We start from the raw sequence: 144179 nt of genomic DNA on the forward strand, positions 1-144179 counted from the left end.
CAGCGACACGAGCGCCACAGACAGCGTGATTGCTGTGCGCACGCATGGGGGAGACGACTCTCTCTTCGACTCGGAAGTCAGCGGGCGCTGACGTTCCGCTCTTAGCCAGCGGGGCGAGGCCGTGGCGGAGAATGTTCTTCTACATCTTGTCCCGTCTGGTCGTGGAGTATCTCCCCTGCCCTAGCGTGGGCGAACATTCACTCGCAGTCGGAAGACCTCGATTCCTTAGCGCATTTTGTTGCTAGCTGCTGTTATTTTGTTATAGCAATAAACACTTGTATCTGCCAGTGTCGTTCCTTTGTTTCCCTCAGAGCAAGAGGCCCGTGTCGTAGTTGGCGTGCATTCAGTAGCGTATGCAATCACAGAGTGGGGTCTGGCAGTTTTAACAGTGTCAGCCGCGGTTAACTCTTTCGCTACCGCGCCTATTCAAATCAATTAATTTGATCGACGTATTTCGAGTTCAAATTCTCGCGCGCTAGCGCGGTTCGCGGGCACCTAGCGCCATCTATGTTAGAAAATAGGAAACAGACAAGTGATCCGCTATATTTTGTTGGTTTTTCGCTTTGCGGCGCTTCTCCCCGCGCCGCAAAAAGTTTCGGATTGACGGACGACTGCTTTGATCATGGCGTCGACATCGTGCGCTGACGCTCCTCGAAGACGTCGTGTTGGTGGCCAATCGAGCGCTTCAGGAGTCGATTTTGCGGATGCAATCAGCAGTAGTGAGCCTGAAGAAGATGTGGACACATCAGATTTCAGCACCGATGACGAGGATGCGTCAAGTCCGGCCGGAACATCCAGCAGGTGAGTGTCGGCTGTACGTGCTGCGCACATTTCGATTACTAATAAATAGTTATGAGTGGTGGAGCATGTACTCACAGCTATATAATTTATTTTCAGGGCCTCAACGTCATACGGACGTGATTCCTTGCCAGCAGCTGTGAAGTGCGTACAGTTTTTTCCGAAACGAAGCCCGGGAGTCGAAATTGGCGGCGCGGTCCGGAGTAGCACATGGCACTTCGTGCGGACCATCGATGTCTTCCAACTCTTCTTCACCGCAGACCTGATCAACATGATCTGCGAGCACACAAACAAATATGCATGGATGCATATTTTATAGAGGCAGACATACACAGAAAAGGACGGCTCATGGAAAAATTTCGGTCCCGATGAAGTGATGCAGTGCATAGGTGTCCTGATCTACATGGGAATTGTGGAACTGCCTCGCCTTCATCTATACTGGAACACCTCTGAGCTATTTTCGGGCCTCATTCCTCCAAAGATTATGCCCAGGAGCCGATTTTTTGCGTTCCTTGCTTTTCTCAGTGCCATGGACCCGGAGAAGACTGACCCCGTCCGCGATGGCAAGCTGCACAGGATCGCACATCTACTGCAGCATATGAACGACGTGTCACGTCAGCATTTTCAACCATACCGAAATTTGTGCGTGGACGAACGAATGGTCAAATCAAAAGGACGATCAGGAATTCGGCAGTATATGCGTGACAAGGGGGTCAAATGGGGGTATAAGCTGTGGGTCCTTGCCGACTCCAGCACAGGTTACACTGTGCAATTCAGTGTGTACACTGGGAAGCGAGAAACACCCAGCTCAAAGGGACTGGCCTATGACGTTGTGACACGCCTGTGTGATGGATATTTGGATCAAGGCTACATTATCTATCTTGACAACTTTTACACGTCTACCTCCCTCTTCGAACATCTTCTTGAGGAAAACTCTCTCTTGCGGAACAACGCGCAAAGATCGCCGCGGATTTCCCTCCCAGTTGAAGGACACGAATTGGGAGAAACGAGCAACCAGAGGGGACATTCGCTGGCTGCGGTGGCGTGATGTGCTGTATTTGCAGTGGAAAGACCGGCGTGCAGTGAACATGATGAGCACAGCACACACTGCCAACAGTCACGTCACTGCAACCCGAAAAGTGAAGAGAGGCGACCAGTAGACGAAGATCCCCATCAAAAAGCCGCTCTTGATAGCGGACTATAATAAGGGCATGCTCGGTGTAGACAAGTCTGATCAGCTCATTGCTTCATATAATGTTTTGAAGTGTGTCAGGTGGTCGAAGACACTGTTTTTTCACTCCATAGACATTGCTGTCGTCAACAGCTTCATCATCTTTCAAGAACACAAGGAACATCATCCAGAGATAGAGGAGCTTTCCAGGAAGACTGCCTATGACCAGCTCGCATTCAAAACGATGCAACATTTTACTGCAACTCAAGGATGGAAGTGGTGTTGGAAAAAGTTGGCATTTTTCTTCCCGTTTCCTCAGTGCTGTATTGCAAGGTGTATTTGAGGGGCGTTTTACTTAAGGAGAGGCATGTGAAGTCACAAGCGGAAGCTGAAAACGTTCTGACATATGTAGATGCTCTTCATCTCTGCCGTGGCACTTTGCACAGTAAAGACTAAGTAGAAAATTACTGGAGCCATAACCTGAAAGACCACGCCATCGCTTGCGACGAGGTCCACATCAGCAGAAGCCGCCTTACCACCATTGCAGTAGTAAGTAATGACATATTTCAATTCACATTTTTCTCGTATGATACAGAGAATGTGAAGTTTAGTTTAGGGCATTCAAATCTGCGGCCAACCTAATATAGGTGTGGCGTTTACTTTTCCAGGTGGACAGAGCACCTCTTGTAGGTACTTTAGACGGGCTCTGCTCACACTGCTCTGGTCTGCTCACAGAGTGAATAGATGAACCCGAAAGTGCATTCACTCAGCTGCACAAAAACTCAGAACACTTTCACAGAAGCGCCACCTAGCAGACCGCTTGCAGCGCTCGACATCAAGCCTTGCACAAATACAGAAGAAGACTATTTCATTAAAAGACGATGCTCTGGAAGAAAAGATATCAAATCTTCCACCTAGACAGCCGGAAGCTGTCAGGCAGTGTTTTGCAGCTGCAAAGATAAAGGCCAAAGGGGCTCGATACATTAAAGAGTGGCTGCTTGAATGCATAATGACGAAAATGAAAAGTCCAAGGCTGTACGAGCACCTGAGAAAAAACAACACCCTGTGTTTGCCGAGCAAATCCACTCTAAAGCGCCATTATAGAGGCTAGAAGATTCCACTAGTGTCGTGAGCAGGTGCCCTCACCAGCCACCGCGCCGAAGCCTGTTTCGATGCTAGCGTAGGTGGTGCTGTTCAGAGCAGGTGAGTTAGGCGAGCAGAGAAGACCGATGCCGCCGCAATTCCTCGTGTCACTCATCGAGTGAAAGGGCGCCTTTCTCGTGCGTTTCCGCTTCGCTCACTTTGCTCCTGATTGCCTGGCATGTTTGTGCGCAGCGATTAAACAGTGCCACTAATGTGATTTGTGCGTCTAGGGCATGCCTACAAAAGAAAGGCAGAACGTGTTTTGTGCCCCTGTGCAAAGGGAGGTGTAAGTCATGTGCCGAGAAGGTTTCACTGTTCCATGCTCTCGCAGACGCTCTTTGTCGAGAAGAATGGGCAAGGAACATAAAACGAGAGGACAATGCGCTGGATGAGACAAATGTAGTGTGTTCCCATCATTTTGACGATCACTATGTTCAAAGAGCTTTCAAGCATATCACTCATGGTGAGGTGATCAAAATAGAGCATGAATGGCCAGTGCTCACTGATGACGCCGTTCCCACAATATTTCCTGACGCACCCGCCTATATAAGAGTGTCCTGAAAAAGAGAAAAGAGATGAATCTCGCAGATAGTTACGCCCCAACACCGAAGCACAGACCTCGGGAAACCACATTCTCGAAGACAGCAACACGGAAATGAAAGCTTCTCAGAGGAAAGACCGCACCCATTCAGCGACATTTCACTGCCTTCTGTCCTCTGCAGCCGAATTGTGCTGGCAAATGAGCCTGCAACGTTTGCTTTGGGTGGCACTGCAGCTCTGGGGTAGAAAATTTGTGTCTCTAAGCATGTTGCTTTCATGCCATGTTCAGAGGTCGGTTGCGCTGAGACGAGTGCGTACTGTTGCTGTGGTCTGTCGGAACGTAAAGGTTAAAAAACTTTGTGTTAAGACACCTGACGCCACCGCGGCATTAACAAAGGTCGATAACTTAATACCTTGCCCAGGCTTTGAGATCCACCCAATCCAGCCATGACAGTACGCTGAGTTTGGAGGCAAGCACTTTGCAAAATACTGCCTCGGGAGATCAACTGACAGCAAACTCTGTTTGCGATGCAAGTACACGAAGGAGCTGGCACTAAACAGAACATATCGGCTTAAGAAAATCCGGGTATATCATACAAACAACGAAGTGCCAGGAAGTCCCTCCAATTGCTGCGTGTGCAGAGAAAGCTGGCAAATGCCAAGAAAAGTGTTGCAGAGCTTCGGGTGATCAACGAATCTATTTCCAGTTCTGTCTTGGGAACAAAGATAAACGGGCTTCCACCAAAGCAGCGCCTTGCTGTTGTCAGAAAGTCAAGCCGTGGCATGTGGCACAACAAGTTAAGGATATTGGAATGCATCCTTATGCGTACGAGAAGCCCCAAGCTCTATGAGCACATCAGGCAGCACGAAATAATGGCTCTGCCAGGAAAATCGTGTCTGTATAAACATATGCAAAGTTTCAAAAGTGCATTTGGGTTTAGTACCAGCATTCTCTGAGGTGTGCAGAAGAAGACCCAGGACATGGATGAGTTCAGTCACCATGGTGGACTTGTCTTCGATGAAATTAAGCTTTCGGAAAAACATCAGTGTGAGACCATCTGGCGAGCTCACTGGTTTCGTAGACCTTAGACCATTTACTGACGACACAAAAACGGCAACAAGTGAGCGTGGCCTTGTATCATGTTCCAGCCATTCCAAGGTGAGTTATTAAAACTGAACGGTTGCAACGCTAAACGGCTGCGAAGTTTTCAACACGCAGTTTTATCCTGTTATTTTGTTAGTGAGTCATTGCTTTTATGACAAAAGTGGCTTATGTTGTGAAAGTGCTTCGCCTTGAAATTGATGCAGCTACCAATTTATTGTTACATGCCTAATAATGACAATAAATAATAGTGAGGAAAGACCCAGTGAACGTCAGCTCACACAAAAGGCTGAATTTAAAGCCCCAGAGACTTTAGCAGAAGACAGGTGGATTAAATAAACAGCTAATACCTATATTAATTCCAGAAATCATTTGACTTATATAGTAAAACATCTTTTTATACAGTAAATATATAGTAAATAATATAGTCTTATTTGCTATATAAATTATGTAGTAAATAAAACAACTAAAAGTAAACCATGGTGGACGCCGGAATTAGAAATGGAAAGAAAAAGGTTTAATGCCCATAGACGCCGCAACAGAGAGCTAACAGTAGCCTAAAAAATGTCTATCGCAGCTTATATAAAAAAGCAGCCGAAAGATAAGATGATGATCTTAAGACAGCGAAAACAAAATAGTGGAGAGAGTTTTGTGGCAACGTAAAAGACCGCAACCCATTTACATTGCCATACAAATTGGCAGCAAATAAAATAAAAAGAGCAGTAATAACTCTTAACTTGAAACCCATGGAGAATACATTTCAAGTTCAGAGCAGGAGTCAGTTGAGTATATCTTAAAGAATCTTTATGATATAGCACTATCTCCAGAAGACGAGGAAAGTATTGAAAGTAATGAAGCCAAAGACAGGTTGGAAGAAAATGATATCCTTTTCATAGAGCAAACATTATCAGATAATAACCGATAGCCTATCAACCTTACGAGGTTTACAGAAACCTCATAACGGTAATTATTTTATTCAAAGAACTAACAAATGAAAGTGTAGCATATAAGACCTCTCTATCCTATGTCAAAGCCCATCAGGGTATAATGGGAAATGAAATTGCTGACGAATTAGCAAATAAAGCAAGGCTCCAAGGCATATATGTAAGGCATATAACTAAGCAATTCAGTAAGAGAGAATTATATAAGGAAACAAAAAAGAAATGGAACCATATTCGGCAAGACGAAGGCTCAGAGACATTATACTTAAATGCAACATAAAGCGCTATAAGTGCTGTAAGTGTCAGTGTGTTTTGTACTTCGTGTAAATTTGGAGAATGTCGTTCCATGTGCTGGTCCTGGGCACTAAAAGCTTGAAAATTCCTGCAGCTTTTCCAGCTGGGAACTGTCAACCTTAAGCTGGAAATGAACGATTGATTGACTGGCTCTTGTGTTCTCTTTCTACAGGAAAGAAGCTCTCGAACAGACTACAGGGTCAGGTGCAAAGACTTGGCCCTTTTTCTTTGAGCTGCACCGTTTCCTTGGGAGCCTGCCTATTAACAACAGGTCTCTGGCGCAGGACCTGGCGCGAAATGCTTATTGCTCACTGAGCGCATACACCCTTCAGTAAAGATGTCAGTTTCAGGAGTGGTGTGGTTCTTGAAACACGACTGATCTTACTGTTTATAACTAAACTGCACTGCTTTAATAGTGCTCAAGATAAAAGAGGTTTCACTACCATGTCAGATGAGATGAATTTTGAATATGTGTAGTTACAGTGGCTTCAAGATGTGTTGCTTCTAGTTCATATATATCAAGAGCAAAACTTTGATGCAGGCTAGTTTGTACACAACTGAAGATGTGTTTTGCAGTGCAAACAAGTACAACAACAAAAAAGCACGAACTACAAACTGTGTTTGCTTACTACACCGTCGCTTTGTCCGTGTCCTTATTTTCACTGCAAAATACATTTTGCCACAGGTGTTAGGTGGTAATACAACTCGCTAACAAAAGAGGCAAAAAGTACTGCAAGGATAGAATACTTCCCAAATTCTACAATGTAAAAACACAGAGCCGAAATGATGCAGAATAAATTCCTTTATTGCAGCTGATCTTCAGCATAGAGTCTGGCACAAGCAGCAGAGACACCAGCAGCAGCAACACGCCAGTGGATTCACTCAGCACAGGTGGTGAAGCAGAATCGCTGTGAGTAAGAGAGACTTCAAGCACAGGTTTGACAGACCATGACAACATCGCTGTTGAAGTCTGACATCGAGCACCGAGCACGAGTGAACCCAGAGACATGCACCGTCCACAAAGAAGTAAATGGATGTCTGCTAACCAGGGCCCGCTTGCACAAAACTCTTTAGACCAGTCTTACTAAATCTTCAGGCTCAACTGAATCTCATTGAAGCCTTAATCTTCCCTAGCCGATAAGTCACTTGCGCGAAACAAAATAGACTGGAACAAGACAGAAAATGAAGATTTCAATAAGCCTCGAACCTATGCTGCTTCAGGCAGTCTTAATGGAATCTTTTCCAGTCTTATCCAACATGGCTACCGAGCAGTTGATCCGTCTCGAGTTGCTCGCCGATCACCTGTTGCGCCACGAACGTGTATTTCGTGACAGGACAAATCCGCTTGAAACATTCAGCAAGGAGCAGCTGCAGCGCCACTTACGGTTCGGGCAGGAAGGCATAGCATTTCTCGCCGAGCTGCTTCGCTCTGAGATCGAGCCCCCCCGACGCGTCGAAGCGGCGCTTTGAGCACCGAGCTGCAGGTGACGCTGGCACTGAAGTTTTTTGCCTCCAGCTGTTTCCTGCTTACTGCCGGAGACATGATCGGCGCCCACGAATCAACAGCAAGCCGCACAGTGCGCCGAGTTGCTGTAGCCCTCGTCCGCCGCAGCAGAGATTGGATCTGGTAAGCCTATCTCCGGCCTTCTATCTTTCCCTCCATGGTGTTACTGCCGCTTGCTTTCTTGGGCTCTTCGTGTTCGCGCATGCTTTTTAGAGAGTTGCGCAGCTGGAACATCAGCTGCCGTACGTACGATGTGTCGTATGTGTTCCTGCATTTGCGCGTACAGGACTGCACGCGAAAGGATCGCAAGTAGTGTGTTGCTCGCTCGCTCGCCGTGAATGTTTTGGTGCTCAAGCGCGCTTTCCTTGATTTTGTCTTTCAAGTCGTCGTCCTGCGAAGCTGTGAGGGTCAGCATGAGATTAATCTTATATATAAATGTGCCTCCCTTAATACATGCACGTGCGACTGTGTGTAAGGCCGCGCAAGACATCGGCGTGAAACTAAACATGACCACCCCCGTTTCCTTTCCAGCTGGCCGTCACCTAGCCAGCTGCGGGAAGCCCAAAGCGGCATCTACGCTGTTGCCGTCTTTCCGCGCGTCGTCGGCGCAATTGACGGCACCCATGTGCGGATACAGGCCCCCAAAGTGCATGAAGAAGCCTATATCAACCGCCACTTTTATCATTCCATCAACGTGCAGCTGGTGGTTGATAGCCACTGCTGCATCATCGATGTGGCAGCATGGTGGCCGGGCGGCACTCATGACGCGCGGATGCTGGCGAACAGCAGCGTGACCCAACGCTTCGACGATGGTGTTTACACCGGCGTGCTACTCGGAGACAGCGGATATCCATGCAGGCCATGGTTGATGACATCATTCTGGACTGCGGACATTCCCGGGAAAAGGCGTTACAACACTGCGCACGGCACAATGAGGGCAATTGTGGAGAGATGAGTCTTGATGCTCCGGTGGAAAGCAAACACAGGTGCCGTGAGGAACGCACGAAAAGAACGCACACAGCTCTATGTACACGACTGCGCTCTGATAGCAGTACGTGAATACTCATGCCACTGTGGAAAAGTTTGGTAAAGTGTGCATTATTGGTCAGTTTTTTTTTACATTCTGACTGTGCTGTTCAGGCACTAGGGCATTAAAACAAGCTGAGTGAACCTCTCCCTTAGCTCACGTACTATGGCTGTCTGCACCACCCTTATCTTGGGCATGGTATGGTATTTAATTTATTTCAACCAGCAATAATTTCACCAGCGGGTGTGCACATTAGTCCACTGCACTTTTCGAATTTCGTAGGAATATGAATTCTGCCAAGTGATAATTTAAATTACTCAGTATAAACATAATTAACTTTCAGAATGGTAATGCATGGTATACAGTTTACAGATAGCAACCTGCAAGACACACATCCTGAAGTAGACACATGTATCAATATTTGCATGCTACTGCCATGTTTGAGGGCGACTGCAGCAATTACAGGTGACACTTCGCTTTTGAGGGACGATCGGGCAGCTGAAGTGGCGCTTCTATTGTCTGCATGGGGAGCTCCGAATGGCACCTCACCGATGCTCAGCAATCATCTTCGCCTGCTGTGTGCAGCACAATATTGCCAAGCAGTACGCATGCAGCAGCGATGAAGAATGTGTGCTACCACCGGAGGTGCCAGCTCCTCCCATTGCCAAGGCTGACGATGGCCACACAGTGCGAAATGCACTTGTGCAGCAACACTTATCTTACTGTAAGTATCAAAGCTTTTGTGTAATTTTTGAAACGAATAAAGGGGAAACATGTTATCCCCTGTGTTTTGCGCAGTGGACGCCATCTCCCCGAGCTCAAACCACCGACTGCCACAGTAAGCATGGCATCCCAGGATGCATCACTCCAGAAACTCCAGCTTCCCACATGGTCTTAACCAAAATCCGCCATCCTACTATTTTTAACGGCGAAGACAAGACGAATGTTGAAGATTGGCTAGATGAATACGAAAGGTGCAGCAAGACTGACCGGTGGGATGCTAGCATAATGCTACCAAACATCATCTTCTATCTAGCGGGAACGGCGAAGACCTGGTTTACCAACCATGAACAGAAGATGCCTACTTGGGACATCTGCAAGCAAAAACTTCAGGACTTGTTCGGCAAGCCAATTGGGCGAGCTCTAGCAGCCAAAAACGACCTGGCTACTCGCGCTCAATCGTCAACTGAATCATACCTCGCCTACATACAGGACGTCCTCGCCCTTTGTCGAATGGTGAACGCCTCCATGACCGAAGCTGAAAAAGTCCGCCATATACTTAAGGGGAAGCATGTTATCTCCTGTGTAACTGTTCAAACCACAACACCTGGATTTGCGCAGTGGACGCCATCTCCCCGAGCTCACCCCACCGACTGCCACAGTAAGCATGGCATCCCAGGATGCATCACCCGCTCCTGAAACTCCAGCTTCCTACATGGTCTTAACCAAAATCCGCCATCCTCCTATTGTTAACGGCGAAGACAAGACGGATGTTGAAGATTGGCTCGATGAATACGAAAGGTGCAGCAAGAATAACCGGTGGCAAAAACGACCTGGCTACTCGCGCTCAATCGTCAACTGAATCATACCTCGCCTACATACAGGACGTCCTCGCCCTTTGTCGAAAGGTGAACGCCTCTATGACCGAAGCTGAAAAAGTGGGCCATATACTTAAGGGTATCGCCGATGACGCATTCAATATACTTCTCTGCAAAGACTGCTCTACAGTGGACTCAGTCCTGCAAGTTTGTCGCCGTTTTGAACAGGCGAAGCAGCGCCGCATCGTCCATCGGTTTACGCGCCTTCCCAACCCGGCGACTACATCCTCATGTGATGATCTGCCCACTTTACAGCAGCCTTCAAGTCAGAACAACCTCACTACCATCGTCCGCAGGGAAATCGAGGCCTTGACTCCTGTTACACTTACATCACCTCCTGCAGAGGCCACAATAGCTATGATACAGGCTGTTGTCCGCCAAGAATTCGCGAATGTGGGCCTCGTCTCCAATCCAACCACGCCACCCCTGCACCACAGCCAATACCAGTGGTTGCTGCTGCTATCACAACCCTGTCCTACACACCGCACTACCCTGCCCGCAATCCTGCGGAGTGGCGCACATCTGACACCAGGCCTATTTGCTTCGTCTGCTGTCAGGCTGGCCATACGTCCCGCTATTGCCACAGCCGCCTGGCTCCCCCCTCTAACCCCTACAACAGCCCCATCCGCCACGCCTATTATGTACCACGGCCCGTTTCTGTCCCCCCGGCATAGCTTCGTACCGAGAGGCATATTCCGGGCAAGTTCTCCCGGAGGGCATATTCCTTGCCGAGCTGTCACCTTTGTCCAGATTTACTATTTCTGCAGTGCTGTCCGACAGTCACGCCGAGGTACCTGCACAACCTGTCCCATCACATAGTCTGGAGGACCGCATCTCAGCCATGGTTGCCTCTGACCTGCGTCCCGATTATGCCAGTGCCCTTGCCGGCCTTCTGCGGTCGTACAGCGACATTTTTGATTTCGGTCATGGATCTCTGGGCCAAACGTCCGTCGTCACACATCGCATCGATACTGGAGATGCCCGCCCTGTTCACCGAACGCCAGATCATTCAGGAAGAAGTGGACAAAATGTTGGCCAGCAACATTATTGAGCCGTCGAGCAGCCCCTGGGCGTCTCCGGTAGTACTTGTCAAAAAGAAAGACAACTGGAGGTTTTGCGTAGATTATCGACACCTAAACAAGATAACAAAGAAAGATGTGTACCCTCTTCCTAGGATCGATGACGCCCTCGACTGCCTGCATGGTGCCAACTACTTCTCCTTCGATCTCCGTTCTGGATATTGGCAGATCTCTGTTGACGAAAGAGATCGTGAGAAGACGGCTTTTGTCACCCCAGACTGTACCAATTCAAGGTGATGCCTTTCGGCTTATGTAATGCCCCTGCGACCTTCGAGTGCATGATGGACTCCTTACTACGCGGGTTCAATTGGACCACATGTCTGGGCTACCTCGATGATGTCATCGTATTTTCATCAACCTTTGAGGGCCACCTCCATCGTCTTTCGGCTATTCTTGGCGTCTTCCAACGAGCTGGCCTTCAGTTGAACTCCAAGAAGTGTAGCTTTGGTCGCCGGGAACTCAAGAGCCTAGGACATTTGGTCAACACCGATGGCATCCAGCCGGACCCCGACAAAATTCGCGCTGTATGTGGTTTTCCTATACGGAAATCTAGCAGCGACGTGCGTAGCTTCCTCGGACTTTGCTCATACTTCCGGCGATTTGTACCAAACTTCGCGGAAATCGCCCATCCACTCACGCGGCTTCTGAAAAAAGACATCTCCTTTTCCTGGGGCCACGAACAATCGGCCGCCTTCACCGCTCTTATTTCCCACCTCACCCATCCGCCACTGTTGGCTCACTTCAATCCATCCGCCCCCACAGAAGTACGCACCGACGCAAGTGGTCATGGAATTGGTGCCGTTCTTGCACAACGTCAGCTTGGCTCCCCTCAGGTCATCGCCTATGCCAGCCGACTCCTCTCTACGGCCGAACAGAATTATTTGATCGCTGAACGTGAGTGCTTAACCCTAGTCTGGGCCATTACGAAGTTCCACACCTCCTTGTATGGGCGGCCATTCACAGTAGTCACTGACCACCACGCCTTGTGTTGGCTTTCTACACTCAAAGACCCTACTGGCCGCCTTGGACGTAGGGCCTTGCGCCTTCAGGAGTACAATTTTTCAGTAGTTTATAAGTCTGGCCAGTTGCATCGAGAAGCCGATTGCCTGTCCCGTCATCCAGTCGACCCGCCAAGCCAACCTGAATGTGACAATGAAGATTGCGTGCTCTCTATTTCTGACTTTTCCAAAATTCGCCGTGAGCAACGCCAGGACCCTTAGCTTCGCGAAATTATCAATCGCCTCTGCGCCGATCACCATGACCCTTCCTTTCATTTGCTTGTGCTCCACGACGGCACCTTATACCGGCACAATATGCGACCTGATGGCCCCGACCTTCTACTAGTCGTCCCTCAGCACCTACGCACAGCCGTCCTTGAACAGCTTCATGACGTTCCTACAGCGGGTCTTCTAGGCGTCTCTCGCACATACGACAGTGAGCGGCGTCGGTTCTTTTGGCCAGGCCTATACCGCGCAGTCCGCCGCTACGTGGCTGCTTGTGACTGCTGTCAACGCCGGAAAAACCCATCAGTTTTACCAGCTGGATTTCTGCAGCCGATCGACATCCCCATAGACCCAATTTCTCGAGTGGGTTTGGATCTTCTAAGGCCTTTTCCGCTGCCCGCATCGGCGAACAAATGGATTGCGGTGGCCACTGATTACACCACACGCTACGCGGTCACACGAGCAATACCAACCAGTTGTGCAACCGATGTTGCTGCTTTCCTCCTCAACGACGTTACACTCGTCCCTGTAGCTCCCCGCCAACTGCTCACCGACCGTGGCCGTTGCTTTCTTGCGCATATAGTCGACGAGATCCTACAGTTGTGCAACGTTCGTCACTCTTTCACGACTGCCTACCATCCACAGACGAACAGGCTTACCGAACGCCTTAACCGGACATTGACTGAGATGCTGTCCATGTACGTTTCTGATGACCACCGCGACTGGGACATCACGCTACCATTTGTGACATTTGCATACAATTTGTCGCGTCAAACCACTACAGGCTACTCCCCCTTCTATCTTCTATACGGCCGTGACCCTCTCCTTCCTTTTGACAGCGTGCTCCCTTCAGTCGCCACTGCCAGCTCATATGCTCGTGACGCCATAGCCCGAGCTGATGCTGCCCGCGCTGTTGCTCGCAACCGACTCACAGCCTCCCAGCACACCCAGAAACGTCGCTGTGATTCCTGTCATCGCAACCCCCAGTATTCTTGCGGCTCTCTCGTGCTGCTGTGGACCCCAGCTCGCCGCGTGGGCCTCTCGGAAAAACTTTTGCCCCGTTATACAGGACCCTACCGTATTTTACGACAAGTGACTCCAGTGCCATACGAAATTGCGCCCTTGAATACCGCACGCCATACCTCTACACCTCGCACCGAGACGGTCCATGTTGCACGCTTCAAGCCCTACTACACGGACCCTGGTTTGGACGCTAGTACGCACCGGGACGGTGCTTTTCAGCCGGCGGGGTAGTGTTACATTAGGCGGTGCATGCATAAGGAAGGAAGAAGAAGAAGCTCGTGTGTTTTGGGGGAAGACGACGGTCGAGCAGTGTCGGCTGGTGCCTGCAGTAAACGCCTGTCGTTTGAAAGCCCTGTCTTCCGTGTCCGCCCTGTCTGCAACCCCAAGCGGAACTACCCCGTAACAATATCTTGCCCTGGACTACATGAATACCCTTGCTGAATTGCAGTGCTTCTGCCATAATTGTTGACAAACAGACAGTGAGGAGGAACATGTTATATTTTGTTTCTGTACACAACAAAAAAGTAGCAATTCAAAAAGGTAAACAAATGCAAAAAAAAACACGCATATTAGTAAACAGCATATCCGCTTAGCATTTCATGTATGTTAACCTTAGGTACAAAAGATGATTCCATATTCGAACCTTGCTCTTTATACCCCGAGTGTTGCATGCCACCAGAACGGCACAAGTTGAGATGAGGGATCATGGCACATGAAAGTGTATGCATTCAGAGAAGCCCACACACGTGAGTATTGCATCCTACTTCAGAAAACGGTCGCAAGAAGACAACACATCATCTAGAAATATGCTATTGCGTTAATGTGAAAACCATACAACCATGTCGCAGTTCAGAGAACAATTAATGATATAAAGAAAATGCAGGGGTCGGGTGGTACAACTGAGGTTAATGCTTCGACGTGCATGTATCTTGCCTTCAACTACTCTAATTTTCCTTTTAATTATGCAGTGTTCTTGTCAAGATTGGTGACAAACACCTAAAAAGTGGATAGATACCTTTTTTATTATGCACATGGGAAAACCTAAATTTCAAAATGCTAACAAGGAAAATGAGTACAAAAAGAAACGTAAACATTATTAAAGAAGCTTGCCACTTCTTAGCATGTAATATAATTATTCTTAATTAGTGTAGACAAGATGGTTGCTCTTCAAACACTGCTGCTAAGGCTTAAAATGATGCATGTGGCCAGAAAAGTGCAAGTTAAAATAAGAAATTCAGCCACACCAATCACATCATAAACAAAGTAACCACCCATTCACTTGAGCAGCACATACGGCTTCAAGAAATGGTTGCAGAACGACTAGACACACAGTGCATACAGGAGTGCTTTTCCAGCACTGTGAAAACTATATAATCAAATCACATGTACTGTGCGATGTCAGTGCATGTTGAAGAACCACAGTTGGTTGAAATTATCTGAGCCCTCCACTACAGAGTCTCTCATAGCCTGAGTTGCTTTGGGTCATTAAACCCCATAAAAGCAAATCACAGCTCACAAAAAGAAAAGGCACAAACTGTAATGGGGCTCCAGAAATAACAAATCCTCATCCAGAAACTTTGCGGATTCTTTTGACACATGTTATGCTCAATCTTTGTCCTATTAAGAACATCATTAGGTTTCATTTGGTTTTATGGGATGTAAAGTTCCGAAGCAACTCAAGCTATGAGGGATGCCATAGTGGCGGGCTCTGGATAATTTTGGCCACCTGGAGTTCATTAACATGCATCAAGACCGCACAGTACATGGACTTTGAATTCAGGAAGATAGGATCTCTAAAAAAGAAATGACAGGTAATCTTTGCTATCAAGCTTACTGAACTTTAAAAGAAATGTGGAGCTACTCAGCTTCTTTCTCCATTTTCTGCTATCTCATCTTTGCCTTCTTGCAGTTCCAGCTGCAGCTTCTTTACCTCAAGCCTACGTTGCTCTTTTTCAAGATGAAGTATTTCCATCTCTAATTCTGATTTGTGGGCTTCTGTCCTTATTCGGGCTTGTGTTGCTGCTAAGAGCGCATCAGCAACAGCTCCATACTTGTTTATGACAGCAACAGCAGCATTGCTGACTGCCTTCCAGCCTTCTGCCACATCTGTGACTTTTGCTGCTGCTTCTGCTGTTGCTCCTGCTGCACTCAATTCAATAGAGCAGCTCTTTTTTTTTTTGCTTGCAGGACATCATGCTCCAGCTCAACACTTCTTCGGTTCAGCTGAACAGCCTCTTGGAGGCTCTGGTTCTGCTGTGCTGGCCCTAAGAGGCGTTGAGCTGCATGTTTCACTGGTGCTGGTGATGCCTGAGCTGGGGTGGCAACTACTGCTGCTTCCACCACCACCGATTCTCCATCATGTAGACATGTGCCATCTGGTCGTGCTGGGCTCCCTTGGTGGCCAGCTTCTGAGCCGACAATGTCCCCGTCTGCTTCCAACAGGGTCAGAAGAGTAGAACACTGCCTCGTTGACTGCATCCACTGGTGCCTGGTAATCTGTGTAAATTTCGGTCAGGCTGCTTTCATGTTCAAGACAAATTTGCGCAGAATAACACAAGACTGAAGGGAGAAACACGTACACACACACGAGCGCTCGTGTGTGTGCACGTGTTTCTCCCTTCCGTCTTGTGTTATTCTGCGCAAAGTTTTCTTGAATATGTCGCTACACCAACTGGCCCAACATTCTGCCCTACTGCTTTCACGTCACTGCCCTGGCTCATCAGCAGTGCCTGGCGAAGGCTGGTTACCACCGTCTTCAAGGAGCCTGTGTGAATTAAAACTGACCCGTACATTTTTCTGCATGTTCACACGTTTCGTCTCCAGGCATCATTTTAATCATAAGAATTTCGCATGATTTCGTATTGTGACAAATGTTCTCCGTACGTATTTTTGAGCAAAACATTACATGTCTGCTGTTCTAGTTAGCGAAATGTGAACGAGATTTTTGTTTGTTTTCCTTTTAAAGCATTGCGTACTGCTGTGTTTGGTGCTGTAGATGTATACATCATTAAAATCAAAGGCGCCAAACCATACGCACACACACACACAGGAGAAGAAAGAAAGACGAGACAGAGCGCCTCGTGTCTCGTCTTTTTTTCTTCTCCTGTGTGAGTGTGTGTATGGTTTGGCGCCTTTGATTTTAATCATGAATAACTACCAACTAGCCCAACAACAAGTTCTTCTAATGTAGATGTATAATTAAGAATTTTGGTGCAGGCGGCGGCATTCGAGAATGCCGGCCAATGAGCCCGGCAACGGAACTGGTCGGGGCAGTCGCCGAGCACATGGCGACAAGGCGGCCAAATCCTTTTGACAGTGACGGGGCCCACGTCAGCGAGCCAGTGCCCTCCCACCTGCCGCTTTAGTCGAGGCCATGGTGAATGGCAACGAGGCGAGCCAAGGAGACTTTTCCAGTAAATAAGGCTGCCCTCTTTAAATACTATTTACAACTGTCGTGGTTAATTTTCCTTGTGAATCAAGTCCGAAACCTGCGGCTGGGCTGAGGAAGACGCAGTAGGGGAGGGCTGTGGATTAATTTCAACTGCAAAATTCTTTAGCGCCCGCTTACATGCTACAATTCACGGGCGTTTTCACATCTGGCACCTATCGATATGTGGCCACAGCATCCAGGATTCAGTCCACAACTGGCGATTGGGAATCCAACAGCACTGCAGCACGCGTTAGTTATTTTCTGCTTGTGTGTGCATGCACTGAAGCAGGCAGGGCCACATATTTACTATTACTTCTTGGCGGGCTCGTACTGTGTCCATTTTTTATCATGTCGCATATATGTTGAAAAGTTTGTTTCTAGATGTCTACACTAGTCATGCCCATGTAAAGGAGTTTGTTCGTGGTCTTCTATTATGGTCTGGACGGCCTCTGTTTATGGCAGTGTTTGTTCTTTGAGTGTCACATCACACTAGTATGCACATAAGCATAACAGTACGCCAATTTTTTAACAGCATTGCAAAGTTGTCATGAAGGCACAGTGTTGGGCTCGACGCGCCGTCTGCAGCGACGACAGTTGGCGCCAGCGGGACTGGGCTACGTGAATAACGGCCGGTTTCAGCACGCTGAGTGTGTGTGTGTACTTGTGTACGCGTTTGCTTGCAGTGTCCCGTTCTGGGAAGTGTTTTGGTCACGCTCAAGGAAATCCCAGGCATCCAACACGCGATGTATGCCGACGACATCACGGTGTGGGTCACCCAAGGATTGTTAGGGGAGAAGCAAGACAGACTACAAGAAGCTGCGACCTACGTAGAGACCTACGTCAGGGAGAGAGGCCTCAGATGTTCGACGGAGAAGTCGGAAATCATCAGGATCGGAAGAAATCCTACCAAAGCCTCGCTGGAAGTAGTTCTAGAGGGGCAACTGATCCAAGAACAGAACATGGTACGAATCCTAGGCATGTGGCTGCAGAGCAGCCGAAAATGCAGCCATACCATCAGCCTGCTGAGAAGAGCCGCGGAGCAGGTTGGCAGAATGATCAGTAGAGTCTCTCAGAGAAGGTACGGGATGAAAGAAGAAGATACCCTCAAACTCGTCAACAGCCTAATCGTTAGCAGAGTTATGTACTCCTTGCCCTACCACGCAACAACAAAGGCGGAGCGAGAGCAAGCCGACTGTATTCTTAGGAAGGCATACAAGATTGCTCTACACCTGCCCAGAAACGCATCAAACGAGAAGCTACTCCAACTCGGAATCAGCAATACCTTCGATGAGCTTGCCGAGGCTCAATTGGGGGCACAACTCATCAGACTCAGAGGCTCCTCTACGGGAAGGGCGCTCCTGAGAAGGTTGGGTCGGAACACGTGCGGACTGGTAGACAGATACGCGGACATACCGGACGACCTTAGAAAGACCTTTAATGTAGGACCCCTGCCTAAAAACATGGATCCTAACCTACACGAGGACAGACGAAAAGCAAGGGCCGAGCAGATAGAAAGGAGGCTAGGCCGATCAGAGAACACAGTCTATACGGACGCCTCCATGTACGTACATGCAGGGAAGCGCTTAGCCGCTACGGTGGTAGTTAATAGCACAGGAGACATGGCCACATGCGCCTCAGTGGAGGTCGTGGGCATAACGGAGGCCGAGGAAATTGCCGTCGCGCTGGCGGTAACAGAAGGCTATAGGAAAGGCCGATCCCTAAACATCTTAACAGACTCGAAAGACACGTGTAAAAACTATACGAAGGGCAGAATTAGCGGCATGGCCCTCAGGATAATCAGTGGGGCAGCAGCCTCTGCTGAGAAGACACCCATACAACACATAATCTGGGTCCCAGGCCACGCAGGCGTAGCGGGGAACGAAAGAGCAGACAGCCTAGCTCGAGGGCTTACATACCGAGCAGGCATGTCAGATGTTCTGGAGCTTCAGCTACTAGCATGCGAGGGGGGATACACAGAGACATTACAACTATACAGGGGGACTAGATTCAAGTACCCACCACCACACAAAGCCCTCACGAGGGAGGAAGCAGTCGGCTGGCGTAGGCTACAAACAAACTCCTTCCCCAACTTGTACATCTATAACAAGATGTCACCAACACAATACAGAGCAAACTGCCCCTGGTGCGGCGACACACCCACACTATACCACATCACATGGGAGTGCGAACGAAATAAAGCATTCCACCAACATGAATTCCCGAGTGCGGAGCAATGGGAGAGCCGGCTCACCAGCAGCGAGCTCGCGGCCCAAAGGGCCTTAGTGCGGCACGCTACTGATGCAGCGCGACTCAGTGGAGCCCTGGACTAGGGGCCCAACCTTGCTGAAGAGAAGCCTCAAGTCGCCGGCGCCACGAAAGACGACGGAGGCTTCGAATCCGCGAATCTCTTAAAAGATCTCAATAAAAGTTTTCTACTACTACTACTACTACTTTGGTCACGCACACGTGCGCCCGTCGGTGGCTCCTTACCCTCTCCTTCGAGGTCGAGAAACGGCCGTCACCCCCTCCTTCACGGCCGAGAGACACTGCTGACTAACCTTTGCAGCAGCTGTTATCGGCGGCTGCTGCGGGGGGAGGCGTGGCGGCGCAACCAGGGGACGGAGGCCCCTAAATCGGCTGTCGGCGGAAACGTGTCTGTTTGGATTCTCAAGTTCGCTCAAAACCGACAGCGGACCGACAACGAAAGGGAGTCCATCACGGTGCGGAACGGCTCCGACTTGACAGCGAGAATGTGTATATCACCTTAGTTGCCGCCAAAGGACTCCTAATTCCACGGAACGATGGGTGAACAAAATGCACAAATCGACCATCTGTGCGTGGGAGGACCGGCGAGAGTGTGAATGTCCCGCCTTTTTGTCACGGTGGGAGGATCGGCGAGAGGGTGATGTTCCGCCCTTTTGTGGGCGGGTTTCGTCAAGGAATGTGATTGGCGATGTTCGAACAACCATGTTTCCCCAGATAGGTACATGGGGAATTGAAAATGTATAAAATGTGGCTTCAGTGTGCTTCTAGAAGAGACTCCTGATAACCTGCTATGTAAATAAAATCGTCTATCTTGTCTGGCAGTAACCAGCTGCATCTTATTCCGCACGTTGCTGGAGAGAAGAACAACTTCGGAGACCATCCCGAGGTACGAACCACATTGCACAAACCTATCTCACAGTATATGTGTTTGCGTGTTTTTGCAGGTGACGTTCCTGCACCCACCACAGGTGCACTTCCTGCTCAGGAAGAGTGCCTCACTTCAGAGACACCTGCTGAAGCAGCAGGCAGACCACCAGTGGTCGTGCTTGCAACCATACTGGAGAGCACGACTCTAACCCCGAGTGCTCGCTCGAGGGTAGGTGGCCCCCGTGTGGCTGCGGTGGAGCGGACGCTGGCTCCCGAACTAGCCGCCAGAATCAAGGCTATTGAAGCAGAGGATCTGCGCAAGGAGGACCTGCACCAGCCGGATGTGCAAATCCGCAGGAGCCAACTAGCCGAGCAGCGAATGAAAACTGAAATGCAGCGCAAGCTGCTTTCACTGGAAATCGAAATCAGGGAACGCCAGCTGGCCGCAATGAAGCACCCAATGGAGCACTGAAATAACGCTGTACATATTTGTTCTGGAACACTTCTGTGTATAATTATCAACACTGTCATCACTGTGATGCAGTTGTACAATATTTACCACAATGTCAATGGCGAAAAAGATCGCCATTGTGCAACTTGTCCAGAGCGGTCAGTCTCAAAGTGAAGTTGCCCGAGAATACAGTGTTTCGAGGCAGACCTCCTGAAGCAGAAGGCAGAAACGCTTGCTCTCATGAACATCGAGGGCTTCATGTTCAGTGACGGGTGGCTCCGCAATTTCAAAAAACGGTACGACCTCGCTTTCAAGAGGATGTGTGGCGAGAGTGGTGCCGTCGACCGGACCCTTGTCCCAAATTATCGCTCGGACACTCTGGAGTCGCTGTTGCGCCAGTTTTCACCAGACGATGTTTTTAACTGCGACGAGACAGCTCTATTCTATAAAATGCTACCCGAAAAGACCCTTTCTGTGTCGGGCGATCCTTGTCACGGCGGGAAGCATAGTAAAGAGTGCGTCACCGTAATGATAGGCAGCAAGATGTCGGGGACGGAGAAGCTTCCGCTTCTGGTGATAGGAAAATCGAGAAACCCGAGGTGTTTCAAGGGCGTGCAGTCGCTGCCCGTGTGGTATGAAGCCCACGCAAAAGCATGGATCACGCAGCAGCTTTTCAGTGAGTACATCCGCAAACTCGACCGGAAGTTTAAGTCGCAAAACCGGAAGGTAAATTGTCTTTGTAGACAATTGCGGTGCACATGGGCATATCCACGGTCTCGAGTCCATCAACTTGGAATTCCTGCCGCCCAACCCACGAGTATACTCCAGCCCATGGACAAGGGTGTCATAAAAAATTTGAAGGTCCTGTACAGGACACGCCTCTTGAGCCGCATGATCCTCTGCGTCGACGCCGGCAAGCAGTACGTGGTTAGCCTTCTGTCGGCAATAGACATGCTAGCAGATGCCTGGAAGGCGGTGACCCCTGTCACTCTGCAGAACTGCTTTCGGCACACTGGATTTGTCAGACCTGATGAAGCAGATGCCGTGGCGCCCCAGGATCCGTCGCCGTCTGATGTGCTCCCTACTGACGCCGAAGATGTTCTTCGGGACCTGCGCAGTGGTGGCATTGCGATTCCGGACACTGTTTCATTCGACACCTTCTCAGATGTTGACAGTGCTGTGCTGACTTGCGTAGAACTCGACGACGACGAGATCATTCGTCAGGTTTCTGCTGCCGCGCCGAACGATGATGACTCGGAGTCTGAAGATGACGCACCAAATGCGCTGCTGCCGTCGCACGCGGAGCTTGTACAAGCGGTGACTGTGCTTTCAGCCGCCTATAGTGACCGCACGACCCTCTCCGAGATTCAGGCTGATCTCATCGCATGCAAACAAAACAGGGTACAACGGCGCATTCACGATTTCTTCAAGCCTACTGCCGAGACCGGATAAGTGCATGTAAATAAACGATTCCTTTCTTTTTTTTTCTGAATTTGTTTTTTCGAACACCTGTTTATTCGGACATTTCCACGGTCCCCGTGAGGTCCGAATGAACAGTCGGCGACTGCATTTCCTTAAAAGTGTAAATCGGATTGAAATCAAAGTCCTGGTCGGCATCGGGTCCCGTGGGAAATGCCTAGAGAAAAAGCGCGCGGGCGGCGGCGTCGGCTGCCTCATTTCTGTGGACACCTTGGTGACCTGGAGCCCAAACGAGAGATTGGTGCATGGGATCCGAGCCTCGGCTACAATTTTGGTAAATGCGATAAGCTAGGGGAGTAACCCACCCTTGCGTGACGTTTCGACAAGCCCCTCGCGAGTCGGTGATTATGTATTTGGAGGAGGTGTGAGAAGCTGCCAAAGCGATGGCAACCTCTTCTGCATGAATTGCTGACTGGGCCTTCAAAGTAAGGGCTGTTTTACCCTCGTGGACGACCGCGGCCGTGTGCCATCCCCTGGGGTCTGGGCCGGACGCGTCCACGTAGAAGACTCCTGGTTTGCTCCGAAAATGGCGGTCCAAGGCCTCCACCCGCGCCAGGCGCCTGCCATTATGATCCTCTTTGTACATATTGGTGGGGAGAGGCCGCACGTGGAGGGCGCGTCTCCAGTGTACGGGAAGGCGGCATCTCTCCTCTGTGAATTGAGTGTGCTGGATGTGAAGTCGGGCGAGCATCGGGCCTCCGAGATCGCAGTGTCGTGCGAGATGCTGCAGTTCCAGGCGAGGAAAACTGCACGTGAGGAAGGGATCCCAGCTGCGACGGCCAAAGCAAGCAGGGGGTGGGTGACTCGTTTTATGAGACGCCACGGAGGACAATATCTGCCAGTGTTTGCCCATAGGCTACGAAGAGAAAGTGGTGGCAATTCACCATTTCGTGATAGCGCTGCGCAGGACGGAAGGTTTCATTATGTCCCAGATCGAGAACGCTGACGAGACGCAGCTGACATTCGACATGCCACCCAACATCACGGTGAGCAAAAAGGGGGTTTCAAAATCAGCAGCGAAAAGCAACGGTGCGCTGTAATGCTGGCAGTGACCGCTGACGGTCGCAAACTACCACCCTTCGTCATATTTAAGCGGAAGACGATGCTGAAGGACGCATCCATGTTCGTGTCCATGAAAAAGGGTGGATAAATGAGGCACTAATGCTCGACTGGCTGGACAATGTGTGGGGAAAGCGACCAGGGGCTCTTTTACGACTGCCATCGATGTTGGTCCTTGATAGCTTCAAGGCCCATCTCGTCGACAGTGTCAAACAAAAGTTGAAGGAGATGAAGACCAATCTGGCTGTCATCCCAGGCGGCCTAACATCAGTCCTGCAGCCGCTGGATATCTCCATTAACAAGCCGTTTAAAGACAACGTGCGGAAGCTGTACGTCGAGTGGATGGCCAGCGGAGAACACGGTCTCACTCTGACTGGAAGAATGAAGAGGCCCCCTATGGAGACGGTCTGTGAATGGATATACTGACAGCGTGGGACAGGGTCTCTCCCAACATTGTGGAGCACAGCTTCAAAAAACCTGGATTGTGAAATGCGCTTGACGGAACAGAGAATGACGCTATTTGGGACGCTGACAACGGCCGCGACGATGTCAGCCATGGCTCGGAATCCAGTTTTTCCAGCAATGACTCCGACTAGACAAAGTATGTGCACTTAATAAAGGAAAGTGTTTTGCTTGTATATGATGCCTCACTTTTTGTAGATATATATTGTGCGTTATATCCTTTTCGCGGGCGAGTTTTTAAGACATGTTTGCGAAATTTTCGCGTAATTTGTGCACCCCCTTTTTGAACCCTTAATTTATGAAAAAAAAGTGCGCACGAGTAAATGCGGTATTTTGATTCACATTTTTCTCGTATGATGCAGAGCATGTGAAGTTTCGTTTAAGTAGTTTTACAGGGCATTCCAATCTGCGGCCAACCTAATACAGTTGTGGCGTTTACTTTTCCTGGTGGACAGAGCACCTCTTGTAGGTACTTTAGACAGGCTCTTCTCACAGAGTGAATAAGAGAACCTGAAAGTGCATTCACTCAGCTGCACAAAAACTGAGAACACTTGCACAGAAGAAGCGCCACCTAGCAGACCGTTTACAGCACTCGACATCAAGCCTTGCACAAATACAGAAGAAGACCACTTCATTAAAAGAGGATGCTTTAGACGAAAAGACATCAAATCTTCCACCTAGACAGCAGGAAGCTGTCAGGCAGTGTTTTGCAGCTGCAAAGATAAAGACCAAAGGTGCTAAGACTAAAGTGGCTTCATGAATGCATAATGACGAAAATGAAAAGTCCAATGCTGTACGAGCACCTGAGAAAAAACGACATGCTGTGTTTGCCAAGCAAATTCACTCTAAAGCGCCACATGGCCTCCTACCGATCATCACTCGGTTTTAACAGCAATGTTTTGAGGCGGCTAAAAGACAAGACTGCTGGCATTGACCCATACAAGAGGGAGGGGGGCTTGATAATTGATGAAGTAAAGCTGTCTGAGCATTTATCTGTCAAGAAAGCCGGTGTTATTGAAGGATTTGTTGATTTAGGAAAATATACATCCGCTGAAAATATACATCAGCAGCATGTGCCGTCTGACCATGGCATGGTTATTCTTTTCGTGCCACTTGTCGGCAAATGGAACCAAATAATTGGCTGTTTTGCCACCAGGAACCACATGAAAGGTAGAATACTTGCTGAAGTGATCCCGGAAGCAACGACACTGGCTGAGAACAGTGCACTCTTTGTCGATTTTATAACTTGTGATGGGGCAAGTTGGAACAGGACGATGTGGAGCATAACAGGAATACGAGGCAGTGCATCGTCCGTGAAATGCAAAGTGCGGCATCCTGTGGACCATTCAAGAAGCCTATTCTTTGCACCCGATTTCCCCCATCTAATCAAGCGTCTCCGAAACTCTGTTCCAAAGGATCCATTCAACACTCCAGATGGTCACATACGTTAAATTTTGCTACCGTATTTACTCGCAAAATGCTCGCACACCCCACATTGGCTATCGAAAATTGGGAAAAATTTTTTCCTCACATAAGCATCGCACCCCCAAAATCACTGCCGCGAGCCGTCTGCTTGTCGTAGCGGTCGCCATCTATTGACCGCGGCTACAATTAACTACCATGATTGGGCGCGCGTGCTACTAGGTGGTGGTACTGTGCTATCATCCGCTGCCACCGCCGCTACCGCACTCACCACCGCTACGCCGTTTTGCGAAGGCGTCTCCAGCTCTTCTGTGTCTCGTAGGCCTCGTTTGCCTTGTTTGCGTGTGGCACCGTGCTCTTTGTGCCGCTTCACCATGGGACGCTACGGAAGCTACACAGCTGCTTTTAAGCTAAAAGCTATTGAGTATGCGTTGGAACATGGCAACCGCACCACCAGCAGACACTTCGGTGTCAACGAGTTTTGCGTCCGGTATTGGAGACGGCAGCACGACGAACTCAAAACAACCGGTAAGACACGCGCCGGGCCTTCCGTGGACCGAAGATTGGGAAATTTCCTGCCGTCAAAACATCTTTGCTGGAATATATCAAGGCTCGACGAGCGGATGGGTGTGCTGTGTCAATTGAATTAATACGGAACCAGGCGCTCGTAATCGCAAGAAAGGAAGGCATCCCGGTGCAAGACTTCCGTGCTAGTAACGGGTGGGCCACACGTATTATGCGGCGCAATGGACTCTCGCTCAGGAGGCGAACGACGCTTTGCCAGCGCCTGCCCGCAGCCTATGAAGAGAAAATCCTGGACTTCCATCGATTCGCTATCAGGATGCGGCAGGAGAAAAACTTCTTGCTCTCCCAGATAGGGAACGCGGACCAAACTCCGCTGAATTTCGATATGCCCAGCAGCAGGACAGTTGAAGAGACAGGCGCTCGGACTGTGCACGTCAAGGACAACAGGTGCCGAAAAACAGAGGTGCACGGTTATGCCAGGCGTGACGGCGGATGGGCGGAAGCTCCCACCGTACATCATTTTTAAGCGGAAGACCCTCCCGAAAGGAAGGCTCCCCCCCTGGTATACACGAGCGAGGTCCAAGAAAAGGGGTGGATGACCGCGGACCTTATGGTGGACTGGGTGAAGACTGTGTGGGGGCGGCGACCGGGAGCGTTTCTTTTTCCGTCGCTCCTCGTGGTAGATAGCTTTCGGGACCATCTTCAAGAGTCGGTTCGGGCAAAATTGAGGGAACTGCGCACGGACCTGGCTGTCATACCCGGCGGCCTCACATCAATGCTACAGCCTCTTGACGTATCTTTGAACAAGCCATTTAAAGATAACGTCCAGAGGCGGCATTCAGAATGGATGGCCGAAGGCCAGCATGCTCTGACGCCGGGCGGCAAGATCAACTGACACTTGCTCAGCGGCGGTGGCGGAAGCAACAGCGGCACAGAGTAACTGCAAATCCTTCACTTTGCAGTTCTTGGCCAGGCTTGCAGCGATACACGTGGTGAACTAAAGTGGCAAGAGCGACGACGATCGGCCCCGCAAGATAACGACACAAGCAGCACCAGCCAGGAGCATATAAAAGGACAAGGCTCACCTGTGCCCCCCACACTTGCTCAGCGGCGGTGGCGGAAGCAACAGCGGCACAGAGTAACTGCAAATCCTTCACTTTGCAGTTCTTGGCCAGGCTTGCAGCGATACACGTGGTGAACTAAAGTGGCAAGAGCGACGACGATCGGCCCCGCAAGATAACGACACAAGCAGCACCAGCCAGGAGCATATAAAAGGACAAGGCTCACCTGTGCCCCCCACACTTGCTCAGCGGCGGTGGCGGAAGCAACAGCGGCACAGAGTAACTGCAAATCCTTCACTTTGCAGGTTGGTGTGCTTTCACTTATTGAAGTCATAAGAAACCTTCTGCCAAACGCCGCCGCCGCTTGAGTCTGTGCTGTTGCTGTAGTTGTTTTCTACTGTGCCGCATGCTTTTCCATCGCGAGTGCTATGGGTGATCCTGTTTGTGATATATGCCTAGTTTGTAATCAGCCACTTCCAGCAGAGGGCTCGTCCCTTACCTGCTCAGAATGACGATACGGTTACCACTTAGGCGCTTGTTCTAATACGACGAAAGCTGCCTACAAAGCAATGACAGATATCGATAAAAAAAGTTGGAAGTGTCAAACATGTGTAGTTTCAGCTGCTCGAGGCTCAAACATTGTAACAAAGGTACAGAAGGAGCAGTCTCTGACAGAAAGGATGCTAATGGAAATCAACAAAAAGCTCTGTGAACTACCGGAAATCAAACAGAAGTTAGATATCCTTTTCCAGGTAAAAGAGACAGTGGAAAGTATGGAAAAGTCTGTTCAGCATCTTTCAGATCAGTATGATGAAGTGCTGGCCAAAATGCAGCTTCAGTCCACTGAGATTGTCACTTTATCGAAAAGGGTTGAAAAGATTGAGGCACAGATTCAGTCAGAGAACACTAACACCGAAGTCTGCGAACTACGACAGCAAATAAACAGTCTGGAACAGTACAGCAGGCGGAATAACTTGGAAGTACATGGACTTGCGCAAACCAAAAATGAAAACTTGTTCCAAAAAATCAATGCTATAGCCCAGGACCTAGAGCTTCCTCAGTTGACTGAGCACGACGTTGAAGGCCTTCATAGACTGCCCGCTAAACGTGGCAAAACCCCGGCAGTTCTGGTTCGCTTTTCCTCACGTGTAATGAAGGACCAATGGATGGCAAAGAAGCAAAGTATGCGGGAAGCTGAATCCACAGTGTACTTTCTTGACAATTTAACAGCGCAGAACAAAAAGCTCATGTGGATGATGAGGACAAGGGCCACAGAAAAGCAGTACGAATATGCTTGGCACAGTAATGGAAAGCTTTTTGTACGCAAGTGCCAGGGTGAAACGGCAATACGGATCGCGTGTGTTGCTGACCTGGAAAATATCATCTGAGCAGGCACCGCCTCTACTTCGCCTTACTGATCAGTTTTTTTCATTATTTTTCTTTGATGGCATCACAAACACAGCCTCTTTACTACAATGCTTTATCTTTTAACTCTGCGGTGCGCAGTTGTCTTGTTCACGAAAATGACAGGATGTCAGTCTTGCATGTGAATATTAGAAGTCTAAAAAATAAGCACTTTGAAATGCAATCAGCTTTGGATTCCCTGAATCACAGATTTGATATACTAGCGTACACCGAAACATGGTTCACAAATCAAAATGATGTTATCTTCTTTCGTGGCTACAAGTTTGAAGGCGTGTTCAGAGAAAACCGTAGAGGAGGTGGCGTCGCATTGTATGTTAAAGAAAACCTTGACTATGAAGTTTTATCAGATTTTTCTCTTGTCGATACCCACTACGAATCGGTTGCTATAAAATGTCATGGAACACTGATCGCTTGCATTTATCGGCCCCCATCTAGTGAAAGTACCGAATTTATCAAGTTTGTGCGTGATCTTCTTGAATATGCTTGTATCGTAAATATCCCTGTTGTTTTGGTTGGAGACTTTAACATTGATCTTTTGACAAACAGCTCCCCGCGACGTCTTTTTTGTGAAACCATTGATGCATTTCTCTGCACCAATGTTATTCAGTCACCAACAAGAATAACCTTAGAGAGGGACTCATTATTAGATTTATGTGTTACAAATCATGAGTTATCAAGAGTGCTATCAGGTGTGCTTACATTTGATTTGAGCGACCATCTGCCTATATTCTGTTTTTTTCCTCGGGCGATAAAAAAAAGGAAGCAAGTACCAACTCCCCAGATAGTATATCGCAGTTTCAATCAAGAAAACAGCTAGGTTTAGATTCATGATGGAAAGCACTGCCTGGAGCGAAGTTTACAATGAGTTAAATCCTAGTATAGCGTACAATATCTTTCTTCAGTTAGTAAAAAGCAAATATGATACCGCATTTCCTTTGACAGTGGGAAAAACTCACAAAAAGTCTCGAAAGCCGTGGGTTACGAGAGAGTTATATCGACGAATTCAAACCCGTGACAGGCTTTTTGACAAATTCATCCAATCAAAAGATCCAGTCATACTTAAGGAATACAAAAAACTTAGAAATAAGTTAGGCTCTGATATTAAAAAAGCTAAGAAACAGTATTATCAGAATAAATTTTCAGCAGTCTCCAATTGCCCTAAGAAAATATGGGATTGTTTGAGCGACCTCATGGGAAGGGCGACAACCCATATTCCCAGCACATTAACATTCAATGGTGTTGAATACAGTGGCGCTGCTTTGGCAGACAAGTTTAATGCTCATTTCCTATCCTCTGGCGAATCATCTCAGAAGCAGGATAGAAATCATGAAATTGCTCAGTATATTGCCTCTCCAATTGGTAGTTCCATATTCTTGAATCCTTGCAGCGAACATGAAGTATTCACATTTCTTAGAAGCCTAGACAAATCCACTGCGGCAGGCGCAGATGAAATTAAGGCCGAGCCTATTATTGCTGTTGCCGATCTAATTAGCTTGCCCTTGCAGCATATATGTAACAACGCGTTAGTTCAAGGTATTTTTCCAGATGGTATGAAAATTGCCAGAGTGGTTGTTTTACACAAAGGTGGCCCTTATGACAATATAAACAACTACAGACCTATATCTGTACTCCCTTTGTTTTCTAAACTGCTGGAATATTTGATCAAAATCAGACTGTGTAAGTTCTTTGACGACAGACAAATTTTTGTTAACGAACAGTTCGGATTTCGTGAGAAGAAGTCAACAGAAATGGCATTGCTTAGTATAAAGGAAAAAATATTTTCTAATATGGATGACAAACAATTTACAGTTGGACTTTTTTTAGATTTCAGGAAGGCATTTGATTCAGTTAAACATGATATTTTATTTTATAAGCTACCTTTTTACGGCATTCGAGGAGTTGCCTTAAATCTGATCCGTACTTATCTTTCCGGTCGCGTTCAGTATACATGTTTGAATGGTCATCAATCACAACCTGGTCAATTAATATACGGTGTCCCACAAGGGTCTATTTTGGGTCCAGTATTTTTCATTCTTTATATCAACGATATAATAGCCATCCCTCGAACTCCCACAATAATTTTATATGCAGATGATACCAGTGTATTTTTTTCTGGCATGCATCTTAGTAATATTCAGGCTGAGGCAAATGCATGGTTACAAGAATTGTCTTTATGGTTGAATATAAATAAACTAGAGTTAAATGTAAATAAAACAAAGCTTATTGTATTTAAGGCACGTAACAAGCCTGATAACAGTGAAATTAATCTTACATTCAAAAATAGCGTAATTGAGCGTGTTTCTTCCTACAAATTTTTAGGCATAATCTTTGAAGAACACTTGAGTTGGACCCTGCATATTAATAAGATTCATGCCAGCATATCAAGGTCATTATGTGTATTATATAAACTTCGAGACCTTGTTCCGAAATGGCTGAAGTGGCAGTTATATTATACCCTAATTCAATCACATCTTCATTATTGTTTACTTGTTTGGGGATCTACAACGAAAACTAACCTCACGAGGCTGATAACATTACAGAAAAAAGCAATACGATGTGTCGAAAACCTTGCATACAATGATCATACAGGTTTGTACTTCACTAAGCATACTATTCTAAAAGTCAATGAATTATTTGAGTTGAAACTGCTTTCTTATGTGTTTAACGATTTCAAACATCATCCCACTAAATATGTTCAATTAAACTCTAGTAGTGACGCGCCTTATAAATTAAGGCACGTCAGTTACAGAGTACCATTTGTAAGAACTAACTATGGAACCGAAATGCTTTCATATTTAATTCCCAGTCTTCTAAATAAACATACACAGGCCATAGAAATTATTCAGAAATCTGTTTCCCAAAAGTCATTCAATAGAAATGCTAAAGCTTACCTCCTTTCTCGCCCGAATGATTAAAATTCTTGATGTCCCTGTTTTTCCGTCAACTCTTTCAATTCTCGTGTTTTTCTTGTTGTGATGTGTCTTGTAAATATTTACTTTAATTATGTCATTGCAAAAGTATGCACCTTCCTCCTACTTTTACCTTGTATAATTATGTGTTGTTTTTTCTAATGAGAGTGTATGAAGCTCTTGCTTCTTTTGCCGCTTGCCGTGAGCATTGTGTCGGGTGCTTGGGCCCCGTCAGGCAGAGTGCATCTGCCTTTTGCCCCTGTATCCGAGACCTTGTTGTCTGAAATAAAGATCTATCTATCTATAAAAGACCGTCCTTGGAGCTGCTGTGCAGCTAGGTATCAGAGGCATGGGGGATGATTGATGTAGACATGGTGGCCAGAAGCTTCAAGAAAACAGGAATTTCCAACGCCTTGGATGCGACCGAGGACCACCTGGTGTGGGATGACGAAGAAGCATCGGAAGATGAAGAAACCGATGCCGCAGAAGCCAACGATTCCAGTGTCGACACGGACTCTGATCAAGAGTAGAATTGCCTGATAGACGTACGCAACGCAAGTAGTGACGGGAGGTTGCGCGCGGTAAATAAAGTGCTTTAGCAGCTTGAGCTTACGTTCACCTTGTACTTTCATAACAAAGGTAAGTTCCGCTTGAAAGTAATGTTTTCGTTATATTTACAATAGCGGACCTGACAATCCCGATCTCGCACCCATTCATCTTTTCATTTAACACTCCGAAACATTTGCTTGAAAATTTTCCCCGCATAATTATCGCACCCCCAAACTTCGCGTTGATTTTCAGGGAAAAAAAGTGCGAGGATTACGCCAGTAAATACGGTATTCTCTCCTTGCACTGGCATTTCGGCAACACACGAGACCTCGAAGGAGTACTAATGATTGGCACACTTGTGTATTTTTATTTATCTTGGTTTGTAGGTAACCATGGATCACATGAAGCAAGCCTTCAAAACTGATTCCAGTAATGTGACGTTGAAGACAGGAATTACAACATGTCATCTGCAGACAAACAACTTCGAGAAAATAAGAGTCTATGCCTTCCAGCTGTTCGGTCCGAAGGTGCTTCAAGGACTTCATCTTTATAGGGCAGATTTGGGGGATAAATGTGGTAGCATATCTACAACTAAGGTTGTTTCAAGTAAGTATGATTTCATTTTCTGATAACATGTGCATTCTGCCGTTATAAATTCCTGTTTGGCAGGAAGAACATTTAACATTTTTGTTGAGAATAGGTGAAAGACCTTTGTAGTAGCACCACCTCAAGTTCTTTTCACAGGCTATAGTTACACTACGCTGGTCTTATTCTTGCATCTGATGTAATATTTGTTTTCTATTGCAGGAAAATCCACCGGCTGATCCAGACGACGATCTTGCGCTTTCAAGCAGAAGCCCTGCGGCCAAACTTATCTCAAGTTGCTGTGCTGAAAGCATTTTTGATATTCACTGATAAGTGGGAAGATCATACTAACGGCAACGGTGGGTCCATGAGCAACTCCACTGCTACTGGTCTTCGTGTAACGATTTCAAGCTCTCTAGAATTGCTGACTTACCTCAAAGAAAAGCTGAAATATAAGTACCTGATGACATCTAAGCTATGCCAGGACCCTCACAGGAAAGCTGATATGTAAGTACTTGATGACATCTGAGCTATGCCAAGACCCATTGGAGAACCTTTTCAGCATCATAAGACAATCATCTGGCAGCAGTGAGCACCCGACACCGACGCAGTTTTTAATCATAGTAAACTGCCTTTCATTTTATACAAGCCATTCTGGGTGACGCAATGCATTTTGTAACGCGCCATCCTAACCAGAAAGCCTTTTGTCAAACACAGCCATCGTTCACTTTATTTTTTGTTGTTCATTCAACCTATTGTTAAAATTTAAAATGACTTAGAGTGGCAAGATACTTTCCATTAATATGTCTCACGTTGTCCTTTCTAGACATGCAGAGGCACAGATTAAGCCCACCTGGATGCGAGGAGTACCAGCAGAGAGCAACTTTCAACTACCGTTTAAGCCAGACTTGCCGGGTCATTGCAAATTCGTTTGGCATAATGGCTGCAAAATGCCAAATATTACGGAGGCCCTTTAGAGCGTCAGACGAAACAACGGAAAATACTTGCAAGGCATGTGTTGTGCTACATAACTTTATGGATTGAGCTTATCTGGATGCGAGGAGTACCAGCAGAGAGCAACTTTCAACTACCGTTTAAGCCAGACTCGCCAGGTCATTGCAAATTCGTCTGGCATAATGGCTGCAATATGGCAAATATTACGGAGGCCCTTTACAGCGTCAGACGAAACAACGGAAAATACTTGCAAGGCATGTGTTGTGCTACATAACTTTATGGATTGAGCTTATCTGGATGCGAGGAGTACCAGCAGAGAGCAACTTTCAACTACCGTTTAAGCCAGACTCGCCGGGTCGTTGCAAATTCGTCTGGCATAATGGCTGCAATATGGCAAATATTACGGAGGCCCTTTACAGCGTCAGACGAAACAACGGAAAATACTTGCAAGGCATGTGTTGTGCTACATAACTTTATGGATTGAGCTTATCTGGATGCGAGGAGTACCAGCAGAGAGCAACTTTCAACTACCGTTTAAGCCAGACTCGCCGGGTCATTGCAAATTCGTTTGGCATAATGGCTGCAAAATGGCAAATATTACGGAGGCCCTTTACAGCGTCAGACGAAACAACGGAAAATACTTGCAAGGCATGTGTTGTGCTACATAACTTTATGGATTGAGCTTATCTGGATGCGAGGAGTACCAGCAGAGTGCAACTTTCAACTACCGTTTAAGCCAGACTCGCCGGGTCATTGCAAATTCGTTTGGCATAATGGCTGCAATATGGCAAATATTACGGAGGCCCTTTACAGCGTCAGACGAAACAACGGAAAATACTTGCAAGGCATGTGTTGTGCTACATAACTTTATGGATTGAGCTTATCTGGATGCGAGGAGTACCAGCAGAGTGCAACTTTCAACTACCGTTTAAGCCAGACTCGCCGGGTCATTGCAAATTCGTCTGGCATAATGGCTGCAAGATGGCGAATATTACAGAGGCCCTTTAGAGCGTCAGAGGAAACAACGGAAAATCCTTGCAAGGCATGTGTTGTGCTACATAACTTTATGGATTGAGCTTATCTGGATGCGAGGAGTACCAGCAGAGAGCAACTTTCAACTACCGTTTAAGCCAGACTCGCCGGGTCATTGCAAATTCGTTTGGCATAATGGCTGCAAGATGGCGAATATTACAGAGGCCCTTTAGAGCGTCAGAGGAAACAACGGAAAATCCTTGTAAGGCATGTGTTGTGCTACATAACTTTATGTATTGAGCTTATCTGGATGCGAGGAGTACCAGCAGAGAGCAACTTTCAACTACCGTTTAAGCCAGACTCGCTGAATCATTGAAAATTCGTTTGGCATAATGGCTGCAAGATGGCGAATATTACAGAGGCCCTTTAGAGCGTCAGAGGAAACAACGGAAAATCCTTGCAAGGCATGTGTTGTGCTACATAACTTTATGGATTGAGCTTATCTGGATGCGAGGAGTACCAGCAGAGAGCAACTTTCAACTACCGTTTAAGCCAGACTCGCCGGGTCATTGCAAATTCGTTTGGCATAATGGCTGCAAGATGGCGAATATTACAGAGGCCCTTTAGAGCGTCAGAGGAAACAACGGAAAATCCTTGTAAGGCATGTGTTGTGCTACATAACTTTATGTATTGAGCTTATCTGGATGCGAGGAGTACCAGCAGAGAGCAACTTTCAACTACCGTTTAAGCCAGACTCGCTGAATCATTGAAAATTCGTTTGGCATAATGGCTGCAAGATGGCGAATATTACGGAGGCCCTTTAGAGCGTCAGAGGAAACAACAAAAAATCCTTGCAAGGCATGTGTTGTGCTACATAACTTTATGATGTTGGAGAGCGCATTGGCACGATCTGCCTACAGCCCACCTGGCTATACCGACAATGAGGACTGGCGAGGAAATGAAACTGCTGGCTTATGGAAGACAGACGGCAATCACCTCGCATAACTGAGAGGGATAAGTAGACAAGGATGCCACTCTGCAAGGTACATATGGAAAGCCTACGTCAAGCAACATTTTTTATGCAGTGTATCTTGAGCTGCTCCGATGCAGGTCTGCTACGGACGTGCGCGAAAGACTGGCACAATATTTTGACAAACTTTGACATGCCGCGCGGAACATCACTGTTGACACGAAAGGTGCAAGGAGCGTGCATGTGAGGAAAACGGCCGCCGAGAAACAGCGGTGCACCAATGCTCGCTGTAATGGCAGACGACAGAAAATGCCACCATTTGTTATATTCAAGAGGAAGACTCTTCCAAAGGGTTCCTTTCCGGCTGGGATACGCCCAGGAGAAAGGGTGGATGTCGACACAATTTATGGTCGAGTGGCTCAAGACAGTCTGGGGACGGCGACCAGGGGACCTTCTGCCATTTTTCCTTGTCCTAGACAGTTTTCGTCGCCACTTAGGTAAAGACGCCCGGTGCTGAATGAGCGAGCTGCGAACGGACATCGGCGTGATTCCAGGTGGCCGAACCTCGGTGCTGCAGCCCCTGATGTCTCAGTAAATAAACCATTTAAAGACAACGTGCGGCGACTACACCGAGTGGATGGCAGCGGGCAACCACGACCTGACAACACTGGTAAGGTACGAAGGCCAAACGTGCTTTCCCGATGGATTTTGGAAGCATGGAGTTTAATTGCCCCTGAGGTGATCGTCCGTAATTTCAAGAAAACTGGGATATCAAATTGCTTGGACGGCACAGAAGATGACGCATTGTGGGACGATGACAACGAAGTTGTGAGCAACACGAGCGAAAGCCTGGACTCGGACAGCAAGGCCAAGTGATAATGCGAGACCGAGTCAAACAGTACGAAATTAATTTTTTTATTCACATCGTATCCGTGGTTTTCTATAGAGGTAAGGTTGTGATTGCATTTTTATCATTATCCACGTTGTGATATAAAATTTATTCGCCCAAAAGTTTCGACAATTTTTTTTTTCGCATAATGAACCCTCCCCCCAACTCGATGTCAATTTTTCTGAGAAAAAAGTGGGTTCATTACGCGAGTATATATGGTATTAGGCTGAAAAAACGAACTTCTGGTTGAAAAACAATCTCCACAGCATTGTCGACGTCTACTTCAGTCCGGAAAATCAAACTTTTGGACTGCACAGAGTCCGAAATATACAAGTCCAAATTACTGGAGTTCGAAAAATCAGTCAGCTACTGTAGTGCTGCATTACTTGAAATTAGGCCAAATCACATAGAAGTATCATGACGATAAAACACAAACAGCCATGAGATGGACACTTACGATCATACGTCCATCACCGCTGCTCAGTTGCTCGCACAATTCAGGTGCGAACAGCAGACACATTGCAGGAGCGGGGACGGTGGTTGAGACCACCGCCAATGCGAGGCTGGCGAGCTGAAGTTTTCAAGAGTGGCGGCAGATAGGCGGAACGAGATAGTATATCTTTTTTTTTTGTACAAGCATGTTTTCCAAAGCACCAGTAATATGCTGTAACTGTGTCTTGAATGAACTACGAGAAAAAACAGCGTCGTCATTTCATGACATATACAACCAGACTTTTCCAAAAATCGACTTTTTCGCGATTTTCAGTTTTCAAAGGTCGCGTCCCCCCTTAAAGGTGCACTGAAGAGGAATCTGAACTCGTCTTTTTGCCGCGCGAACTCGATCTACACGTTCCTAGCATTCTTAGAAACTGCGACTTATTGCCCTGTGTGGCCGATTTCCCTAATTAAATCGAATTAACGTCCGGATCCCGCCTTTTTTTAATTCTGCCTCGTACGGTGGGCGGAGTCGACCAACGCGTGGAGTGCCCTTCAGCCAGCTCCATGAAGGCTTTGCTTTCGCTTAATTTTGTTTTTTAGGTTTCCGTGAATAAATAATTTCATTTGCAGATAATATAACCGCAAAATAAGCCCACAGAAATAATAATACGCGCGGACTATTTGCTTCTACGGACTACTACGTATTACTCCGCCGATGGCAGAGCGGCAAGCCGCCACGGGACTGGGTGAAAGGCACTCCCAGCGTTGGTCGACTCTGCCCACCGTACGAGGCAGAATTAAAAAAAAAAAAAAGGCGGGAGCCGGACGTTAATTCGATTTAATTAGGGAAATCGGCCACACAGGGCAATAAATCGAGGTTTCTAAGAATGCTCAGAACGTGTAGATTGAGTTCCCGCGGCAAAAAGAAGAGTTCAGATTCCTCTTCAGTGCACCTTTAAGCAAGCATGTTTTCCAAAGCACCGGTAATATGTTGTAACTGTGTCTTGAATGAACTATCAGAAAAAATAGTGTCGTCATTTCATGACATCACTCACTTTTCTGTCTTCCGCAGCAGGCGCAGCAAAGGAAGACACGTCTGTAGAGCCGGATGGAGGCCACGAAGGAACACTGCCAATGGTCACACTGCACAAGCACTGGTTGTGCCTGTTCCAAGGTCTTCCCCGGCTTGAATGGCACGTCACCACTCTGTCAGTCCCATGTCACTGCTCGTTACTGCGTTGACCCAAGCTGCCACTGTGTGGCTCGCAGTTCAAGCACGTCTGACAGTATCTGACGCACTTCTGCCGGGCACTCGGGCTTTTCAATGTCCTCTAGAAGAGACGTCATCACAGCGTCCACAGAGGCAGGAGCCACTTGGTCGGCAATCCTGCCCACTGAGGCCAGCACTTGGAGGAGGGCTGCGTCCCTCTGCAAACAAGTGACAAATATTTGTGGACACAAGTACAAGCCACGGAGGGAGGAAAACCCCAAACAGCACTGAAAGGAATATCCAGCCCACCAGAGGGGAAGGTGACAAACAAAAGCACTTTCAGCTGCGTTTCTCCTTTTTCTCTGCTGAGATTTCACACAAATATAGCTTTCTCTAGTGCATTCCTCAGCTTTCGCGCCGTCCACAGGGCAGACTTTGGCAGTGCATCAAGATGCTGCGGCGCAGATAACATCACATTACGGTGTATTTGCTAACTTTTGGCAAGAGCTCCTGCAAGAGGACTGGTGGCTCGGCAAACTTGGCAGAGCGCCAAGACACTGTACACCCTTCACAGAAGAGCTGGCTCGCTCTGCCACTAGATGCTTAAAAAGCTGGAGAACGCTTCAGCATCGAAGAGGAGGAGAGGAGTCCTCTTTATCCCACCGCGATTGGCCAACACCTCCGGATATCAGAGAGTCGTCACATAGCGCCGTGATGCAGCAAGCACCTTTTTTCGAAGTGAATGACGCTAAATACTGGGGACACTAACACATCTCCATACGCTTTTCTTGATGATGGCAGGACAGACGAACGGATGGGCGAGCGGGCGGACGTATAATATGACATTTCGACTCACCCAAAATAATCTCTCCCATGTTCTGCCTACAAGCGGTAATATCAGACTGTGTCTGAGCCATAGCCATGCTTTCATCACCTCTGATGAAGCACAAATAGCGAAGCCTATCCAAGCCAGTCCGTCCAACTCACTCCTTAAGCGCCTGCATGGCGCTCGCCGATTCCATTCAAACCCAAGATGGCATCTTTCATGGCAGCAGAGAACAGGTTGGTTGTGAAAGTGATGCCCGCTCCCGTCTATATATGGCCGAAATAACGAACTTTGGTTTGAAAAGCAACCTCCACAGTATTGTTGGCATCTATTCAGTCCAAAACTTCTGGCTTCACGAAGTCACAAATATCGGCCGTGAAATTGTATGCGTACCTATGAGGTGCGCGACAGTTCCTCAGTGAAGCCCGAAATATTGTGCAAGTCCGAAAAATCGGTCAGCTACTCTATATCAGTGATTCGGTACGTAATATACAAGTCCCATCCAATCTAGATGCAAGAATACATTGCACCCAGGGGCTCGCCAGTATGCTGGCAGCAGACCACTCAATAGGTGCTGCAAAGCCTAACCTGTTTGGCATTGAAGCCACAATACCGCCGTCGCGCTTCTGACGAGTAATGCTGTTTTCCGTAAACATTTTCAGGGTGATTTCACCTACATTTATTCCGTATTTTGCTTTCCGTTTTGCAGTGCCCTTTCGACTCTTCTCATAAAACAGCATGCAACTTTAGAAAACCTGGATGCAACGGAAAATATCGACTTTTTTTTTCAATTTCGTTATACCCAGGTTTAACTCTACAGGGTACTCTCTCCTGTACTCTCTGTACAGGGTCCTATGTGGTGCGTGATGGCTCCTCAGCTAAGCCCAAATATTGTGCAAGTCCCGAGTTATTGGAGCCCGAAAAAAATGGTTGGCTACTGTATTTTCTTCAGCAGGGTCACATGCATTAGAAAGTGCAAAAAACTATGAGAACATGTGCTCGCTGATCAGTACATGTTGAGCACAATGTGCACTTTGAAAAGTCTATCCGCGAGTAAAGTTTTCAGCTGTGTCCCACCAGCACTTCAATTAACTTGGAATTTCGAACTTTTTACCAAAATGAACCTTTGTGGACAGGTTCCCTGTTCGTTGGAAAATTTATGGCAACAATAATATAAACAGGCATTTTTTAGGTAAAAAAAATCATGAATGTTGCCCTGCTTTCATCCTTACACTGCCGCTGCACTAATGGCAGTCTTTACCTGCCTATCAAGCCAGCATCAAGAAGCAGCAGAGTAGCCCCACTACATATCAATGCAATGCAAATGGAAGATCTGTAGGAACACCAAGAAATGCGTTCAGAGTACTCACTGCAGACTTGGGGCCACTCTGCTTCTGTCCAACGGACATTTGAAAGGAGCAAGCACTTCGGTCTGTTGTCAACTGTGCAAGCGGTGGGCTTCCACATCCACTTAAGTCCTTTTCACAATTGTCGTTCTCAGTCAGCTCGAACACAATGGGGACATTGTCATCCCTCGTAACACCTCCAGGCATTCCAGCTGGCTCCACAGATGGCACCTCTTCCTCCGTTGTAAATGACATTTCAAAGGCAGCAGCGGCATCGGAACTAATGGTAGAGGAGGACGCGCAGCTTCCTTGCACCTGGTGCAATCCCTGGAACAATAATTGCAACAGCTTATCACCTACGCCCAACATGCCGACATATGATACACCACAAGTACACAGACCAATGAAGGCAATGACCTTTTATTTTTATTTTATTTACAATACCCCTAAGGGCCCTTGTGCAAGGGTGTTACATTGGGGGGGGGGGGATACAAGCATGAGACACAGGCACTTGAAACAAAATATACATAATAACGAAGTATGAAATATAGCTAGTAATGTACACAAATAACACAACAAACAACACAGAATAAGATACTCAGTAAATGCACATAATACAACAAAAATACCAAATCTGTTCGTCCATGGTTTGCTTTAACAAATGCTGAAACTATTGTAAGTTAACCTCAGTAGCTATGTGTGATGGCAGGTCATTCCAGTCTATTATGGTGCGAGGAATGAATGATTTCGCGTAAAGCAATTAGCGGCATGTTATGCGTTTTATTTTGCTATCGTGGTCACGGTGAGGAAAGACTGCAAGGCGTGGCAAAAAGAAGTCGTCGTGGAAGGTGGGATGGTGATACAGTTTGTGAACAAGGTTAGGCGAGCGAAATATTGTCGACATGAAAGTGGTTCCAACTCGGCACGTTGTTTTAATGCTGTGGCACTGGTGAAGCGTGAATAAAAGATGAAGCGAACAGCACGGTTTTGCAGGGATTCAATGTTGTTTATGATGCATGCTTGTTGAGGGTCCCATATGGCAGAAGCGTACTCAACTTTTGGGCGGGTTAGCGTGATCTAAGCAAGTTTTTTTAAGTGTAAAGGCGCGTGTTTGAGATTACACGTCAAACACGCCCTTTGAAGTCAAGGAAAGTACATCAAAATGGCAGTGCCTGGCTTCTACCCTGGAAACATATTTTATTTGTTTTTCCTTTGCTGTAACGAAACAACATGAAACTATCATGTAAATGCGTGTAATGGCCACATTCTAGGGGTGCACGAATAGTGGCTTTTTGGTTCAAAGTGGATTCGAAGCAAATACCGTGTTAACGCAACTAAGGGCTGCACTTTTTTTTTCCAGATTCGATGGTCAATTTCCGGGGTGCGGCCTATGCACGCAATGTGCGAAAAAAACTTTTCAAAAGTAATAAACACACCAATCAAGGAATGAGTGGCATTTATTCTACGTTCAATCGTCACTCACGGAGTATTTCGACTCTGAGCTGGTGCTGTGCTCTGGTGCATGCTCATCCCACAAGAAGTCACGCAGCATGTCCGCTGTCAACACCTAGCCATTGTTCCACACTTCCATTACATAGCACAGCAGCTCTTCTTCCAATCTAAAGCATAATGGTCCATGTTTGTTGGTGCACAGTGCAATTCTCACGATCACAATGCACATATGTACATGCGCTGCACATATGTATTCAAGGATGCATGAATTGAGGGGGCAATGATTAATTTTTTTCGTTAATATTGCCTTCCATTTACTTTTGACGGCACCTGCACATCATCATATAAAAACGTTCAATTATATCAATGCATCGCAATTCCGGAATATAATTAGCTGGTATTATTGTTCACAAAATTGGATATTTTCAACTTAGCCACACAAAAATAGCATAGTTCCACAGTTCAATTCTTTCTGAATTCAATGGTGTAAAATTTATTAAAATTGCACCACAAAAACATAATGAAAAGTTCCGTAAGGCAGTGACATTGGCAAAAAAACATGAATCTGAGAAAAATCGCATTTAAAGTTTTGACACTGACTACACAAAATGTTAGAATCTTCAGCAACGGATTTTATTTAGATATTCCCTATCTGTTTCCCTACAAAGTAAAACAAAAAGTGCCTTATTCCATCCAAGGAAATATTAATAAAAAAATGTCGAGGGTGTAAGCACGATGAAGTTGTAAAAAAAATTAATTTCTCATGAAGTTATTGGTAGATTTTTTTACAGACAATGGAGTGCAGGGCTAAGGTGTTAAGCTCTAAAGACAATATTTTGAATCCTGAAAACTGTTTTCTGAGGGACCTAGCAGTCTGGAGCAAAGGAGATCCGAGCCCCCATCATGGCAAGGAGTTAGGTGGTCCTGAAAAGGACCGTTGGGTGTGACACTCGACAAGTCTTCTACTCTGTCTTCAAGAACCGCCTGGATGTTAGGCAGCACACTGCCTGTGCCACTGGAGAACGTCTTCATAACAGTCCACGCCTGTAATCTTCAGTTGCTCTTGTTTTGTGCCGCCTTGTCAGAGTCTCTTTCGGTGGGCTCCGTTTGCCTTGCGCAAATGCAGGGAGTCTTTTTCTACGTACCGAACAAGGCAGCCACCAGCAGCATAGGGCAGACTTGCAGTGATAGATTCATTAGTTGCCCTCCTTCCTTGGTTGTAGATAGCAACAGCCTCAGCAGCAGACCACTTCACACTTTCCAACAAAACATTCCCATTCTTGTGTCCAAATGAGAGAGTGTAGGCTCTCACTCACATTCTGCGTCTTTTCTTCACTGTACCGTGCCAACAGGTTCTCATCGCTGTGCCTTGCAAACACTAGCTCCAGAGCAGCCCCAACACAAGGCGGGAGGGCACTCGTGTATGGAGGTGGAAGTTCGCCGTTGGCCAAGGCTCTGTTGAACTTGCTTGCACCAAGAGTCAGCACCCTCAGGGCACTTGGAGTGGTTCGGGGCATCACCTGTAGAGGTCATGTGCAGGAGTATAGCTTCCACTGCCTTGTTCATGCCTGGAACGTCATTACTGCTGCTCCTCAGGGCATAGCCGTAGTAGTTGGTGATCTTCTTGATCCTTTCCTGCGTCAGCTTGCCTCTTCCACCAAGGGACTCACCTTGAGCCTTCTTTTTATCAAGCAGGTTCCGCAGAGCAGTCCCCACTCGCTTATGAACGTGGCTGATGCAATCCTTCTTGTCAATCTTTATGAATCCGTACACTTCGGCTTCTGACAAAGCATGAAAAAGTCCAGCTGTCTCCATCAGACAGGATGGTCGTGTAGCGCAGACCATGATTGGCCAGAGACCTCCGAAGCATGGTCAGCGCAGCCTCCACTTCCATGCGGAGAGAGTTGCAATCGATGTTTCGCTGGCACTCATGGGTGGCGAGCCAGTAACTGTACCCTTCATCTTGTGGCTGTGGTCCCAAGCCACATCCGAGACAAAAGTTCGAGTAAACAATGTGGTCAATCACGAGACCAGTGTACAGCTCAACAATGCAGCCCACACTGATGTGAGAGCTACGACCTCGGGTCATCCACGAACCATCAACAATAATGACAATGTTCCCAACTGGACTCAAGAAGTCTCCATAGAGATCCTTGACGACTGCCACACTGGCAGCTTTGCTTGCGGTCGCTGTGCTCTCGCAGGCTTTCACAAAAGTTTTCAGGTGTCCCTGAAAGGTCTTGCGGTGCAGACTTCGGTGCGACAGGTTCATAGAGACACAAAAGTCGGCAAGGGCAGTCACGCCTTTGCCTATCGTTTGTATTCCCTTCATGGCCTTCATGTTGACTTCGAAGGGAGTGATGTTGGCAGTTCCACTTACACGTGGGGAAGAAAATTGCTTCTTCTCGAAGTTGCAGCTGCCGCAGACGAGCTGGAGCTTTACAGCTAAGCTGTAGTCCATGTCTGCAGCCTAGCTCAAAGTCAGACTTCCTTGTGCCGCAGGTTCCGCACTTCGCTTGCGCGAAAAAGCTGTTCACAACTTTCATGTCCACAATCACAAACTCAGTACCAACATCACTGGTCTGGCACTCAGCGCTGACGCCAAGAAGTTCGAACTTGCGCTGGGTCGCTGACTTTTCCGACAGAGCAGACTTCGCGTACGCCGATCGCTCAACAAGCTGTGCCTGCTCCGCCGCAGAGTAGTACGCGGCATCAACACGAACTGTACCATGATCCGGGATGCAGTCCATTCTGGAACTTGGTCCCGCGGTGTCGTCAGCAAGCAGCGTGGCTGACAATCCCCGCAGATCCAGCGAGTTCGGCACTGGCTTCAACGCAGGTCCCAACGGCGCACTTGTGGCCGAGGCCTTCAGCGTTTTGTTCCATGGCCATTTCTTTCGGCTTTCAAAACCTCGTTGCGTGCACGGTTTAAGTCGGGTGTCTCCCTTCATCTCGATCGCATGGAAAAACTCCAGGCACGATGCAGAAATACGGAAAAAACAAGTGCAAAAGCAGACGCGCATGTAGCAACAGCCACGGCGGTGAACGCAAAAGAGAAAGAAAAAAAATTGACGCGCCGGTCACGCCAGCCAATGGCAGGCGCGGAACGGCGTGCTTTTTAAGTGCGCCGTGCGCGAGCCAATCAGCCACCCGGAAACGGCCTGCGGAAAACCGGCTAGGGCAGCCGTTTTGCTTGAGCAACGCCCTTTTGCAATATCGCGAATTGCGCACAAAGAAAACAGCTTCAAATAAGGCACAAGATGGCGACGATCGGCCCGCTGCAGCGTCCATGGCGCACGCGGGAAGTTCGAACAAATTTTACCCTTTTAAAGGCATTTCGTGGCTGCCTTGGTATATTGAAAGCAGATTTTATCATATTTCCCGACCGAATTTAGCGTTAATAATTTGAGAATAGGTTCTCTAACGGTCAAACGTTCCGAAAATGAGTTTTGCTCAAAATAGATTTTTTGACCACGTTTCACTGTTCTACGACCTGCGTCTCCCCTTAAGTTGCATTTTTACAGTTGCTACGCAGCCACACAGAAACCGTGCCACACCCATAACACGCAGTGCGCTACAAGCGCATGGGACCCAACATGCCGCTGCGAAGGGGAAACGACAGTGCAGGATGGTACAAAGAGTGTCCCCACCCTGAAAGCAGAGGCGAGCAGGCATCCAGGCACCCTACTCTGATCTTTAGGGCAGCACCCTCTACGTGTATCCTGTATGTGATGGTGCGAGTGTGTATATAAAGTCACTTGTTGACCGTCACTTGTGGGAGTGAGTAGTCTCCTTGTAGCCTGCTCACATCCAGCCCACTAGGCCTAACCGGGCCTCGACTTGGTGTCAGAAGTGTGGTGTAGAAGTGTAACTCATAAATAAAGATGCAATGAGAGAACGAATGCAAGAGACGCCTCGCCTTGGGACACATGCAGTAAAGCAGCAGGCGTACCTTGACATCCTCAGGTGTCGTGGAAGTTCCAGAAGCGCAGGCCTCGTATTAAGCTAGCCAAGAAGGCCATGATTCCTCGTCGGAGATGTCAGAAGTCTCAGGCTAGCACACAGCAACACCACACCACAACGCCTCGCCATCCGTGCCACTGGTGTTCAAGCCTGCCGTTATACACGCCGCGTCCCTGTTGCCGGAACCTCCATTGCTAGCCATGGTGGAAGTCTCTGCCACTAGCTGGAGCACACAGCTCCACACTGCCATTATCTGACAGCATATTGAGGCCCGCTTAGGCCTAGTGGGCTGGATGTGAGGAGGCTACAAGGAGACTACTCACTCCCACAAGTGACACACAACAAGTGACTTTATTTGCGCACTCCCACGATCACAAAAAGGATACACATAGAGGGCGCTGCCCTACAGGTCAGAGGCGGGAGGTCCTTTAGCGGCATCTACAGAAGCCACCAGGCAGCTGACTGTCCCAGCGCTTCTGCTTTCTATGCTATGTTCCCAAGACCCGGCCCACTGTAGTTCATAGATGCTTCGCACCCTTACCCGTGTGCACCGCGAAGAAACCTTAGTGGTAGAGTGCATGCCCGCAACAACGGCTCTCTCGAATTCTAGCACACCATTTTCATTTTTGCTGCTGTTGGCGATGGTGGTGGTAGTGCTTCGCCTCTTTGCATCTAGGCACTGCAGAGAAGCCACGAAGGCAGGTGACTGCCGCTGCATTTTGGCTCATGTTGCATGCCATCACGATCGGCCCACTGTGCGGTTGGTCTATAAATGTATTATATGACCACAGTTCGGTGACATTTTAAATGTAGTAGCCGGGAAATCGCCTTTACCGGGAATGTATTCACCGGGAGAAATGTACTAATGCAACTGTATAGGACATTTTGAATGTATGTTATTTTGAGCATAAAAACCGGGAAATCGTATGAACCGGGTATGTAGCAATGAGGCTTTTACTGTATCTGAATAACTGCTCAACCTTTCCTTCGTTCAGTATTTTCTCCTTCACAATGATTAGTGAACTGCACGCAATATACTCAGGTGTGCAGCTACCAAGAGTTGCTCTCACCTCCGGCTGCTCAAGTTCGTCGGCAGCAGCGGAAACTCTCTCAGATGTTTGGTCCTGGCCGGGCCCCTGTAACAAAATTCACAGCATGTATGGGCTAAACAATATCAGACCAGAAACAGAGACTTGCTTCAGAGCACTGTGACAGTGCAGTGTGCGAACATGCTGGACTGCAATCTTCCAAGGACATCCTGCTTTCTTTAGCCAAACCATGCATGAATGCGTAGATGGCAGCTTGCCGGACTAGTTGGTGTCATTCCATTTGGGTGGGCCAGTTTGAATGATGGGCAGAGGAGCAGACTAGACACACTGCGCCATCCATGTCCCATCATTCAATCTGGCCCACCTAAATGGCTAGAACCAGTCTGTGACACTAAGTGTTTCCAGGCCCCAGGCGCGCGTTAGTAAACTCAAATGCCAACAAAGACTATGCGACGCCCTTTCCCAAATGAAGAACTCACATGCCGCTATTCTATGAACGGTGTTCGTTCTTGAACTAAAATCACTGGTAACATTGACCTACCCACGGCAGAAGACTACGAATACACAGTAGTCATCCACAACTGACTGTGGGTTAGTCCATTCTACACTGACAAACGGACTGATCATTACACAAACGAAAAAACAAAAAGCACATCATTCCACTTCAAGCATGTAAGCAGGAGTATGAACAAGGAGAAACAAATAAGGCCCCCAAAAAAAGTTTTGTTTAGATCAGTTGACAAATTCTAGCTTCCATTCCCCTGCCATCACATTTATATCAGAGAGTTGGCAACACTTCTGAAAAAAGCGATGTCGCCAACTGGAAAACTTCATTGCTAGTAAGTGCGTGTGGCTAACATGTAAAGCCTGAGGCATGTTCACCTGTAAGGGCGCAGTGGAATCAGAAGTGTGTGCAGGTGAGGAGCCTGCAACCTCCACTGCAGGAGCATCATCATCTCGCAGTTTTCGGGAGTGAGGTGTCTGTTGGAATCAAACAATCAGTCACATCACACACCTGCAATGAGAGTGCAAACCAAACCTAAATAAAGGCACATGACTCAAGAGGTAACACGAGCAAAGCCAAACAACAAAGCCAGTGCCCTGGGAGGGGCAAGATTTCTCCAGCCCTTGGGAAAGGGGCGAAGGTGAGAAAAGTGTGCTGTCGTATCGGTGCACTCGTCTCTCACCAGGAGGGCAGGGACGGCATCCTCACGAAGGCGAACCACGACCAGCGACGTTCTGTCAAAGTGCCCCTGCAGGAAATGCTTGGAGCACACACGTGCAGATTTCTGTGGCTCCCAGTCGGTCTGGTGAGGCCTGACAGCCTCAGCCCACTGCTTCTTCCTGTCGGGATCTTTCGGAAACCTGTTCAGAAATAGGAAGAGACAGATGAGTATTTTTGAGAGATTAAACCTTGATGCAGCTAACTTCAGTGTAAAGAAATCTAATCTTCAATGTAACAAAGTATTTTAGCTATCAACTCCATGTCCACAGAACACCATTCATTTTCTAGTTTCGGTGTAATGAAGTAGCTGTGCTCTGAACATAAAAAAAAAATTTTATTGATAGCTTGCAACAAATCTTAAAGAAAACAAGCCTTAGCTTTGGTTAAGCTTAGGTAATTGCGAAACCAATATGGTGTAACTTGTAGCATCCTCAATATCCATAGCCTCCATCAGATTAAACGGTAACGCAACACAAGAATCTTGACTCGCGTCCGAAGTCTTCCATAGCTATACCGAAGAACCGGCGAGCAGGCGCTACTTTTCTCTACACCCGATAGCGCCTGGATGTCTGTGGATGACGTCATACCACACGCTGCAACACACATCCATCACCGCAGCAAGGCCTGCAAGCTCTTGAAACTTGTGTGACGCCAATCGGTTGCCGGCGTTCGCAGGTGGTCGACCGGCCGCGAAGTTCTCGCTGCGGCGCGCTGAAGAACCAACTTGGTGCCCCATCTCTCACTCTGGTATGACGTCAGTAGTCACATGACCGACCACCGACTGTTGTTCGGCCGCGAAGTCTAGCTGCGGCGCACTGAAGAGCCAACTTGGTGCCCCATCTCTAGCTCTGGTATGACGCCAGTAGTCACATGGCCGACCACTGACCGTGAAGGGTAGGCTGTGAAGCGGCGACACCTGGCATAGTATTGCTTTCGCAATTAAACTACCATGTGCCTGAGTGGCACTGAAACGTAGTGCTCAGATGAAAGCTGCTGCCTCTGAGCAGGCAGATGGAAATGAGATCACAATTATCATAGTGGTAAGCACACCGCCTGCAAAGCCATCTGGGATAGAACGAGTGAAGCTGGCAAACGTAGCATTGAGCAAATCCACAAGCTGGCACGGGCACCAGCACAGCCGGCTAGCAATGCCTGCAGCTCTAGTTGTCTTGCCTAAAATCAACACCAGGTGTAACGCACAGCCAGTGGTCCAAGGAAGCGTCTCTTTTATTCTTTAAGAAGTGCACTGTGTCTTGAGTTCTGGGGGTGATGCAAGATGAAGCTGCAAGGTGTCAAACACCACTTCACAAGTGGTCTTAAAGGGACCATGAAAAGAATTAAGAGCCGCTTGTAAATGTTAGAAGTGATGCTCAGAAGCATTGACACCAAGTATGAATCTTCGGAACTGAGCCGGCAATTTATTATGAATTTTTAAAAATCGTGTTTTTTAAAATTCGCGGGCCGCTTGGTGTCTTCGTAGGGAGCAATTCTGAAACCAAAATCGGGAATACAGACGTCACTAGTCCCATGACGTCGGCAGGCCACCACACGCTGTCATTCGCTAGAGCCGCGGCAGCTTCGACGTCACGGGCACACTTCCGGTAGCGGTGAACATCGTCTGCTCGAGCGGCCGCGCGACCCCCTCGGGCAAGCGCGAGCGAGGGCATTGCCTTCGCGCATATGGTTTTAATTTACCTCTGCCGCCTCTTTCTGTCGCGAGTTCGGGAGCCAAGAAAGCGCAGAGACCGGAGAGACGCTGCCGACACACGCTGCTCCTCGGGAGTGGGACAACCGGAAGTCGTAAACCGAATGTCAGCGAATGACGTGTTCATGGGCGGAGCCCAGTCCCGGAGCTGTTTTCTTAATTTTTTTATGGTACCCCGCGCGTACGAGTTGAGGGGGGAGAGGAGGAGGGTGATTTTTAATCGCCTATAACTTCGTTGTTATTGATGCTAGCTCAAAAATTCTTGCGCTGGAGTGACGAGTGATGGATTGCCTATCTTTACGTAATCTCAATAAATTTGTTTCATAGTCCCTTTAACAGCCGGTCCTCATGGTGGCTGCTCCATCGCCACTTGCCTGGTTGTTAGTGCCCTTCTTTTCCTCTTTAAAGGGCAACTGAAGAGTTTTAGAATTCGGTTATTGTAGCTGAGCCGAATGCTTGAAACTTGTAGGCAGAGCATGCGAAATCTTTTTGCGCTCGGATTTGAAACGGTGATGTAATCGCCGACTAAAGGGGCATCGGCATTCAGGCTTCTCCACAGTGCACAGCAACAGGCAGAGGCCCCAGTGATGACGTCACATACGGCGGTGCTAAGTTTCCAGCGAAGAAGTGGCTGTTTCAAGGATGAAAAAGAATGCTGTCGAAGGTGAAGCTCATGAAGCATTGCCTGGCAGCATCGGAAGACGCATGGCAGCATGTAGACAAAGGCAGTGGACATCTGAAATGCAGTCAGTTTTGACGTCACCACGAGTTTCCCCGCAGTTATCCAGCGCAGTGAGGAGAAGCCTGAAAATCGTCGTGGTTTTCATGGGTGAGTGCGTCACCATTTGAAATGCTAGCGCAAAACTACTTTGTATGCATTACCAAGAAGCTTCATAGATTCGAATTCTCGAATAACCTCAAATTGTCAAAAAACCATTTCGCCTTCCCTTCAATGGCCGCTACGCTGGAATCTGACATTACCTTGGAGCAGCACAAACTCCTCATTTCCCAAAACATAAAATCCACTGTCACACACGGTGCTCAATAACAACTGGCCGCATACAGATTTCTCGATTCCCAAAGCTGGGTAGGACCAGAAGCCAGGAAGTTATCTTATGCAAAGGCGCCATCCTTCACCTCGCCTTGCACAGACCACACTCAACAAAACGTTGCTGTTCCTCACTGCAGGACAGCGACTCACTCAAACTGATTCCCACCTAAAGCATGCTGTGAATGAAATCATCTTTCACAGACTGTCACATGCATCACTGATGCCCCGCACGTTTCAAAACAAACTGAATCATGCTATTGGGGTCTGACTAACTGTTATCCACTGCTCTCCCACAACTTTACTGCAATTCCAGGGTTTCTCTTTTGTACTGTTCAATTTTATTGCGTGTTTAGCTCCTTTCAATATTTTTTCTACGTACCATGCTTCCAAGCGGAACTCTGTCTGTTCCCCTAGCCCCACCCCTTCATAATGTGAAAACCGCAAGGGTAAGATAAACAAAATGAAGGGTCAGTGCCATCAGCTGTGAAGGCACTTCACACCTAAGAATCGGACTTCCAACCTGCAAGATGCGTGCACATACAGACACATGTGCTCGCACTTGTGATAAAACAGCAACAAGGCACAAGCCCGAATTCATTTCAATGGGTGCTACATGGGAGAACAATCCTCTTGCTCTTGCCAACATGAAAAGGGCGCAGGTGTGCGGGCAAAACTGAGCTTAGGGTTTATGGGGATTTAACACCCCAAGCGACTCAGGTTACGGGGGACACCATAGTGAAGAACTCGGGAAATTTCGACCACCTGGGGTTCTTTAACGTGCACTGACATCGCACAGCACACAGGCCTCTAGAATTTCTCCAACATCGAAATTCCACCGCCGCAGCCGGGATCGAACACGTGTCTTTTGGGTCAGCAGCCGAGTGCCATAACCACAGAGCCACCGCGGTGGCTTGCAAATCCAACGTCACTGGCTTCCTTGGCTCCTTCCCTCTTGGCTTTCACTCCTTTGTTTCCCTGCCTCTCTTCCATGAGGATGCAACGGCGACAGCAGCAGCAGCAGAACACACTGGCGTGTTATGGTAGTTCTGCTTTCAAACTCGCATGACGACGATGAGAGCGAAACCAAAACTGAACGATGATTAGTGCATCATTCCCATCACCTCCAATATGCTCAATATGAAAGATGTGTGCTGAGGCAGTTTGTGAGCTTGCAACAAACAATGCATGTAAGCGCTATGTCAGTGAAAACATTGCATAACCTAACTGTTGATGGCGAGAAAAGTGGAGGACTCTCTGCATGCTAGGAGACGAATTTCAATGCAGCGAAATTTCAACGTTCCTAAGTAAAGTATGGGTTTTACTGACTTTGTTATACAGAAGTTTAGCTGTAGTAAAAACACAAGTTTTGGACAGAACAACTATAACGTCGTGGCTGTGTAGTTTCTACAGTGTGACACAGCTATTGCGCAAGCATGTATCCTTTACAGCTTGTGCGAGATACAAAAGAGATGAAACGCACTTACGCGTGGAAGGTAACGCCAGCCTCTTTGAGTCGTGAGCGTGACCGGCATCCAGGCACATAACAGCTTGGCATCACGATGCCTTGGACCCTGATCAATGCCTGCATTATGCCCACAGAGACAACACGGTTACAGGAAACCCGCGACCATTCCATCTAAATTTTTATTTGGCAAAAATTGGTTTTGTAGCTCTTTCTGGCTTTGTTGATGCTTTTCCTGCAGTAGAAGATGCATTTACTGCCAAGAAATTGGATTCAATTCAAAATTTAGATGTCAAGAAAGAAAAAGGCTCTGTGATCCCTGTTGGAAGTGAACGAATGGCGGCGTAACCCAGTCTCGGGGATCGACGCACAAAAAACTCTCTTGACGTCACTGCACTTTGCTTGCGAAAACTGCCGCTGGTCGTAATACCCAACTTCATTTTCTTTTACGTTTCTTTCCTTATCAACCCTTCGTTTTCAATTAGTCTTTTTGACATCAGAATGCAGTAACCTATTCAAACAGGTCAAATTCAGTTCTTCAAGCTCAACTGCATTAAGGTTGAAAGCTTTGGGAGCCTCACACCATTTCGTAACCACTCTCATCTAAAAGGCCTTGCCCCTGAGAGCAAATAAATAAATAGTGCATTGTATTGTGCACGAAGAATAGAAACAGATTTTCATCTCAATCCTTACTCCAGAACCCCCGAATCTCATGTGCAGCCAGGCCAGGTTCTCGATGCATACCTGTAGTGCAGTAAGGCTGTAAATTATACTGGGTGTTTCTCCTAAGATGCTCTGCAATTTCAAAAATAGGCTTTTCAAGTTAGCATAGCACTGTCAGCAGTGTACCACAGCAGAATAGAGCTAAGATAATGCTAACCAGCAGACTGGTTAACTAACATTCAGTAACTGGCTTTCCAATTACAACTGCCAGTTTTCCTATTTTCTGAGAGGTATGTATGTAGTCCACTGTACAGGGTCTGTTCTGAAAGTAGGACTGGTTTTTTCCTGGGCGAACGGGCGGACGAGAGGCAGTCTGTGCGTGCAGGATCGTTGAAGGGGGATATTGGGAATGCTGGGGAAAATCGGCAGTCGGCTCTCGGCCGTTGAAGAGAAGAGGTCGCTTGTACTGTGAACCCCTGTCGAAACGTCTCGTCACGCAGAATCGTGCAGCGTTTACTGGATCATCGATGCGCGATCAAATTTTGTACAAACCTTGCTCAAACGGGCAGACTCACGACATGATTAAGGAGGCCTACGGTGACGCTTCCATAAGTAGATCAGGTGTTTTTTGAGTGGCACAAGCTGTTCCGAGAAGGTAAGAAAAGAGTGGAGGAAGACTACCACTCCAGACGCCTTTCGACCAGCAAGACCAACGAAAATGTCTAGCGAGTGAAACATTTACTTAACAATGATCGCAGACTGAGTATCAGAGTGACTGCTGATGACTTGAGCATTCCTCAAACTGAAGTTTTTGAGAGCGTGACAGAAAACTTATCCATGAGGAAAGCGTGCGCGAAACTGGTGCCGGGAGTGTTGTCAGAGGAGGAAAAGGCCAACCGGTAGGATCTTCTTCATCATGTGAATGAGGACCCCGATTTTTTGCCCAGAACAAGGCGGCAACGCTGCCTCAGCCCCCCCACAGTCTCGACTTGGCCCCGCGAGACTTTTTTCTATTCTCAAGAATAAAATCAACGCTCAAGGGGAAACATCACGCATCGGTAGAGGTGGTTCAACAGGCCGTGACGAGGGAGCTAAACAGCATTCCGGTCCAGGCGTTCCTGGAGGCGTACAAAAACTGTAAAACTCATTGGCAGCAGCGTGTAGGTATGGAAGGGTGCTGCTACCTTGAAAAATTGTAATCGTTTGTACTATTCCCTTGAATAAATTTCATTTAAAAAAATGAGTCCTACTACTTTCAGAACAGACCATGTATGTATCGATACCAGCTTTTATGATTTCAAAAACGCAGTTACCCTCCCCGCTGTGGCCCAACAAATTTTGGTTACTTCGACGAATTACATGCATTGGAAAGGTTGCTTTGCCTGCAAGCTTGTCGAAAGTGCACGTACAGGGTCTGTTCTGAAAGTAATAGGACTGGTTTTTTCCTGGGCGAACGGGCGGACGAGAGGTGGTCTGCGCGTGCAGGATCGTTGAAGGGGGATATTGGGGATGCTGGGGAAAATCGGCAGTCGGCTCTCGGGCGTTGAAGAGAGGAGGTCGCTTGTACTGTGAACTCCTGTCGAAACGTCTCGTCACGCAGAATCATCGAGCGTTTACTGGATCAGCGATACGCGATCAAATTTTGAGTAAATCTTGGTAAAACGGGCAAAGAGACTCACAACATGATTAAGGAGGCCTACGGTGACGGTTCCATGGGTAAAGGCCGGGATACATGCGACGTTTCTTTCGACGACATTCGCGCGGCAGAAAACGTTGCGGCGGCGCGACGCCCGGCTGGAGATACATGGAGCGTTGAAGCGGCGGCACGCCGCCGCGCAACCCTCGACGCGAAAGCAAATCTGATCAACAAGTGGCAAACACCAACTGTGCAAGGAGGTCTGTGAGAACAGCAACGCTGACCATTCTGTTAAAAATCAGGAAAGTTTCACTTCAACACCACTGTGCAAAATTAAGCACGCGCGCTTAAGCATCTATAAAGATTTGCGTGCTCGAATACATGCCGTCGCGTACCTTTCGACGCCCGCTCAGCCGCGGACACCAGCGGCTGCGGTTTTCTTCGATACACTCGCTTCAGCGAGGGAGCGCAGGCATTCCGATCCAAGATTCGGCCGTGTTCTCTAAAAAAAGCGACATTTCAAGTCTGACGAAGAGTTCATTTTCACGACAAAAACATTTGCGTGCCAAAAACACGGCGTAGCTCGTCGGCCATGGCGGCCATATTGGCGGCGGCAGTAGAGTCCCTAGCGGCAGGCAGAGGACCGGAAGAGCGGTCTTTCTGCGCTGCTATTGGCTCGCTTCAGCCGCCGCTTCCGGTCTCACCGGATGCCGCGCGTCAAAATCTAGCCGGTCCTGATCGGCGGCGGCGGGCGTTTTTCTCGACGCCGGGCGTCAAATCTACGCCGTCGGGCGAAAATCGACGACTCGCCGCGGTAAAAACGCTCCATGTATTCCGGCCTTTTATCAGGTGTTTTTTGAGTGGCACAAGCTGTTCCGAGAAGGTAAGGAAAAAGTGGAGGAAGACGACCACTCCAGACGCCCTTCGACCAGCAAGACCAACGAAAATGTGTAGCGAGTGAAACATTTACTTAAACAGTGATTGTAGAATGAGTATCAGAATGATTGCTGATGACTTGAGCATTCCTCAAACCCATGTTTTTGAGATCGTGACAGAAAACTTATCCATGAGGAAAGCGTGCGCGAAGTTGGTGCCGGGAGTGTTGTCAGAGGAGGAAAAGGCCAACCGGTAGGATCTTCTTCATGTGAATGAGGACCCCGATTTTTTGCCCAGCACAAGGCGGCAACGCTGCCTCAGCCCCCCTACAGCCTCGACTTGGCCCCACCAGACTTTTTTCTATTCCCGAGAATAAAATCGACGCTCAAGGGGGAACATCACGGATCGGTAGAGGTGGTTCAACAGGCCGTGATGAGGGAGCTAAACAGCATTCCGGTCCAGGCGTTCCTGGAGGCATACGAAAACTGTAAAACTCATTGGCAGCAGCGTGTAGGTGCGGAAGGGTGGTACCTTGAAAAATTGTAATCGTTTGTACTATTCTCTTGAATAAATTTTGTTTAAAAAAATGAGTCCTACTACTTTCAGAACAGACCATGTATTTTGACATGATGCAGGCAAAATTTGTTGAATCACAGCACCAAGGGTAACTTAGTTCTAAAAATTCTAAATCATTGAAATTCTAAATATTACAGTAGGCTACACGCCTCTTAATAAATAAGAAGACTAACAGCTGTTAGCGGACACTCAGTGGATGGTTAGAACTGGTTTATTGAGGTTGCTTAAGAATATTTACAGGGATGCCAGTCAACGCTATCAATGGAGATCGCGCCGTGCGAACTGCGCTGCTCTCGCCGCGTCCACTCTGTGTCGACTCAACTTTCTCTCTCTGGCGCCCGTCTCTCTGTGTCCCTCGGTCCGTTTCTTCCCTCCGCGGTCGCGTGAGGTTCCCCTCTTCCCTTCGGAGTGCGGGAGGCGTCGCGGGGTCCCCTCTTTTCTGTGAAGAGCCCGTGGCTCTGACATGCTGATGTCTTTTTGCAGGCGCGGTGTGTTTTTGTCGGGGTCTGCTTTCCTCCGGCCATAAATCTGTAGAGGGTGCGTGCTGTCCGAAATCCAAAGCAGTTAGCGGATTCTCGGAACTTCCCTGGGCCGGGCGAGAAATGTTGCCATCGGCAGCATGCTGACACGACCCTCCCAAATTTTGCGCCTGTCCTCAGGTGCAAGCGTTTCTGGAAGATCGGGTATGAACGGTTAACTTTCTTCACTTTCTCTCTCTCATTTGCTTGCGTGGTCACCGCGCCTTCCACTAGAGTCATATAGTCGACATCGGGGAGAAGGACCTTCGCACAGAGCTGCACAAAGCCGCAGGCGTCGGGAGCAGGCTCATTAGCCTGATGGAAAAACGAAGCCACCAAAGCCTCTCCCGTGTGTCTTAACTTTGGAGCCGGGCCCTGCGAGCTCGATGGCGCGTTGACGATGTTGGTGACTTGCACGAGAGTCACATCGTTAGTAGGATGAAAAGTCACGTCGACGTTCGCAGCGCGGCGCCAGTCCGATCCGAGAATGAGATCGATTGATTTCGGTAGCAGTGTTATCACGACGTCTCGGAGACACACTTTCGTCGCTCCAACTTCAACATCCAACGTTGCCGCACGCTTCGGTCTAATGCAGCGGTTCAACACTTGAATTTCCTCCGAAGCCAATCGGGCGTGCGTGCGGATGTCGGGGCTCAGGGCATCTTCGCTTATGATTGACACGTTGTCTCCACTGTCGATACAGATCTTGAGCGGTCTGTTATTTACGTGCCCGGCAACGATTGGCAACGTGCCGCCGGTAGACTGCAAAAAGCAATTTGCTTGCCTGATGGGTGGCCCGACCCTGTTGGTGTCGTTGCTGCTGCCAGATGCTCTTGCTGTACGGTATCTTGGCTGGAGAGGTCGTCAGTACTGGCATCGTTCGTTTTGAGGAGCGTTAGCCGTCTCGCTGACTCGCCTGGCTTGGCCTCGTTGTCTCGTAGAAGGCGGATGTTCTTCCTTGACGTCGTGGGTGTCTGCTGTTGTGGTGCGGCGTCGCGAGTCAAGTTGAGCTGCACGGTCAATGAGTTCGGTCACCGCGGTGCAACACTGCGGCGCGAGTGGATTCGCCCAGGTGTCGTCGCCGATGCCGCTCAGGATGAGGGAGATCCTTTCCTCGGTGGCCAGCGGGTACGGCGCCTTGTCAAGTACTGCGTTCTTCAAGTACATGTACTCCACGCTGGACTCTGTGGTTTCAAGGCATCGTTTGGCCTGGAGGTCGAGAAAATCCTGCATAGAGAGCTTTCGTTTGAAGCGGGAGGCGAGGGCTTCTTTCCACTCGTGCCAGCTGTCGCACCTCGTTCCGTAGGAGCTGTTCCAGTCTCTTGCAGCTCCCGTCAGACGTGTCGCTGCGCTGGCTAGCGTTAGTGACTCCGTCCAGTGCGCAAGTGCTGCGATGCGTTCGACCTGCGAGATCCAGCCGTGCACACTCTGCTGCGGAAATCCGTCATAAAGCGGTATGGCGGATGACGTGTCGCCCGTAGAGTGGATCTGCACCGGTGCCGTGGCTGCGGGAGTCCTCGTCAATGCAGTGGCTAGCTGCGCCTGCGTGGTGGCGATCATTGCCAGGATAGCTGCCATATTTGGTGTACCGTCAATGGTGGTGCAAGGCAGCGGTATTTGTGCACTGCCGTTCGGCCCCAGGTCGTAGTGTGCGTGATTGCCACTTGCCGTTGGTGATCTTTCCGTCGTTCCAGCTCTCGTGCCGTCAGCAGGAACTCCGAATTGTGCCGGGCTTCGTCCGGAACTCGTGACGTTTTCCGTCGGCATTGGGACAGCTGGGCTGGCGTTGCCATGCACTCCAGGTGCGATGGCTGTGGTAGCTTGGGCGAGCTGCGTTCGCACGATCTCCACCTCGGCACGGAACTCCTTGATTGTGGAAAGCGCCTCCAGGTACACCTGCCTGTCGTCGTCGTTGGCAGCCTGGTTTGTCGTTGGCGTGTCCATCTCGTCGGAGACTCGTTGTCGAATGTTATCTTCGAGGATTCGTGAGATTAGCTGGTCCTTGCTTCCGGAGCACGGTAGTTCACGCGATTTCAGTTCGTCCACAAGCTGTCTCTTCGTAGCGGTGCCCAGGAGGTTGCGGTCGACGAAGCACAGCGGTGAGTAGACGACCGTTGAGTCGGAGTGCGTCGAGGAGGTTCGCCGTTGGGCCGTTGCGTCTTCAGAGATTGTGTTGGACTGACATCCTGTCGGCTGCGTCATGTTAGTGGACACTCAATGGGTGGTTAAAACTGGTTTAGTGAGGTCGCTTTAGAATATTTACAGGAATGCCAGTCAACGCTTTCAATGGAGATCACGCCATGTGAACTGCGCTGCTCTCGCCGCGTCCACTCTGTGTCGACTCTCCTTTGTCTCTCTGGCGCCCGTCTCTCTGTGTCCCTCGGTCCGTTTCTTCCCTCCGCGGTCGCGTGAGGTTCCCCTCTTCCCTTCGGAGTGCGGGAGGCGTCGCGGGGTCCCCTCTTTTCTGTGAAGAGCCCGTGGCTCTGACATGCTGTCTTTTTGCAGGCGCGGTGTGTTTTTGTCGGGGTCTGCTTTCCTCCGGCCATAAATCTGTAGAGAGTGCGTGCTGTCCGAAATCCAAAGCAGTTAGCGGATTCTCGGAACTTCCCTGGGCCGGGCGAGAAACGTTGCCTTCGGCAGCATGCTGACACAGCTATAGTTAAAACATTAGCTACTTAATATTAACCAGCCCACTATAAAGCTATAGTTAAAACGTTAGCTACTTAATATTAACCAGCCTACTAAGTTAGCCCGTATTAGCTGTATTCTAATGTGCTACACCGCTGACAATGCTAAGCCGAAAAAAGCACCCTTCTAACTCAAAAAGCCTATTCTTGAAAACTGCAAAACAGATTAGGTGAAACACCTCATATATGCCCCCACTCGTAGGTACACACTAGACCACCAGACACTGTAGCGCATATTTATCTTGACTGCATTTTGGTTATCAGTCAAACCACTTAGGCTGGGGCAAGATAAGACTGGTCGTGCTCTCAAACAGCTGCAGAAAGCAAACTAATACAAATCACCATTTTGTATTACAAACACTGCTTTCATTATCATACGCCTTTCAGCAAATGTGAGGACTCCTCCTTGCTGACTCCACCACGCACACACTGATACACCACCCTGTCTGGCCAACATCCACTTTTCGCATTAAAATGAGAGTATGGTATATCATGCCAGCAAAGCATATTAAAAATTGCTTAGTGTATCTAACAAAACATGCCTCTACTGCATCCAAGATTTTTTTCTTCCCATTGTCTTTGTACTGCGCCTACAGCCAAGTCAAAACTGCTGACCACTTCTTTTCAGGTGATGTGACAAACCAAGCGAGTAAAGAACAACAAATCATGGCTGTATTGCCTCCAATTTTTCGTTTCATGGTGAAAGAGGTTTGTGGAGCTTTCTTTATACTTTATGCACCCTATCAGCGTCAGATATCATGAAGACAGTAACCAAGCAACCTGCAGAGTTTAGCCTCTGTATTCAGCAGTCAAAACTGTATTAAAAGTAATGTTCACAAGACTGCGGGCGGATAAACAATGTGCATTGACTACAAAGCTGTTTGTCACAAGTCTTGAATGAGTTGAAGAATTCAGCAAAGGCTTGGCAAATCTTGGGGGAAAATGAACAGCAGAAGAAATCTCCTTTAACGAGCAACTTCAAAATAATAACTCAATGTTATCACCTTTGTGCATCCCATATGCCAATGCAAAATCCTTCCCTTTTTCTTTAAAGAGCCCATAACACTTACAGTATTATAATAAAGTTCAGTAATACTTTCTGCTGGGCAAGTTGGTTCATATCACTATTGTAAATGCATGCAGTGCAACAAAAAAAAGAGGACGGACAGGGAAGACAAAGACCTTGTCTTTTTCTGTCCCACTACATGCATTTAAAATACAGTAAAATAAAGCTCTATGTACAGATGACTCAATAATTCAAGAATGAAGGGGGCTGTAAATTTGTTCCAATTAAGAAAAGCTCTGATATTGGCAGGATAGAAGCGTCACTTTAAATAAACTAGCGGCTCAAATGAACCAGAACCCACTGTGCTTGCTGACAAAATGAAAACACTTTACCACCACACCTTGTAGAACGGCCATAAAAGAAAAGTACATGAAACTGAAACAAATGTCACTCAATAGTTGCAGCTACATCGGAACCAACATGCCACCCTTAGTACAGCGCAAAGCCCTTGTCGCCCCGCCCCCCTCCCCCCACTACGTTGGTGGACAGAGCACCATGAGAGGCCAAATACAGTTCTATGAACAGTTGGCATACCACTTCGGTTTTTCAAGCTAATGTCATTATTATGTTCAAAACCACGTTCTTCTGCCACATTCAAAACGACAGGTGTGGCGCGAACAAACGCAACGCAACGGGGCAAAACTTTGAGCTATCCCTGCCAAAGTACAAATTGGCTGGCCCCATCGCTGTTCCGAATAGGGGACATTGAGAGGAAAAAAAATAGCTAGCAACGCTGCGCGTAGTTGCGCGTGAGCCAGAATTTGAGTCTACTAGTGGGTAGTTAGTTTCGAGCGACGACCTCAATCAACCGCACGAATGAGTCCATTCAGTGATAGCTGCTGCATCATGCGACTCAAACGTTGTTTTCTCCCTTCATCTCTCAATATCCGACACGTGAGTGATATCCTGCACGTGAGTGGCAGTCACGGTTTTCACGAAGTTGACCAAGTAGCTGAACCCACCGCGGTGGCTGTGGTTAGAGCAGGACAACAATAATCCCTGTCGGCGAAGTGGTCATTGGGTTATGCGACTTCGGTTTGACGCACTACTAGATCAGTGTTATTCTTTTAACTTCCTTGCAGAGCATTGTAGCGCAGTTGCCTGCTGTAAAAAAAAAAAAAAAGTTGAAAAAACTAATAAATCTGTACCTTTTCGCGAGCTAAGAGCACATGGAGCCGGTCGCCATGCCTATCGCACGTCAACGACACTTGTAAACCAAGCCAGGCCTCTGTGGCTACTCACTGTCATGCACGAATGAAGTAACCGCTATGAGCAGCGCCAAAAACTACCGCGGGATGGATGGAGACACTTACCGGGACCAAAAAGAGAAACGCATATCTTTGCAGTGCGCTGTGGACCACAACCCAAAACAAGCGGCATGGAAGCACATGCATGCACGAAAAAAAATTGCACAAAGGCGTTGATGTCAGTGCCGCTACGAAGGCGCAATGCATTAAGTTTCTTACCGAGCAGGCAGTCAGTTTCGGATGGTTTCGGAAGCAAACCACTTGTCTAATTTTCGCACAGTTTTTTTCGCCATATTGCAGAAATTATGTCCGATTTATTTTTCTCATCAACACCTCCAAACTCACTTTGAATAAATGCAATCGCAACGTGGAACGCACTTGGAACGCACGCTAATAACGGGACAGGTTACGACAGGCTGCGTGGTGCACACCTACGAAAGTAGATTGTTAGAATAACTGAAAATGGTGATTAATTGCAGCCCAAAATGTTCAAGACAGCAGCACAGGCTAGGGCAAACGGTACACGACATCAAAGGCCGCCTGTCGTTCTCAGCACTTCCATCTGTGCATGGTTTCACCATGGAGTTGGGCTAGTCCTTCATCCATGGGCTAGTCGGATGCAGTTCATCCTGCCAGAAAACGCTTGTAGAGTTCACTCTTTGTTGTTCCTTGTGCACTGAATTTTTCTTTTCTATGTGCCTGCCATAGTTGCATGCAACATGGTTTTGATTGCTGGAATCCATTCCGTTACTCCAAAGGACCATTGGTTCCCCTATCTGCAATACATGTTCTGCTCATGACCATTTATTATTTTTGATTTCTGCTGTCAGAGCTACAATGGCATTTAAATGATATAAACTATAATCTCACTGCACAGAAAGCAAAGGCCAAAGGTCACTTGACGGAAATTAGCATCTAGATGTAGTTTACCCAAGAGAAGCCCCTCAAAAAAAAAAGGCAGTTTTTGCCATACAGCACAGACCTTGCAGGAGATGCACTGCTTGCGTCAAGTGCACTGTGGATGAAACTGACGTTATACAGACCTTTTTTCGCCACGAGGTTTCAGAGTGCTTGTGCATTTCACATTGACTCTGGAGGCATGCACGCATCACATGTAGTACAGTGAACCTTGGAGTAAGAAAAGTCCTTTATATCACAGTTCTGACAACCTTTTCTTATGTATAATTTACTAAAAAAAATATGCAAACACTTATGGTGGATACCGTGCTCACTTTGTCTGCTGCAACCATCAGTCCTAGATAGCGTTCACTTGTCTTCTGCGAAAACTGCTGGAGTGGGTGACATCTTTACCCAGGTGGAGGCCAGCACCACAAAGGCAGTGTAACCAATGATAACAATGCCCCAGTTTATGGTCACTCCCATTTTGAACTCTGCAGTGACATTTCGTCACACTGTTAGTCCAAGTTAGCTTGAGGCAAGCTGCTACGCCGACCGAAGCTGCCATTGCGTGGCTCGCAGCTCGAGCACATCCGACAATATCTGGCGCACTTTCACAGGGCATCCTGGCCTCCTGATGTCCTCTTCAAGAGATGCCATTACAGTGTCCATGCTTGAAGGAGCCACTTGGTCGGCAATCCTGCCCACCGAGGCCAGCACTTTGAGCAAGGCATCAATCTGCAAACAAACATTTTGGGACAGCAGTGTGATCTACAGGCGGATAACATTCATTAAGGGAACATGGAAAACAAGCCCAGTGTAACAAACCACAATGCCGACAAAAAGAGAGTAACTGCGTGCCCGTGACATCCTTTCTGCCAAGTCCATTCTTTACTTGCAAATGATGCAAAACGGATTCACCAAACAAGTTTTTCCGCAGTAACTTCCCGTTACCACAGTTCTTGCTGGTGTGTGTATGCAAGCACCAGAATGCGTTATTGGTTCTGGATAAAAAAAGTTGGGATGGTTAAGCTCGTAGCTTGATAAGGTTTATGGTTTATTAATTGGTATTTAACGTCCCAAAGCGACTCAAACCATGAGGGACGCAGTAGCTCCGGAAATTTCGACCACCTGGGGTTCTTTAACGTGCATTGACATCGCACAGTACACAGGCCTCTAGAATTTCACCTCCACCGAAATACAGCCGCCGCCGCGGCCGGGATCGAACCTGCGTCTTTCGGGCCAGCAGCCGAGCGCCGTAACCACTGAGCCACCGCGGCGGGGGCTTGATCTGAATCATCCAGTGAGTATAGCTGATGCAGGTGCTCTGCAAGGCCACCAACTATCCCGTTCGTGCTCGGCTTCACGCGTGGCTAGTTCTTGTCACCGCTCACACTTCCACTCCTGGTCACAAACATAATTGTAAGCAGCCATCCAAGGTGTGGAAACTTCTATATGCAAAACACACTACAACGAGGTGGTACGCAGTGACAACTGTGGAGCAGAGTTGCTGAGGAAGAGCATGTAGTGCGAGCTGCAGCAAAGAGCAGCTGTTTCAGTAAGTTGCACGTGGTTGTCCAGCGGGGTAGAGCTTCAAAAGAAAAATGACAGACATCCAACGATAAGCTTAATTATCATACTTTATGAAGAGTGGCACGAAAACTTGCAGGACAGGTTGGCATCCACGCAGTCAAATTGTTACTTTTGTGGCAGTAAGCAGGAAAAAACGTCTCAAGCTCAGGAAACTCAGAGGGCCAACCAAAGTTGCACAGCATGGACAGGATTAGCCGTGCACAAACGTAGGCCATGCTCGCTGTGCATGCACTTTTGCCAGCCTGCAGGACGACATTCTTTCTCCATTCCATGGCAAGGCCGTGAACAAGGAATTACGCTACTAGGACCTTCCACTCACCTGCAACTGGCTTCATCGCAGTAATGAATGCACCTCTGGCAGGTTGAATCAATATGTTGGCATGCATTTCTATGTCAACACACTCACAGGGCTGTCCTGCTCAACCTGCCTATGCAGAGCCAACTCACCTAACAGAAGGCTACTACACAGCAGGGAGTAAGTAGCCCTACTCTTAAGGGGGGACATGGGTCTTAGAGCATTTTCTTTTATTTACAAACCAAATGCAATGAAACTGCACAGATTTATTCAGTTTTTTCTGCTGATTTCAAATATGCAATTTGTTTATTTCTAGGCCAATTAGTTCCTCAGATATTAATATATATCATGCCATTGTCTGCTCAAACAATAGAAAAAAGTGGGCCACCAGAAATTTAATTTTAATATGTGGGTAGATACAATGTGTGAGGAGTGCAACGCTGGAAGCAGTTTTCAGTTTTTTGTCCGTGTGGACAAATGGGCTTAATAGGGAGTTTCATGTGTGTCATGTGTTTTCTGGCACTGTATGTCTGGTTAACTCACTTGAAAATTAACTATTAAGCCCATTTGACTGCACGGACAAAAACTGAAAACTGCTTCCAGCGTTGCATTCCTCACACATTGTAGTATCTACCCACATATTAAAATTAAATTTCTGGTGGCCCACTTTTTTCTATTGTTTGAGCAGACAATGGCATGATATATATATTAATATCTCAGGAACTAATTGGCCTAGAAATAAACAAATTGCATATTTTAAATCAGAAGAAAAAACTGAATAAGTATGTGCAGTTTCATTGCATTTCGTCTGTAAATAAAAAAAAATGCTCTAAGACCCATGTCCCCCCTTAATGATCCAAATAACTACCTCATCTAGAGCACTTAAAAGCACACCGAGGACAAATTGAAGTTGACCTTTACCGATAGATTACCACTTTCTAATAGTAAAAACGCTGCTCTCACTGCAAACAGACCTTTTGTACGCTAGAAAAGGTCACAAGATGAAATCCAGTAAAACACAGCCCTGAAATACGTGAAAACGGGCAAATAAATTGCTTTTTTAAAAGAAACTGTTGCATGCCTCGTTTTATACGCTGCCGCAAAGTTTTATTGCTGAAATTGACCGGGAAGTACTCTAAAGAAAATTGTTCCATGAACTATGGTGGCTCTGCAATGCGGAAAAAGGCTCGTACAATGCACATTTTTCTTCATTATGGTTTACCTTGCAGAGAAAATTTCTTCACAACTGTTTTATCTATTCTGACCCTATTAGTTTTGTTGCACACGACCATAGTGCAAGCTAAGACATTCTTTGTTTTTCAAATTTATGAATTTTAAATTTCATGCACGAAACATTTTCTCACTCCAGAAATGTCAACAGACACCGCATAGCAAAAATTCAAAACGAAAATTTCTGCTTTGCAAAAAAAGAATTCTAAGACTGTCTTGACCTGTAGCACGCCAGTAGGGAAAAACTGAAAACGGGTTGTTGAAGAAAGGAAACTGTGCAGTAACAGTCTCACTTCTCAGCGGACACCTCAACTTCATCATGAGAGAAGGAATGAATATATTGTAGAGGTGCGTTTATTAGGCGTCCTCCAGAGACCGATCCGCTGTGTAGGATCTGGCAGCGTATACAGGCGTAGCCAGCTCCAAGAGAGCGGGGCATCCATGTGCTGTGCGATATCAGTGCACGTAAAAGAATTTTTGGAGAAACTATACATTACAAATTGTGGCTATATCAAACCATCTTAATTTTTTACCTGTTCACTATAACGAGGTTTCACTGCATTACCTTTTGTGATTTTCATGTGAGCAGATTATCACAAATGATCTGGCAGGTATACTTTTCAAGTTTCTTCAATTTTGTCTCGCTTCTTTAAAAAGATTCTTAGCCTCAAACTGATGATGACGAAAAATACATTTATCATGCTATATTTTCAAACATTATAGGCACTGAACAGGAGAAGGACGGCAATGCACAGGCACTGAACTAACAGGAAAAGGACGAGACAACACAGAGGCACCGAACAGCTTAAGCTGTTTGGTGCCTGTGCAGTGTTGTTTCGTCCTTGTCGGTAATGAAGTTTCCTTCACTTAGTAGCTTTGTCTCATCCTTGTCATTAACCCTTTCTGGTTAGGTGTACACGAGTTAGTAATCTTTTGTGCTTTCTAGCCCCTTGGGAAGAAAGGGAGCGCCATGTCATGATTTGTTTACACAAACACTTATTGAAAGAACTTTTTCCAGCTTCGCTAGGGCTTCAGTGGAATTTCTTGAGAGTGTGGTACTTCTTGAAGCACTCCCCTGCGTGGAGGCCAGCCTTCCTCTCGCAATGGTCTTGCAAAAAGAAATACCGTCTCCCTTCTGCCGCCTTTTATTGTGCTGTCAGTGGAAACACCACGCAATCCTTGTCAAAGGAGGCACATAGTTGCCTTTGTCAAAGTCGTATTCGAGTTCAGCAAAGTCATTACACAACTTTCCATACAGCACACCTGCTGGAATGGAAGCCATGCCATGATTTTTCTGGCGCCTATTGAGGCCCTCAAAACGCCATGCATGGCCATGTTGGACCATGCCTGACAACTTGACTGGGCACATACTTTTCTGCTGTCGTGCAATGCCCGACAGATGACCAGAAAGGGTTAATGCTGTTTTCCTCATTTGATGTATGAATTAGCCCGCCAGAATAACTTCTTTTCAAATTATGAATCTGTACCAGCGTGCACAACTGACAGTCCTGCTTGACATTTTAAACCTCGTCACATTGCCCTTGGAATGTCCACTGAGGATACCCTAGGCCCCTGCAGGCATTTAGTGTATCTCCTTTTGCTGGCATGACAACTCACCTCATCATGATAGAATCCTCTTCCACTGTCCTTTGAAGCCACATGCTGCATAAAAGGAGCAAAAAAAATCCACATGCATGCTTTCAAAATATAGTCATCAAAGCCACCTCGAAACTTGTTTGATTCTTTGTATACGCTTTACTTCCCTTTCAGCTTTACTACCTCCAGTGCAAGAATGCTGTTGCAGAGCTTCAGGATCTAAATCTCCCACCGAAACTCTGGCTACACCAAAAAAAATTTCAGGTCTACGACTCACCATCATTGTCAGTCAGATTACGACCACTGCAGGACTAAGGCACCTAGCATTAATTTTCTGCGTCAATTTCCGTGCCACCTTCTGCCATCCTAAACCCAGCAAATTTCCTAATGCCGTCTACCCCACCAACACTCTCCTGTAATCTGGCTATATTCCCATTCCCGATATTCCTGCTAGGACCTTGTTAACTTTAGTGTGTTCTCTAATCCACTCACAATATCACTCCTATCATTTTCCTTACTTCGCTAGCCTCCAGGTTTTCATCCTATACAGTACCTGTTAATTCAAACTTCAAAGAACCGCAGAAAAAAATTTTCAAATTATCCGAAAGTTCAAGTTATTGAATGACCCCTAACACCTTTCAAAAACTGACTGGATTATGACAAATTTATTTGGTGAAAGACTGGGCAATGCTAGCCTGCTTTTGAGGTGACAACGGCGTAGCAATATTTTTCTCATTTCTATCACTGCTTTGTAATAAGGGAGTAATTACTCATTGGCATCCACCTGAGCGCAGCCATACAACTACAAAGGAAAGCTATACAGCTGTCCCAGAAACTTCGCAGTTAGAGGAAAATCTGTTCTGGTCCAGGCTTCGAACCCGGGACCACCGCTTCACCGGAGCAGTCGCTCTACCAATTGAGCTAATCGGGACGGCAAGCTTATGGCAGGGCGAGAGCGAATTGATCAGTAACTCGAAGTGGGAAGTGTGTTGGTCAAATGTTTAGGGGAATCCCCCAAGGTGGAGTAGATTTGTGATAAGGGTTAGTTCATTGGTTCATTGGGGTTTAACGTCCCAAAGCAACTCAGGCTATGAGGGACGCCGTAAGAAATTTCGACCACCTGGGGTTCTGTAACGTGCACTGACGTCGCACAGTACACGGGCCTCAAGAATTTCGCCTCCATCGAAATTCAGCCGCCGCGGCCGGGATCGAACCTGCGTCTTTCGGGCCAGCAGCCGAGCGCCGTAACCACTGAGCCACCGCGGTGGGGCATTTGTAATAAGGGAGTAATTACTCATTGACATCCACCCACACACAAATCCACTCCACCTTGGGGGATTCCCCTAAACATTTACTATCAATGCTTTATTCTGTGCATGCTGTCGAAAGTGTTGAAGCAGAACTTCTCCGAAACTGTCAGGGCCTCCCGCATCCTTCACGGTTCAACACGGTGGAGTTCCACCTCATTCTCGTCACACCCTCGCAAGTGACACCATCACGTGTGTCGAGGCTTTACCGCACAAACAGCAATTGGCATGTGACAAGCATTCTGTTTTGGAGAGACCAGAAGAATGGAGCCATGCAGACTGAAGGAAAGGAAATGGTCGGTGGCACCAAAGTGGTGTAAGCAAACAAAGCAGGAAAAAAAAAAACAGCAATCAGCCAGTTAGCGTCTGTAACGGTGCGCACCTGGGCTCTGTTGGCTGGCTGATCTCGTTGGTCGAGCCACCACAGCTGTGGTCTGCCGCCGCGGTGGCTCAGTAGTTATGGTGCTCAGCTGCTGACCCGAAAGACGCGGGTTCGATCCCGGCCAAGGCGGTTGAATTTCTTTGGAGGAGAAATTCTAGAGGGCCATGTGCTGTGCGATGTCAGTGCCCGTTAAAGAACGCCAGGTGGTCGAAATTTCCGGAGCCCTCCACTACGGCGTCTCTCGTAGCCTTAGTCGCTTTGGGACGTTAAACCCCATAAACCAAACCAAACAGCTGTGGTCTAGGGTGAAACTAAGAAAAGCGAAACAGAAACTAAGCGGCTGGACCCTCCTCGGAGCGGAGAACGTCTGTTCATTGTCGCGCCTGCCGTTGGGCGCACGTGAGAGGTGTGCAAGTTACTCTGCAGCATAGAATTCCAAGTTTTCAGTAGGGCTATTTCGATGATCTCCTGCTGCACTGGCCGCATCTGGACGCGGCCTCCCGTTGGGAGCCCGTTTGAATCAACCGGTGCGAGAACTGTAGACTGTCGAATCTGGTGAACATACGATGCCATAGATTTACATGGGCGCTGGCCGGGACTGCGCTGGCAGTCGAATTATACGGATTTCCGAATTAGCTGGGCTCGAATTAATGAGCTTTTTTTGTGTACCTGAAAACAGGCAGAATGAATACATTGGTTACAAACATGTCTTTTAAGGCGGAAGCCTTTAATGCCTCATCGTTGTAAGCAGGAGCTGTCGACAGAAATGTCACACTTTTCAACTGGTCGAAACAGTCGTGACGTCACAGTGCGTGAATTTCAAGCAGAACCAATTGTACTTTGGCTACTATCCATGCAACCAATTAAAGGGACCGTATAGTGATGCTTCAAGTAAGTGGGACTGAGTTCAGTTAATTGCTTACTTAACCAATTAGACTAAATTAACCCTTCTAGTCAGGCCAGATAAATAAATAAATCCGTATAGGAAATTGGTCGAGTTCGGGAATCGAACCCCGGTCTCTGGAGTGCAAGACGAGCATGCTAACCATTCCTCCATGCCAACTCAATGGTTTGGAATGAACAAAGGCGCCTCTAGTGAATACGGTGTCTTCGTTTACTCCCATCTTCCTCCCTTCCCATTGTCATGGAAGGTTTCGTTGTTATGCGGTGTCCACCCAGATACGAGACACAGGTACATTTCCTTTCCTCAAAAACCAATTTACCGACGAGCAAGGCGTACAACCAAACGGGCGATGGCGTTCTAAGGATTCCCTGGCAGCGTTGCAAGACGCTCTCGCGTTTCACTCTTAGAGGCGAAGCCTAACATCTTAACAACGCATCAGTGACACTGGCAGCAACACCACGTTTAAGGCTTTCGCCTTGCCGCGCTTTAGGTGAACAAAGTGCCCTCCTGAATTTTTTCAGGGTCAGTGGTAGGTTGCCTTTTGTAACCTGGGGATGCCCGATAATGCATTGTAAGCCATCCTTATTTATTAGTGCACGAGCATTTATGGTGGCCGGTTTTGTGGCTTTATGGAGGCAGCCCATGTAATCGTGGACCGCAACCCAACCCAAGCAACCCAAGTCTCACCGATGGCAGCACCTGCCACAGAAACCTCCCTTTTGCCACTGCTCTACCTGCAAACTGGATGGCAATAAACATTTCTGACCGCGAAATGTCCTCCTTTGACTTTTACGTGAAAGAACACACACCAACAGCCGCCTTAATTTAGCACCGGAGCACTGAAACACACCAGGCAGCGCACATATCCGTATTTGGCCTAATTACACAAATCCACTAACAATTTTTTTTTCTACTTATTTCTCTCTGTCATGATACAATCTCCTGCCACGATTAGAGACAAGACATATTCCATCATTACTTCCCATACGTTGCCACCTCTTGATCACACTGTTAAGTATCACCTTAGTTTTACCTTAAACCATGACTTCACCACTTTCTTTGCCACCCTCTATTATTGATATTATGTAATGCGAAGGCAAGATAACCGCTGGTCCTTAAGGGTAATGGAGTGGATTCCAAGAGAAAGCAAACGTAGCAGGGGCAGCAGAAAGTTAGGTGGGCGGATGAGATTAAGAAGTTTGCAGGAATATGGTGGCCGCAACTAGCGAAGGACAGGGTTAATTGGAGAGACACGGGAGAGGCCTTTGTTATGCAGTGAGCGTAGTCAGGCTGATGATGATGATTACTGATTCCTTCTATTCCTTTTCACTCTGTCCCTCTGATACATCACTGGTTCACTGCTCTCTGCGTGACATGCCGCAGTCAAGTCCATTCTAATGTCACACAATCATTCCTAACTCATCTCTGTTCTCTACATTGCACAGAAATCAATCTTATTCAATACACTTCTTCACAGACTGTATATGTGATGCCTAATTAAAAAGAGGAAATGAAACCTCAAGCAGGTGACACAACAAAAGGCAGAAGGACGTCGGAGACAAAAGAAAATTGACGCTGCGTTTATATAGAAAGCTGCCTTCACAGCAAACAGGAACCTTTGCATGCTTATCAAGACAGCACCAAAAACGGCTTAACAAGATGACAATGCTGCACAAAACATAGATCATTTGCATGAGCACCAAGAAATGCATTCACAGTACTCACTGCGGACTTTGGATCACTTTGTTTCCGCCCAAGGGAGAGTTGAAAGGAGCAAGACTTTTGGCGTGTTCTTGATTCCACGAGAGAAGGACTTTCACATCCGCTCGGCGAGTCCTTTTCAGATCTGCCATCCGCAATCAGTTCGAACACAAAGGGCACATTGTGAACCCTTAAAATGTGTCCTGGTTTTTCAAGCGGCTCCATAGACAATGCTTCCTCCTCCACTGAAGTTAACCTTTCAACTGCAGCTTCAGCGTCAGCTACATCAGCAGCAGCGGAGTCAAAAACGATGTTATATGAAGGTGAACAACTTCTTTCCTCGCCATGTAAATCCTGCAACCAAACCGGCAACAGGCTGAACCTACATTCAACCAGAAATTTATTACAACATATACTCATGGTGATTCAGGGCTTCCAGTTTATCCAAACTGAAGCTTTGGTCTGGTCAACATCAAATCTGCTTAAAAAGGCTCCTCCTTAATTAAAACACTGCACAACTGAAACAGACTTCAGTCCCCACTAAGTTGAAATTGTAAGTAGTGAACCATATGCTATAAGTTTACTTAGACCAATGAATTTAACAGCCTTTGAAACGAATGAAAATGTGGGAAGATAGGAGCATATCACTTCCAACTCAAAAACAGTCACAGCTTTTTTTCTTTTTTTTGGTACTGATAAGTGAAAGGACACCGAACAAAATGGCATTACAGCAGACTCCCTTTAATATGAACTTGAAAGAACTATGAAATTCTGTGTCTTTTCAAAAGCTCTTTCATAAAGGATATGTGAGCATGAAAGGCATGACTAAATGTATGTTACAGGGAAAAAATAGATAAATAAAAGACCTGGCAGTGAAAAGACAATTGCGTAGATAATGTTTACTCTGCTATGCATGAATTTAGCCGAAGAGCGAAGGCATAAAACAAGCTTTCATCATCGCACCTGCAAATGCCTTCAGTCCACTTTTTTATTGCCCTGCATTTTTCTCTTGTTCCACAATACAGCTAATTGTGCTCTTTTTCTGCTTCTATGCTTTCCCTCTGACAGGGTGTCTACATAGCTGACGTTTCCAAATTCCTTAAGTTTTCCAGGTTTCCTCTGAGTACTTTTGTAAAATTCCCTAAGTGACAGAACTTTGCTTTATGTCTAGACGGGCTGACACAATACCGCCTTATGGTGTCACTCTCAAATAAGGATGTTCAAAAGTAAAAATGACTTTTCAAGGATGTTCAAAAGTAAAAGAGACACCTGCATTGTGGCATCAGCCAACAACTTCCCATTTTTTGAGCTCAAGCTCCTTCACAGAAGCGGCGGCACGCTTCTTTTCCGTTCATATTTCAATACATTGACTCTTCTTATCTCGTCGTCGCCAGCTCCTCTGTTCACTGTGCATTCACCCCACAGACCGTTAGAAGCATCATCTTATCATCTTAGCTGCACACTAAAACTCCTCCAACCAATGACGAGTCAATGAGATTTCATTGGGTGACAAGGAATCGTTCCTTTGGATTTTCGCCAAGACATTACGTACTTGTTAATAAAAAAATCTTCACTTGACAAATGCGTTTCCGTATGAAAGAGAGAGAATTATCTTGGCAAAAGTGTGCAATCCTTGTTTTAATCACAGATTACAGTTAGTCACAATTGAGTGCATATTTCCATCGTCCACCATGACTTGCGTCATAAGCCAAGTTTTTTCTTCAAAGCTTTCTCATCAAAGATCAGAGTGAAAACTCAATCTCATTTAATCCAAACCTGAGTGCCCACTGAAAGAGACTCAATGACTCCAGGAATCACACCTGGTTTCATGTTAATGTTAGCTAATCACTGTCTCAGGGAACACTGGGTCAGCAAACTGAAACCTGGTGCAAAAAGCCTGTAAGCTCATGGCCTACGGAAGTACAAAGCAAACTTTTTAAGCCAGAAAGAAAACTGCTTGCCTTTACTCCTCAGCTTTGATCGAAAGTGTGCACACATAAGTTTGAATACCTTATCCGTGACGCCTGGGCGGATGACACCTAGGGCCCTTGAAATTGATGGTGGCAACCTGTGCTGTTGCTTCTGTAACCTTGCAATAGTCTTGCTGCTGCTTTTCACCTTTCCCTGCAGCCTTTTTATAGTTGCTGCGGCTCTCGACTTTGAATGTTGCAGCCCATTGCTATGTGTTGAGCCCACTGCTAGACCCCTGCCGAGAACTGGAATAGAAGAAAAATGAGCGTAACAATAAAGTGAGCCTTGTCACACGTCCCTAAAACAAAGCCTATTTAATGGTTCCATCAACACTAGGCATTGCTGGCAATAAGTGGAACGCAAGACATTAGGATTACTTTTCAATGAACACAATCCATTCGTTGGGATTCACTGACACAGCTTGTGGGGACGCACTCGTCTCCTGTGGTTTGCCTTCCCGCAATGCACCCTCAACTCGTTCTCTGTGGTTAGCTTCCCCGCAATGCATTCTCCTTACTTTAACAGGGGATGGCGCTCGCGTCGCAGAGAAACTAGCGCCACGGATGGCGTGTTTGCTGCGCGCGCACGCGGGAGAGACGGTCCTCTTCTGCTCAGCACGAGGAAAGCGCGCGGACGTGTCGCGCGCGGCTCTGCTCTTCGTTGGTGGGCGACCTTGTGGTGGGAACATGTTCCCGCTAGACCGTCCTCGGAGCTTCCCTCTTGCCCTAGCGTAGGCGAACGTTCGCTCGTAACCGTGCTGGTGAGTCGGACATCCTCGATTCCTCAGTGTATTTTGTTGCTAGCTGGCGTTATTGTTGCTGTAGCAATAAATGCCTTGTTTGTGTCAGCCAGTGTGTTGTTCCTTTGTTTCCTCAGAGCAAGGCCCGCCGTGGTCAGCCTGCGCTCGATAGCGTACGCGACCACGGAGTGGGGTTCGTGCGGTTTTGAACTGTGTCAGCCGCGGTTTAGCGGGGAGAATGTATATTTATCTCCCCTCTTTAAACCCCACAAGCTCATGAACAGAGCCGACCTGACTATAACTGGCCCCAGAGCAAAGTTCCTGTGTCCCAAGATGATCTTTCTAGCATTAAATTACAGTGTTTGCATTGACTCAAGAGTATCTGACGGTTAAGACCCCTGGTTTCCCCGAAAACGGACAAAAAATCGTGTATATAGGTATTTTCTGCAGACTTCTGTTCAAAGCTAACTAACTCTGGCAACAGCAGCGCGCATGCCTCTCCATCTGGCTATGCACCGAAGCTTGAAAAGCAGCAATTTCGGTACAGAATACGGAAGCTGCACGTCGTGAATTATGACTAAACGCATTCTTATCAAGCAAAAAAAAAAGGTCGCATGAAAAGAAGGCTTACCCAATCGATTTGAAACTTTGCTTTATTATAATAAGCAAAATGATAAAAGCCGCTATACTAAGAGTGTACTGAAAACCTTTCGACGAACCAAACACTAACCTGCACCACAGTCCCGTTCCTCAGAGCTCGAAGCCCTCTCAACTAAGTCAGGAAAGCTGCTGCTTGGGGGATGTACAGACCCACCACCCATCACATCTTTCGCGGTACGGCCATGGTTCATGGGCAGATGTGGTGCTGCAGGAAATGACAGGGAACATAACAAAATGTTCAGAATGAATACGGTGCACACATGAGCGTGCACATTTGTGAATGCAGAGCCTCTTCATTATTCATTAAAGTCTCTCTCTCTTCCTTGACAAACACTGAGCAAACGCTCAGCAGAATAAGCAAATTATTGACCTTGAAGTAAAACTACAAATCTGACGTTACTTTCATATAAGGAAAGATACAAACTAGGCCCGGATCCATTGTACAGCATGCAAAATTAGATCTTCATTAGTCTCTACAATATAGATAAATGTATCATATTTTCTCGCGTATAACTGGCGCCAAAAATTTTAAAAAATGTGCTTAAGAAGTTAGGGCGCGGGTTATCAGCGAATATTATGGGAAGTGGGGGGAGGGGTCGACTTCACGGCAATGTGCAGCTTGCCGTACAGAACCAATAAAAGGCCAAAATAAGTAATAGCCAGATTCACATCCATAGTCTGTTTAGTCTACAACACCACCAGAGAAGCCACACTTTTAACACGCTTTGTTCAAACGTTTTTGGGCCCTCTGACGCTTCAAAGTAGGGTGTCGTTTCTTATACACCGCAATTTCCACTGTTATCTAGCCTTGTAAGTGCACCATGCGTGTGTCTCAGTGGCAATCTTACGCAGTGAAAGAGAAATTGAAAATCATATCCACTGATGGAGAGACTGGCAACTGAGCAGCTGCGAAAAAACATGACCTGGATGAGTCTTGTATTCGCAACTGACGGAAGAAAAAAAAACAGTTTCTTGAAACAGCAAACAAGGAAAGGAGAGCATTTCATGGCCCAAAGACTGGCGTGTACCCCAAGCTCGAGACGCAGCTTGCCAAATTCACCAAAGAAGGCAGGAGTCATGGCCATGCTGTGTCGACAGAGGTGGCACAGATGGAAGCACTGAAGCTGGACCCGGAAATGGATATTCCATGCGAGTTTCGACTAAGCCGTGGATGGCTGCAGTGCTTTATGGCCAGACATAGATTTTAGATGCGGAAGCGAACTACCATGTGCCAGCGCCTTCCTGACGCATACGAGGACAAACTGTTGAACTTCCAACGTTACATCACCAGGTTTAAGGGGGGACAGTGGTCTTAGACCTATCTTCCTTATTTATACTCCAATCCTAATGAAACTGTACCACCTTGCTCAGTTATACTGATTTCAGCAATGAAATCATCTTTCTCATAAATTAGTCGGTTCCCAAGATAATTTTAATTCGTCATTCATTAGTAACTCAGTGCAAAGAAAACTGCTCAATAAAAAATCATTTTTAATCCATGGCTATATAGTATGAGGAGTAGAGAGTGCAATAATCAAGATTATTTTTCCATTTTACGCTCATTAGTAATTTTACAGCACTTGGAATATCAATGATCAAGGCGGGAATGTAATGCATCAATAAACTTGGCGAAATTATAAATTTTTGAAGTGCGAATGAACAAATCTGCTTCGATTATTGCACACACTGTGCCTTCAGCTTCCCTTAGCAAATAATACATCTCTATCTGTCCCAGATGTTGAAATATCGACATACCAAGACAGCCAGATGTCCAAAATTTTCACGCCATTAAATTGTCTGCTATTGCGTAAATTCAGCCCACACGATGATCTGAATTTCATATTACGATCAAAATGTTGATTTCTTGAAGGAAAAAATTGGTACAGCTGGAAAATAACAGCTGCAGATTCCACAAATGCCATTTTTTGAAAATTGATTTTTTTGGTCATTTTTTGGTTTCAAAGACCAGTGTCCCCCCTTAAGAAAGAGCACAACTATCTGTTATTGCAGGTAGGAAATGCTGTTCAAACTCCAGTATATTTCGAGATGTCGACAGATACTACTCTGGAGAAAAAGGGCTCGAAATCAGTTAGCATGCTTACTAGCGGAAACACCATGCTGCTCTGCACAGAAATGTTGTGTGCTTTGGCCGACGGCATGAAACTGTGCCCATAAGTCACATTCAAGCGCAAGACGCTATTAAGTATACCATTGCCCCCAGGAATTCTTGTGCGGACGGAAGAGAATTCTTGGATGACAAACGATCTTATCAGTGACTGGATTCGAGCCCAGATGGAAATTTCGCAAGTGGGACCACTTAAAGTGGGTTATTGGACAGGGACCACTTGAGCAAGTGGGACCACTTGATAAACAGGAACAATAAAAAAAATTGAAATTTTAGTTAGAACCATGAAATTTGATATTTCAGATGGTTCCAACTGGGTTTTGAAATTGGTTCCAATTGTGCCTTTGCATATTATTAAGGTGCAAAAGGAAAACTGATTTGTGAGGACTGCAGGGCAGTGCTGAGCCTGCATGGTGCCAACATTTTCACAGGAGAACTGATACTGAGAATTGCATATACTGTCATGGAAATCAAGACACATGCACAAACATACATCACACAGAAGAAGGAGATATAGTCAGACACTAATAACATCGACTCATGTGTACACATCCACACAACACTCTTTTGCTTCCATACATATATACCCTGCTTGTGAGACTCTCATACTGGGGCCAGTGGCGCTTGCCTATTGAGCGCAGTTATTTCATAAAATTTCGGCCTCAGTGATTGAGAAAATAATGAATACAATTTATTAGGTTAAGCTGCTGACAGCTCTTATTTTAAGAGTCGGACTATGGTTCTGCCTTGCTTGTCTAATATGCAAATGTTCACATGGATCATGGTTCCACTTGATGCCCAGCTGTGGCCACTTGCAGTCTAGTGGTCCCACTTGTAAAAACCACTTGTTAAATGGCACCACTTGAAAGCAAGTGGGACCACTTGTAAAAACCACTTGCTTTCAAATGGTCCCACCAGTGGGACCATTTGGAATCCCACTTCATATTTTCATCTGGAGCAGCCTGGGAGAAAGGAACAGGAACAGCATTTACGATGCCATCGCGCAGGCAAAGTCATCGAGGTGAGCTTGTAATATCTGGGCTTCAGAGGGCATGATCTCGAGGAGGGGGAAGGAATGCACCTTTTCCTGGCATTTTTCCAGGGCGACGATGAGAGCACTAGAGCCTACCAGCCGACAGACTGCAAGTGCCGTCCACCTGGAGATGCTGAATTGACCCAGTGGACCTGCTGTTTGATTTAGTGGCAAATAAAGTTTTTTTCTCTCTTCCGCCGGCCGCGACGAAAAGCATGGCAGCTCTTTCTCTGCGAACTGACATTCTATTACACTCATTTAGAAAGCAAAGATAGTGGTCGCCAAGAAGAAAGCACTCAGCAAGATATAAAGTTGGGCTATTTGGTACTTCTTTTTTTCCACCGTCAAACAGCGCACAAAGAACACTAGGACTGTAAGAAAGAAAGACACGGACTAGCCCCGCCGCGGTGGCTCAGTGGTTATGGAGTTCGGCTGCTAACCCGAAAGACACGGGTTCGATCCCGGCCGCGGAGGTCGAATTTCGATGGAGGCGAAATTCTAGAGGCCCGTGTACTATGCGATGTCAGTGCACGTTAAAGAACCCCAGGTGGTCGAAATTTCTGGAGCCCTTCACTATGGCGTCCCTCATAGCCTGAGTTGCTTTGGGACATTAAACCCCAATATATATATATATATATATATATATATATATATATATATATATATGAGAGAAGCCAACAGCCACAGAAACCAAGTATATATATATATATATATATATATATATATATATATATATATATATATATATATATATATATATATATATGAGAGAAGCCAACAGCCACAGAAACCAAGGGACACAGGGGATTTTTTAATTTATTTTGTGGCGTTGATCGATCAATTTAGAATATTACTGAAAATGTTATCGCTTAAAGCTAATAGATTAAAAGAGCAGAAGAAAAAACATCCACACGCCGCCAGTGGGATCCGAACCCACGACCTCCAAATTACGCGTCCGGTGCTCTACCTTTGAGCTACGGCGACGGCTGTAATATATACACACACACACGCAGGCATTTTTTGTGGTGTTCAAAGTTAGGGGTGCGGGTTGTATGCAAGGGCGGGTTACACTCGCGGAAATACAATATATGCTCCGACTTACCTAGTATACCTTGGCACACAGTAGGCACAGCCGCTCTAGTAAGTCGCGTATGCCCAGGATCCATAAAGTGTTTAGCTGTGAAGTGCTCGCTGCACATTCTGTAGCTGGCATACAAGGCACTGGCTGGCTTCCGCAAAAGGTCGTCTCTGCCAGTATACGCAACCCATTTGGCCGACCTGCATATGTGTTTAAAGGGACACTGAGGAGAGCTCTATTAATATTTTTTTTATAGCAAAATCCGATAGTTCGGCATTTCATGGCTTTGTTGCCACTTGGCCGGCAGCGAAAGATGCATTTATTTCTAAGAAATTTGGATTCGAAGTTGAAATAGTTTTTCCCGCCGCTCTGATTCAAACTTGGGATTCTGCTATGACGACACAGAACTAAGTGACGTGAAACATGACATTCACATGACGTAACGCAGACTCCGTGATTTCTGACGGCCAGCAGTGTGGCCCAGCAGCAGCCGAAAAGAAAGCTACCGCCGGCCGCACGTTGAAGGCATCTATCGGCTATTGCGGCCGTCGCTTCGTTTACATTTGCACTGGCGTTTTGCCAGCGTTACAATGGATCCCGTTCTCGAAGTCGTCAACGAAGTTCTCGCAAATAGACGCCTTTAGCATACCGTGTACCTTGTTACCGTTAGCGGAATACCGGGAGCCCCCATACCGCTGAGAACAAGCGCTGATTGGTCCCGGCGCTGCAGGAGCGCGCGTAGCTATCGGGTACGTGGCGCCACCTGGCGACGTCAAGGAGATTTGCGCATGCATTTGCTGCGCCTCAGTGATTCGTAGCTTCTCGTGCCCTAGTGTTGCTAGAACTATTGGTTCTAGCAACACTGTTTTGTTCTATGACGCCATGAAGCTTGTACTTGCGAGTTTGGCCTGTGGCGGCGATACCTGTATTTTGGTTCTTGCTCTTTTCTATGTTACAGGAGCTTTGTTGTCAGTATGAATGGCGTTTTTGTAATCAGGAGCTGGTATTCTGTCGATGCAAGTCAACTTCAATTTCTCCTCAGTGTCCCTTTAAGGCACTGGATCACTGCACTGCTGAAAGTATAAGAATTAAATACTTCACTAGCATCCGCACAAGTCTCCACAAGTGTTATGATAACAGGGTATCACACATTTAGGGAAATGGTACATTACCTGTATCTAGAATAAGTACTGTCTCGTAGGTTTCCAAACAGCTGCATAGCTGTTGCAGCCTGCCTAGTGTTCATTTCACGACAAAAATTTAACTAACACAAGTGAAACTATTCGTAACCACAATGCACAATCGTTGCAATATAAAAATGGGTCCCTTAATTTATTATGCTGAAAACTGAAAGCAGTACAACAAACCTGCTGTCCCGTGGGATGCGGAAGAAGCACATTCCGGGCTTTCTGCGCGAAGTGTTATTGTCGCACCACGGCACACAGCAGTAGTAGCCATGAGACATCAGCTGGAAAATGTAAATTACAAGTATCTATCATTCTGATGCACCTTCACACTGAAACTGTGTAAACAAACGAAACAGATGCGAAAGCTGCGAAGAAACGAAATTACCAACAGGGTCAATATGCTTCCCTAATGCTTGTGATGTGCTGAACACTGATGCACCCAATACTACACAACAAGGCGAAGACACCTACCAATTGCTTTAAAACATTCCTCCATTCTCAGAAGTTATATCCTCTGCTCCCTAGAAGTCCCATTCCATGGCTAACTGTGTGTTTTGTTCGACAAATGTTTGGCACCATGACGGCTACAACAGGGCTACCAAACAGACACTTGCAGAGTGTTAGGAGCACTGAAAACAAATGCTCGGGTGCAATGCATGTTTTCAGAAGCGTAGAATCAATTTTCGGCGTGCACACCACATGCTGGTTTTCAAACTTTTAGAAGGTCCTACGCGTTCCTTTTTTTTCCCAGCCGTGTTTTGAAAAGCACACTCCCGTGTTGTCACTGCACGGATGCAATGCGCATATGCCGTAGCGAAGATGACGGAATCTTCATTGCACAAGTTTCTGGTTATTGAGCTTTTCGTGCGTTACATTTTTTTCCCGGCTGTCTTGAAGATTATACGGACCCATACTAACTACACGAGAACGCTAGCGTCTTCAATGCTTACCCATTTTTTTTTCAACTTGACTGCAGTTTTAGAAGGATAGAAACTTGGGCAAGTTGGTATGGTGTCATGGTGAATCTGCCAGCTTGAATACAGGGACGAGAAAGAAGACAAAACAAGCGCCGACTCGCTAATATAAAGTTTATTAAAGTGAACAGGGAATATATTGCGCACAATTAGAAAAATGTGGCCAGAAGGTATGACGTAATAGTGGTGTTCTCGGCCCCTAATAAGTTCTCTAAAATCTACAACATTGGTGAGAATGAATCTGTGAATGTGGTTCGGGATAAGCACACGTGTAGAGTGAAACATGAGAATGCTTGGTTTGGTTTATGGGGTTTAACGTCCCAAAGCGACTGAGGCTATGAGAGACGCCGTAGTGGAGGGCTCCGGAAATTTCGACCACCTGGGGTTCTTAAACGTGCACTGACATCGCACAGTACACGGGCCTCTAGAATTTCTCCTCCAAAGAAATTCAACCGCCGCGGCCGGGATCGAACCCGCGTCTTTCGGGCCAGCAGCCGAGCACCATAACCACTGAGCCACCGCGGCGGCTGAAACATGAGAATGCATATGTGCCTTGTAAAATGAATGTGGCGCATCGAATACCGTACCTTGCGGTCGGGTTTATGTGGGTCAAACTGGAAGGTGTATCAAAATTACGGGAGTACGAGATGTCTTTATATATTGGCAGGGGTTCCTGGCTGTATATTGCAAGCATATTATTAAACGGGAGATTATTGAGGCTAGATCACACGATTTGGTGCCGAATGTGTGAGGCCGTCCATCGCGTTAACACGCTGCAAGTTGGACTATCTAGATCAGGGCAATGTTTGGAGCGATTTCTGACTCATGTTGTGATGTATGCTTATCGGTAATTGTGCGGTTTGTGCTTGGCTTTCCAATGTTCCCTGTTCACTTCAATAAACTTTAGATGCGAGTCAGCGCTTGTTTTGATCCTTTCTCGTCAATATCTTTCGCGCTGGTAGATTCACCATGATGACCACAGTTTACCGCACCGTCAACAAATATCACTCTGAAAATGTTGTGGATTGTTGGGCTGCATAAGAAATGGCACGTCTCCGTAAAACTCAACGCGAAACCATGCGAAACTAACCTCTAGACAAAGCACACACCAGGCGTGGGCGCGCCCTTCACTAACTGCGTCGGCCGGCGTGTTCAGGTAATTTGCTTGAAATGCAGCGCAGTTCGGCAAAAAAACAAGAACAGTTCTCACCTTACTGTTGTCAGAAACGCCCAACGAAGCAAGCAGAGTCCGCGCGTGCTTACAAAGACGCCGCGTACTCGCACAGACATAGAGTTTCTTACTATTACCTAGAGGGAAAGCTGGCAAGCCGTCTATGGGAGTTTGCATGGAGACCCCACGTGACCACCTCAGCCACCATGGGCGCTCAAAGCATCATGGGGCGGTGAGCTACTTGTTGCGGAACTGCAACTTTTGGCCAAAAAATAATCAAGAAATAAAGCTGTTTGATAACTACAAACGTCCTGACATTGAAAATCTTGTCTAATGATTGCAACAAACGAGCAGAAAAGCATTTAAGTGCAAAATTTGCCCAAAATAAGAGACGACTCGCTCTCCTATTGGCCAAGCAATGAACACTATAAGAACTAATATTTCGTAATTAACAAGCGCACTTTTAAAAGTAAATATGTTTTCAAAAAAAATGTTGTTGCTTAGATACTTTAAGAGGTTTTTTAATGGCATTTCAGAAGAGTAAAACCTTTTATTGGCGTCGTGTGTCGTCGCGTTTTCACTACTATGGTTTTTGCACACTGCGGTCGCGCGAAAGTCGTCTGCGCACACACGAACAACGTTTTTGAAATGAAACGTCTGAGTAGTACCACTCTGTGTTCCCGAAAAACTACGACTGTTCCGCAACAAGTAGCTCACCGCCCCATGATGCTTTGGGCGTCCACGGTGGCTGAAGGGCACCCTAGCAAAAATTCTGATAGGATAAACTGTTAAGAATCCTATCAGTTCTGTCTATTGCATTATGAAACGATACAACTAATACACTGATAAAATTCCTTTTAGTTCTATTCTGGATGTATCAGCGTTATTCTGCGTATATAAGTCTATCAGTGTATTAGAGTATTCGTATTAGTGTACCAGATCTATGGCGCCTATCAGTACCTATATGTGTTGTATAGGTGTAGTATGTGCATCGAGGAGAAACAAGCTTTCTCGACAGCCAAGAAAATAAGTAAAAAACAATCTTTCTGTATTATCACAAAAGGCAGTACATATAATTCAAATGATGAAGCAAACAATTTGTGAAGGAATGCATAATAAAAATCTACACAACAAAATTAATGTACCAAGCAGTTCAAAAACGAGTAATAAATTGATCACATTTAAAACAGCAAAGGTTTTTACATTGAATAACAATGAAACCCACATCGTATTCACACCTGCCTTGTCCTGCAGGAAACAAAAAAAAAAATGCTGTGAAGAAAGTATTAACCCAATAAAAATCAACCACACCAACAGGAGGAGTGACAGAAAGTATTTCAAAACACTGCATATCCTGCAAGTTGTAAACCATAAAACAAACGAAAGGAGCCACTGACTAGAAATTCACTGTAAATGAACACATACCTTCTCATCAAGAACACAACAGGAATAGCAGAAGGGTGATCACATTTAAAACAGGAATAATATTTTCGCATTAAACAGTAAAAGCTTGAGCCCAGAGTAGCAGGCAATAAAAGAAAACTGCTATAAGCAAACTACAAAAAGCAATCAACATCAACCACAGAACAGGTGGAGAAAAAAAATGCAAAATTCAATTCAATTCAATTTTATTCTCCAGTTATACACTGGAACGTTCTCCGGGCTAAAAGGACCGACTGGGCCTTGACTGAGTCCCGGAGACGTTTACCTCTGCACTCCTGAAAGACACGAAACTGAAGCAAACTTTGACTAGGAATTTACACCAGCGCTTTTCCAATTCGTGAAACATGTACCAACCAGCCCGTATTTGCCCTCTTCTGTAATATTCTACCGGGCTTTATTAGTGTGTCAGTTGGAATTCTATATGTTGTATGAGGATCTCTGTTTTCTGTAAAAGACTGATACATCATCCTATCAGGTCTTGTACATGGCACAGTGAGATCTATCTGCTCCCTACCAGTCTGGTACAGAGTTCTATGGGTCAGGTAGGAATATAAATCAGACTAATAGAAGGACCTGTACGACCTATACATATTTTTAAGAGACTTGTAGAAATTTCTATCAGTTTTTTTGCTAGGGCAGCGCCGCCAGCTTTCCCTCTAGGTAATAGTAAGAAACTCTATGCGCACCATAGAGTTTCTTACTATTACCTAGAGGGAAAGCTGGCGGCGCTGCCCTTCAGCCACCGTGGACGCCCAAAGCATCATGGGGCGGTGAGCTACTTGTTGCGGAACAGTCGTAGTTTTTCGGGAACACAGAGTGGTACTACTCAGACGTTTCATTTCAAAAACGTTGTTCGTGTGTGCGCAGACGACTTTCGCGCGACCGCAGTGTGCAAAAACCATAGTAGTGAAAACGCGACGACACACGACGCCAATAAAAGGTTTTACTCTTCTGAAATGCCATTAAAAAACCTCTTAAAGTATCTAAGCAACAAAATTTTTTTTTAAAACATATTTACTTTTAAAAGTGCGCTTGTTAATTACGAAATATTAGTTCTTATAGTGTTCATTGCTTGGCCAATAGGAGAGCGAGTCGTCTCTTATTTTGGGCAAATTTTGCACTTAAATGCTTTTCTGCTCGTTTGTTGCAATCATTAGACAAGATTTTCAATGTCAGGACGTTTGTAGTTATCAAACAGCTTTATTTCTTGATTATTTTTTGGCCAAAAGTTGCAGTTCCGCAACAAGTAGCTCACCGCCCCATGATGCTTTGAGCGCCCATGGTGGCTGAGGTGGTCACGTGGGGTCTCCATGCAAACTCCCATAGACGGCTTGCCAGCTTTCCCTCTAGGTAATAGTAAGAAACTCTATGATGCGCACAGACGACTGTCTCTCAGTGTTGCCAGATGGCCTGGAGTGGTATGGCCAAAATGTTAAAAATTTGTAGCCCAAATCGCTATGCAACAATGGTAATAGTAAGAAACTCTATGGCAACAATACCAAGATAGTCAGTAGCCAAAAAGTAAAAAGCGTTGTGGTTACAAAATTCTCAATATATCAACGTTTATGCAGCCTGTTCCGCTACACTGCATCTCAGAGCTGAAACAGCGAATTATTCGAGCTCAAATTTCGCACAGAAACTGAATTTGGCCGTCAGAATAATTTTATACCACACTTGTGTGGGGTACTTGCCTGAATAGATAAGAAAAAGTCCGATATTCTCATCATATGCGGCGGCAACCAAATGAAATAGGCCACTTTCCCAGAAATCATGCCAGAAATGAACTGGTGGCGCCATCTAGTTTGTCGGGAGTGAAGATTCGGTAAAGGACGTGGGGGAGTATTTTGCGGGAGGTTTGAGGCAAGTCTTGGTTTCAGGATGCTGTACCACGAAAGTCTTCAAACTTAGTGCAGTTTTGGCTAAAGTAAGCTTTTTGGGATCACTGATAAAGCAGTTGCTGAAGAGTCTGTAAACCTCCTGCCAATGATCCCCCTCCTTTGCCTAATCTCCACGGTCGACCAAGGAGATGGTGTCACCGGTGCAGTTAATGAGAGCGGCCTGTTTCGTTTCTTCGTCGCCGCAGACGATGCTAATATTCTACTTCTTCTTATTAATGCGGAAGCATTATAAGGCTATGTTGACCCAAGAAGTGTCCGCAAAATGTGTCGACGCGGACGTTGGTCCTCTGTGGCATCGGTCATATGACGTCATGAGACGAATGAAAAGAAAACTGAAGAAAAGAAATTGCCGTTGATTAAGTTATTTCCTAATGCGAAATTTGAGCGCAGCTGATCAGCTGTTTCAGCTTTTCGATAGACTGAGGCAAAGAGTGCGAGCAAGACATGTATATAATTACAAACAGCTTTTTATTTTTCAGACATTTTGGTTCTTCACACTCCACTAACAGTAAAGTTACACTTGAGAGAGATTACAATACAAAATAATTATTGCACTTAAAGTGCGCTACCACAAGAGGGAGAGGCAAACAAAAAAAACACAATTTGTTCACTGAAGCTTGAACGGCGGCTCGGGTGGTCAACGCCCTTCTTATATAGGCTCGCTCCATATCTGTCTGTTCTTCGCGCCAAGGCAGGCGTGCGCGTATACACACAGTGTCGGCTGGGCAGTCTCCTTCTCCGTCTCACGCTGGGCGCGAGTACTCATTGGTCAAAGGCCGGGAGTGGCTTCGAGGAACATCTGGAACTTTCTGTCTTGGCGCCGCCGCCGTCGCGAGAGTGTGAGGTGGAGGTGATCTCTTAGCGCACGCAAGGCTATACGCCCTCTCCGTCAACATCGCGTAGAAACGACTCGGACAGTCTAGAACAATCGACGGCAATCCCCCGCGCGACGCGTCGGAGAGCGGCGGGAGAGGGGGCAGCCACACACACAAAGCTATAGTCGCACTCCAGGGGTTCCTTCTCTCCCGTTTTACGACGTACACGCGCCTGCGAGAGCCCATATGTTTCTCTATGGAGAGCCGTCCGCGCGGCGCTGTTTTTTTTTGTTCCTTGCTAAGGAGCTCGAGGGGAGGAGGTTGCGCTTTACCCTCTCCTGGTTACAACGGACAACGACGACGGCAACACCGCGAAACGCAGAAACAGACGCCTAGAGCTGCGCTCAAATAAGAAAGGAAAATTTGCATCTAGGTAGGAGCATAGGTCGGCACCATGAGGAATGGCTCACTCACACTCGCACTCACGACCAGTCGCACTCACATCCACTCACTCACACTCATACTCGCAACCACTCACGCCACTCACATCCATTCACACTCACAACCACTCGCACTCACATTCACTCACTGACATAATTCACACTCGCAACCACTCACGCTCACGGCCACTCACATCCATTCAAACTCACAACCACTCACACTCACATCCAACTCACACACTCACGGCCACTCGCACTCACAACCACTCACATCCGCTCACTCTCACAAGCACTCACACTCAAACCCTTTCACTCACACTCACACTCACGACTACTCGCACTCATAACGACTCACATCCACTCACGCTCACATCCACCCACTCATACTCACACTCACGATCACTCAAAACCACTCACATTCTCAACAACTCACATCCACTTACTCAAAACCACTCCCTTCCACTCACTCTCACTCACGCCCAGTCCCATTCACACCACTCACATCCACTCACACTGACAACCACTCACACTCACATCCACCCACTCACACTCATATCCACCCACTCACACTCACGGCCACTCACATTCATGACCACTCACATTCACATCCACTTACTCACCACTCACTTCCACTCACTCACACTCACGCCCAGTCCCATTCACACCACTCACATGCCACATCCACTCACACTGACAACCACTCATACTCACATCCACTCACTCACACTCACGGCCACTCAGATGCACTAGCTCTCACGACCACTCACGCCCACAACCACTCACATTCACGACCACTCACACTCACTACTCACATCCACTGACACTCACAACTGCTCACATTCACAACCACTCACATCCACTTACAACCAATCACTTCCACTCACTCACACTCACGCCCACTCCCATTCACACCACTCACATCCACTCACCCTGACAACCACTCACACTCACATCCACTCACTCACATTCACGGGCACTCAGATCCACTAGCACTAACGACCACTCACGCCCACTCACAGCAGTGTTTTATTCCGCAGGTGGATTCACCCGATTCTGCTGCACCTGACGCCTGCGAGTAAAGCGAGCAAGCAAGAAGCACGGGTGCACACCAGATCCATATTCTGTTTTGGACCTCGTGTGTCCGTCTGAAGAGAACGAAGAGGTGTCGGAACTCGACTCGTATATCGCCAGTTCTGCTACAGCAGAAAATGTTCTGCAGTTCTGGAGGCAGAATGAAAGCACCTAGCCCCGTCTAGCGAAAATCGCCTCAATTTGCTACGGAGCGCCACCTCTTCTGGCGCCGTTGAGAGGCTCTTTCCTACAGCGGGGGCTCTACAAAGAGCCCGAAGAGCATCCCTTTTACCATAAAATGTGGAGAAGCTCGTTCTGATAGCAGATAGCGTTCTGAAAGGGCAAAGAGCTCCGAAAGGAGTGAGCATTCTCTGGTTAGAGTATATTAGTTTTTCATTACTTTCAAGACAGTGAATTTGCTGAAATAAATAGCTACTGAATACGACAGAGTATTGCCATCAGTATCATGCTTTGATGCTTTCAAAGCGAATGAAAAATGCTGACACATCCTACGATTTCAGTGGTAGTAACTCGCCAAGTAGGACACGTTGCGGAGAATTCGAGTAGGCGCTGCACCGGCCCCTCACGTCAAAGCGCCCTGATCATCCAGGCCGCATACACCTGGCTACGGAGGCAACACTGGATGACTTATTCTAAACTTGAGAACGACATCTGCGCAGCCAGGTCTGCCACCCAAGCCGAGAGTTTGTGCAATAAAGACTAACATTCACTCACATCACATGCACTCACGTCCACTCACGTCCACTCACGTGCACTCACGTCCACTCACATGCACTCACGTCCACTCACATGCACTCACGTCCACTCACGTCCACTCACATGCACTCACGTCCACTCACGTCCACTCACATGCACTCACGTCCACTCACGTCCACTCAGATGCACTCACGTCCACTCACGTCCACTCACATGCACTCACGTCCACTCACATGCACTCACGTCCACTCACGTCCACTCACATGCACTCACGTCCACTCACATGCACTCACGTCCACTCACATGCACTCACGTCCACTCACATCCACTCACATGCACTCACGTCCACTCACATGCACTCAGTTCCACTCACGTCCACTCACATGCACTCACGTCCACTCACATGCACTCACGTCCACTCACATGCACTCACGTCCACTCACGTCCACTCACGTCCACTCACATGCACTCACGTCCACTCACGTCCACTCACATGCACTCACGTCCACTCAGGTCCACTCACATGCACTCACGTCCACTCACATGCACTCACGTCTACTAACATGCACTCACGTCCACTCACATGCACTCACACTCGCGGCCGCTCGCACTCGGATCCATTCACTCGCACTCACACTCACGACCGCTCGCGCTCGCATCCACTCACTCACACTCACGACCGCTCGCACTCGCATCCACTCACTCGCACTCACACTCACGACCGCTCGCGCTCGCATCCACTCACTCACACTCACGACCGCTCGCACTCGCATCCACTCACTCGCACTCGCACTCACGACCGCTCGCACTCGCATCCACTCACTCACACTCACGACCGCTCGCGCTCGCATCCACTCACTCACACTCACGACCGCTCGCGCTCGCATCCAATCACTCGCTCTCACACTCACGACCGCTCGCGCTCGCATCCACTCACTCACACTCACGACCGCTCGCGCTCGCATCCACTCACACTCACGACCGCTCGCGCTCGCATCCACTCACTCGCACTCACGACCGCTCGCACTCGCATCCACTCACTCGCACTCACGACCGCTCGCACTCGCATCCACTCACTCGCACTCGCACTCACTACCGCTCGCGCTCGCATCCACTCACTCACACTCACGACCGCTCGCACTCGCATCCACTCACTCACACTCACGACCGCTCGCACTCGCATCCACTCACTCGCACTCACGACCGCTCGCGTCCACTCACTCACACTCACGACCGCTCGCGCTCGCATCCACTCACTCACACTCACGACCGCTCGCGCTCGCATCCACTCACTCGCACTCACGACCGCTCGCACTCGCATCCACTCACTCACACTCACGACCGCTCGCACTCGCATCCACTCACTCACACTCACGACCGCTCGCGCTCGCATCCAATCACTCGCTCTCACACTCACGACCGCTCGCATCCACTCACTCACACTCACGACCGCTCGCGCTCGCATCCACTCACACTCACGACCGCTCGCGCTCGCATCCACTCACTCGCACTCACGACCGCTCGCACTCGCATCCACTCACTCGCACTCACACTCACGTCCTGTTTTCCTGTCATGACCTGTCGTTACGCACTTCCCCGTCTGGCCAACGTAAACCCGGCCGCAGCTATGGGGAATGCTGTAAGCGAAATCTCTCAAACAGGGAACGAACTTATTCTGGTGGTCAATCTCACATGATGACTTTTTCGAGCACCCTTCATCCACGAGTCTGCAGTTGAGCGGAAAACACAAGGTATACTCCAGCCCTCGAGGCTAACTTAAGATTATGAGATACTCTATACATAAGGCATCACAGCAAACGGCTTTTTGCAAGGTTCAGTGTCATTTTTGCTGGTACTATTCTGGTTTATCTTGCGGTAGCCTCTCAGCAAGGACTCAGATACTGTGAAGAGTATACGCCCGCGGGGTAACGTGATTCTTGCAATCTGCCATCTTGTAGGGAAAAATTTTCCTAGACACGATGTGGGCGCGAATTGGACAAAGCAGACCGGAGACGCGACGTTGCCAAGCCCCTTTTCAGCAGCTTAGAATGGGATGACGAGAATGGCAAGATTGCTTTCTTCGACCTCGGCATGTACAGTATGTCCAACAAATGTGGTCGATCCAATGCTGATAGTCGCAGATCGAGAAACTGGATACACTCGTTTTTCGGAAGCTCAACGGTAAAACTTAAGGACTTGGAACAACCCACGAACACGTTCAAAACCGAATCGGCAACAGAGTCCACAGGAGAATCCTCCTATGAATTAAAAAGCACAAAAAGTCGTCTGTGTATCCGTAACTGCACATCTGCAGTACTCAACTCCTGCTCCAGCCTTCTATCAAACTGGGGCAAGAATATTTTTTAGAGAACTGGAGCGACACAATTTCCTATGGACGTACCTCGCTTTTGCACATACAGGATATGGCTGCAACTAACAACCGTAGATATGAGGTAACATTCGTGCAGTTCTAGGAAACAGGCCACCGACACGCCATAGGCATTCTGAAACCTAATGCACCCAGTACTCTTTGTCAGTTCGCGTACAGCCGAAAACAGCTCACCATGCGGGATAGAGTAAAACAGTTCTTCCACGTCCACTGAAAAAGCGTTGTTAAATTCCTTCTTCCAAGGCTACAACGACAATGCCCGAGTTGACGACTTTGTAGAGGTCTTCTGGTTTGAGGCCCATAAGATGGAGCTGTAAGAACTTGCTGATCAACGTTTGCAAACTTCCCCTTTCCATGACTATGGCTCGGAAAGGGCACAGCTCAAATTTGTGCGTCTTCGCCGAAAAGAACATGTCCAAGGCGTTCGCCTTGCATTCTTTGACTTCCCGCGCCTTCTTGTCCAAATCGTTCAGTAGATCTACCGCCCGGGGCTTGACCTTCACCGGTTTTACGCCGGAAGTCTTGAAGTTCTTATCGATGGCTTCAATGGCCTTTATCTTGAATATGCTGTTGGGAAGAACCGCGAAATCACCCTCCTTGTCAGAGAGCAAGAGCGACACGTCGTTGTCCCGAAAATTTCTCACTATCCCCGAAGCACACGCCAAGCAAGGATCGTGTTTACCGGTAGAGGCTCTGATGTTTATTTGAGAATGCAGGAATGTATAGAACCAGAAAGCAGGGAGGAGGTTGAGATGAGCGAATGATACTGCGCATACCCTAGAAACAAGACGTTTTCAAGTGACAGGGAAAGCAGTTAGGAACGCTCAAAAAGCGAGAAAAGGAAAGAGCCAATGCAGAAGGAAAAATAAGAACCTTATAAACTAGCTGGAACGCAAATACACAAGACAGAACATGTGATAAAAATTGCAGTGAGAAAACCAACACAGATCACGTAACATCAAAAGATAATATTAAAAAACTTCAGTGAAAGCATACGGTCATTTCTCAAGAGGGTGATGATCTCCGCTTACAAAAGGGTGACCATTTTCTTACTAGGCTAAAGCCATGGACACAATGCAGATACACTGTTCTGAAGGCTGATACACGTGTTCTCTAGCGTTTATTGGGTTTTGGCTCCTTTTTACTCTTTCCATGTTCACTTCCTCTCAGTTTTGCGGCGTTTTTACCTATTTATTCTGCTCACGTGAACCCATCTGGTTTCTCGTGACTGTGCAGTATCCTTCCTGGGTTCACCTTCCACCTCTTTGGGGCCTATAGGAAAAATGCGCTGATAATTCTCGGGTCGATCACGGCGCCGCTACACATATCCTAACGAGAGTAGCTGGCAGATTTTGACGCACCCGCATTGCTTTTCTCCGCAACATGCCGGCGCTGATAGGCATGAGCTTCCGCGCTCTGTCAAAGCCACATATTGCTCCCGTTAGCAAAACTGGTCTACATCGAGAAAAGCTAGGCGAGGAATATTACCAGCCAAACGCACATCTATGATGGTTAACGCGGGCTTGTCTTTGTATATCAGCCTAGCGGCTAAAAACATCCATTTTTAGGCGCGCAGTGGGATAATTTCAGCGCCGCCTGGGCACCGCAGGCTGCCTACATACGCTCGTGCTCACTCGAACTAACTTCGGTTCCTAACCACCCTCGTCTCGAGTGTTCTTTCCATAATGTCATTCCCTCTTTGTCTGCCATGCTCTTTTTTCTATGCACCAAACTAGCTCAGCAACTGCTTCGTCTGCGTCTAGAAAGGTAAAAGTATCTGCGTTATATCTTAAGGTTAACCATACGTTAAGGTTAAGGTTAACGTTAACCATTAGAGATGTGCGTTTGACTGGTAATATTCCTCGTCTAGCTTCTCTCGATGTAGACTAGTTTTGCAATATAAGCGAAGGAAAGTTTGAGGGAAAGTCATGCCTAATATAGAAATCGCGTGACAACTATTTGCGTAGTGCTGTATAGCATTAAGCGAATAGTTGCTATGCGATTTCTATATTAGGCACGACTTTCCCTGAAACTTTCCGTCACAGATTATAATGCTTTTGACGGCTTCAGGTATCTCACTCTTCGCACATAGTTTGAAACGCAGGGAATACTTAAATACAAGCACAGTGTTTTTAGAACTCTAATGAGGATAGCTGCAAATACATTTCCCGCCGCTATTTCTTTCTAATCCTCAAATAACTGCTCGTTCTAAAATTAACCGCTAACATGAATGAAAAGAACGAACTATCAGTAAATTATGCGGCAGCAATAGGAACAATGGTTACGCCACGTTGAATTGAAAACAATACAGATATAGATGAAGCCACCCGAGGACTTGCAGCTGGCCTGATGCTGACCATTCACTGGTCTTCTTTATTCTCCCCTTCATCCTAAAAAAATAAATTCATCTTATTTGCCGCAGCGTTGTGGAGGCACTGGATGATTTGCAATATGGATACATACATGGATATAATATGGATATATGTCAATTTCGACGGACAGACACTTGGCCGATCTGCCCCCTTCAACCAATACGCATGGTCATTCATGAAGCACATGGTGAATCTTCGGGGGCGTCTCGGCACTATAATAACTAAAAAAATTCAGGAGGCACTTTGGCTCTCTAAAGTGTTGCAAGACGAAAGAAAGCCTTTCCTGGCGCACTGTTTGTTTTTATTTACTTCTTTATTTTTCATATTTTTAAATTATATATTTTGCTTTTGCTCCTTTTCTTATTTTTATTGTTTTTATTTTGCCTATCTTGTTTTTATTTTGTTTTTATTTTTGATAATTTCTTATTTTTCCCTTTCTTGACTTTATTCCTTTTATTTTATTTATGAAACCCATGCATTCACTAGATGCGCCTTTATTCATGCTCGAACCTTGAGCCTTCGTGGCGGAGTGGTAGCGTCTCCACTTCAGATGCCAAAGGCCCTGGTTCGATTCCCACCCTCGGCGCAGTTTCTCTTTAAGCAGTGACGCCGAAAGGCGGACAAATCTGCCGACGCGTCTGCTAACGACAGTATGAGGCATTAAAGGCTTTCGCCTTAATATTAAACTGAAACTGGAATTTCTATCTCAGTTCACGAATTAGACATGCAAGTCAGTGACAGTCAACGCAAAAACCTTCCTCGTGTGATGCAATTGTTGTGCATGGCGTCTAGTTGACAAAGGTCTAAAGCAACAGGTGAACCTGAAAGCTGTTCGCTACTGCCATTCAGCGAGTGGAATCGCAGAAATAGGAGATAGAACTGGTGCTTGACACCGGTGACTACTTCAGCGCCAATTTCCACGGCGTTTTATGCTGATTGCTTGCAGTGACAGAAATTCAGAACCGAATATATCGTAAACACTCTCCTTCCCACTCTTCAAGAGTACACAGTCTATTCAGACTCACAATCCGCTGCACACCACATACAGAACTGTACCCTAACCCTTCTCTCCTACAGGAGATCGAACACGCGGTCCCCGCACTGCAGCCTTCCATCGTTTTCCCCCGCCGGGTCTCTGGGCATTCAGGGATTGACGGCAATGAACTGGCCCATCAGCTCACCTGCGACATACTTTTCCGGGCATCGTTGATCCCCTGGCCCAAGCCCTCGGAGGACGGTGGGAGACTCACCCTTCGCCGCACCATAAAAGAGGTATACCTCGAGCTCCGCCTCGACAAACGCCTTTACCCTCCCCCTCATCTATCACTCACGTTGCCGGAGGCTCGCCTTCTTCGGCACATCCAAGTGAATGCAGTCATCACCCCTTCTCGCCTCTTTCTCTATCGCTATCGATCGGACCCTTCCTGTCCCAACTGCTCCTGTATCTATGCGTACCTGGCCCATTGCCTCTTCTATTGCCCGGCTGCTCAGCAGTCAGGTTCCTACCCTCCACCGTCTCTATCCATCACCACCTGGCTACACTGGCTTGGCGCTGAAGGTGAGGAAGAACGGCGACTTCTGGTCGCCCAGGCGGTCTACATGCTCGGCCTGTAAATTATGGCCAAATAAAAGTCTTCTACTACTACTTTCAAACAGACCTTGTGCGAGAATACTGCCCTGGACTCTTATCAGGCCGCAACGCAATACTACACAGAGCTACGAGTGCACTTGCCTCCTCCGCACGATTCGCTAAGCAGAGAGCAGGCTACCACGTGGCGACAGCTGCAGACGCGGTTTCAGCCGAACCCGTCGATATACATAACATATTCCCCGATCTGGTAAACCCGTTCTGTCAATTGTGCGGCGAGCTTGCTACTTTGTAAACCATAATCTGGGACTGCTTGGAGGATCCGCCTCCGGCAGATCTAGTAACATGTCCCTCTCCTGAACAGTGGGAAGCTGTTCTCGCCAGTTCGGACACCGGCGTTCAGTCCAGAGTGACGACGAAAGCGCTAGAGGTCACTGACAGACTTTAGTGCCGCCCACCTGGAGCGGCTGATTGACACAGTACACCCGCCATTTGATTGGCTGACAAATAAGGTTGTTTCTCTCTCTCTATCAGATGAAGAGTATTATAATAATAAGTACGACCGTTAAAAGGTTACAGACGCAAACTTTTTACTTGTCCGCCTTTTTGCCTTTAAAGATTCGCACGGGCCTAGTAATCATGACAATGAGCTCAAGATACAAGTGCGAAGCGTGAATAATTAATTACAAACGCTTTTGTACCGGCTGTTACGGCATTCGTTGAGCCAGCCTTGAAGTTAACCTTGACGCCACGGTCGAGCTGCCAACCTGGTCAACCACATTCTGGTGATGTCAGCGTCACCGACAAGCGCTGGTTGTATTGGTGAACAACCACTGGGTTCGGTGACGTCACAGTAATCAGGACATGTGCACCTTGACGTCACTCGATTTCGGTGGAAATGCCAAGTGGCTGCTCGGACAACACTTAGAATCATAATAAAGTATGTTCCACTTAACGCCTGCGAGCGAAACTTGCTACAAGTCTTCTTGCGCCCGTGAAACAAATCATGTTCGTTTACATTCGAATTTTATGTCTGTGTAAACATATACGCTAATTAAGCGCAGTGGCTTGCAAATTTAATAACATATTTAGTTAGGAGACTGATAAACGGAAATTTTCTCCCACTTTGTGCCCACCTTGTCGCGGAAATACAGTGTTAAAACAGCTTTCGGGTGCCACTCATTGCCTGCTCACATACACATATCTGGGAGTGTGGTTGCAGTGGATCAGTGCTTAAGGCGCCCGGGTGCTGACCCGAAAGACATGGGTTCGACCTCGGCCGATGCGGTCGCATTTCCATGGAAGCGAAATGCTAGAGGCCCGTGTGCTGTAAAGAACCCCAGGTAGTGGAAATTATCCGGAGAACTCCACTACGGCGTCCGTCATAGCCTGAGTCGCTTTGGAACGTTAAAACCCATAAGTCTAACCAAACCAATTATGGAAGTCTACTTTTCTACACTTTGTGTACGTCCATTTGTAGCCGAAACGTTTTATTCAGGACGTCATTGCGTCGTGCTTTTCAATATTAGCCCTAAGCAAGGTTGGAAGAGTCAGGAACTAATTAAAAAAAGTGTTAATTCAGTTTTACCCAAACTTACTCTACTTATCAATTAAGTCTAGAGAAAAACACTCCCAGGGCACTAAATTAGAGAGAAGTTTATTTCACATTAGGTCACTTTGACCTGATTTACAAAAGTGTTCGATTAGGACGCGTCTCCAGGCAGTCTTAATGAAAGCTTTAGCTGGACACTGTAGGAAGCCCTTCTTTGACGGTAATTCGTGCTGAGATTTCGCGACACATGTGGGTGGAGCCGTAAATCGGCTGCAACATCTTAGGTGTTTTAGGCTGCAAGAAAAGGACCCTGGGAACTTAGGGTACCTGTTTTTTACTTTGTAGCTAGGGCTGGTCGTTCAGTTTTCGGAGCATTCAGCTTTCCAGAACGTTGAGGCATCCCCATGAAGCCCCTCCATTTTACTAGCAGTGCACGCATGACGGCTTTCAATACACCTTAAATTCTTCCCGGCCTCTTGAAAAGCACTAAACAACTTCCCTCATGCGCACTGCTGCGATTTGACTTCAGGCAGGAAATTTTCCCTGCTGTTATTCCTTCCACCAAGCCAATGATGTCTGTGTGCTATATGGAGCACATGAAGTGCTAGACGATGATCGCAAGTACGCCATTCTACCGGTTTAATGTTTCATGTCTTCTGCCATTGCGTGACAAAGCGATGAAGCGCAGAAGCTTCCACATGGCGACTTTTGACTAGGAGCCCTGAAAACTGTTGTGATTTCGAAATAGGGATCGCCTTATGTGCTACCTTCCTACCGAACTGCACAGTCAGCTAGAAAAAAATGTGAATGGCCATTATGAAGCAACATGAAAATGAAAGCAAAAGGGAGCGTGTCGGATCCTCGTGACGGCTAGGAGAGGACCACTGGCGCTGGCCGAGTCCAAGCAGCAGCGCAGGGGCGATTTTGACGTGCCAGAAAGAGAGAGGAGAGGAAACGGTTTCAAGAAACCTTGGCTTGGAAAGCCTGGACGCGTCACGTCACTGTACATCATCACATTTTTATTTTACTCTATAGCTGTCAGCACTGCCAAATAGATTAAGACTGCCGGCGCGTTTTGAATCTCGAGACGAATAAGCGACCGAAAATGCAAGAAGACAGCTTCGCCAGTTCATCTTATCTGTTTATTTGTGTCAGACGAGCAAGGCGTGCACACGATGATAAGGGTTCATATATGACCATGTAACATTAAAAAGCAGCAAAATTTTATCGAATGACTTGCCTGTACAAGTACATGATGCCATTTCTTGACAGGTACCTGGGATACAGTCCTGATAAGCCATCCAGCATGAAATAAAAGAAACGAGGAGATAAATTAAGGCTCACAAAGCTATCGCTTCGGGCTCTGCTTAGCGATTCGGGTGCGTGGGAATCTGTCATTACGCTATGCTTAGCGATACAATATCACCGGAATACGCCCATGAAAAACACTTTTTGCTATCATTCGTTTCTTGTACGAGTGTGTCAGGCTTAGTCCCGTTTCTGCCATGACAGTGACAAAGTATTTTTGTGTACTATTTATTTTTATACCAATGAAGGGCCACGAAATAAATACGTGAATAACCAGAGGTCTGCTCTCGTCAACTGTTGTTTTTTCCCTATACCGTCCGCTGCAATATATATTTGCGGCTGAAATCGTGTTATTTCTTGCACGGACGCCATTATTTCGAGGCCTGCATTTATGTGAATACTGTTACAGTACTAAAGACTACACCCAAGCAACCACAGATATCCGTCGTACGTCCGAGCCACATCCTAACGTCCTGTGCCGAGATCGGACTTCCGTCGGACATACGAACGCAATTCGGCTTTGGATACCCTTTGCCGTACATACGTTGAAGGTACGGACTGTGTCCACTTTTGTATATCTATATGAGAGACGAGGTGTATGTCCGAAGGATGTAAGGAAGAGTATTTTCCCAGGCCATCAGTATAGAGGGTTTTTTTCGACAAAAAATTCGCGCCTTTCGTGTATGTATACTGTCTATACTATGCAGTTTGCTTTTTTAACCTCGAAAGAGTTATTCCGCAAATCTGCTTTGTGGGATTTTAATGGGGGTGATAGATCCGTTCTCCCCGCTTAACCGGGGCTGACCCAGTTCAAAACCGCGCGGACCCCACCCTGAGGTCGCGAGCGCTACCGAGCGCACGCCGACCACGGCGAGCCTTGCTCTGCGGGAACAAAGGAACGACACGCTAATCGACACAAACAAGGCATTTATTGCTATGACAACAATAACGCCAGCTAGCAACAAAATACACTGAGGAATCGAGGATGTCCGACTCACCAGCACGGTTACGAGCGAACGTTCGCCCACGCTAGGGCAAAGGGGAAGCTCCGAGGCCGGACGGGGCGGGGTGCGGGAGCAAGTTCCGACCACGAGGCGCCCGCGGCGAAGAGCGGAGCGGCCCGCGACACGTCCGCGTGCTTTCCCGATGCCGAGCCAAAACAGTGCTGCCAACCTCCAGAGCCACTTCTCCCCAAATTTACAAACAAAAAATCCCTAGATTTCTCTAGATACACAAAATACTGTTCAATTGTGAAAAAATTTATATTTATGCGTAGTTCAGTAGCAAGTTTTATCATGCAGCTACCCTATTACCAGACGTTGGTAAGTAAATTAGCTTTAAATTTGAAATGAAGGATCTGAAATGAAGAACTTCTAAATGAAGCTACAAGATAAACCGTAGCGCTCTTTGGAAATTGCAAATTAAACACCCTATATCGTGTATGTTTTTTTTTCACTGTATGCAAGATATTAGTAAACATGCATCAGCGTGTGGAATTAACTGAATTTTTTCTCCCTCATGTTGGGTCGGTTTAGACTTCAGCTGAAGGATACCACGTACAAAATGCCTGGAGGTCGCTTGAGGAGTGCACAGAAACTACGACATAAAAGCTGCTTGTTTATTTGCTGCGATTTCTCTAGAGGGTGGCGGACGTAACAGTTTGATTGGTTTGGTTTATTGGTGCTTAGCGTCCCAAAGCGACTCAGGCTATGAGGGACGTCGTAGTGAAGGGATCCAGAAATTTTGACCACCTAGGGTTCTTTGACATGCAGTCATATCGCACAGTGCACAGGCCTCAAGAATTTCTCCTTCATCGAAATTCGACCGCCGAGGCCGGGATCGAAGCCTCGTCTTTCAGGTCAGCAGCCGAGCGCCATAACCACCGAGCCACCGCGGGGGGGGTGAACTGGGAATTGTTCCCCTAGTTAACTAGCTAAGATTTCCAACCCGGTGCTCCTTTATCAAAGAAACGGCACCCTTATTCTTTCCTAATTATCAAAATAAACATGCAGATATGCTTACTAAATAGGAATTTCATGTCGTGCAGCGAGGTCCAAATACAGCGCGAGGAAGGGGCGCGCGTGTTGAGGGAAGGTGGTCGCATGCCAGATCACAGCAGCGGGTGTCACTGGCCGGGACCATACAAGTCCGACTATGTCCGTGTAAAGGCTGGTTCACATGCATGCAAGCGACTGAAAATTGAGCAGCACAGCGCGGTGAAAAATTTTTAATTTGATGGAACATCGCCGCTCTGACTGCTGGAGCCGCCGGGATGGCTCTAAAAAGCTTTTGCGCCGCAGCAACAAAGCGTTTTCGCTTGCATGTGAAACAGGCTTTACTCAAGCGCGCGGCGGTGTTGTGCAGGCCTCCGTCAGTTGTAGAGAAAAAATAACAAAAAGCTTGCACTGTCTTCACAATTTGACGAAAAAAAAAGTTCTGCAAGCAAATGAAATTTCCCTAGATTATTCAAAAAATCCCTTTTCCCCTAAACGACGTTCAAATTCCCTAGATATAGGGAAAAATCCCTAGGGTTGGCAGCACTGAGCCAAAAAGAACAGTTCCACGCGCGCGCGCAGCAAAACGCCATACGTGGCGCTAGTGTCGTTGCGACGCGAGCGCCCTCCCCTGTTAGTTAAGCAACACAACTAAGGAGAGTGCGTTGCGGGGGAGCTAACCACAGTCGGGGTGCATTGCGGAAAAGCGAACCACAGGGGGCAAGTGCGTCCCCACAGCTTTCAAGAAATTATTCGCATCAGTTGGAGGGTTTGACGCGAAGACGTTTCTAAATGGTGCGATTCCCCTCGTACCTTGAGTGGAAGAGCCGCCAACGAGCTAAATTAATTTAAGGGGAGAAGCAGTTCTTGAAGAATTTTCCATCAACTCAATTACTAGTTTTATATTTAGAAAACTTCTACAAATTAGTGGAGTTGTGCGATATGTCCACCGTTTTGTTAGCTAAACTTTCCATTGAAACCATTCGTAAATTCAAACTCCCGCGCATTCTGCTATCATCATCATCATTGACGTTAGTTTGCGGTCAGTCCAATCGAATCCACCAGTACGGCTCCGTGAGGTTGTTGTCGACTTGTTGCGTAGTGTTGTGCTGCTTTATAGCTCTGTTATAAGGCGTGGCTTTGTTCGGTCTGCGGATGAAAGTAGTATGCAACTTATGCAATTCGAAAGATACGGGAAGTGCCTGAGGCTCTTCTGGAACGCTGGAATTTAGTGCACATGTGATTGCCTGCGAAGGTATATATCCAGTACACTTCTTGGAACTTGCTTTTAGGACAATGCAGCATGATCATATAGGCTTCCACAAGTGTGTGCTGTTCTCACACTTTCGGGAGCCTACATCACACAGCTGCGGGGGCCCTCAACTCGTGCGGCTAATTCCCATTCCCCTTCAAAGTTGTGGGACGGAGTATTTTCGTATCTTGTTAATTTTTAAGGCATCGCTAGGTTCGCTGTTCCTATAGAAAGAGTGACAACGCGTGAAAGGCAGACCATAGGGAGCCCGTGTAGTTCGCAGTGGTTCGCAACGGAAGCTTTGCGGCTTTCTGTGCACAGTCGCGTACAGTGCTGCGCAGGTTAGAGCCTTAAGGCCCATGAGAATAAATAAAGAACAGATACACTGTCAGATATGGTGTGGAAAAGTGAAAGCTGTTATTGCCTTATACTTATTGAGGTGTTTGTTAAAGTGCACTGTCTGTTATACTTGCAGCATTAAACACTTCTATTAATTGGTTCCAATGTTTTTACTTGGGCTGCTGCATTGTGCCATTTGTTTCACATGACTGATGTTTGCCACGTTTTTTTTCTTCAGAAATCCTGTGGGTGGGAACATTATGAATGTGTGTCCCAAGCTTGCCACATTTGAAGAGTCACATTTAAGAAATTTTCCGAATATAACCCATTGCTCTGCTGATGTATCGTCAACCACAGTAAAATATGCCTACTGTGCATCAAATTGTTTTTCGTTTTATTGCATCGCGCGAAGTGAAAAAAGCACGCATGCACTATACCTATATGCGAATATTCGAGAAAGATCCGCTAATGGACGTACTCAACTGGACGTCCGTCGGCGGGCGAAACGTATACTTTTGACTTCCTATCGGACGGCCGAAGGAAGTCTACCGGCTGTTTGCGGATGTTCAGCGGACGTACGGAACATCCGAAACAGACCTCTGTCGGCCGTCCGAAGGATATCGGCGGTTGCTTGGGCATGTATCGATGAATAAACTGAATCATAGGCGCTTTGTGATCAAACGAAAATTTTGATGAGCTCTTCACAGACAGACGGGAGAGATGAAAAAAAGCTCTGAAAGCGGGAGTAGCGGAAAGAGAGTGGCAGAAATCTAGCGTAAAATCTTGTCTTTGTACTACGTAAGCTGGAATAAAACTGCCCAACATAACGCCTGTTATCATATCGGTAACATACATTATAACGTACTTTACACGCTTTAGAATGTTGTTTGCGAAGCCATGCACTCCGCGAGGTCTGCTGTTCGTTAACAGCCTCCAAAAGTGCAGACATTGCATGGTACATTGCAAGATCGCGCTAGCGGTCTGAGCAACGCGTCAGCGATAGCGCTGGCGACCACGGCAGCAGGGGGACTTGCTGATGGCGAACGCCAAGTACTCAATCAGGAAGGCCACAAAGCAAACGGTGAAGCAGGCCAAAAGCAGGTAGAACAATCCGGTCACGTCCTCCACTTGTATGGTGTGGAAGGTGAATGACTGCCCCGTTGTTGAGCCGGTATCGCTCTTTCGCTTCGCCCGCTCGAGGATGCTCAGGCGGTACCACTCCGGCAGACCAGACTCGATTATCCAGCGGGTTCTGCGTGTGCCAGAGGGAACGTCTTGGTTAACGAACTCAACTTCTGGAGCCACCTTAAGTGCGGTTCAGGGGAGTGTGGCGGATTGTACGTCTCAGTCTTGTAGTGACTGCATGCATGAAGCTCTAAAGCAGCTGCACTGCTACTGTAACACTCGGTGAGATTCCAGAAATAAACCCAAGAGCTGAGAGTAGCTTCCAACTCCACGGTTCGAGTGGCGAACTGCTATCACAATTAAAGCGCAAGGGTACAGTTTGTTGCTGGGCTAGTTGGGTATGCATGTTGCAGTTCGAGAAATAAGGCGCTGCAAAACACACGAGACGAAACAGGACGACAACACAGGCGCCTGTATTGTCGTCCTGTCTTGTCTCGTGTGTTTTGTAGCGCCTTATTTCTTGAAGGCAAGTGTACCGTCTGATGGCTTCTACAAAAACTATCTTTTAAATAAAAAAAAGTTTAGTTAAACCCTGTTTCTTTTTCGAAGCACTCGAATTACGATACGAATTACGAGAAACACTTATTGCAACAGCCATCGCGAATACAGCCACTTCGATTTTTCACTTTCTTTTGCAAGCCCTTTTCTCCCGAGGGAATGGCATGCTGACAAAAGCAACACGTTTGGTAAAGCTGTATTACTGAATACTACCTAAAGTTCTCTATACGCGCTGCGAATTTCCTTCTATGTGATGTAAAAAGCACAATAAAAAATTGAAGTGCGCACCTATTTTGGTTATTTCATTTAGCTGGCTGCTCACGTTCAGCTGAGACAAAAATGCAATTAGGTCTCATAGTCTGTAGTCAAAATAAAAATATACTTTCATTTATCCGGCCCTCAGAAGCAATGAGGGATTTGCATTGTCACTTTTTGTGAGCAATTTGTCATATGCAGATCGCAACGCAAGTTTTGTGCGCTCACATCATGTAAACAGCATTACATGTACGAAGTCATCATCATCAGCCTGACTACGCCTACTGCAGGGCAAAGGCCTCTCCAATGTTTCTCCAATGAACCCTGTCCTTTGCCAGTTACCGCCACCGTATCCCTGCAGGCTTCTTAACCTCATCCGCCCACCTAAATTTCTGCTGCCCCCTACTACGTTTGCCTTCTCTTGGAATCTACTCCGTTACCCTTAAAGGGATACTGAGGCGGTTTTCGAATCAGCTAATTTTTTAGGGATTTGAAGTAGTGTCATTGCTGATCACGTCTGTGAAATTATTTTTTTCGATTTTGGCTAAAACAGTGGCGCAATCACCAATTAAAAACGCGATGTTCAAATCTCCCGCGCCCCGCGCGAGCGTAGGAGAGGTGAACAGCGGAGAGGGAAACCTCGTCCATGTCGGCCAACGTGACGTCACGTTGAGGAGCCGGGGATACTTCGGCGCACCCGAGCGCGCTTTCAGCGCGCGTTGTTTCTCGTGCTGCGTGCGTTGTGACAAAAAAAAAAAGCGTGTCAGCCGACCTTGAGAATTAGATTCAACACGAGGTACTACTCTGCGTTCGTGTTCATGAACAAATACGGCCGAGACTGTGTCGTCTTCCACTGTTTTTCGCAAGATCAAAAGCTCGCAGCGCAAGCGCTCGCTGCTGTGACGAAGAATTCAAGCTGACCAAAGCAAGCCTACTCTGCTCGAAGCACTTTCGTAAGAGCGGCTACATGCAGAGCTTGCCCCTAATGTGACCTCTAGAGATTTCTGTCGAAAAGGCGCGGCTGAACCATGACACAGTTCCTTCGATTTTCTCGCGCATGAGAGGCGTGTTACCATTCCGAAGAAGCGCCTCTTTTAAAAGTAGAAACATGCTCACTTAGCCCCTGAAGAAACCTTATAGAGGCTTCAGCATGTGTCGCTCCGAAACTCTTCATATGCGGCATCTCGTTTAATCGTAGCTAAGCGATTAAAATGAAAGTGTTCGACGTTGATTTCGGATGCAAATTTATGAGAGAAATGAATGCCAACCGAGTTTTTGCAAAAAAACACCGCAACCTTACTCGGTTTCTTCATCAAGTTGTGGCAGCGGGCGAGTTGCAGCTAGCTTGGCTTTTAAACACACATATAGTTGGCAACGACTTCATTGAACCTAAACTGCAAATCTAGGAAGGGCGAACGTTTCCGAGGCAGCGATTAATATTTTCTGGCATCTGCTGAACGCGCCACGAGTGAAGCAGCAGCCTTGTGCGCGTATTTGGCTTGGTTTCCAGCGCACAATGATTGCGTCACTATGTTGTGGTCACATGCCTCGCAGTGCTTGGCCACTGCGCTTCGCTAATTTTGACATCAACTTTGTGCTCCTTCATCGTTTCCTTGAAATACTTTCTTGCCCCAACCTGCAACGCCGGGTACTGAGAACAGGAATTTTTGTACACAGTGCTTTGGGCCTTTTCTTTAGGATGACGCTCTTCCGGGCGAGCCAGGAGGCGTCCGGTGGTGGTAATTGACTTGAGTATTGTTCGCACCCCTTCCTTTCCGAGAATACGAGCCGAGGTTGTGCTGGCACCTTTAACGCATGGTCTGCATCGAGTCTTTGACGCTGGCGTATGCTTGTGCTAGGTGTAGAATTTTTTGCTTGTGTTTTTTTTGGTTTCAGGCGATACGTGGACTGAGCAAACTGTAGTATCCTTTTCTTCGGAGGTCAGTAAAAAAAAATAGTTCCCGTATTCGCTTTTACAACGACACGGAAAGCTGCGATCTGCACTCAACGCAGCGCCGGATCCGCATCGGCAGCTTCTCCACTCCTCAAAGTGACGTCACGACCTCTCTTGACCAATCACGGGCGGTGGTGGTGGTGGTGAAAACTTTTAATTAGTGAAATAGAGTTTGGGAGCCACAGAGTGGCCACGCTACATGGTCGGCGTCCCTAGTCCGGGACACCGCATGACAATGCCCCGTCTCTAGCCCGTTTCACCAGAGCCCTTTGGGACTCAAGCGAGGAGCAGTTGAGAAGGGCAGTCTCCCATGCCTCTCTGGAGGGGGTAGGGGAAGGGGGGAGGTGGGGATTTTGAGTACATGCCCACACCATGTGGAAGATATCACAGGTCTCCCCACAGTGTGGGCATCGCCCATCCGTGTTAGGATCGTAATGCTTTAAGATTGCAGGACAGAGTAGAGTACCTGTCTGCAGGCGCCTTAAAGTTCGCTCCTCCGTCTTACTCAGCCCCTTTGCAGGGGCCGGGAAAAGGCGGCGCGGCGCGCGGCGTGCTCCGCGGCACAGGCCGCATATTTCGGCTAAAAAAGGCAATTCGCGCTTGTTTTTGCCTTATTTCAAATCAAATCAAATCAAAAATTTATTTTCAACATTACAATGTTGATGGCTTCCGTGACAAAAAGCTGTGAGGACAGCTTGACTAGGTCAGGGAACCATTTTGGCAGCAGCGACTTCATATACACTTCAATAATTCAAATACAAATGAAATGTGCAACAGAATACATACATTGTCTTACTGAGTACAATAGTTAAAATGCAAGTGAATATTGTAATGGAATACACGGACTTCATTAATCAACTTAACTACGCCACAAAAGAACAATGTGCCCTACAATAAAACTACGCAACAAACGAATAAAAATTAGTACCATAAAGCGTTTTACCCATGAGATCCCGATGAGAAGGCAAACACACACACACTCACTCTGTATGCCCAATTTCACAACTACCACTCAAAATCATATAACAGTCTTAGAAAATTGCCCAGAAACAAACATGCTGCGCAATGCGGTGCGCGTTAGGGCAATGGAACCAGAAAATTGTGTTTTAATCTTGTGGATGCGAATATTTGGATGCGATATTCCAGCATAGAGCATGAAAAACTATAGGACGCGGCTGCCAGCCCGATTTTCAAAAAAAGTGCTTCAGTCTCCCTTTAAGGACCAGCGGTTATCTTGCCTTCGCAGCCGCGGTGGCTCAGTGGTTATGGTGCTCGGCTGCTGACCCGAAAGACGCGAGTTCGATCCCGGCCGCGGTGGTTGAATTTCTTTGGAGGAGGAATTCTAGAGGCCCGTGTACTGTGCGATGTCAGTGCACGTTAAAGAACCCCAGGTGGTCGAAATTTCCGGAGCCCTTAACTACGGCGTCTCTCATACTGAGTCGCTTTGGGACGTTAAACCCCATAAACCATACCAAACCAAACCGTTATCTCGCCTTCGCATTACATGCCCTGAACAAGCCCATTTCTTTCTCTTGATTTCGTCTAGGATGTCATTAACCCATGTTTGTTCCCTCACTCACTCCGCCAGTTTAAGATCTCTTAATGTTACACCTACAATTTTTCTTTCCGTACTTTCGTAGCCTCAATCATGAGCAGGCAGGCATACGCCTGAATTTCAGTTACCGCTTGTGAAGGGCTTTTCGCAGGTCCGAAGGGAAGTCTCTGTTGACCCACATGCCCATGGTGAGATTCATGGTAATCTCCAGTCCCTCGTAGAACTGGCCTTTCGGACGCTCCTTGGCGTACAGTCTCTCCAGGGCGGTATAGAGCAGCGTCCGGTCTAGGAACACCACCTGCGTCATGTTGATGAGGGCAAGGCAAAAATTTTTTGAAAACAAAAGAGTGTCCTTTTTGAAAGTCTTAGCGAGGCTATTCTGACCTAGCTCCCAGAACTAATGCTAGGATAATGAACTGTAATTTCTGCATATATTGTTCCTTGAATAGACGCCAGAGTCGTGGCAGCGCTTGGTCAGTACTGGAGCAACTGATTAAACGTGTGCCTCCGCGGTGGTTCAGTGGTTATGGTGCTCGGCTGCTTACCCGCAAGAGGCGGGTACGATTCCGGCCCCGGCGGTCGATTTTCGATGGAGGCGAAATTCTAGAGGCCCGTGTGCTGTGCGATATCAGTAGACGTTAAAGAAATCCTGGTGGTGAAAATTATCCGGAGCCCTTCACTAGGGCGTCTCTCATAGCCTGAGTCGCTTTGGGACGTTACACCCCCTAAACCAAACCAAACCTGATTAGTAAGAAAGGACTTGTTGTTAAGACTGCGAGGTTCACCGGAGAGTTTAAGACAGACATGGTAACAATGGTGCCGATGTTCGGTGATTTAGCAAAAGGCAGCCGTGAAGTTAATATAGCAGAATATTTGTAAAAGGAAACTATTCAAACTATTCATCACGAACAACATCACTCGCCCAGGAAATTATTTGTGTTAAATTATGCGTGAAAGATGAAAGTTACGATTCCTTGTGTCGATGCATAAAACGAAGCGATATAGTATAGGTTGTCATGGGTCGTTTTATTATAAAGGAAAAGCTGATTGGGGTTTCCAGACGTGCCTGCTGTCCGTAATATTCAGACCTATTGTTCAGCGATGTCTATATATGTGACAAGTAGATAGTAAAAAAAAAACTCTCCTTGTGTGTAGGCAAACGTGACAAGCCAAACATTTTATGCCCCCCCCCCCCCCCCCCCCTGCTACAGGCTCAGTATAGATGAAGATGTGATTGGTCTGGTGCTTATGAACGCAATATATTTCAAATTAGCCGCTAGTAAGTTGTTTGTATCCTCTTTGACAGATCATGAAATCAGGTACTTTAATAAGTAATAAAGGTGCTGATATCCTCTTCGACTCCGAATTATAACTTCGCAGTTACGCAGCTGATTAAAAAAATAATGCAATAGTATTTTGACATGTCCACAGTTTCAGATCAGTACATTACAAATATGGTTGTCCTGATGCACTCGCTTGTCAGCAGTGCCGTTAGTGTCTGCGACGAATGACCTTACTGACCTTACTAACCCAGACGAAGACAAGTCCCCTTGTCGAAACGTTGGCTCAAGCAACCTGAGGTTTTCCCCTCCCTTGTTCATTTTGTGATCGCCAAGGACCATCTACCACACCCTCTATCTACCACTTACTAACTTCAGTGTTTTGTTACTGTAAACAATCGGTCAAGAAGCCTCCTGTCCTTAGCCAGGGCCTGTTTTCCTCATTGTGGGGTATCAATTTGTCGACCAGTGGTGAATTGATTGCAATATTAAGTGCACCGACTAGTCACTGATATAGTACCCTGTTTCCAATAAATGGAGGATGACTCTAAACATAAGCCAGCTGAACTATCTGCTAATCCAAAAGCAGCTCCTAGCGGTGTCTCCCACTGAGACAAAGAGCGGCTTTGCCTGTCAACTTTTAGGGAGGGCTGAAATGGCAGATATGCACACAGCACTGCCTCCAAGGAGCGTATTACAGCTCTAAGTGCGACGTTATATTGGCGCCACGGCCACCATCTAAACAATGCTTGCTGGTTGGTCTACAGACAAGGACAGGCTTTAGCGACATAAACGGGTGTAGACACAATTTTTGTGGCGAAAGCAACACTACGCTAGTCGCCGAGCCATTTCACGGGACTCTGCAAAGGCCATGCTGCGCATGCGCGAGGAGCGGGTGACGTCACACGGAGCATAGCTGGCGCGCCGTATAGGTATAGTAGAGGGTGTTGGCCGGGGCCGCCACCGCGCGCTCTCCACCGCCTCGCCGACAGTCTCCCTCTCTCTCCCTCTCCGATGCGCAGTAGCGATTGCGCATCGCCAACTGGGTGGTTTGTGGTGTATACGCAGGTGTTCCAGCTAAATGTAACCAAACTTTTAAAAAAGGCGAAGTGTCCTAGTCCAGTGAAACCAACTCAGGGTTGTTCATAGTCGCGTGGCCTAGTCTTGAGTAGTTTTTCGCTCTTCAAAGTTAATTAATTACTTAAGTTTAATTAGCTAACTTTTTAGTTATTGACTTCAGGAAGAAAGTGTCAATGCAAAAGTTTTAGATCACCTCGAAAAAGCGCTAGTAGTGCTGTTTCCGCCAAGTTAATATTTACGTAGCTTCATTTATTGGCCTTAAAAGAAAGTTGTCACGTGACCAGCTGCTCGCTCACTTCTCTGCCCCAATGCGCACCCAAAGTCTCATCGAGGAGAGGACTTCAGAAAAAACAGATTTTATTCTTTAAGTCGCGTCTTGGGACGTTGAAGTGGCACAGTTGTCATGTGGAAGCTTTTTCTTATTGTGCGGGTAATGGTTAAAGGCCGGTAAAAAAACTACTTCACGTAAATATTATTTTGCTGCAGATGTCTCAGTAAGCTGTTTCTCAAAGCAATCTACAACCTTTCCATTGACACTTTGTTCCTCAAATCAATAATTAAAAAGTTAGATAATTAAGCTTAACTAATTAGTCAACCTTGAAGAACGAAAAAGATACTGCAGACTAGGTCACGCGACTCTAAACAACCCTGATTTGGTTTCAGACGGCTAGGACATCCCGTGTTTTTTAAAAGCTTGGTGACATTTAGCTGGGACACCTGGTATAAAATTGGCAGTGGCTTAGCTGTGCTATGCCAGGATATACGTAGCGTGAGGTGAGGGCAGGGTGTCCACATCTCGGTGGACACTTGAACCAGAGGAAAGGCGCATAACTGCCATCTTGGAACAGTGGACACCTCAACCATGCTTTAAGCTAAGTGGCGGTAGTGACGTGTGCTGCATGCATTGGCATTCACAACGTTGTGCCAGGAACGCGGCGCTGAAGCCATGGGCCGTTGGCGTTCGTTGTGTTCATTGGCGTTGGCGTTGTGAACGTTTTACACGCCGATCATTTTAAGGAAAGGAAGGCGAGCGCGCGCGGCGAGGAACGCCAGCTGTGCGTAGTGACGTCACTTGCTCCTCACGCATGCGCAGTATGGTCGTGCAAGAGCACGCGAAACGGAGAGACTGTTAGCAATGTAGCTTACGCAACAATATATGGCTACGCGCAGACGTTGCTTTCGCAATCCTCCAGGTTTAACCAGAGCTAAACCACGGCCAATTTTTTGGCTGTCGGCACTTTTGCCTCAGACTATACCCAGTAGCGTTCCAATAATGTAAACATAAACTGAAATTCGTTCCCGACCAAAGCGCTAAAAAAACCTAGCGCTTACCAATCCAAGGACCACATTTGCTTAAATGACAAAGCCTTGGCGCCATGTCAGCAGTTATTCAAAAGGCATTTGTTGCACTCAGTTTCTGTGCCGTTCAGCACCATTGCATACCTTCTGGTAGACATCACATCAGACTAGCTGCGTGATAACGTGCGCTCGAAAACTTTCTGGTGCAAATAAATGCTTAGTCGCTCACATCGTTCCCCCATCAGTGGCGGCCTGCAGTCTTATCTCTTGGACGTTAGCGGATTTCTGACAGAAAGAAAGAGAAATGTTGCTGCTTCTGTGCTCCAGTGACGGACTCAAAGTCGTTTCTACGGCAAACAGAACTGAAGAAAATGTCATTTAGTCAGCGTTAAAAATCACAAAAATTGCGTTTCAGTCAGTGGGTTCCAATAAAACATGCTGAAATATATACCTCTACACTCAGAAAAACTATCACACTTCAGTTTTTGAAATTTTGTGTCGGTACTTTTTGACGTTTTCAATAAGGGCTCCTGGGCGTCGCCGAATTTCTCGCTAGGCTTTTGTGTGCATATTATTATTGTATTATTATCCATGATATTGTACATAAATTGTGTTCGTACATGTAGTCAAATCCATTCAGTGCCGCTATTTGTTTGCTGTTTTTTCTTCTGTGTCAATATAATACGGTTTTCTTCAAGTACGGTGTAATAATTGTTTGCAGACCAATGTATTTAATATTGTTTACTTTTGTTCTTTCCACTTTGTACCATCTTTTGTCTGCTAAATATTATAACCCCTCCCCTCACACAATGCTCCATGTGTGGAACCTGTGAGGTATTTGTATAAATAAATAAATATGACGTCAGCACAGTCGAAGCGGCAGCGGGACAGTTGCAACAGCCAAATGGGCATTGAAACTCCCATGGACGTCCTATGGACGTTCAGGATGTCCGCAGGACGTCCAGGAGAGGTTCAGTGCCCATTGGGAGCCTAGACAGGCGGTGTTTCGGTATGGCCCTCGCACGATGGAAAGGTCTAGAGGCCCGTGTACTGTGCGATTTCAGTGCACGTTAAAGAACCCCAGGTGGTCGAAATTTCCGGAGCCCTCCACTACGACGTCCCTCATAGCCTGAGTCGCTTTGGGACGTTAAATCCCATAAACCAAACCAAACCAACTTTTGATTCTTCACGCGGCGCAGTTTCTGTCATTCTTTATTTAAGTCTGCTGATGTTTTCATCGGCGTAAGCGCTCCGCGCCGTTCGCACCAGAGAGCTTCAGGCATTTCCTTCCGAAACCATTTCTCCTATCTTCACGTGATCAGCATGCTTTCTTTTATTTAGACCCGTCGTGTGGTGCTGATCGCCCGAATCGGATCTTAAGGAGTGCCGCTGATAGGACACAGAGCTGCGATTGTGCACTGGCAGTGACAGTGGCCGGATTTCTGCCGTGGTAACGCGTTGGACTAAAGCTGCTCAAAACTGGTTAATGCGGAGAGTATGTAAAGGTTGGAAGGAACACTAGCTTCTCTGCATTTTCCGTGCTGACGTGGCAAAGGAACGTTTATAAATTACGTCGTAGTGAATGAAGCAGCTGTTGCCCAATTTGTTATTGCAAGAAAAATAATTCTGATTACACTGATTGTAGCGGGGATGGGGAACGCAAGCTCGCACAGTTTGGGGTTTGCGTGGTTGTATTTGCTTTCATTCGTGTCACTACGCGCGAGTCATATGCGATTGCGTTTATATTTGCGAGATTTACTGCTGCTTTCTGCTGCACTCTCTTGGGGCGTGAAATAATTTCCATAATAAAACGGCTCTTACATTGTGAAAAATTTTCTGAGTCGCCATTTTTTAAGGTCATGTTGTGATTAGCTCCATTCTGTACCTTCTTCGACTGCAGTACGTCGTCAAATATCCGCTTGGTGAAGACTTCCCTGACGGGCATGATGCCACCCAGACGGTTTGCCTTCGCCCAGATCATGCGCTGGTAGATGTCACCGGAGTTCTGCAAACAGGAAACAGACATCAGGAGTGGGTTTCGTTCGAAGCGCTTCCAATGTGAGCGTTTGCGCTTAGCTGCAAGCTGCTGGCAACCTTCTTAATGTGTGCCGCTTACCGCTGTTCATTGCAAAGGATGCCATGCTGACTCTAATATTTTGTCTTTCTTCCCTTTAGAGTTTTAATGAAGGCTTATATCGTCAGGTCGGTATAAACTTTAGATGGCTGCTTTGAATTTCTTATGGGAAACTTACGTGAAGGTATTCGTGATACCGAACCAGAACACCCACTACAATGTTTTGCTCTGTCGCGGAGAATGCTGACGAGCGCAGAGCATTCCGTACGTGACGGATTTCGTATAACCGTAAATTGAGCAAACCTTGTGTCGGTGCGCTGATATGCGCCAATCTACAGACAATATTTCAGAAATTAATAAGCGCAACGTACAAGTTCTTCCCTGTATTTCGTCTACCCACGCCATGTTCAGGGCATAATAGCCTTTAGCCAATTAGAAAGCCCATTCTTTCCTTCTTGCGACACTTGCGCAAAGGTCCGTTATGACCCCAAGCAGTTTGGACTGGACTAAATAGTCATAGCAGCCGCCACGGTGGCTCAGTGGTTACGGTGCTCGGCTGCTGACCCGAAAGACGTGGCTCGTGTACTGTGTTCCAGAGGTCCGGTTTACTGTGCGATGTCAGAGCACGTCAAAGAACCCCACGTGGTTGAAATTTTCGGAGCTCTTCACTACGGAGTCCCTCATAGCCTGAGTCACTTTGGGCCGTTAAACACTCATAAACCGCGGAATATTCATAGCAAAGGCGATATTTACCTGCAAGACAAACATGTGACTAAATGGTATTCTCCCAAAGTTTTTATGCTTTTTTCTCACGCCCCTGACCGAGAGAAAAAAATTGGAATAGTCTGTACGCTACTTTTAATGCCGAAGATGAGCGCTACATAGATCGGAATTATGATTACGCACAGAAGTATGAAGTCCATGCGAGATGCCGATGCGGCGTCTTTGCCTCTTCCCTCTCCCCTCTGCCCCGTTCTCCTAATCCAGCATTCCTCGGTCATACTTTCCTATAAAGAAGTCTTTCCTGGGACTCTTCTCTACGTCTGTTTTAGTGAGTGGCGCAAGGCACGGGCTTTGGGCACATGGTAGACATTATCACCCGATCCCCCGTGGACCCGTGTGGGTGCCCCCTGTCCCCCTCGTTGTGATCACACTCGGATGCTCGGACGCATTTTGACTACTGCAACGACGGCGGCAAACACGCTTACCACGATAACCTTCATATTAAAGTCTCCGTACCACCATAAAGTAACCGACCCGTCCTTATCACGCTCACGGACCATTGTGAATATCTTGAACTGCCAGGGTTCTCTCAATCGGTGGAAATACAGAGAAAAAGAGTGTACTGTAGTAACGGACGAAGAAATACTTGCGGCCCATCAAACCGAACAAGGGGTCTGATAATATCGTAATACACCCAAGCCGCTCCTCCTGATGAAGACAATGACTGCACTTAGCCCGGCCGCAGCGGTAAATGTGGTTTAGTAAAACGAGCTTCTGGGCAAGTTGGTTACTTTGCTTCCACATCACTGCAGCGTAAAGAAGACGAGCACAAAGGAAGAAAACACTTACGACACGGACAAACGCTGCACTCACAACTGATTTTATTTCGCCAGCAATGGGAAATATAAAGATTCCGCTGCTAATGCGCGCGCAGGAAAGTACACATGCCATGAATAACAAAGATACATGATACATCAGATACATCTTATCGTGTGGCAGAGAAAAGATCACATTCCGCTTTGTACAAATGAATAGAGGTATCGCTTACACAAAATTCACCCTTTTTCTTTATATGGTACGCTTCTAGTAGTTCACGTGCAGTTTGATCTTTGCTTTTTCCTAGAATCTTTGCACCGTCAAAATGAGGCGAACAATCCTGGCAAGACCTGCAATGTTTTACTAAGTTAACATCTTCATCGTTCTTAAAATTCCTTTCATGCTCCCTCAATCGATCATTGACACATCTGCCAGACTGGCCGACATAGGCTTTTCCGCATGACAGTGGAATTTCATACACCACTCCTGACTGGCACTGTACATGGGGCGTGGTATGCTTTTTCCCGCATCCAGATTTTGTAGCCTCCTTACCGGAGATACGAGGGCACAGTTGGCCAAGCTTTTTCGGAGCCGAAAAAACGAGTGGCACCCCACTCGTTTTTTCGGCTCCGAAAAAGCTTGGCCAACTGTGCCCTCGTATCTCCGGTAAGGAGGCTACAAAATCTGGATGCGGGAAAAAGCATACCACGCCCCATGTACAGTGCCAGTCAGGAGTGGTGTATGAAATTCCACTGTCATGCGGAAAAGCCTATGTCGGCCAGTCTGGCAGATGTGTCAATGATCGATTGAGGGAGCATGAAAGGAATTTTAAGAACGATGAAGATGTTAACTTAGTAAAACATTGCAGGTCTTGCCAGGATTGTTCGCCTCATTTTGACGGTGCAAAGATTCTAGGAAAAAGCAAAGATCAAACTGCACGTGAACTACTAGAAGCGTACCATATAAAGAAAAAGGGTGAATTTTGTGTAAGCGATACCTCTATTCATTTGTACAAAGCGGAATGTGATCTTTTCTCTGCCACACGATAAGATGTATCTGATGTATCATGTATCTTTGTTATTCATGGCTTGTGTACTTTCCTGCGCGCGCATTAGCAGCGGAATCTTTATATTTCCCATTGCTGGCGAAATAAAATCAGTTGTGAGTGCAGCGTTTGTCCGTGTCGTAAGTGTTTTCTTCCTTTGTGCTCGTCTTCTTTACGCTGCAGTGATGTGGAAGTAAATGTGGGTCTGTTATAGTGCTGCTGGTAAGCTTCTGCATGAGTGTCATAATAATTATCATCCAAATATCTAAATACGCTCCAGGACAAAGCCCTCTTCCATACACTCCAATTCATTCTGAAGCGCCAGTTGAGACCACCTTATCCCTGCAAGCTTCCCAATCTCCTCCGCCGACCAAACTGTCGACGACTCTGTTATTTTGGCCTTCTCTTGGAATGCACTCCATTACCCTAAGAGACAACCGGTTGCATTCAATTCGCATACATAGCCGTGGTAATACGCATTTCTATCTCCTGATTTAAGGTACGATATCATATTATCTCCTGCACGTTCTCCGACCCACTCTACAAACTTCCTACCGTCAATTTAATTTCCTGAGCATATACCCCACAATCAAATAGATGCTCATGCACTCTCGCTATGCTGACTCTGGCAACGGAATTGCAGGCGCACATTACCCGGAAGCGCTCCTCGAAGGTGGTGCCCCGTATAATGACAGGCAGCACTTCCTTCTGCTCCAAGATGTCGCGTAGGGTTTCCAGGCGCGGGCGCGAGTCCTTCATCGTCAGGCTGGCCTTCATGTGTCCCGTGAAGCCCGCGGCCAGCACGAACACTGCCAGCCACCAGGTTCCGATGAGCCAGCGCTTGGCGGAGCCCTTGGTGATGCGTGGAGAGGCTGCACAAAGGCGCACCACCAGACGAATGGGGCTCCATTATAGCACTTGAACGGTTCGCGATGACCAATGTCGCTTTATTTAACAGCATTAGCCTGTGTGTGGTAGTTTCCTTGGAAGCATTCTCAGTTGAGGGAGATCGGTTGCGCTATATAGACGACTACAAGATCGACAGGAAACGCGTGTATATTTTAATTCGCACCCAATAAGCTGCATTTGTAAGATTCCGCTAGACGCATACTATCTGCCTTTCGATCGTACAAATGGCATTTCCAGCCCTGCTCAATTTAAAATGCACTTATTCGCCGAAGAAGGAATTCTGCTTACGCATTCTTAGCATCATTCCTATGGATCGAGTAGAACCTACTACATGATGTATTCAGCATAGCTGAATGGCTGCTTTGCATCCATTCTGTTCCTCTGCTATGATGGTGGTGGTGAAAACATTTATTAAGAAGGGACAGGAGGTGTGTTTGGATCAGCCCGTACGGAACCGATCCTTACAAACACTAGGTGCAGGTCTCTAGTATGGGACCCCAGTGGCGGTGGCCGCCGCCCGTGCGCGCCTTGTTGGGCCTGTAAGTCGTGGCAGCCGAGCAGGGTCGCCTCCCAGTCCTCCCGGGTTGGGTTGGGAATGGGTTGGAGGGGCAGGCTCACACCATGTGATAGGTGTCCGAAGACACTACACTGCAGTGCGGGCAGCTGCCGTTAAAGGAGGGGTCAAAATGTCTTAGTGCTGCCGAGTACTCTGTTGCTCTCCCCATTCCATCACGCCCGTGTGCTGTGGTTGGTGGTGGTGAATACATTTATTTAATCATAGGGAGAGGTGTTGGGGGTCGAGACCTGAAGGGTCACACCCTTACAACCACTAGGTGGGATGTCTCGTAAGGCACCCCATTGACGTTTGCCGCAGCCCGGGCGCGCTGCGTTAAGGCCCTTTGGGCCTCGAGGGTGCAGCAACCGGACAGGGTCGCCTCCCAGTCCTCTCGGGTGGCGTTTGGGATAGGGGGTAGGGATGGGTTCTGCTGGCAGGCCCACAGCATGTGGTAGGTGTCAGACACCTCCCCACAGTGTGAGCACCGCCCGTCGAATTGAGGATCGAAATGCTGTAGAGTTGCCGGGCACAACGTCGTGTTAGTGAGCAGGCACAGGAGTACCCGCTCGTTGACCTTCCCCAGCCCTTTGCACGAGGTGGGAAGAGTTTGGTGCGTGGATTTGTAATAATCGCATATTTCTTTAAATGTGTAAATCGGATTGAAATCGAAGTCCTGGTCGGTGTCGGGTCCCGTGGGAAATGCCCGGAGAGAGAGCCGCGGGCGGCGGCGTCGGCTGCCTCATTTCCGTGGACGCCTTGGTGACCTGGAGCCCAAACGATAGATCGGGGCGCGGGATCCGAGTCTCGGCAGCAATTTTGGTAAATGCGATAAGCTAGGGGAGTAACCCACCCTTGCGTGACGTTTCGACAAGCCCCTCGTGAGTCGGTGATTATGTATTTGGAGGAGGTGTCAGAGGCTGCCAAAGCGGTGGCAACCTCTTCTGCGTTAATTGCTGACTGGGCCTTGAAAATAAGGGCGTCTACTGTTTTACCCTCGTGGACGACCGTGGCCGTGTACCACCCGCTGGGGTCCGGGTCGGACACGTCCACGTAGAAGACTCCTACTTTGCTCCGAAAATGGCGGTCCAAGGCTTCCGCCCGCGCCAGGCGCCTGCCATTATGATCCTCTTTGGACATATTGGTGGGGAGAGGACGCACGTGGAGGGCGCGTCTCCAGTGTACGGGAAGGCGGCATCTCTCCTCTGTGAATTGAGTGTGCTGGATGGGAAATCGAGCTGAAAGGCGGCTACCCGACCCTGTCTTTGTGAGACGAGTGTATTGGTTGTTGAGGTGGGCCTCCCGAAGCTCCCTAAAAGTGTTCACCATCCCCAGTGCCATAAGGCGGCTGGTAGAGGTATAGAGACTGGGAGGTCCAGCTCTCGTTTCATGATTTTGCGGAGGATGACCTCGAGGGCATCCTCCTCCTGTTTCCGCAGGTGGAGGTAGGGAGTCGAATGCAAAATTCGACTGGTCACGAACGCGTTCGCCAGCCGCAAGGCGTCTTTGCATCCTAACCCACCGCGCTTGCTGGAAACCCGGCGGACCATGTGGCCCACCTGGTCCCCCATCTGCCGTATACTTCAAAAAAAAAAAAACTCTTCACATATTCCATTCATTTCACATTCTTAGAGAACCAGTAAAAATGTCCCTCCCAGCGCATTGTCCCTCATTTTAAAAATATTTCACATCTCTATATAGCTTCGGTGTAATATCTAAGTTCAATGCGACTCCGAGACGTATGCTGATCAAATTTGTGCGCCTAGCTGGCCTACGTATCGAACGAAAAATCTATTGGGTGCCTGTACCTTCCATGAGAAAGATGCCGAAGAGGTCGAGGAACGCGAAGTAGTAGGAGAAAGCCAGGCGAGAGCAGAGGTAACTGGAGTCAATCAGACCCACCAGGAAACTGACAGACAGCATCGCAGAGAAGAGTCCGATCCACACCTGCGGGAGAGCAAAATTGTCACCCGCTCAGTAGGTGGCAGATGCTAAACATAGGCAACGCAGGACGAATACAGAAAACAGTTAGTTGCTGTCATCTTAAGCAGTGCACGTAATTGAACTGTAGTCGAAGCAGCTCCTATTATTATTATTCAATTAACGCTTCTCTAAGCGTGTTCTATTCAAGCAATGAGCTAACCTCTCAACTGGATTCCATATCCCGCGGCTGCGAATGTATACATTCTTTACATTATCTTATTTTTAGTGGCATAGACTCGCAAACAAGAGGACATTTCTGAGTATCTTCTCACCACTGCTTTCGTGGCTACTTCTGGTTGACCATATGACCACGAACTAACGCTCAATGTTTATGCCATTCGTAAAAAAAAAGAAAGAAAAATAAAACTAGAATGGAAGGTCTCGCCTCGGATTAGACGACATGAAAAGTGATGAATTCCCTTTTTCTGCTGCTTCACTCGCATTTAATTCATCTTTAAAGGATTGGGCCAACTCCTCATTGACTGAAGCGTATGACATATGGCATGCAATAAATGCAGGTGGTAAAACTATAGCCTATGCACTGTGCTTTTCCTACCGAACATGACGCACTCTTAGAGCCATCCGTACAGTCTTTGGGCAGTTGTGCACCAGACCACTCTGGGACGCCATAATGTACTTGGGATGCGGCCAGTAGTCTGTTCATTGGTACAGACAGGTCGTCGATAGCTTGCAGTTACGAATTCTGAAGTGCTCATACATCAAGAACACTTTTCAGACTTCATATGCGTGCCGCTGTATTCTCCTCCGCTATGAAATATTGCGATATTTTCGTCGCTTTGGCCCCGTCAGGGGTTAGAACTGCCTACATACTCCATCGTCCAGCCAATCCGGACAATGGCGCCTAATCCTTCCAAAGCGGCCGGAGGAAAGCCAACTGCAGCGCCGTATCTTTGTCATGCAAAGGTCTCTAACAGAAAAAAACTTCATCCCCGAGCAGGATTCGAAGCCCCGGTGGCGATAAGAGAGCATCTTCGTTTACAGGTGCCTCATACAAATCGTCCACCGTCAAAGTGTCCCGCTCCGCGCACACAAGAATGATTCATTTTTGAGGAAAGCTTCAATATGGGACATCGTGCTTCGATCGCCGGGTGCCTAGTTTTGACCTTCACCTGAGTTAGAGGTCAAACCATGAAAAGGATAAAAAGAAATTGAATCAAAATCCATGACTGGGAGTCGACCGCGGCTACGCGAACAGTTCTCCTTTAAGGGCCGCCCAGCGAGACCACTAGGCCTTAGGCGCGTTTTTTTTCTTCGCATCCTTTTTTAGCACCTTAGCATTGGACTGAAGCATGCTGGCGTTGCAACGATCTCTTTTGTACGCAGCCTATCAAAATCATTTTTGTAAGCTAATGTTCTTCATGCGAACCGGTCAGAGCACTTGAATACATACGACTAAACTTGAAACACTTTCAGCTGTTTTTCGTTTGTTACAGCGTAATTGACCGGGCGGCCATTGTATTTGCCCTGAGCAAAAAGTACAAGCCTCGCGCTCTTGAGTAAGCTAAGCAGTCATTTGACTTTCCTTGCGTTCATGACATCGTTTACTCAGACGTGGACGAGTGGGTGGCCTTTATCGTGCTGATAACATTAACAGGAAGTGTTCTCTAAGCTCTCGAGCATCATGGCGAAAGTCTTCCATTTCTGTTGGCAGCCACCGCAACTTGAGACAGCAGTGAAGGTGTGTTGTTTCTTCCACAATGGTGAGCCAGTCGCCTCATCCCTTCTGTCACTGAGTAGGCAGAAGTGCAAAAATTGGAGGGGGACACTTAAGCTCCGCATTGAGGGCATGACGCGATTGCGTAATGTGTTAGTTCTCATATATGCAGAAGGTCATTCTTTACATCCATAGATCCCTGGGAGTCCTCGTATCCCTCCTGGCGCAGTGGTGCAGCGGTTAAGCGATGCGCCACTGCCCTGGGATGGCAGGTGCTCCCGGCGGTTGGTCTTGTGCGGCCCAGGTTGCTCACCCCTAGTGACCTGTAATTTATTTTAACTGCCACCTGCCATGGTGGGCAGTTATTTGCTCACAATCCGGTGGGCAGGTTGGGACAACGCAGCAAGGTCACGTGACCTAGGGGGCCCACCTGCCTCCTAGGTTGCTCTCTGGGGATCACCTGCCAGGGCCATGCCCGTGATTTTTTGCTCACAACGCCGACGCGACAACGCCGACATCGGATTTTGTGGAGAATGGTGCCTTTAACACTACCGCTTTAATACTTGTATATACTCCGTCCACCTTCCAAAAAACGAAGCAGCAGAAGGCAGACTGACCGGGCCATTGGCATTAACATCGTCTCTGCCTAACTCATTCCATTTTTCTGCATGCTACCGCCTGTGCGAGCTCCGCCGACCCAAAGTGCAACTCAAAGCAGCCTCAATATACACACGACTATTTTTTTACAGTATCGAGTACCAATAGAGCCCATGATAAACTAAAAATCTATTTTCGATATCGATACTCCGATACCAAATGTAACGGGGCAATTTTGGTTACGCGAACATAGCTTTCAGTTTTTGAACCCAGCATGTAGCGGTTGAGTGAGACACTCGGCTAAGCGACTTGATATCAGCGGGCTTATGTGGTCTTAAGAGTAGAAATGGCGGTAGTTTCAACCGTGCACTCTAACATGAATTAGCCTATAGAGGAGTAAAAAAAGGAGCAAGCTGTATTCCAGGGCACTCCCTTTTACGGGAAAGGTATGCTGCCAAAGCTCTACGGTAGTGCCTTCTAGCATTCACGAAAGTTTTAACCGATCGAGGTTTCAATATCCTCTATTTGCCAGCCTCAAGACCTGCGGTGCCGCTTTAAAAGCCGCCTCCATCAAGTCAGCGGGCTTGGAGGTGATAATATGGCTCCATTGCCAACAGTAAGCATCCTGTTTGTTTAGTGACCGAAATCTACTCAGGGATTCGTGCCAAATACCTTGTTTCTGAAAAGGTGCTCGGTAGAGGGCGCTGCGTCTCTTTACTCTCGTAAAGGCTTATCGGTGTTTAGATTGTACCGGCACCCACTATGCTGCGAGGCCAGCCGACGCGCAGCGTCACGCCTAAAAAAGGGATTTTTTTTCCATTCCTGGAATATCTACTAAAATGCTACTCCTACAGTCGATGCCATTTGCATGCATGTACTGCAACCAGAAACTGGGGACGCGCAAATCGACCCTATTCAGACCAGCTGTCTCAACCAGGTCTCACGCTCATTCATTGCGATCCCCTGCCGTTTACATCTGCCAAGTGGAAAATTTGAGAACAAATTCCCTACTGCTCCCAAGTCCTTTTAAACAAGGCAGAACATCAACATAAAAAAAAATTCGGGGGACACTTAAGGTCCACCTTCAGGGCATGACGCGAAAGCGTTATAATGGGTCCCTTCAGTGGTCTGAGCTCCTCTTTGCATATCACTTTGCAAACACGAACGCCGTTGTTTATTTTATTTTACTATTATTTTATTTAATTTTTGTTTTTATTCATCGCAAACCACGCAAGGGCTCCCTTTAACCAAGTCGAACTAAGGTTCCTCAGTGGTCGAGTTTGACTTGGTTAAAGCCTTTCTGTGCATAACCATGTAGAATAAATACCGCAAAAGAAAAGAAAGTTCTTCAGTTGTCGAGGTGTAGCGCGCCCGGCTCATGACCGAAGGGGCAGCGGTTCGAGTCAGTTCTGGACCATTTTTATTTTCAGCGCTATTGCTTTTCTATCCTCAGAGGCACTACGTAATGGTGGTGAAATGACGTCACGACTCTTTAGACCAATGAGGAAGCGTGTAGGGACGTCTTCACTGTTTTACTGAGCTGTCGTTGTGAGGTGTATGAACTGCACGTTTGAAGTCACGGGGTTGCGACGTCGCAACCCTTTAGACCAACCCGACTTTCGCCAACGCCAACTCCGCCATGGTTTCTCAGCTTAACAGGACGCTTAACGCTATTGCGCTAACATATAATGACCCTGTTAAAAATGAGCTGTGCACTTCTCTATGGGTGCAATCGTTAGCACTTAGAAAAAATGGCCTTCAAGATGCAAGTATCTGCGCCTGAGTTATTAAACAAGCATCCAAGTTTTCCGAAACTTCTTTGCTCCGGTTCTTACCTCGACGTCGAACGAGTTTACGTAGCCGAACACGTTGGTGATGTATGGGTCGGTTAGGCCACCGCAGTGAATGGCCTCGGCATAGAAGAACTGCGGCAGCGGCTCCAGCGCCGATGCCCGGTCATAGGTCGGCGCGACTGGGCCCACCAGCAAGTCGCTCTCCTGGGCACAAACATTGAGCATCCAGGCGTCAATCATGCGTCTGGTCACAATACAGTAAAGAAATTCATCTGAAGTGAGGGTTTTGCCCAAAGAAGCCCTTTGTGGCAGCACCCTTTGTGAGCTTCGCAAGAGTGTAAATACTCAAGAAGACTTCCATTCCTTCCCTGAGGCCGTATATCGTTGTTCTGGAAGGCCTCTCCTTACTAAATGAAGAACCGCAAGTGACAATTTGAAGGCGGGAAATTTTCATAATCTGTGAATTTGTACAGCAAGCTCGTAAATTTCGATGAGCTCTTGCGCCCTATTTACCGAAACACAAAAGCTAAAAAAAGTGCATCCTTAGGCGTAAATGCTTCCTAACATCGTCACTGAGAATGCATTGGTGCATAGCTCTCGCAATATCAATTTGTAACATAGGTCACTTACGACCCGTTTAGAGAGAGAACTTTAAAACACATCACTCAGTTTTCAATGACAACGCCGCGTCTTAGCTCCGCCAAATGATGTCTAAGATTTAAACAACTTTTCGACGGGTATGTTTGTTTGTTTGTTTATGGGGTTTAACGTCCCAAAGCGACTAAGGCTATGAGAGACGCCGTAGTGGAGGGCTCCGGAAATTTCGACCACCTGGGGTTCTTTAACGTGCACTGACAACGCACAGTACACAGGCCTCTAGAATTTCTCCTCCAAAGAAATTCAACCACCGCGGCCGGGATCGAACCCGCGCCTTTCGGGTCAGCAGCTGAGCACCATAACCACTGAGCCACCGCGGCGGCTCGACGGGTATGATGTCCTTACTTCTCAAAACACTTGTGGAACGTCTCGGAAAGCTTGACGATACTGTTCTCTTTTAAATGAGGTTTACCTCGCTAATTTGAATACTACGACCGTGATCTCATGTTAAGTAATTTTTTTATTGTGGTATCTGTAGCTTCCGCCTTGAACAAAACGTTGTTTCACAGTGAAAATGCATGAATGACTGTTCTCAAAGTTTTAAGGATAGTGATATACTTTGATTTATTCTTTTTTTTCCGCAGTAAGAAATGTGGTCCACAAGTTATGACCACTATCCTTGAAGTTTTTTCCCTTAATCATGAGCTATTATCACCGAAAGGCGAGCGTCTATTAAAAATCTGATTTTATATTATGTTTTTCAGAGAAGCTGTTTTAGATTGTTTGTTCGGGGATTTTTCAACAAAGTAGCTCCGGTTAGCATTTCAAGTGCGTGCACACAAGCCTTGTCAGAGTACGACCCAACGACTGCTCTCCCGAACGTGGCGTGTGCCGCAGCCGCGAGAGTGCATTCCTTGCATGTTTTTTTTTTATCTCAACCCAATACATTACGCAAATGAGTCAAGGCCTCTAATCACACAGATGTAAATACTTGTCTTCCTTAACGAATCTAGACAATATACTCTGGTTAACCAAGAGCTAAAGACGTGCTAAGCACGCTAAGTGTTAAATGCGTATTGTCCTCTCTTTGGTAATAAAGACGGAATATACGACAATTGCACCTTTAGCACCTCTGAAATGCATGAGTCGCGCAACTCCTATGCACTGAAATAAAGATATTAAAGCTGATCATTTTCCATTCTAAAATTTTATATTTTACGGTGAGAGTTAAATTAAAGCGGTAGTCTCGACATAATGGTTTACTGCAGACATCGATAGCGTTCCTTCCAATGCCCTGTACGATCGCCCACAAAATAGTGAACTTATGTGCCATGTATTCCTCTCAGGTTTCTTTGTACCTGCTTACCTGGTAGGCTTTAAAAAAAGCGTTTTTTTTTTTTGCGCCAGGCATGTGAATGCCTAAAGGAAATCTGAGTCGACGCCTTAGCCTCCATACAATCCGACATCGAAAAATATCCCGCCCTAGTAACTTGCAATAAAAGGTCCGTCGAAGATGCCGATTGGAAGGCACACCTTTCGCTGTCCGAGGAAACTTCCGCCCCTGACAGGAAGTTCGGGCAATTACGAATACACCGGTGCCCCCGGGTCGGATCACAGCCCTGAAAAGGCTCTTTTTTTTTTTTCGGGGGGGGGGGGGGGGGGGGAGGGGGGTGAGCTAGGAGTGCTGTACAGGCTACTGCATGCTGCGTTTGCTCTGCTGTCTCATTTTAACCGAAGAGCGCCGTTCACCGTGGTCACTTCACTCCGCCATGCTTCCAGCGTGTGCTGCATTCTTCCCTACCAGCTCTCTTTCAAGCTGCCTTCTGCACCCTTTATCTGGCAGCGCAGTTGGCTCAGTCAGTCACTTGCCTTAGAATCCCGCTCGCCAAGATGGCGAGCTGCTTAGCTATAGTCTAATGCGTAGGACCTGAAGCAGACTACATGGAAGGCGCCGCTGTAGGGGTGTTGAGTTCTGAACAAGGGGGCCAAAAACAGCTCGCTAGTACGAGGAGCGGAAGGCATTTAAAAATAACGCCGACCACACGTATTTGACCATCGGATTAAGAGTGAGCCTAGAGAGGCATCGTTTAGACTGCTAATTTATCTGCAAAACTGGTAAGAAGTTACGAAATTGTATTTTTGTTTGATCGATATCATAAAACTATCCCCCCCCCCCCAAAAAAAAAAAAAATGCATGCTTTTGAAAAATTAACCTCTTTGTAAACGGGCGCTGCTTGTGACTGCAACTAAATAGTAAAAACGGTAAATTGGTTTTGAGGAATGGAAATGGCTCAGTATCTGTCTCACATATCTCGGCGGACACCTGAACCGCGACGTAAGGGAAGGGAGGAAGGTGGGAGGGAAAGAAGAAAGAGAGAGGTGCCGTAGTAGAGGTCTCAGGTAATTAATTTCGACCACATGGGGTTCTTTAACGTGCACTGACATCGTGCAGCACACGGGCGCCTTTTGCGTTTCGCCTCCATCGAAACGCGGCCGCCGCGGTCGGATTCGAACCCGGGTACTCCGGTTCGGTAGACTGCAACTAGCACCAGCTGTTCTCCTTGTACATCCTCGCTTTTGGAGCTTACAAAAAAATTGCTGCTGCTTTGTGCTACCGTTGCGAACACAGCATAGCTCATTTTCCTGCGATTGCGCGATGAAAAGAGCGCGTGTTGTGGAAAACTGCACGTCAGACCAGATGGTCTTTCTGATGTGGCGCTGAGCCACGTGGGAACACCTCGAAAAGAAGCGCAGATTTTCAGCCGACTTGCGGGCTTCTTCTGTGAACAGAGACAGAGGGAATGTGAACCTTGCGAAGAAAGACATCTTAAGGCACCTCGAAGGAAACTTCGCTGAAATCTATACTTTTAAAAAGAGTCAGAATTTTGTCTTCGCGACCAAGCTTAAAATTTCCTATTCTGAAACCCTTGTGTTTGTGCATTCAAGGAACATTTTCTCCGCAACTCACCAGGATTTTTTCCGGCGGATATTAGTATACACGTCAGGCACCCTTACTGCACTGAACTATCAGAACTGGCATGAAAATTTAATTATTTTACTGAAAGCTTTCTTGGCAGCCAGCACCAAACATGGCCAATCGGTACAAAACTTATTGCTTTAAAATAAGGATAGAAGTAATCAATATTGCTTTGGTTCCAAGGAATGCCGCTGTCATCTGAAAGAAATAAGATTCGTTGATATAGCGTGAATGTTCGCTTTAAAATATTTCCAAACGAAATAAAAGAAATCCATTCATTTTTTTTGCAAACGTACCACCCGGTTTTATTATTTTTTTATGGCAGGTCTCTTGAGGCGAATATTCCTTAAAACCACCTGACAAGTCTCAAATCTCTTCTTGAACGGAAGTAGTACAGAAATATTTGGAGGAAAATTTCAATCATATCAGCCTGTGATCTTCTTAAAGTATTAAGGGAGTGATTACTCATTGACGTCCACCCGAGCGCAGCCTTACGGCTACAAAGGAAAGCTATACAGCTTTCTCAGAAACTTCATAGTTAAAGAAAAATTCCTCCTGGTCCGGGGTTCGAACCCGGGACCACCGCTTCACCGGAGAAGTCGCTCTACCAATTGAGCTAACCGGGACGGCAAGCTTCAATTGGTAGAGCGACTGCTCCGGTGAAGCGGTGGTCCCGGGTTCGAACCCCGGACCAGGACGAATTTTTCTTTAACTACGAAGTTTCTGAGAAAGCTGTATAGCTTTCCTTTGTAGCCGTAAGGCTGCGCTTGGGTGGATGTCAATGATTAATTACTCCCTTATTACAAATCTACTTCACCTTGGGGGTTTCCCCGAAACATGTGGCCAACACCCCTTAAAGTATGCCACTAAGCTATCTTTTTTTCGGAATTGATTTCAATAAGGGAAGCATAAATAGGCAGTGGACCGTTCTCGAAAACGACACACAAGATGGCATCTCGTAACAAACATAATTAACTTCAAAACATAAACAAAGAAATTAAATACATTTTCATGACCGTCGACCCTATAAAAATGAAAATCGGTTTTGAAGAAAGGTCATGCAAGGATGGAAGAGCGGGCTAGTTGGTAGTTCATCTTGAGGAAAAACACAGCGCACTCCTAAGACACGGACAAAGAAAGGCAAGACGATACAGCGCTGAAATCGCTGTATCGTCTTGCCTTTCTTTGTCCGTGTCTTAGGAGTGAGCTGTGTTTTGCCTCAAGAAAGGACATGCCGTAGTAACTGTCTCACATATCTCGGTGGATACCCGAACCACGCCGTAAGTGAAGATAAAGGAATGAGTGAAAGAAGAAAGAGAAAAAGAGCCCAAGAAGCTCAGGTAACAGGCCGAACATTGGGTGGTTTCACTGTGCTCCTTTGTAGAACCTACCTTTGCCAGTGCATTTCCAATATTGGGCCAATCACCTGTGGAGCTTGGGAGGTGCCGTAGTGGAGGGCTCCGGAATAATTTCTAAGCCGCTCTTTTGACACGCACTGAGACAGAGTCACGATCGCTTATTTTATCGTGCATGAGCCGTGTAGTTTTAAGGCGAAACCCTTTAATGGCTCACACTGTCATCCGTTAGAAAAGCGTGTCACACGCGTTTAACTCGGGAAGCAAAAAAGATATAAGAAAACCAATAGTTGCCTCAGAAGGAAAAAATAAACCTAGAAGCCAAGTTTGATGACTGTAGATTAATTAGTAAATTAATATATAGGCAAAAAATGTCTAAATTACGTCGAAATAGCGCGGACGCCGATATAGCCACGGGAACGATGTGACGTCACATCCACCGGAAGTCGTCACGGCATAGTGAAAATTGTCATAGAATGCTCGGAAAAATGTCAGATTTGTGTCAAATTAGATGGAAAAATATGTCATTAAGCGTAATTAACACTTAAGATCCCCGAAAGATGTACAATTTGGGTATCGATATAGCCACGGGAACGGTGTGACGTCATATCCACCAGAAGTCGCCACGGCATAGTGTCCTCGGCTTTCGCCTCTCAACACTTTAGTTGCCAAAGTGTCCACGCAATTTCTTTTCGGCACCTTTATGTAAACATACGTACGAAGGTTCAAACGGGAGAAAGGCCAAACATAGAGGTATACGTACATTGCGGACCACCATTCCGAACTGTCCGGCCCACCGTCCTTGTGCATCCCGCGCACCCCAGCTGTAGTCAGGCGGGAGCTTGATCACGTACCTGCGCACGGCAGTGACGTATGATTTGTGCGCACAAAGCTACGTATTAAGCTTCAAATGCTTTCAACGACCGTTCTATGAAAACTCGGCGAACGTCAACCGCTTTAGCTTGGTGAAGCGGAGGGAGGATATGAAGCGAATTTCCTAAGATTTTCTTCCTCACGGGTTGTCAGCTTGGCGCACTGGAGCAAAAGCGTGTTCTGCGGCCTTTAAAAGGCTTTGCTATGGAGGCGAAGATCGGGCTGCTGGTGGCAGCGCTGTAACACAGTACTTGACACGGCTCTTTCATTTCATCGCTCAAAAGCCTCGACTCCCGCCGGCGTGCAATAACAAGGCTGCATTCATGTTTCGCCCCAGTTCGAGGCTGAACAACGCACGAAGGCGAGGCGTCCAAACGCAAATGAATGGAGGCGGGCAAACGGACTAGCTACAGTGCCTCGATGCGCACGCTCCAGGACTTGTCCTGGAAGCCCGCACACTCGCGGCCGCACTCTCGCGGCCGGATATTATGGATGCGTATGGCCACAGTGCTGTGCCTTTGGTTTATTAGGGTCTGTCGCTTTTGCTGCGGTTCAACTAGGTCGGCATGAGCAGCACTTCGTGACGTATACATTGTAGCCTGTTGTGACCTTCATGAAACCCAGAACAAAAATGCGGATGGCATGCTAGAGAATTTTGAATAGTAAAAAGCGCTGTAGCCGAGGTAAACCAGAGGCAGTATTCCAACCCCTTAAGAGTTATATTTTGTATGTTAAGTTGTTTGGTATTACAGCCTGCTGGATTTGTGTTCGTTCTCAACTTTTCACTGCACTACTGGAAAATTAAATTAAGGCAATGTGCAGCGTACAACCCGCTCATCACTTCAAGCAAAACTGTGCAAACATATCTTGGCGGCGCCTTTCACTACATTTTCCTCTCGAAGAGCGTTGAATTTGATCTGCCATTTCTAATGCTGCCGGCTGCAGATAATACTTTGCGTATAACCATACTGCCAGTCTTCATATCAGCGCCGCTGGCTTTAAAAGGGGCAGTGCTGAAATGATATAAGTGGCAAAAAAAAAAATCTGGTGGCATCATTGCATGCTCTTTGTTTCTTCCGTGTGGCGGACGGGCGAAAAAGATATGCCTCTAAAGTTAATGTATGAAAGTGCCCTTCAAAGTAGTACTTCCACAGAACATCCGGAAACTTAACCTTGAAAACTGCGCCTTTACTCGGCTCCAACTTCACTGGGCCGTTTACATAAATGACAGTAGAATGCACATTGTTACAGATTCAGAGTAAATAACATGGCAACAATAAACCGATAACTTTTAGCCATCTGTAAGCACACTTTTAGTCCGCACAAGAAAATAAATATTGCATGAAATAAAACATCGCTCGTTCTCACTCGCAGATCTCACTCGCAGGCTCCTAATCGCTATATCTCTATGGAAACATCTCTCACCTTACTATGCGGACTTTATTCACCAAATAGCACACCGTCGAACGGTTCCCAGTTTCCTTCATGCAATTTTTTTTTTCAAAAACACACTGCTATATTGCATGCAATGGAAGGATGGGAACCAGAATTAAAACAATAAGAGGGGGTTTGCCAAGTGTCTATTCCGAGAACAAGGAGGCCAGAAATGGAAGCACAGGCTAGTTCTTTTCGACGACAAATTGTCTGCGTAGTGACGCTGGTGAGCTGAACAAGGTAAAGAAATGGCTATGAGTTTACCCTATTAATTACCCTGCGTAAAATTTATCTATCAGTATTTATATTATTCGAACTAATGCATTCTTTAATTAATCTTGAAATATCGCTCCGCTGTGTACGTGAGTGTGTCTACTCTTTTGAAATGGGTTCGCTTTTTTTATGAAAACTATAGGATTGATAAACATACAATGTGGCAGCATGCGCTACTTTGTGGGTGCCATGAACAAAGGATCAGGAGGGTGCTTACTTGAAGCGCATTGCCTCGACGACCAGGTCGAACATGAACCCCGAGATGCCTTCAAACTTCGGACTGCCGTCAGGCTGCGTCACCACGGCCGACATGGGAGGCATCTGCGGGCACGAAGGCAGGTGGTGAAGAAAACTTAGTAGGCTTATACCTCTCATATTATAAGTCACGGTTGACAAGCTGCTCTTTTTCACTCAAGAAGGTTTCCGGTAGCGCTGAAGCGTCTGCCGTAATATTATGACTGATACTTAACTATGCAATCGCTGGGCGTGACAGATGGTTTGAACAGTCTTCGTTCCGGTCGCCCCTAGTACGGTGCTCCCCAAACACCTTTCTTTAAATGGTCAAGGTGCGGAGTACGTTATCTAGCTTTGCGAACGAGCACCCACACTGTGATAAAGACCGCAATAATTGAGGACATTAACTAACAAGCGAGGCCAGCGTTATCACCTGTCATCTCTGCCATGTCCCCCCGAAAGTGGTAAGACCGGCAGTCCAGGCTGAAGCGGCTTTCGAGCGGCGGAAGAATGGCTCATATTCTACGACCTGCTAAGCACCTCTAACAAGTGGCACGTTGAAGTGAAATTCAATAACACCAACTTCAGTCTGACCGGCTTAGCGAAATCGTGGTATTGAAACCACGAGGCAATCTGCCGCGATGCTTCCATGCTTATGGTGTTCGGCTACTGAGTACGAATCTGTGGGAACGCCTCTTGACCACAGCAGTATCATCGCGACGGAGACGAAATAAATAACGCTCTTGTGATCTGTGCTGTCAGCGCACAAAAGGAACCCCAAGTGTTCGAAATTAATCCGGAGCCGTTATGTCGGCCCTCATAGCAGCGGGAAATCTCGGGAAATGAAGCCCGAAATACCACAGCGCACTCTTCCTCTCTCCACTGTTTCACTGCCTTCTCCGTCTAATCTCTTGCTACGCTGTTCTGGGGACAACAATGAGCGAGACAGCAGAGTGTCTTTTCAGTTTTCATAACCAGTTATGTTACTGCTATTAACCCGCGGAAGCGAACGTAAACTTCTTCCGCTCTCAAGTGGAACGTCAAAGACGTAATCGGTCAGCCTGCTGCGCGAATTGAGCCGACGGTCCAAAAGTGGGTCACAAATTTAAAAGTTACTTCAAAGTGGTTAAGGCGTACGAGTTGAACTTATCGAAGGCTCACAAGATACAACGCATATAAGAAAGTTTTGAAGGTGAGGCATTTCAGACGCTCCTAGCGGCAGAACTGTGCACCGTTGCGGATGTTACAAGTTTGAGAGCTACGACAAACTGCACGATGGCGGCTACTGGCTCGCTAACAGCCGAGCGCAAGATGAATCACTCGCACGGCTTAAACTGAAGCTGTCCACACTGCGCTGCTGCAGCAGACCAACGACTTTGTTCACGAGAACTTAGGTAGGGCTCATTTATTCTTAAGAATCAAGATCAGTCAACATAGCCACCTCTAGCTGGCACCATCTCAAGACAAAAAAGTCAAGTCACATCACCGCTGGGCTGAAGAAACTTCTATTTTTTCCCCAGTTATTGATGTCAAGGGTGGTTGCATTGCAAGGTTTCATTTTATACAATGTAAAGTATGAAATTGTAAAAAATAACAAAACCGGTCAAAAATCTATTCGACAGCTTGCCAGGTGTCTGCTATCAAGATAATGCATGCTGCTCATGGATAGGTTTAACAGTTTGAACATCGCCAAGTGTTCTAAAAAAAAAAGGAGCTACTTCTCGCTTATACATCAAGCTACTGGTTAGAAGGGGCCAGACGAAAGCAAACTCATACAAATAAATTCTGGACTAGCGCATTTTTCAACGGGAAGTGGTTCATGAACGCATTTTCATACACCGAGAGATTCCACTATGCAGTACAATACCGGGTGTTTTTTTTTTAGAAGGTCCAAAATTTTTAAAAAAAGGTAAATTGCTTTAGTTTTATTTTAGCACTGGGGCTAGACTGGAGGTTACGGCGGGCGCCAGACAAGAGGAAAACTGCTTTCATTAGTTCGCTGATTAACTAAATATGTTAATAAACTTTTCTAATTTTTATTTTAGGGGGTATGTTGTATTCGCATAATTGTAGATCGTCCTCCAAGCAGTCGAACCGAGAAAAAACAATTTTAATTAAAAATTTTTCACGCACGTTACGAGGCGCGAGAAAGTCACCCTGGTAGGCATCTTCACACCGTAACTCAGCGGCGATGAGCGCCTCTGACGTAGTTCGCTCCGCCCTGCGCTTTGCGTCACACTGCTGACGTCACCTGAAGCCGGGACGGGCGGCTTGCGCTATCGCTGCTTGCATCGCTCCGCGGCCTCACGGAATGCCGCGTTGGAACAAAAACGCACTGACACAAAGCGCAGGGTGGAGCGAGCTACGTCACAGGTGCTCACAGACACTGTGCTACAGTGTGAAGCTGCTTACCACGGTGACTTTTTCTCGGTTCGCAACGCGCGCAAAAAATTTTTTCGCGAAATTTTTTTTTCTTGGCTGGACTTTTGGAATACGATCTCCAATTCTGCTAAAACAACATATCCCCTAAAATAAAAATTATAAAAGTTAATTAGCGTATTCAGTTAATCAGCGAACTAATTAAAGTAGTTTGCCTCTTACCTGGCGTCCGGCGTAGCTCTCAGTATAGCCCCAGGGTTAAAATAAATCTAAAGGAATTTACCTTTCTTTAAAAATTTTGGACCTTCTAAAAAAAAACACCCTATATATCCTCTGAGCTTCCCTCGGCAGGCTTGCATTTATTCGCTATTAACGTCCCTGCTGTCGTCGTAAGCGTTCCTCATTGGTTTCTTGGCGCTCTTAACTACTCGATGCGATTGAGGGACAAATTAAAAAAATTATATATTTTGCTGCGCATACGAAGAATCGACCGTTACCTTCAATATTTCTGTAACAATACCTTGCTAAAACTGATGTCCAAGAGTCCTTGACTTGCCGCCATTCTGAACGACCTATAGCGTAGAAAAATGCAGCATTTCGTCTGCAGTGGGCATGAACCACGCCGCCATGTTGTTAACAAAGCCTGTACAGTGGCCGTAGCTGCACACGCTCTGGTTTGTAGCATGCTTACGTACGCCATGCGCGGTAATATAAGCAGCGCTCTGCGCATGTGCACTCGTTACCAGCATTCTCAGTGCTAGCTCAAGTTCATCGTGTCATCATCATAAGCCTAATTACATCACTGCAAGACAAAAAGTCTATCCTGCATCCCTAGGATTAAAACTCTCTTGGGCTAGCTCATCATCATCGTCACAGCAGGGCGAAAGCCTCTCCCATGTCTCTCCAATTAACCCTATCATTTGCCATTTGTGGCCACCGTATCCCCGCAAACTTCTTAATCTCATCCGCCTACCTAACTTTCTGCCGCCCGCTGCTACGCTTGCCTTCTCTTGGAATCCACTCCGTTACCCTTAAGGACCAGCCGTTATCCTGCCTTCGCATTACATGCCCTGCACAAGCCCATTTCTTCCTCTTGATTCCGACTAGGATGTCATTAACCCATGTTTGTTCCCTCATCCACTCCGCCCGCTTCCGATCTCTTAACGTTACACCTATCATTTTTCTCTCCACAGCCCGCTGGGTTTTCTTTAACTTAAGCTGAACCCTTTTCGTTAGCCTCCACATTTCTGACCCTTAGGTGAGTACCGATAAGATAGAACTATTGTATACTTTTCTCCTGAGGGATAATGGTAAACTGCCATTCATGATCTGAGAGGAACTGTCATATGCGGTCCACCCCATTCCTATTCTTCTAGTTATTTCCCTTTCATGATCGGGATCAGCTGTCACTACCTGCCTTAAGAAGACATATTTCATTACTACTTCCAGCATCTCTCTACCAACTGCGAACTGCTGTTCCATTGATAGACTGCTGAACATTGCTTTGGTTTTCTGCACATTAATTTTCAGACACACTGTTCTGCTCCACCTAACTCATTGATCATGTTTGAAGTTCATGTCCTGAGTGACTTAGCAAGGCTACAGCCACCGCATTCCCGCAAACTTCTTAATCTCATCCGCCCACCTGACTTTCTGCATGCCAAACCCATCCACGTTTCTTCTTGATTCGAACTAGATATCATTAACTTGTGCTTCTGGCTCACCCAGCCTCCTCTCTCTTAATGTTACATCTATTAATTACTTTCGCATAGGTCGCTTCGTGGTCTTATTTTTAAGTTCAATCCATTCTGTTAGCCTCCACGTTTCTGCCTCCATTGGTGAGCACCGGTAAGAGACTGCTGTTATAGGCTTTCCTCTTCAGTGATACTGAGAAGGTGCAATTCATCACCTGGGGTGTCTGCTTCCAACCCATTATTAATCTCCTAGTTATTTCACTCTCGTGGTTGAGGTCTACGGTCGCTACCTACCCTAAATAGATGCATTCCGTTAGCATTTGCAACGTTTCGCTTCCTATCGTGAACTGCGGTCCCTTTCCGAGACGCTTAAGCATTACTTCAGTTGTTTGCAGATTAATTATTGCACCTACCATTCTGCCTTATCTGTCCAGGTCCTCGATCATGCTTTGCAGTCTTTCCCCCACTTACCTAGCAAAACGATGTCATGAGTGAATTCTAGGTTACTATGGTATTCTACATTTCATTTTATCCTCGCTTCTTCGGAGTCAAGTACCTTTAATGCCTCTTTTAAACAATGTGTTTCCTTTCCTGACACTCTTCTTGATCGGTATTTTACCACTTTCGCTGTGAAGGACTGAGTCACTCCGCAACGGCTGTATTTTGCGGGGCCCCAACGTACGCCGCTACAACACCCTGGTTACGCAATGCCTTAATGACTGTTGAGTGTGCGACTTATTCAAATGATTTTCTTTGTTATCGATGAGGGCTATATATACAAAGGATGGTTATGCCCTGCGTTTTTTTTCTGTCACTTGATTGATGGCGTGAGTAGGGTCCACTGTCGAGTGGCCTTTCCGAAATCCAGTCTGGTCCTTTGTATGTAGGCTAAGGTTGATCCAATTTGATTAGCGGATACTTTAGTAAAAACTTTGCAAACGAGCGACAGTAAACTGATCGGTGTGGCATTTTTTGAAGTCACTGGTGACACGCTTCTTATGGATTAAGGAGATGCTAGCGTTCTTTCCAGACTCCTGTCGCTCGATGTCACGAGGCGCGGTGTAAGGAGGGCGGCAAATCCTTCCAGTGCAATGCCCCACCGTGCTTCGAAGAATATGCAGTTACCTGATCCTCGCCAGCCACTTTTCCCCTTCGCAATCATGAAAGCCTTTTTTGTGTACGCCTATATATTGTGCACGCTCACGCGTACGCACATGTCTAATATTTGGAAGACCGGGTGAGAGAGGCACAACCACACGCTGACTGCTGCGGTGGCTCCCTCTACCCAGGATGCTCAGCGGCGCCGCTCAGTTTGGGAAAGTCCGCACAAACTGGCAGCGCTTCTCGGTTATTGGCTGGAGGGTCTCCTTTGACGGGTACCTGCCGCTTCTTTCTTGAGTTGCATGTGACTATAGTTGGTTCATAACGCACAGAAGACGAAAGCAAATAGGGTTTTGTATGTCCTCTCAATTGTTGTTGTATGCCTACATTTAGTTCACATCACATGTTAAAAATGGTTTTTTTTCATGAAGCCGCTGTCTTTCTATGGTTAGTGGGACACATAAGACCCACTTTTTCAGGTGCTTTCACATGGCAGTGGGCACTGCAATGACTCATTCCTAACCTACTTCGGGCCGGCGACGCGTTGGAGTGGGAGGGTAGCACGCGGCAAGCTGTTATTATGTGCACGCGAATCTGTTTTGTTTTCGGCACTTTAAAAGCTTTTACTCAGTATGTAGTGACTGGCTTGTTGGTTACACGTATTGACGACTACAGCGCGCTCGGAACACGGATAAGAAAGATTGACACAAACACAGGCGCCTGTGTTTGGGTCAGTCTTTCTTGTCCGTGTTCAGACCGCGCTGTTGTCGTAATTATCTTTTACTCAGCGTTGTGTAAAAGCTTCGAAAATGCTGACAACACATCGTCGGCATCGTCGAGTGAAGTAGACGAACCCGCCTAATGGGAAGTCATTAAGTGCGAGCTGTGAGCTCAGTGAACTTTAATAACTGAGTAGCCGAGTGGGAGGTGTCTCTTATATTGGTGCGAATGTATTGGCATTTTCGAAACTTTTACATACGGTTGAGTTTTTCTGTTCTTTTAAGAGAAAGTGAGCATCGTCCATACGTCGGCATTGAGAAGGGACCTCCTGCTACGCCGACGCCGAACCACGCGAAGTGGGAGGAAATGTGGTGGCAGGAAATGTGGTGATGAAAGAAATAATTTTTAACTTTACCGTCTTGATACGATTGTTTAAGAAGAACAAGAATTTTTGACAAATTTTTTCACTACCGAAAATAATCAACCTTTATAAAAACAGCAATACAAACAGAGAAGAACAAAATAACAGTTATAAAACGAAGTAATGAAACCTTCACATGCAATGCGAATGCGAATATATAAAATTGCGATAAAGCACATTCTGTGGTCTATAACGACGGTAGTTTTTTCCATGAATGCTTGAAATCCCAATATCTCGTAATTCCAAGCGTACCAGAAGCATGAACGAGTGCTAATACGATATTAATCGATCACAAAGCTGATATCAAACTTTAGAAAAGGAAAACTAATTACCTTATTTCATTTGGTTTATGAGGTTTAACGTCCCAAAGCGACTCAAGCTATGAGGTACGCCGTAGTGGAGGGCTCCGGAAATTTCGACCACCTGGGGTTCTTCAACGTGCACTGACATCGCACAGTACACGGACCTCTAGAGTTTCGCCTGCATCGAAATTCGACCGCCGCGGCCGGGATCGAACCCGCGTCTTTCGGGTCAGCAGCCGAGCACCATAACCACGGAGCCACCGGGGCGGATTCCCCTCATTTATGATTTCATAGGAGATATGTATTACCGTATCTTGTAATAAGACAGGAAAAAGTTAATGTTCAACCAACCTGGGAAGCAGGGTTGCTTCGAAAAAAATGCTCAACAAGAGGCATATTCATGCCATGAATAGTGTTTTAGAGAAATGTATAGCATAAAACAAGTATCTAAGAAAGTATCGCTTACAGTTAAATAATGAATTTTAATCATTTCAAACGCCTGAAAGCATGCAGGCATTGTGTAAATGGCCCTTGAGAAGGGCCATATCAATTTAAAGCCAGGGCAATCTGCCAACGTTCCTTCATTTATCTTTGCAAAAACCAATACAGAGGGCAGGATTGAATTGAGTTAGGTGTCGTATGAATGAAAGGCCTGAAGAACTGACGATTAGCTGGTTGCATTTTCATGCTACGTAACTTAGAAAATGAGCAGCATCACATCTTTAAAACTTCGGCAGAAAACACAAGCTGCTTTCTCCGACTTTCTTATGCGTGGAGAAATAATCAGTCTCGTTTAACTTGGATGGTACTTACATGATGGCCGGTGATTCTGAGGGTGACATTCTCGAAGTTCTCGCGCGAGGGCATTTCGGTCGTGACCGGGTGAGCTGCAAGAGAAGAATCTGCGAAAGAAGGCGTGAACAAATTGATGATGATTGTTTTTTTATGGCACACGGGCATCTGTAGCCAAAGAGCGCCACGGCACAAGGTATTCTTCTTCTGCTCATGATGGGGTCAAACACCCATTTCGAAAGGATTTAACCCTAAATAAGCCGTGCACCAAACAAGTAAACAAATTATGTTTATCAATAAAAAAAGTGCAGCTCTACCCTGAAGCTGTGGGGGAGAGGTGGGGTGGTGTTTGATTCTTTTCGGAGGTGGAGACTTTGCTTTCCGAGGCTTCGCATAGACGAGGCCGACAATGTCTCCAAATGCCACGAGTATTGCTGTCGCAGTACAACAAGAAAGCTATTTTTTTTTGCACACGAAATAAATAAAACACACCGCATGACCCCTCAACCACTGCTCCAAACTACATTTATAGTCATGGGATAATTATTTCCAGCCGACAGTACGTGGCTACTGCCAGTAGTTCTAGGCTGTCAGCAATTCTCGAGAAGCAATCGAAGCGTTCCTTTGGACAGTCGTTGCATTACGGAATAATGGATTGTCTTTTTACCCTCCGACCACCGCCTTCCGGAAGAACTGCTGCTCTGGCGACGAAGAGTGCACTGACATCTGTATGCGTGAGCTGGGCGCTGCGAGCTTTTAAGCGTTCTTGACAATAGCAAAAAAAGTATGACGCCGGTGGCAGAAAAGTTGTTTTTGTCTCCGAGATCCTAGAAAGCGAGATTCGGGACAACAGATTTCATGGAAGAGAAGGGTACACGACATGGTCGCCGGAAATTTCCGGCGTGCGGACAGCGACGGAAACAGCGACGTCATTAGACTCCACTCGAGGTAAACATCTTCCCGGACATAAGCCATCAATCCTTCACCTTGCGGTGAGCGTGTATGTTTTGCCGACATGATAAGCACGAGGGCCGCCATGTTTCCGCCTCAGTATTCTGGGCCGTTTTTATTAAAAAAGAAACTAGGCTATAGCCCGGAATAGTGCAGATCTTTTAAGGATAATGCTCGAAACACAGGCCAATCGCTGTTGCGTTTTACACGACCCAGTTAAACCATTCACCGCGGGATCTAAAGCAGCCCGTGGCAAAGTAAGATAAAAAAATGCGCTCAAATGCAGGGACAGTGCGTCAGATCGGCGTGTTTGAGAACTAAAAGCAGGGCGAATATTTGAAGGCGCTCGATGGGGAGACGGTGCCATGGCAAGATACATAAACACGGCTGCGAGTTCTTTGCCATGAGCTAGGTTTACGCTTTGTTCCATCGGTGGCCTTTTTGGGTATCTTCACTTCACGCACAGGTTGCTGTTTGTTGCTGCTTTGCAGGCGTGGTGCGTTCAAGACTGCTGTATGCTTACACTTGGTGCTATCCTTAATGCGAGGACTATCGCAATTTACGATCTTTTGTATCTGTATTACCCGACTCCTGGAAACAAGAGAAGCGTTTCAGGGCCTCGTAAATTCCTGCGAATAATACTCCAAGTACCGAGTTCTAGAGAATTCGCTCAAAAAATCAATATATATTTAGTTTGTCGACCCACAGAAGCATGGAAAAGGCTCATTTCTTGGGCACTATGCTTTAGCTTGGTAATGACATTGTTTTTAGACACAGCGGAGCAGGATCGGCCTTCAACCTACCGTTTGGTTGATGCACCAAGAAAAATAAAGCCGCTAAAGTAAAAAAAAAAAGCACTAACTAAACCTGCAGCAAAGGGTATGTGGCATGATGACCTTGCGATGAGTGTGTCAAGGTAAGGCGGCTTCAACGTGAAGACCCCACAGTTCGTGCCACACAGGCCGTCGGAAGAAGGCGCCGCGGCGAAAGTTCGAAGCCGAAGGAATCACGAAAATAGTTCACAAGTAATTCCGGAAAAACGTGTTAGATTATCATCTTTGCGCTACATTGTGCTGTTCCGCAACATCAGAGTACAATTGAACCGCGCTATAACGAATTCGAATGGGCCCTGTCATATAATTTTCAGAGCCATTGCGTCGTTAATTACGGCCGCACACGACCTCGGTTCCAACTGTCGCAAGGGAATGCGCTTATGGGTCACCTTGTAGAGCCAGGAATATCTAGCTAGAGCTTAGTATACCTTACATATCTATTTAGAAAGCCTTCAGCATAGCACCGCGAGCGCCTACGACATGGCAGAATAGAGGTGCACGAACCAAAAAAATTCACGGGGGCACTTTGTTGAACTAAAGTGCGGTGAGGCGAAAGCGTTTAGCGCGGAGTTGCTGCTTGTGTCACTGATGTGTGGCTAAGGCGTTAATTAAGTACGCAATTATTTGTCAATCTTAAATTCTGGAGACGCTGGAATGGCCTTTGGGAGGCATCCTTCTGATTCTACGCCTTTCTGCAAACACTCTTCAGCGTTCTAGACAAGGAGAACTATGTATGAGTTTGCAGGAAGCAGCGTAGCCATTAGCACATTCGGCTGCGAAACGGAAGGATGGTGGTTCGAATCCCATCGTGCGCAAAGATTTTTTGTCCCGGTCTGACTATAAAAAGCGTGACACCTCTGCTAACAACCTTCTGTCGACAACCTTCTGTCGGCAACGATTAGGCATTAAAGGCTTTATATGTCAGCCTAGACAGAGAATGTCCGCTCTGCTTTCTGGCCGTATTGGCTCCAGCACCTAGAAAATTGGTTTCGAGGGAAAATGCCCTTGATAACAGGAACAGAGATATTCAGAATAATTAGGCCTGTTTTCTAGGTGCTGAACCTGATGCGACGTACTGGAAGGAAAACCGCGTGGCAGCAATTTTTGTGTGAGTACCCGTTTTTGTTTGTTTCCTCACAAGGTTCTGAAGCGTGATGGGCAGAAAATATCTGAGCTTAACAGCGGCATCCTGTGGAGAACTGGCACGCCGGAGAGAAGGCTAAAGATAAACCATTTGAAAAGGGATCTCAAATGCTTCGAAGACAAGGGATCGCGGCATATTTCTTAAAGCGCCGTTAAATCGAGATACTTAGCGAGAAACAGCCACTCTAGTTCGCTTAGGGTTCGTTAATTCCGAGGGTTAGACATTTCGTTTTAAACGCAAAAATAAAAGTAAAAATAGACCGTATTCACTTTTTGAAATTCGGTTATTAAAAAAAGGAAATATCTTTGACATGCACGCAGCTGGTACCTGTCCTCTGAGTACGAGTTGCACTCAGTGGAAGGATAAAATTAACAATGTACTGAAGCAAGGGATGCAATAAAACGTTAGTGTCTTTGGATTAATTAGAGGCGTTTCTCCGGTATTCCATATTCTATACTCGCCTTTGCAGACCGGTAGACTGCGCATCCTCGCTGTCTTCTGGCGAAGGGCTGTTTGTTGACGTTTATAATCAGCCTAGTGTAGTTATTTAATTGGTTTGGTAGACTTCTCCGCTGCACGTAAAGACATCGACGTGAAACTATTCATAAGCGTCAAGAAAAAATAACGCAATCAGGCTGCCCCGACAGTTCAGCGGCAGTTCCATCGCTGCCACAACACGCAGACGACGTCGCGCTCAAACAAGCGCAACAGCTCAACACTAACATGTTTTTTTAAGCATGAAATGCTTTTAGCTCCCGTTGTCGGCAGTGTGGTGACGTCACGCCGAGACCGAGAGCCATCATCCGGGCACTGAATTCCACTCATCCGGGCATTAAGAGAAGTTTATTGAACCCAAGACCAAAAAGGGACATCGGTCCCTCTACAAAAACAAACATTGCGGCGACTGATGTCGCCCGGTGCACACACACACGCGCAGGGAACTTAAAAGAGTCCAAAACCACGAGATGTCCAAGAAAGTTCAGGGGTCCATACGCGCGGGGGAAGCACGCCGGATGGAAATACCGCGCAAAAATACCCGCGCTCAAACATAACGCGCGAACAACGCACACACACCTCGCGCACAAACTCCGGGCGCGAACATAGCACGCACAAACATAACGCACACAAACCTCGCGCACAAACTTCGGGCACGAACATAAGGAGCGAACATCGTGTACGAAACACGCGTACCACACAGGCGCGCCACACTAAATATGGCAGGAGCCGCACCGACACACGGCCCCTGCCCGCGACGATGAAGCGGGTGGACCAGCGCCGAAGGAACTGGTGCTCCTCCAGCGACACGAGGTCCACGCACGCCTGGGCGAACATGCGCGCACGTACCCGCTGTAATATGGGGTACATGGCTCTCCGTGGTCGTCCCTGCAGAGCCGCCACACCTCTCTGGCGCCACAGCACCAATGCCCCGACGCAAAGAAGCATGCGTACGAAAGGGTCGCGAAACCTAGAGTTGGGGCCGAGGGTCGCTCCAAACATTCTAGACATGAGAACCCAAAATGTCCTGGCGACAGAACACTCAAAGAGTGCGTGCGGCAAGGATTCAACAAGGCCACACTGCGGACATCGGTCGGAGGGGGCCACGCCCCAAGCCGCTAGGCGATCTGCCGTAGGCAGGGCCCGCCAGCTCCGCAGCCAGCCAAAGTCTTGCACGTCTGCGGGAAGGGATGACGACGTCAGGTCCCGCCATCGCACCTCTCTGCTTAGCGCCAATTTCTCCTGTGGGGCTTCTTTTACGGCCAGGAGCTCGCATACCCGAGAGGCGGGAGTTGAAAAAAGCTCCACCTCTGAGGGACCTGAGCGTCTGGCAGACTCGCTGGAAAAACCGAGGCTGCTGGAAGGCCGTCAGGCCGACACTCTGCTCGGGAAAGAAAAGGGAGCGCGACGTACCGAGTAGGTATGACAGGAGCGCCCTGCCCGGGTAACCGGCCTGGTTAGCCAGGTCGCTGGTCGCCCGCAAAGCGAGCACGTTGCAGAATGTGAGCAAGTGGGGAATGCTGAATCCCCCCATGTTAGTAGGAAGCTGGAGGAGCGCGCGCGCTTCAGACTCCATCTTGCCTGCCCAAAAGAACGAGCCACATAAAGTGGCCAGACGGCGCGCGAAGGTGCGGGGTGGGTGGGCAACACGAGCGACATAGTACAGTGGGGCGCACACCGACGCGCGGATGATAAATGCGCGCTCCGCGAGGGAGAGACGGAATCGCGCCGCCACTGACAGCCGTTTCTCGGCGGTCTCTCTAAGCCGGGTCCACGTCTCGCGAGCTGGCTCACCGGTCGCGAGGAAATAAACCCCTAAAACCTTCACGGCCGAAACCCACTGCACGTCGCGCAACAGGTCTGAAGAGAACGCGCCAAAGCGCATCGCTCTACTCTTGCCCCTGTTCAGCAGGGCGCCGGACGGCTCGCTGTACACTTGAAACAGCCGCAAAAACGCTGCGTAGCTGTCCTCGTCCCGCTAGAACAGGGACACATCGTCGGCGTATGCCGAGACCTTCACCTGGCCGTGGACCGGCAGCGGGAAACCGCGCACGGACGGGCTCGCGGCGATGCGGCGCACAAGGGCGTCCGCAGAATTTTTTGCAGGGGGGGGCCCCATTGGTTGTTGGCGCCGGAGGGGGGGGGGGGGGGTATGTTCGTTGCAAAAAGGCCCTATTTGCGGAGTAAATTTATTTATTTATATATAAATAAAAATAAATAAGTAAAATACAGACACGAAAGAAAAATTACAAACAGCAAATTAAAGCGTGGCTAGGAGAGATGCATTGGAGTTTATCGACGAAGAAGCAATTACAATTAATAAAAAGTGCAAAAAGATACTATCACTTCGTGGAGAAGAGTGCTCAGTCTTGCTGCATACGAGTTCTCGACTCACCCGGATTGATGACCAGCACACAGCACAATCTGTTCACAAACACGCAACTACAGTCACTTAGTCAGTCTTCCTTGAACAGCAACTGTAGGCGCCTCGGATTTTTCTGGGCGAATTGCGCAATTACACGGGTGATAATTCATTTCTGTGCTTCATTACACGCTCTCGGTGCACACTCATCATACACATTGATTGGAAAAACGGTTTAACGCGTACTTTGAAAACAAAAGATGACTATATATACAACAAAAACTTCTTTACAAGATAAATGCACGCTCGCAGCTTCATACACCTCGCTCCATTTTGCTCGCGCATCCGCACAGTCGAACAACCGCTCACACACTGCTCGCCGCACGTCGTTTTCTCGTCCACTGTCTTGGTTGTTCTCACCTTCGTTGACAACTGGCCACTAAAAACACCGAAGCACAAACACAGAGGCGCGCGCACACGTGCAAGGGCTTACTTGCTGCAATATCCCCGAATGCGCACTTTGGGGGTGAAAGGAACGCCGCGCGACTTCCGAGGGGAAGGGACACTCGCCACTCCGGTCGGAAAATTTGTTCTTGTGTTTTTATGGGGTTCAGAGCCCCAAAACGACTCGGGCTATGAGGGACGGAGTAGTACAGAGTTCCGGATGATGTCGACCACCTGGGTCTCTTTACCATGCACTGACATCGCACAGTACATGGGCGCTGTTGTGATTTGAGGCCCAGCCAGAGGTGACAGGAGAGCCAGGCAGGCGCCATCGGGCTGCGTTGGCCAAAGGCGCTGGTTTTCGGAGAAGACGCAAGGAACGCTGGTGTGGGGGCGCCTCTGGAGACTGCGTCGCCGTGAACAAAAGCAGCTAATCCCCTTTGCCGAAGATTCTGAAAGCGGCGCTTCTACCGAACTGCGCTCTCCCGTGGATCGGAGGAGACAGCGAGCGGCGGCGGCGGCGCCAACTCATCGCCCGCTTGACCCTGAGCAGCCCGACAAAGCGGGGGTGGACACGGCTGATTTGTCCTTCCCTCCTGAAGAATTCATCGGTGGCCGGCGTACGAACGTATCCTGATTATAGCGAGCGACGAAGGCCAAAACAAGGTGCCCTGTGCACTGTCTGCCTCCGTCTCGCTACCTCTCTAGAGATCAAAGAAACAGACACCCATCTCAAGACGGCTCGAAACACATGCTCGCCGGTGCCGCTGTATGTCTGCAACAGGTCGCC

The 144179-nt window shown here is 47.2% G+C and overlaps 3 protein-coding genes across 5 annotated transcripts; all 3 read right to left on the reverse strand.

Moving 5' to 3' along the window:
- Positions 1-37171: 37171 nt before the first annotated feature.
- LOC149360430 (uncharacterized) lies at positions 37172-60886 on the reverse strand. Of its 3 annotated transcripts, none has more exons than XM_089569272.1 (7): positions 60780-60886; positions 51463-51564; positions 47189-47366; positions 46884-46982; positions 46023-46088; positions 39562-39864; positions 37174-37583 (listed from the first exon to the last, which is right to left on the reverse strand). In XM_089569272.1, exons 2-7 carry the CDS (start codon positions 51522-51524, stop codon positions 37386-37388), a joined length of 906 nt encoding a protein of 301 aa, XP_089425398.1. In that variant the 5' UTR covers positions 51525-51564; positions 60780-60886; the 3' UTR covers positions 37174-37385. The 3 variants fall into 3 exon arrangements, with proteins under 3 accessions (XP_089425399.1, XP_089425398.1, XP_089425397.1); XM_089569271.1 differs by having other exon boundaries at positions 37188-37583; positions 51467-51564; positions 60780-60880; XM_089569273.1 differs by lacking the exon at positions 51463-51564 and having other exon boundaries at positions 37172-37583; positions 60780-60835.
- A 955-nt stretch (positions 60887-61841) lies between these two features.
- LOC149360431 (uncharacterized) lies at positions 61842-81667 on the reverse strand. The gene is made up of 8 exons (XM_089569274.1): positions 81596-81667; positions 79592-79692; positions 78249-78424; positions 74059-74193; positions 72629-72834; positions 70643-70972; positions 66346-66390; positions 61842-62348 (listed from the first exon to the last, which is right to left on the reverse strand). Exons 2-8 carry the CDS (start codon positions 79687-79689, stop codon positions 62157-62159), a joined length of 1182 nt encoding a protein of 393 aa, XP_089425400.1. The 5' UTR covers positions 79690-79692; positions 81596-81667; the 3' UTR covers positions 61842-62156.
- Positions 81668-101017: 19350 nt separating this feature from the next.
- On the reverse strand, positions 101018-111828 carry LOC149360432 (uncharacterized). The gene is made up of 3 exons (XM_089569275.1): positions 111726-111828; positions 106310-106479; positions 101018-101986 (listed from the first exon to the last, which is right to left on the reverse strand). Exons 1-3 carry the CDS (start codon positions 111819-111821, stop codon positions 101728-101730), a joined length of 525 nt encoding a protein of 174 aa, XP_089425401.1. The 5' UTR covers positions 111822-111828; the 3' UTR covers positions 101018-101727.
- Between the last annotated feature and the right edge of the window lie 32351 nt (positions 111829-144179).

The sequence above is a fragment of the Amblyomma mixtum genome, chromosome 2, assembly GCF_055824585.1.
Source record: "Amblyomma mixtum isolate Tamu chromosome 2, ASM5582458v1, whole genome shotgun sequence".
Lineage (NCBI taxonomy): Eukaryota > Metazoa > Arthropoda > Arachnida > Ixodida > Ixodidae > Amblyomma > Amblyomma mixtum.

Coding starts and splice junctions, on each gene's coding strand:
- LOC149360431 (XM_089569274.1), bottom strand. CDS start 79,689: ATGTCTCATGGCTACTACTGCTGTGTGCCGTGGTGCGACAATAACACT. Junction 78,425..79,591: donor CGCATCCCACGGGACAGCAG/GTTTGTTGTACT, acceptor ACACATATGCAG/GTCGGCCAAATGGGTTGCGT. Junction 72,835..74,058: donor GGAACGGGACTGTGGTGCAG/GTTAGTGTTTGG, acceptor CTTCTATTCCAG/TTCTCGGCAGGGGTCTAGCA.
- LOC149360430 (XM_089569271.1), bottom strand. CDS start 60,860: ATGCATGTGCTTCCATGCCGCTTGTTTTGGGTTGTGGTCCACAGCGCA. Junction 46,089..46,883: donor ATTCCACTGCGCCCTTACAG/GTGAACATGCCT, acceptor ATTTTGTTACAG/GGGCCCGGCCAGGACCAAAC. Junction 39,865..46,022: donor ACGAACTTGAGCAGCCGGAG/GTGAGAGCAACT, acceptor TTATTGTTCCAG/GGATTGCACCAGGTGCAAGG.
- LOC149360432 (XM_089569275.1), bottom strand. CDS start 111,821: ATGATCTGGGCGAAGGCAAACCGTCTGGGTGGCATCATGCCCGTCAGG. Junction 106,480..111,725: donor ACGTACTGCAGTCGAAGAAG/GTACAGAATGGA, acceptor AACATGACGCAG/GTGGTGTTCCTAGACCGGAC. Junction 101,987..106,309: donor CGAAAAGCCCTTCACAAGCG/GTAACTGAAATT, acceptor TGGCACACGCAG/AACCCGCTGGATAATCGAGT.